This window comes from Ipomoea nil, unplaced genomic scaffold (genome assembly GCF_001879475.1).
Source record: "Ipomoea nil cultivar Tokyo-kokei standard unplaced genomic scaffold, Asagao_1.1 scaffold2761, whole genome shotgun sequence".
Lineage (NCBI taxonomy): Eukaryota > Viridiplantae > Streptophyta > Magnoliopsida > Solanales > Convolvulaceae > Ipomoea > Ipomoea nil.
The window spans coordinates 699419-843597 of NW_017619189.1; the positions used below are offsets into that span (position 1 = coordinate 699419).

At 35.2% G+C, this 144179-nt stretch overlaps 8 protein-coding genes, 2 long non-coding RNA genes and 2 other non-coding genes across 13 annotated transcripts; 4 read left to right on the forward strand and 8 right to left on the reverse strand.

Moving 5' to 3' along the window:
* Positions 1–17306: 17306 nt before the first annotated feature.
* On the reverse strand, positions 17307–20665 carry LOC109157165 (1-aminocyclopropane-1-carboxylate synthase-like). Its single transcript, XM_019305083.1, has 4 exons — positions 20297–20665; positions 20080–20211; positions 19829–19989; positions 17307–18662 (listed from the first exon to the last, which is right to left on the reverse strand). The coding sequence occupies exons 1-4, from the start codon at positions 20465–20467 to the stop codon at positions 17663–17665; spliced, it is 1464 nt and encodes a 487-aa protein (XP_019160628.1). The 5' UTR covers positions 20468–20665; the 3' UTR covers positions 17307–17662.
* Positions 20666–25700: 5035 nt separating this feature from the next.
* LOC109156979 lies at positions 25701–45118 on the forward strand. Its single transcript, XR_002050143.1, has 3 exons — positions 25701–25713; positions 35555–35559; positions 44594–45118. It is a non-coding gene; the product is annotated as an uncharacterized LOC109156979 (long non-coding RNA).
* On the reverse strand, positions 42971–46436 carry LOC109156977. Its single transcript, XM_019304860.1, has 4 exons — positions 46208–46436; positions 45128–45188; positions 43337–43398; positions 42971–43226 (listed from the first exon to the last, which is right to left on the reverse strand). Exons 1-4 carry the CDS (start codon positions 46289–46291, stop codon positions 43137–43139), a joined length of 297 nt encoding a protein of 98 aa, XP_019160405.1. The 5' UTR covers positions 46292–46436; the 3' UTR covers positions 42971–43136.
* A 20167-nt stretch (positions 46437–66603) lies between these two features.
* Positions 66604–68961, reverse strand: LOC109156978 (meiotic recombination protein SPO11-2). The gene is made up of 11 exons (XM_019304861.1): positions 68870–68961; positions 68696–68779; positions 68349–68478; positions 68123–68263; positions 67914–68002; positions 67580–67708; positions 67411–67505; positions 67194–67256; positions 67040–67116; positions 66815–66945; positions 66604–66738 (listed from the first exon to the last, which is right to left on the reverse strand). The coding sequence occupies exons 1-11, from the start codon at positions 68945–68947 to the stop codon at positions 66604–66606; spliced, it is 1152 nt and encodes a 383-aa protein (XP_019160406.1). The 5' UTR covers positions 68948–68961.
* A 1530-nt stretch (positions 68962–70491) lies between these two features.
* On the reverse strand, positions 70492–70573 carry TRNAS-UGA. The gene has a single exon. It is a non-coding gene; the product is annotated as a tRNA-Ser (tRNA).
* A 1597-nt stretch (positions 70574–72170) lies between these two features.
* On the reverse strand, positions 72171–72252 carry TRNAS-UGA. Its single transcript has one exon. It is a non-coding gene; the product is annotated as a tRNA-Ser (tRNA).
* Positions 72253–75062: 2810 nt separating this feature from the next.
* On the reverse strand, positions 75063–79455 carry LOC109156999 (endoglucanase 18-like). The gene is made up of 8 exons (XM_019304885.1): positions 79053–79455; positions 78331–78543; positions 78019–78219; positions 77795–77872; positions 77474–77626; positions 77274–77382; positions 75731–75897; positions 75063–75549 (listed from the first exon to the last, which is right to left on the reverse strand). Exons 1-8 carry the CDS (start codon positions 79308–79310, stop codon positions 75184–75186), a joined length of 1545 nt encoding a protein of 514 aa, XP_019160430.1. The 5' UTR covers positions 79311–79455; the 3' UTR covers positions 75063–75183.
* A 9740-nt stretch (positions 79456–89195) lies between these two features.
* Positions 89196–89549, forward strand: LOC109157018. Its single transcript, XM_019304904.1, has one exon. It carries the CDS (start codon positions 89196–89198, stop codon positions 89547–89549), a length of 354 nt encoding a protein of 117 aa, XP_019160449.1.
* Positions 89550–108930: 19381 nt separating this feature from the next.
* LOC109157077 (probable WRKY transcription factor 43) lies at positions 108931–113628 on the forward strand. The gene is made up of 2 exons (XM_019304956.1): positions 108931–109534; positions 113075–113628. The coding sequence occupies exons 1-2, from the start codon at positions 109143–109145 to the stop codon at positions 113250–113252; spliced, it is 570 nt and encodes a 189-aa protein (XP_019160501.1). The 5' UTR covers positions 108931–109142; the 3' UTR covers positions 113253–113628.
* Positions 113629–122539: 8911 nt separating this feature from the next.
* LOC109157143 (E4 SUMO-protein ligase PIAL2-like) lies at positions 122540–129644 on the reverse strand. The gene is made up of 16 exons (XM_019305040.1): positions 129353–129644; positions 128731–128803; positions 128182–128247; positions 127051–127116; positions 126852–126934; positions 126523–126574; positions 126335–126406; positions 125979–126046; positions 125812–125860; positions 125597–125681; positions 125404–125505; positions 125053–125104; positions 124779–124830; positions 124423–124539; positions 123601–124347; positions 122540–123320 (listed from the first exon to the last, which is right to left on the reverse strand). Exons 1-16 carry the CDS (start codon positions 129550–129552, stop codon positions 122703–122705), a joined length of 2502 nt encoding a protein of 833 aa, XP_019160585.1. The 5' UTR covers positions 129553–129644; the 3' UTR covers positions 122540–122702.
* A 7261-nt stretch (positions 129645–136905) lies between these two features.
* On the reverse strand, positions 136906–138517 carry LOC109157145. Its single transcript, XR_002050181.1, has 2 exons — positions 138257–138517; positions 136906–137650 (listed from the first exon to the last, which is right to left on the reverse strand). It is a non-coding gene; the product is annotated as an uncharacterized LOC109157145 (long non-coding RNA).
* A 223-nt stretch (positions 138518–138740) lies between these two features.
* On the forward strand, positions 138741–142321 carry LOC109157144 (putative late blight resistance protein homolog R1B-17). 2 transcript variants are annotated; one of them, XM_019305042.1, is made up of 4 exons: positions 138741–139428; positions 139459–141673; positions 141891–141949; positions 142055–142321. In XM_019305042.1, the coding sequence occupies exons 1-2, from the start codon at positions 138759–138761 to the stop codon at positions 141159–141161; spliced, it is 2373 nt and encodes a 790-aa protein (XP_019160587.1). In that variant the 5' UTR covers positions 138741–138758; the 3' UTR covers positions 141162–141673; positions 141891–141949; positions 142055–142321. The 2 variants fall into 2 exon arrangements, with proteins under 2 accessions (XP_019160587.1, XP_019160586.1); XM_019305041.1 differs by having other exon boundaries at positions 138741–141673.
* The last annotated feature ends 1858 nt before the right edge of the window (positions 142322–144179 follow it).

A 144179-nucleotide genomic window follows, 5' to 3' on the forward strand; every position in this document is an offset into this window, starting at 1 on the left:
CTACTCAAATGCAATCCCGTGCAATACTATACTCAAATGCAATCTCGTGCAATACTATAAATATACTCATACACTCGTTTGTAAAATAGAATACTTTCTGTGGAGGTCTCTTTGAGTCATGAAGACTTGCTTTCTTTCCCTCTTTTCTTTAAGTCGCAATGACTCGCTTCTTTATAAATGGACGAGGTAGGAACTTCACCATAGTGTGAATGAACCTATCCGGGCACGGCGTCTAGCCGACCTAATACTCTGCTCATCCACGGAACCACTCTCTTGGTTCTATGCTCAAACTCTGTGGAATCAGGTATCCAACTATTAGCGTGCACACCCCCTGACCAGGATTCCAAGCCTGGCGGGCAGTTTCCAACCTCGTAACGTGGGAATACACCGCGTTACATATACTGGGACCGCAATATCCATAATAATCATCCGAGAGGACATAGTCTAAACGGGGTCCTCCAAAACCTCACCGATATAGATAATATATAAATATATCACTCATGCACCAATCTCATGCATGTCATATCTCAACAACTTCTCAATGCATCAAAATAATGATATACCACATGCTCATGAATTTTGAAAGTAATACTTAGGCTCACGTTGGCCATTTATGCACTTTTAAAACATGCTATACTTGAAATGCAAAAATTCTATACAACATGCTTCAATTTAAATATCACAGTGAACTTTCAAGAATACACCAACATGCTTGTATTGAAACATATCAAACTCTTCATATTTCTACCATAAAAATAGACTCTAAATCCCATTGATCAAATAACATGTTTTAGTCATGCTTTTCTAATAAATCTTATTCTCAAAGTGAACATGCTTTTCTATTCATCAAGTGAATAACATCAGGGCAACAAAGCAAAGCAAATCTCATTACAGTGAACTTCAACATACACACTGTGAAGCAAAATCATCAATAAATCTATCATAACATGCTCATTTCTAATCCAAATTCAACGAAATCAAAGCCAAAACGTGCGTCGAGATGGCCCCGAGGTACCGAGCCACAAGGGCCGGTGACACCTGACCCAAAACGACACATAGCTGAGCCACAAGGGCCCGGCCACTACACAGACAACTCTCAGGGACCAAGGGGTGGGGCTCCTCATGGCCCGCCCCTCTCAAGTCGTCACAACGCCGGCCCTAGGCAATGGCCCTCTCCTAGGGCCGTGCCCTAGGCCCTGCTGGTCACGGCTCTAGCCAGCGGCCCCCTTGATGGGCCGTGGCTAAGGGCTGTTACATTCATCTGGTGCACACTGTGTGTGCACCAGATGATTCATTTCATCTGCAAATCACTTTCAAGCAAGTCTAACACATCCAAAACATTATCAACACATCAAAGACAAGTAATAGATCACTTCCTAGCTCAAACACAACAAAAATCTACCATTTCTATTCAAGAATCTAGGCTTCACAGAGCCAAACAATGAAGTGGGAGTCCATGGGGTTATACCTTTGTAGACTTCTTCTTCTTGCTTGGATTCCCCCTCTTTCCAAGCTAGCTACACCCTCCTTCACCTCCTAAACATCTCAAACAAACCACACATCAACTTACTATCAAGTTCTCATAGAAGGAAGAAAGCTTAAGAGAAATGGAAGGCTAGGATTGAATGGAGAAGGATGAAGAAGCTTACTGTGTTGTCTCTTGAATTTGCAAAGCTGAGATATGGGAAGCAAGGAGTGGAATCAAAGAGGCAATTGTCTGATAAGGGTTCTATTTATAGGAGCACAAAACCCTAGGTTGATGGCAAAAGTGTAATTTCCATTGGCTTAGGGATGAATCAGGGAGAGTTTGGATGTCTAGTGGTCCACCATGCTCCATGGACCAAGGGCTAGAATTGCTATTTAAAAGACTTTGGGGTTGAAAAGGAATTTTCCCAAAAAGTTTTCTAGATGAACACTTGTTTAAGGCTTCTCAGAATTCTCCCGGTCTCATTCAGATTGGTTTCTCAATTTAAAACTTGGTACGCGAAATACCCGAAAATTTAAGATTTTGGATTTAAAATAAGTTTTGGTGTTGAATTAATTTAAAATTTAACTCAAAATAATTTATTCAAACACCAATTTATTTAAAAAATAAAAAATAAAGGAGTGAAAATGTCTATTTTGGAATTTCTTAAAATCGGATTTATAAAATTAAATTTTGGGTTGTCACATGCATATTTGAATAACTATTGGTGCGGCCGCACGGGAAGGCGCAGCCGCATTTGAACGTTATATAGTGTTAAGAAAATGTACAACAATGAAATGCATAAATACACCACAAAATGCACAACACATCCAAAAAATGCATCATATTTCCCCACACTTAATTGTGCATTTCCGAACACCGTGTGATGCGTATGTGCATACCTAATGGTGCATTTTTGGTGATCCGTGTGTTTTTTTGGTGTATTTGTATTATTGTGCGTTTCCTAACACTATTGGTGCATATTTGCATAACTACTGGTGTAGCCGCACTGACCGCACGTTAAGGCGCGATTGCACCTGAACTAAGGTGTGTGTGTGTGTGTGTGTGTGTGTGTGTGTGTGTGTGTGTGTATATATATATATATATATATATATATATATATATATATATATATATGTGTGTGTGTGTGTGTGTGTGTGTGTGTGTGTGTGTGTGTGTGTGTTGGAGAAAATTATTTTTTTTGAAACTCATATCTCAGGTCAGAATCAATCGGTTAAGGTGACCAACTCCCCTCCTTTAGTGTTCCCAAATGATATGATTTTTCTCTTTTTTAATTATCTTGCGTAACCTTTATACCTTAGATAACCTAAAGCCTCCTACTCGGCATGATTAGGTTGATCGAGTAGGCTTCATCTCCAGTCCTAACAAGCCCCCCAAGGTCATGCCAAGGATGTGAGCTTGGCATTTGGGTACTTACATTCCTTTGCAATCTCAATCGACAACGTCAACTAGTTATGAGCTCGACCTTGTAATTTCTTGGCTAAAGCTTGAGAACACTTCCTTTCTTGGGTTTTATCAAAATCACATGGATGACACCATCCTTGATGAGGGTCGAACACAGTGTTATACCAAAGTGCACATTAGAGATGAGCTCTACTAGACACAAATCCTATCGGATACCATTTTAGCCATGTAATGCCCCCCCCCCCCCCCCCCCCCCCCCAAAAAAAAAGCCACTTAATCTTGGCAAGGAATGAGTCCTGTTTGCCTTTAACATTTGCCTTCATCAAAACCCACAACCCCTAAGCCCCGCCTCAGTATCGACTTGGAAACATGCTTGGCCTTTAGAATGGACTCGGTGAAATGGGTCCTTGAGCGACTTTAAGCCCGGTTGTACATAAATGTAAGGCCTATGCGCTTTAACCTTGACCTATTCGTCAAAGGGATATCATCGGGACTAAAATAATTAGCCCTCTCCATTTGAGCTTGCCACCCATACGAACTTCGTCTATGAAACGATACTCAAGCTCAACAAGGCACCTTGGTAAAAGCACATGACTCCGAACTCAACCTAGCTAGGTGAGAACGCATGAAATCGATCGGGTTGAGGTACAATCGACATGGGAGTTAAATTCAGAAAAGCACAAATCTATGTTTGGTTTCTGAGCACAATAAGGTGCTTTGGAAAAGCACACGGCTCCAAGCTTAGCCTAAACAAGAATGCACAACTTCTTGGCCCCCTAGTGAGGGTCAGCTGAATACGGAGCTCAATAATGCATACAAGTTGAGCTGAGCTACAACACACTACATTTGATGTCATTTGCCTTCATCACTTTTGGCTAAGGTGTTTGTAAATTCGCTACTATATTTAATGTTAATTACTCAACACAATTGTTGTTTAATATTGACATATGTTGGACCAAAAAGAGTTTTATTTATACAAGGAATCAAGTTGATATTGAGTCTAATATGATCTCTATCATTATTGGACCTCCCATCATTGTTATGCCAAAATTAGTATACATAGTTTACCATGTGAAAGATGTAGTCTTAAGGATCCACAACTCTCTCAACATTTGTTTGGACACAAATTTAGTCTTCCACAATGATACGACCCACCTTGGGGGCTACCGTATGATATTCGTAAACAATATCAAAATCAAAGAACAACAAGAAACCAAATTCAAAATGTAAACAAAAGACTCTCTCAATGACCTACCCAGGTGACCTGTTGGATTGCATCCACTAACCCGATGGCAGAGCTAGCTTCAACTGGATTTTAAACTTGAAGGGGTTAAATCCCTTTAGTTTCATCTCCTATGGAGTTTTGGCCATAGAAGAGAGGGACGAGAAGAAAATTCTACCAAGATTGGCCACTTAAATAAGAGATGAATTTGCTACTTAGTCCCTCATGTCTTGACTTATTTGAGCTAGGAACGAAGTGCTAAATTGAAAATAAATAAAAGTGTAATTGAGCCCTTGAAAAAAACACTTAGGAAGCTCTCAAAATAAAAGGAGAATTAGACAAAATGTGTTCCCACAAGACAAGAATCGACAAATTTATACAAGAAAAATTTCAACTACTCTTTTGCTAATACCATTCACTATCTAGACGCTCCCCTAATTGAAGTAGGGGCACATAATGATCGTAATGTCTATTGGTTAAAGCTATGCTTTAAGAACTGCCAACCGCACATGACAAGTTGACAACTATACCCGTTCATCTTGGGTCGGTCAACTTCGTGCTCAGACACTTTGGTTTAGGTTCCAAGCTAAGCTTCTTGGGTCTAGAATCTTGGACTGAGTCTAATATGTGTGTGTGTACGCACACAAAAAGACATATGGGAAGAATCAAATGAGAATAATGTCTTTTTGTAAAAGTGAGTACTAATCTCAGCGATTTATCATGGTTCATCAATTGTTGAGGGCTATAGTAAAAAAAAAAATATGTGGTCAATTTTATAATTATTGAAAACTTTTAAATTTTTAATATTTATAGAAATAACCCTACTTTTCTCCTTGTTTTCCAGCTATTCTCAACGGTTGATCTACCCAGGTGGATGGTTTAGATCAGTCACCACTTCTTACATGGGAGCATGTTTTCACACACATGTTTTATATACATATAGTCGAGTTCAGGTGCGGCCACGCACGCCTCCCGTGCAGTCAGTGCGGCCGCACCAATAGTTATACAAATATACACCATCCATGTTAGGAAATGCACAACAAACAACATGCACAAATTAGATACGCATCACGAAAAACGCACCATTAGGTATGAATAAAAGTACCACACAGTGTTCGAAAATACATCATTACGGGTGGAGAGTTATATGCTGCATTTTTTGGGGGTGTGTTGTGAGTTTTTTGGTGTATTTGTGCATTTCATTGTTGTGCTTTTTCCTAATATTATTGGTGCCTTTTGTTAACACTGTTGGTGTATTTTCTCAAGCGATCGCACAATACACACACACACACACAATCCTCATAATTCATGAATAGCTAATACCAAGGGGCTATGCGAATTGTCATGCTCTTCGCAAAGGGAGTAACTCAATAGATATTTAGGTCGTGGATTGTGGGCGATGAAACAAGGTCGAACCCTCTCCACCATCCACTGGGGTCCCTTGGGGTGATGGATTCTCCCTCTCCAGAAGGTCGAACCCTCTCCACTAAAATTGCAAAATAAAATTGCTGAATTATTAATACCACAAGTATCATTCTACTAGTATCCGGGTTGGACTTCCATTTGAAAGGTTGTAGGTTCGAGCCTTAGTAGAGGTGTTATTGAAAGTATATGAATAGATACTACAATCTAATAGAGTTAGTAGCACTCAAAAAAAAAAAGTACCACAAGTAACATTCTACTTCCATTCTGGTTTTCTTTCTTTTCTTATTATCAGCTTCTACCATATGTTCACATAGTACCACAAGTCACATTCTAGTTCCAAGCCTTCTCCTCTCCAACACCAACTTTAAAATCTCCAAAAATCCACCCAATACTCCTTTTTCCATTACTTTTGCCTCAACATTCGCTGATTCACCAAGTTAATCCAAATAATATTAATTAGTGCAAAATTTTCCCACAATTTAGCTAAAATTACTAATAAGAATTGCACTAATTATAAATCTTTCATATTACCTTTTACATCTTTTTTACTCCAGCATTTTAATTTACCACCAGAGTACTAGACAACCAACTTATACTAAAACTTATTTATATTACTAAATATTTTATTCTAGTTTCAATTCTAATGTTAAACCCAAATACCTCGACTTTTCATAAATTGTACATCATAATCATTTTCGTTCCTCATTTTTTTTTAGTATATATGTACATTTCCTATTTTCCGTTATCACTTTTTTCATTTTTTTAAAAGAAAGATATGAAGTATTTCGCCAATTAATAAACACATACAAACATTTAGTACAAGGGAATGTGATGTGCCTGTAAAAATGCCAACCTCTCAGCATAGCTAGGTGGTAAATTGAAAGAATTGAAGTATCATTTGGCTGCAATCGTTATATCGTGGACCAAGGTCCATAATGCACTGTGGATCCTGGTCCAATATACAGAATTCATATTCATAATACACATACACATAAATACGATATTATGAACATAAATTCTGTGCATTATGAACATGAATTCTGTGTATTATATAGCTGAAGACACATAAACAATTAACATAATACCCAGAATTCATGTTTATAATGCGCAGAATTCATGTTCATTATATCGTGTTTATGTGTATGTGTATTATTAACATGAATTATGTACCTTATGAAGTCAAATTTTATATATTGGACTAGGGTCCACAGTACACCGTGGATCCTGGTCCACGATATAATTTGCTATTTGGGTGGGCAATGGTCATATATGTGGCTAAACTTACTATGAATCAGTCTATTAATACACTCAAAATTTCATCCAATTTCTATAAACTGCACCCATCCCATCAATAATTTAAAGCAATAATTTAGATCAAACACAAAAAGCCAATGAACATAATATAAGGGAATACAAAGTCTATCTAATATTCCTTTGTATGCATTCAGAAAGTTCCTACACATTATTCATGTGATCCAACACCCTCATTTAATATAAGTTGACAAGTCAGATTTTCTCCAACTAACCAAACAATTAAATGCGGTGCTTCAGTCCAAATTTATAGTTCACGTGGATCTGACTATAATGTTAACTGAATAATGTATTTCGTCCCAACTAAAAATTTAAATTAATAGTTTGCATAAATTTACATCTAATATAAAATTAATATGTATTCTGTCTCAACTAAAAATTTAAGTTAATAGTTCACATGAATCACACTCTAATACTAAATTTAATAATATGTTTTGTTTAAACTAAAAATTTAAACTGATAGTTAGAATTCACATTCTTTATATATATTATATATACTCAAATAATGTGATGCTGAAGATCAAGCAAGATATAGTAGAACATTATTATTAAGTTCAATGCATCTTGTTTTGCATAACTATTGAGAAATAGTAAAATCTACCTTTACAAATTTATCAACTACCTTAAACGTTTGCATTAGATCTGCTTGTTTTTTCTGAAAAGAATATTCTTTTGGGACATGGGCTCTTTCCGTTATCTACGAAAAAAAAAAGGTAAAAGCAAATTATAAAGAATAATTCCTAAGTACCACATAGGTGGTAGATGCCATTTTTTATGAATGTGGATTTTCACTATTTTTACCCCTTTAAATTTATAGTTTCGATATAGCTGTTAAATGGAGTTAATGGATTCCATTAATTGTGGTTCCAAAATAGCAACATCATACACCTCATATAGTAACTGTAGATCGTTACTAAAAATAAAAAATTAAAAAAAAAAATAGCAACACCATGTGAAATTCAAGGGTGAATAGCGCACATACAAAATGCTGAGAACTTTAAAAGATATCGATAAAGAGTTATCGATATTGAATTAATACATAAATAGCAATCATTATGTTGTGGACTTGTGCCCAGTGTGCATCATGGACACGGTAACGGTGCCGTCAGTGGCACCATTATCTTCCTTTTTTTTTTTTTTTTTAAATTTCAGACCGCTTCGTTATAGGAGCATATATTCACAGCTCTGTGTTCATAATTTCATAACTGTACATTCATAATTCCATAACTGTACATTCATAATTCCGTAACTATACATTCGTAATTCAATAACTGTAAATTCATAATTTTCGAAGCTCTATGTTCAGAATTGTAAGTTCATAATGTCAGAGTTCTGTGTTCATAATTTCAAAACTGTACATTCATAATTCCATAACTATACATTCATAATTCCATAACTGTACATTCATAATTCCATACTGTATATTCATAATTCCATACTGTACATTCATAATTTTCGAAGCTCTATGTTCATAATTGTAAGTTCATAATTCCATAACTGTACATTCATAATTCTATAACTGTACATTCATAATTTCATAACGAATACGCTGTTAACGCCGTTAACGACCTTTCGAACAAATCTTTTTTTTTTTTTAGTTAGGACAGCGTCGTTTTCCCTTAAACGACGCCGTTTTAGAGACGCAAGCACCTTGCAAGGTGCGCACGTGCGCATAGCATAATTTGCCCATAAATAGCTGATTAATGAATTAATTCAATATTGGGTAGTTTTGAATTTTTTAAAGGCTAGTACCTTTGGGCCCAAACCAGACTATATAAATAGCCTTAACCTTTTCTTAAAGAGATGTAGTGAAAGAGAGATTTGGCAGAAAAGAAAAAAGAGTTTTTTTTTTTTTCACGTGAAAATCTCTGAAAGTTCTCGCGTGCCTAGCCGATGGACGGACTAGAGGCCGTACAATTGGACGATTTAAGATTTGCATCTGTCAAAACTCACTTCAAGGGTAAAACATTCTAACTCCCTGTTTAAACGTAGAATCTAGAAAAAGCGATTGATGCTTTCGCTGCGTTTGTATGAACTTTCCTAACAATAAGCATCTCAAATGTAGTGGAATGATTCAATCAGAAGAATACACAATAAGAATGAAGTAATCAGAAATAAGCATGGTTGGAAAGAAGTGATGATAAGGAAGCATGGTCGAAAGAAAGCAATCGAAAGGATTACCTATCAACCAGTAGAAACTAGTTTTAGGGTCCATACTCCTCTAAGGTGTTTCCACCTCATAAATTTCAAAGGCTTAACCACTACTCTCTCTAAACAAAATGGTCTAATCAACCATGGAAGGAGTTTTGTACTAAGAAAGTGTCCGAGGACTCAAAGGTATAAAAAAAATTGTTGGACTCATTTTCAAAAGTCGAACACATAGTGCTCTACCTAGGAGACAATTGGGCAATAAGCTGTCAAGCATATTTTTGAAGACAAACGCAAATACAAATTAATTAAAAACAACCTTTGCCATATGATTTATGGTTACAGTTTTGGAGATTGTAGCAGCTTTTGGACAGCTATCACTTGCATGAGTGACAATAATCAATTTGAGTTTGAATCTATACTCAACACTCCTTTGTCTATTAAGGTGGATCCCAAACTTAAAACAAGGAGTTGATTCACATGTTCCTAAGATCATAAATACATATTTAAATAAAAAATAAAAAAAAAATCTTTCAAGCAACATTCGGTGTTCTAGACTGATCATGCAACATCTCATCATAATTCATCAATGGTTGAGAATTTTAGTTTAAAAAAACATGTGTTCAATTTTATAATTACTATAAACTTCAAGTTTACTTTCAACATCCCATCAGAATTCATCAATGTTTAGAATTTTAGTAAAAAAAAAAAAAAAACATGTGATCAATTTTATAATTATTATAAACTTTTAAGTTTGCAATATTTATAAAAGTAAACTAACATGTCTTTTTTCTCCTTACTTTTTACCTGAAAACTTATTCTCAACTTAATCATCCTCTATGTGTTCGCATGTCTGAGAATGATCATAGAACAATGTTTCAAAATTTGTAGTATCTATGAAATTGACCTAACATTTTTTTTCTAGCCTTCGATTAATTTAGATAGATGAATGAGATTAATCCATATGTTTTTTTTTTTACAAAAGCATTGGTCTTACGTAAATATGCTCTTTTTTTTTTTTTTTTTAATAATGAAAGGGAGACATCCAAATTACTAAATGCCTTCATTAAGACTCGAACCTATCACCTCCCACTTAGGGGGTCACAAGATTCTTGGTCGTAAATATGCTCTTTTATATAACATTTAGATGCTATATTTATTAAAACTAGACTTTAATTGAAATAATGCGCCTATATGTATAACATTTAGATATTATTTTTAAATTAAAACTAGACTTTAATTGATAGATAGGGATTAATAGCCTTTACTGAATCCTTCTAATTACCAAGTGGCTTTTAGTCCATTGGTATTGGGTTACTCTTTTAGGTGAGAGGTGATGGGTTCAAACTTCGATTGAGGCATATAGTTTGTATGTGTAGGTAATAATTTAAAAAAAAAAAAAAAAAAAAAAAAAAAAAAAAAAAAAAACAGCCTTGACTGAATTGCATACTGTAGTAGGTCAGTAATGTACTAATGTGTCTGTAGATCGGACTTTCATGCGGTTTAACGATACCATGAACTAACGTCTACTTGCATTATAAATTTTAGTACAAAATAATTTTCAAATTATGTGTTTGTAATTAATATATTATATGTCTATAGACTATAATTACTAGACTATATTCTTAAAAATATATTAAGGCACATGATATTACTTAAACACATAATTTTTAAATTAAAGTCCACAATACAAGGTGGATCTTATTTCATGGTATAACAATTCTTCCTTAAGAATTATTTTTCAATTGTTATATCCTACACCACGGCGCACATAGCACTGTGCGCCGCGCGCCTCCCAAAACGACGTCGTTTTGGGGTAGTGTTTGGAGGCACGGTAGGAAGTTGCTAAGATTATGTGTATTTGTTCACAACGTTATGTGTATTTGTTCACAACGTTATGTGTATTGGTTCATACAGTTATGTGTATTTTTTATACAATTATGTACATTCTTTTTATACAATTATGTACATCCGAATCAGAAAATTTGTGTGTATTATGTTAAGAGTTGATGTGTATTATGTTAAAAGTTTATGTTTATTATGTATTATGTTAGATTATGTGTATTATCTTTTAAAAAGAGTATGTATATTTTGTTATATAATTATGTACATTCATGTATAACATTATGTGTATTCTAGTATAACATTATGTACATTCTTGAACAGCGGGTTTTTTTTTTAAAGAAAAAACTACTGTCATTCACTGGGGCGGGAAATTTCAAAAAAAATAATAATTAAAACGACGTCGTTTTGCATCTGGGCGCATAGTGCAACGCGCGCCGTGGTGTAGGATATAAATTGCCATTATTTTTAGGCTTATAGAAAATGGGCAAATAACCTGGGCATCAGCCCAATCATTATTATATGGACCATAGTTCACATAACTGTGTGTATCATACTTTCAAATAATGTACATTCAGTACACAAATAATGTACTTTTAATATATTAAAAATGTACATTGTATTTTTTTTAAAAGAAAGTACATTATTTGAGTATTAAAAATATATTATTTTATACAATATACATTCAATATACGAATAATATAATTTTAATATATTAAAAATATATTTTTTGTTATGGTCTGGTCCACGTAGTAATACAATAATTTGCATGCATCACCCGGGTTAAAAATATATTTTTTGTTATGGTCTGGTCCACGTAGTAATACAATAATTTGCATGCATCACCCGCATCAGGCCCGGGTTTACCAAATGGGCAATTGAGATTCAAGACTTGGATTAAGTTACTAAGAAGATTCAAATTTATTTACTCATACATAACTCATAATTGATCGGTCTATCAAAATATATAACTAATAATTTTTTTAATAGAGTAACACACACACACACACACACACACACACACACACACACACACATATATATATATATATATATATATATATATATATATATATATATCAATATATTTGGGTTAGTTAATTGATCGGCCAAGGACCTTGTGGTCTATCATGCACACAATCTCATATTTCAGTGAACACACAATAATCTACCACGAAATATATAGTCTTTGTGCACTTATGTAGATGATTTTGTGCATTCATGTTGGCCCATAGGTTCTCACGAGTGGAGAAGTTCTCATTTGATCATGTGTGTGTGTGTGCCCAGTATTGAGCAATAGGACTACTATATTTTTAGGTTTTATACTATTCGGCTCTCAGCCGCCTTATTAGATCAGAAATTCTTTTTTTTTGATACATTTTAACTTATTTATAGTAGTAATAGTAATATTATCAAAGCACAAAGTACGATTTGGATGTTTATTTTAGTTTGGGTTGAAACCCAGTATTAGATTACTTAAAAATTTAGTCTAGTTGAACTTTATCTTGTATTTTATTATTATAAAAAGAATTGTACCCCTATCTCGAAGGCCTTCACCATTCCTATTCTAGCAATCGACATTATGAAAGAGATTAATCACGAAATGTTCCACAAAAGGTTATTTCATGCATTATTCTAAAAACTACGTTTAGAATAATTTCGCACTTCTTTTATTTTGTTTACTATGTTGGTATATGTATACAACAAGAAATGACTAATCCAATTGAGTATTATTTTGATCCTATTTGGGAGTAACTTTTCTAGAAATGTTACTGCATACACATAATCGAATATACACAAATTGTACATTAATAAAATTATATATGTATTATCACCATAATAAGAATTTTTAAAAGATGAAAAATTGCACAAAATTTGGGAAATGAATACAAAATATTTGTAAATGGAGTTTTTTTTTTTTTTTTTTTTTTTGGGGGGGGAGGGGGGGTGGGGGTATGTGGGAAGAAAACAACAAGAACAAGTAACGTCATATAAAAATTTAGGCTAAATAATAAATGCATGGGCAGTTATTATACCATGAATCAGGGTCTATCTTGTAAGGTGGACCATGATCCTTCTTGCAAGGTGGACCTTAATTCTAAATTGTGTGTTTTTAATATTGAAATTGTGAATTTTTAGAATATAAATTGTGTTTTTAAGTTTCAGAAATTTGTAAATACAATATAGGGACATAGGGTCATCACAAATTATGAATTTTCAATAAATAAATTGTGAACATTTAGTGTGTAAATGGTGTATCTTTAGAATCGTGTTTACATTGCAAGGTTGTTAGCAATAAGCACACACAAAGTTCCTGAAGAGGATATAATTTTTAAAAAGGGCAAATGAAGACCAAATAAGCCCTAATATGATGTTATCTAAATCTAATGAGCGCATTTTTCATTCAGATTGTAAATAGTTTTTATCATTGGTTAAATATTTAGTAAGAGTTTCTTTTTTTTTTTTTTTTCTTTTTTGAGAAAAGACAAACTAGTTAGGGACAAGTGCCCCCTTGCTGTGGAACCGTGTCCACCTTACAAGATGGACACGGTTCTATGTTCATAATTACTGAATTATATATATGTTTAATTATAAAGCTACATATTCATAAATTTTAAACTTCATATTCATAATTATTGAACTCTATATTTACAATTATAAAACTCTGTATTCATAATTACTGAACTATATGTTCATAATTATAAAACTATATATTCATAATTTTTGAACTTCATATTCACAATTATTGAATCTCTACATATTCATAATTATAGAACTATATGTTCATAATTATACAACTATATATTCATAATTATACAACTATTTTATATGTTCATAATTTTTGAACTATATATTAATAATTATTAATAGTATTAAAATTGTCTCCACCTTGCAAGGTGGACAAGATTCCACAGCATAATTTACCCCATTTACCCCTTCCTGTCATTCTCAAGAGGGAACACCACTACATTATTGTTGTGCTATTTTTACCAATATGAATGACTACTTGACTAGTTTAAGATGAGAGGAGATGACAACATTGACTTTTGTTTCTGAGGGAGATGTTCAGAAATTTCTTATTCGTCATCAATAACTGCTCTGATCGCGATGGACTCCAATAAAAATTCATAAATTTGCATATAGGTAGACATGCCAAAATTTAATGTTAATTGATTTAGTAGTATGCATAACCTGATTTTTAGTAACTATATTTTTCAATCGAATTTTTAGTAAACTCCTAAACTAATTAAATCGGTTGAACTCGAAAAAAATAATAAAAGAAAAATATGAAAAAACAAAAATATCCTTACTAAAAATAAGAAAATTCATGAGAAGGACTAAAAGTGTCCTAAAAAATAATAGTCTGAGACATTAAATAGCAAAAATGATAGTCTGGGCCTAAATTTGGAATTGCCACCAAAGACAAAGGACCTCTGGTGGAATTAACTTATCTTATAGGTTACACTTGTGTGAGAAATCCGTTAGGTGGGTCGGATAAATATGCAAATGTAATACTTTTACATTAAAATGTAAAAGTATTACATTTTTCCATATAAGTAATAAATTAAACATTTTATTTCTGATTTAGTATTACATTTGTTAGTATAAATATTAAATTTAATCTTGACCCGGCCCGTCTTATGGACAAGGATCATGAAACGGTCTCACACAAGTTTTTGCTATATCTTTTACTAATACTTCAATGGTTAAAAAAAGAGTTAATTCGAACAATGGTCCTCCGACTATATTGATTTTCCACAGTTGATCCTCGACTTTTAATTTGGACAATTTAGACACTTGACTTTCGAAATATTTCCAATGTTGGTCCTTCCGTCAGTTGAAGGTTAAGTGGATGTTAGTTTGAGGGGTGAAGTAGTCATTACACTTGCTTAGAATATAATTCATTGTCTTTCTCCCTTTCGAATGTCATGCTTCGAGTTGTCAAATATCGCCTTGGTAAACAACCTCAATGCAGATCTTAAAGCCCCCGATGCAGCCAAACCTGCAAGGAACGACTGAAAAGATTGCACCAAAGTAACATTTCAGAAACAAAAATCAAAAAAAAAAAAAAAAAAAAAAAAAAAAAAAAAAAAAAAAAAAACGTAATAGTAATATGTGGAATCAAACAAATCATCGTACTTGAACAAACTCAGGCAACATGAGTGAAAGGTCACCGATCATACCACCTTGAACATAAGCATCAGCAACTCCAAATAAACCACTGCACACACATATTCCAGAAAAGTTGGAAATCATGGAGTGAAAAATGCAGACTCAATATTTTACTTCAGGAAGCATGCACCAAAATGAATCTACAATTTTCATAAAGCACCCCACACACCTAGAATAACAAAAATAGCAAAATGTCCCGTAGTGGAAATCAAAGGATATATAGTAACAACAAATTAACCCACAATACATAGTCCGTCTATAACAGTTCATTGAAACATCTCATTTCTTTCACGAAGCACAAAATCGATGTCGGAAAACGCCATCTCGAAGCACCAAATCAGAAGTTGCTAAATCCAGCTGTCATATTCCTCCCCGCCTCTACCACGTCGTGGCTGGAAAACGTCGTATTGTCCATGACCGCCGTGATCGAGGAGTACAACGCGGACGGGATCGACATCAACTACGTGCACTTCAAATTAACGCCCGAGGAGTTCGCGGAATGCATCGGAAAACTCGTCACGCAGTTGAATGAGAGCGGCGCGATTTCCTTTGCGTCGATCGCGCCCTTCGAGGACGGCGGCGAAGTGGCCGGAAATTACCGGGCGCTGTGGAGGAAATACGGCGGCGTGATTGACTACGTGAACTTCCAATTCTACGGGTACGAGAAGCTGATGAGCGTAGCGGAATTTGTGGACAGATTTGGTGCCGCCATTTTTGCCTGGTTTTCCAGTGCCCATTTTCCGGTAGAGAATTAATACAAAGAAAGGGAGGCAGACGGTGAAGGGGTGAAATGACTACTTTATCCCTCAAACTAACACTCACTTAACCTTCAACTGACGGAAGGACTAACATTGGAAAGATTTCGAAAGTCAAGTGTCTAAATTGTCCAAATTAAAAGTCGAGGATCAATTATGGAAAATCAACATAGTCGGAGGACCATTGCTGGAATTAACTCGTTAAAAAAATTATGGTAAAATGAGTTAAAAACATGGTTAAAAAAATCGCTAGACACTCCTCGGGGGCAATCATTATGCTATGGACCCGTGTCCAGCATGCATGCTGGACACGGGTAACAGTGCCGTTAGTGGCACTGTTATGTTCCACTTTTTTTTTTTAAAATTAATTTCAGACCGCTTCGTTATAGGAGTATATGTTCATAATTTTATTATTATATGTTCATAATTGTAAGTTCATAATGTCAGAGCTCTATGTTCATAATTCCATAACAGTACATTCATACTTCCATAACTGTACATTCATAATTCCGTAACTGTACATTCATAATTCAATAACTGTAACTTCATAATTTTCGAAGCTCTATGTTCACAATTTTAGAGCTCTATGTTCATAATTTTATCACTATATGTTCATATTGTAAGTTCATAATGTCAGAGTTCTGTGTTCATAATTTCATAACTGTACATTCATAATTGCATAACTGTACATTCATAATTCCGTAACTGTACATTCATAATTCAATAACTGTAAAATCATAATTTTGGAACTCCATGTTCACAATTTTAGAGCTCTATGTTCATAATTTTATCACTAAATGTTCATAATTGTAACTTGTAAGTTCATAATGTCAGAGCTCTGTGTTCATAATTTTATAATTTACATTCATAATTCCATAACTGTACATTCATAATTGCATAACTGTACATTCATAATCTCATAACTGTACATTCATGATAATGGCACAAACGAATAACGCCATTAACGGCGAGACAAAATCAATTTTTTTTTAAAACTGAAATGACGCGTTTTCCCTGAAAATGACATTGTTTTGGACTCGTGTCCTCAATGCATTGTGGACACGGGTCCAGGGCGGCACTCGTGTATTTATTATTATTATTATTATTATTATTATTATTATTATTATTATTATTATTATTATTATTATTATGTACAAATTTGTTTAAAAATTTTTAAATTTTTAAAAAACTTGACAATTTTAAACTATTTAATACTTTAATAGTTAATACTAAAATATTAAATATTAACCTTTAAAAAAAAAGGTTTTGAACGCTTTAGAGTTATTTCGCTCAAAACAACGTCGTTTTGAGTGAAATTATCTATTAAAAAAAAACATTAGTTATTTAGCTAACTAGGCGGCCTAGGCAGCCTAGTCGACTGTCTAGACCACCGACTATTTTGATGATACATTAGGTGGCCGGCTGACACCTAACACCTAGACACCAATTAATCGACGCTTAGACACGATTTTTCCAACACGATTAAAAGAGTTAATTCACAAGAATGACAAATGAATATAAAATGTTAGGTATACAAATATACAATACATACTAATAACTTTTTTTATTGAAAAATAAAAATAAATTAATTAACCAATGACAGGTTAAACAACTTGGTTCTCCCTCACCTACCAGAAAAGGGGGAAACAAAAAACCCATCTCACAAACAAATTAAACCAAACAACATTAACCTACAAACTTACTTGACTCCATCTTCTACGAATCCCATTTGGTGCACTTTACAATTCATGCACCAAATTGGAAAAAACATTTCCTTAAATCCTAGAAAACAGGAACTTCTTCTAAAGAAAAAAGAATATAATTTTTTATTCTGAGTATGTCCTAGCTAAAGGAAATACTTTTAAGCCCGTAATATAAATTCTAATGTCTTGTTGTTCAATTGGTGGCTTGGACCATAGGCGATTTAGCACTAGCAGGGGAGTGAGGGGACATCAACAAATCATCCAACATAATCCTGCTGAACGACGTGCTGATCTGCAGCGCCCGCCCCCGGCACTGCCTCTTAGCGGCGGCGCCACCGTTCCGCTGCCGAACAAACGCTCGGATCCTCAACAGCGCCACCCGCATAGTATCATCGTCCATGTTCGCAAAGCACACCCGAAACCACCCCGGCTCGGCGCAATGGAACGAGCACCCCGGCGAGACATTAAGCTTAACATCGTGGATTATAATCCTCCATAGCTCCAGCTCCGCCTCGACGGTGGGTTCCCTTAATAGCCTCCTCAAATCCATCCAGAAAAACAGCCCCGCGGTGCTCTTCAGCGTCCCTATCCCCATCCCCGCCAGCCCCCGCGTGAACGCCCCGTGCCGCCTCCCCAGCCGCTCCGCGCTCTCCTGGATGAACTTCTCCACGAACCGCTCGTCCGACAGCATCGCCGCCATGAGGTGCTGTGTCTGGGTGGACACCAGCCCGAAACTCGACATCTTCCGGGCGCACCGCACCACGGCGTCGTTGTAGGAGTACACTATCCCCACCCGGAACCCCGGGAACCCCATATCCTTGGAGAGACTGTAGACGATGTGGACAAGGTCGCGGTTTCCCCAATCAGAGTAATCCGCTTCCTGGATTATCTCGGCGATGCTGACGAATTCCGGCTGGGAAAACACCGTGGACGCGTAGATTTCGTCGCATACTATGTGGATGTTTTTGTCGTTGATGAAACGTAGGATGTCCCGAAGGGTGTCGCGGTCCAAAACCGTGCCTAATGGGTTGGAAGGATTGTTCAATAGCACCCCTTTCACTCTCACATTTTCGGTTTGAGCTTTTTTGTAGGCTGCTTCTAATGCAACTTTGGTGATCTTGAAGTCGTTTGAACTGTCGCAAATGACTGGGTACAGCTTCGCCCCTGTTCTCCATCCCCAATCTCTGTTAAATCTGCAATTACATTCACCATATCTTAACTTCAATCCAACAAAATAAACAAATCAACTTTACATAACTTTTAGTTTATCCCTTAATTGGGTCCGCTCAGTACAAACGAGGATTAGTCTTGAGTATAGTACATGCTAAAAGTATCACTTATAAATTCATGGTTGCAATAGGCGTTAGGCGCTAGTCAGGCGATAGAGTAGCACTTAGACGGCCTAGGCGGCTAACTAAAAAAAGAAAAATAGTGCACGTGTGTAGATGCATATATGATATATGTCATATTATACATAGGCGAGCGTCTAGGTAGCCGGTCGCCTATACCGGAGCCTAGGAGAGAAATTCCCACAGCCTAGGGATGCCTAGCGTCTAGGCTGGATTTTTGCAACACTATTTATAATTAAAATTTACTCAAGACACTTTGTGGTCTAAAAAAAAATAATAATGAGTGGTAGATGGGGATATGCTAGATGACTTTCTTGTCTTGCATGTATTGCTGAGAAGTTATTTTCAAGTGCATGGTCCTTGTACTGTACATCCAATAATTTGTACACGGAGTCTAATTTTTTTTTTTTTTTTTTTTTTTCAAAATTTTGGAGAAACTTACTCCAATTGGAAAGTGACCCATTTGGCATCTGCCGACAGAACAATACAAATCTACAATGATTCTTAATTAAATAAATAACTGTACTTTATTAGAAACTACCTTTATACTTGAATGTACAAAAGTAAGTGTCTAACATAAACATTTAATATTAAAATTATAATTATATTAAAATAATTTTAAAAATAATAGATAAAACAAGTTGCATAAATTTTTATACCGGTCTCATTTTACATGTCATGTTTTCAATCCAACGTAACTATTTTTTTCTGACTTATTTTATTTAGTAATTTGTATCTATTTTAAAAATGTATTTTTTTGTATTTATATAATACAATTTCTAAATATATAAATTTTAACTTCTTTGACTCTCGACACCCACACAACATGCACGCACACCGCACGCAGTATGCACGCACATACACGCACAAATACACACACATAAAATATATAAATTTTATATTATGAAAAAAATTGAGTTTAAAAAAAGTTTAATTAAGTCACGTCATTAAATCAGACACATAAAATAAGAGCGAGAATGTATAAGCTAAATAATGAATTGAAGTCTTACGCTGGATAATATGGAGTTGGGACCAAGAAAGCATCTCCAGGATCAGCCAAACAGAAGGCTAGAATTTCGACGGCGCCGGTTGCGCCGCCGCTCATGACGATCCGGTCCGGGTCGAATGTTACTCTCTCTCCCCTCACTTTTCCCATGAATTTTGCCACTGCCTGCAAACACATCACCATTCATCGTATTTATAAAAACCATAAAAACAATGATTATAAATTGAAGTAAAACAAAATTAAAGTTTGTCGTACATTTCTGAACTCCGGCAAGCCATGATAGTCCTGAAAAATAGCGATTTCCTTGAAGTCTTCTGCTCCCTGGGGCGTGCAGATGGAGGCTTTTGGGTTGTTCACTACCCATTCTTGAATCAAATCAAAGCAAAGCTGAAATTTAAAAAAAAAAAAAAAGTTTTAATTTTCTGCCATTTTTTTTTTTTTTTGAAAAATTAAGGATGTTTTGCTGACGTACTCTGTTTTCTGCTAAGCCCATTTGAATAACCCCGCGGCGATTCGTGGATAAATCGAAAGGGTTATCCTCGTACGCCTTCCACCCCTCGAAATAGGCGGAGTTTTCGCCGTGTCCGTCGCTAGTTGCCATCTTCGATAACATTCTTGTTTGGTTGCTGGAATTGAAATCCATCGTATCTGAGCTTTGGTGTTCAAGAATTCTTTTCTTTTCTTTTTAAAAAAAAAAAAAATAATAATAATAATAGTAATCACAAAGGTATCAAGAATTCTCACCAAAAAAACAAAGGAATCAAGAAATGAAAGAATTTGCGAGAAATAAATGGAGTTGTTTTGAATGTTGAGAGACTTAATTGTAATGGAATGAGAGGAACAAATAAGATGGTATTTATATAGAAAAAATGGTATGATATGAAGAAGGTTCCCTGAAGTTTGGTAGATAGAATTTTAGTGCTTTTACACAAATTAAACCACTAATTCGTATTTAAAATGAAATGTCACATGGCTATTGCCCATTGGTGACAGTTGTACTAAAGTTCAAGTACATTAATGGCATTGAACTAAAGTCTTTGAAGGAGCTGACCTTAAATACATAGGACTCAATTGGGACTCGACACTTCACAATATTTTTGCCTACCCTCAAACTCAAACTAACTAAATGCTTCACTTACTTAACTATACAATTTGAACATCTATTGCTTCTTTGAAAAAAAATGCATTACTTAATAATAATTCAACATAACGGTTAACACAATTGTGTGTGTGCGTGTGTGCGTGTGTGCGCGTGGGTCGTGCGTGTGTCGCGTGTGTGTGCGTCGAGAGTCAATTAGATATCGGGCTCTAAGCGAGATTTTATGATATTAAAATGTAAATTTAAATAAAAATTGAATAAATGTATAATTACAATAAACAACTATTAAAGGTAAATTAAACTTTTAAAACGAAAATGCAATAAGTTTATATCAATAAACTACTTGAGGTAGCTTTTTCATTTTCAACTGATTAACATCACCAACGCAAGCCAAAATGAATATTTACCAAACACTCATTTTAATTGTTTGACCAAGTCAAACAGTTAAAGTTTGTCAAAGAAGCCAAACTTTGACTAATAGATCATTATCCAAACACCCCTAGCCCTTCATAGTTATTTCTTCAACAATTATCTACTTAGAATTTATTAGAATATAGAATTGCAACTCTCCTACCTAATTGTTAACATTATATTTTTCTTGGAGACTTGGGTAGGTGTAATTTTCAACCAACTTTTTAAAAATTTGACAATTTTATGCCAAATGTGAAGTTTTAGTTCAATTTTTACTAATTTGCTTACATGTGTAGTAGTTAATATTAAATTGTTAAAACAATTTTTTAAAAAAAAACAATTACATTTGAAAGTTCTACGTGCGTACCTTACCTAGCACATAATAAGTCCAAGATGTATTAGTAAAAAATTCAAGTAATTACACACTAGTATACCCAAGTCATTTCAATTCAGATATGCCAAAATTATTATTCATTTATTTTTGCATAGAGAATGCGATATTTCTACAATTGTGAAACTGATTTGACTTCGACTTTGGTAGCACCAGTAAGTTTGATTCTTATTTGAGAGAATGTCTAGTCCAAAACTTTTTAACATAACACATACATACATGAAACGATTGTTTAACCTTATAATTAGATATATACTACTATTTCCGTTTAGCATACACCATGAAAATATTAAAAAAAAAAAAAAAAAAAAAAAAAAGATGATTATACTATATGCATACTTAGTATTTTTTAATTTAAAAACAAATAAATAATAAATAATGAAATACAAATATAATGTCACAGGTTCGAGTCTCATCCCAATTTAAGGGTTCTCATATTATGTTAGATACGTAAGATTATAGTCATAAAAGAATTAAAATAAAAATATATTCTCCTTATAAATGAAACTTTTAGACTAAATTAAACTTTCATAATGAACATCTAGATGCTTAAGCTAAGGTTGATCAAATAGAATCATTTTGTTTTGTACTGAATAACCAATAAGTTGGTCAAAATTACAAAAAGAATTAAAAAAATTCAAATTTTAATATAAAATTCTCAAGTTCAAAAAGTTTCGTCAAAATTGTCACATATGTAGCATATATAAAAGTTAAGATTTTTTTTTTCTCCTACCAATATGGCTAAAAGGTTTTATTTTAGTGTGTGCCTTGTTGGATATGGTACTAGGGTTTATAAGAGTAAGGTCCAAATTAAAATATATGGCTGCCCTGTTTATATACGCAACCCAGTTAGAATTACAGCTCAATCAAGATTATTACTGGATTGAATATTATAATAGTTTATTGTTGAATTATTAATGTAATACTAGTATTTTCACCCGTGTGTTGCACGGAATGAATTTGTTATAATACTTTAAAAATATTTGAATCGATATACAAATATAAATTATAATAACGAATATTACTCAATTACCCGTGCGATGCACAGATAATTTTATATATATATATATATATATTTACATAATCAAATTAAAGATGAAATTATAAACAATTCTATATATTATTGAACCAACCTCGGGGGCCGGGGCCCATGAAAACTTTGTCGGGGTTTCCACAATGGGGAAAGAGTGCCATCATAATCAAGAAACATGGCGATCTTCTTCCCTTTGGGGAATTCACTATATCATCAATATTGTTGAATAGAAATATGAATTTTAATATTGTTGTCTTGTATTACGAATATGAATTTTAATGTAGAACTGTAATACGAATAGGAAAGTAGGAAACGCTATATTCTATTAGGAATTGTATTACAATATTTTATAATAATATTAGAATAGAAATTGTAATGTACAATTGTAGTACGAATATATAGGAAATCTTAATAGTATAGGACTATTTTGAGCGGGAAATTAAAATGGAGGATTTTGTTTTTATATATAGTATAGATTATATTCATTGAATTATTGATGTAATATTATATTTTCAAAGGTCCGATGTCCATTGGAGAATATTATATTTTTGAAGAATCAGATCCTACACCTATATAAAGCGTCCTAACTCCTAACCCAATCTTGAGGCAGGCAATCATAAGTTAATCCAAGCCAATTAAGACATAACTTTTCTCATCAGATTCTATTTTTTCATTTTTCCATTTTTCCTTTTTTCTTCAATATAATATTATAATCATTTCATACATACGATAGTGTTAGTCTGTCGTTGACTACCCTATCATCAAAAAGCCAACATGCATGCCTTATTTAATTTTCTTTTCGTTTTACTCAATATAAAATGCTGACAACTCGTCAAAAAAAAAAACAAAAAAAAAAAAACAAAATCATTAGTATATGTCATTTATGACATGTAAAAATTATTTTATTTTCAAACTTCAAGTAAAAAAATTATTAATAAAAAAAATTATATGATAGTGTTGGGAGAAAAATTCATTCAAAATACTATGATTTATTCTAAGGCAGCTGCGGAATTTGAGTATAAACCCGAAACTTTTGATTAAGTTAAAAAGGACTCGGACAATTTTAAGTTAGGTTGTTCGGATAATTGACTTGGTAATTACAAAATTTAAAATTTAATTTCACATTGAACTATCTTCTATCTATTGACTTTTTTAATTTAAATCGGTCAATTATGTATAACTTAGGCTAATTTACTTTATTATGATTCTTTGCAAGTTAAGATAACGAGATAAAATTTACCCAAAACATAACTATAAGTAAAAATTATAAACTTTTTTGTATCAAAGAGAACGCACCAAATTACGGCAAATTATGCCCTGGACCCGTGTCCACAGTGAATTGTGGACACGGGCCCAAAACGACGTCGTTTTTCAAAAAAACAACGCGTCATTTAGTTAAAAAAAAAAAAAAAAAAATTCGCGCGCTTTTTGCCGTTAACTGCGTTAACGACATTATTTTTTTTGGATTATGAATGTACAGTTATGCCGTTATGAATGTACAGTTATGCAATTATGAAATTATGAACACAGAGCTCTAACATTACGAACTTACAATTATGAACATATATAGTGATAAAATTATGACCATGGAGCTTTAAAATTGTGAATATAGAGCTTCGAAGATTATGAGTACAGTTATGGAGTTATGAATCTACAGTTATGGAATTATGAATCTACAGTTATGAGATTATGAATCTACAGTTATGGAATTATGAATGTACAGTTATTGATCGAATTATGAACAAAGAGCTCTAACATTATGAACTTACAATTATGAACATATAGTGATAAAATTATGAACATAGAGCTCTAAAATTGTGAACATAGAGCTTCGAAAATTATGAATGTATAATTATAGAGTTATGAATGTACAGTTATGGAATTATGAATGTACAATTATGGAGTTATGAATGTACAGTTATAGAGTTATGAACGTACAGTTATGGAGTTATGAATGTACAGTTATTAATAATATAGTAATAAAATTATGAACATATACTCCTATAACGAAGCTGTTTGAAATTAATAAAAAAAAAAAAAAAAAGGAGATAAAGAGTGCCTAACGACACTGTTATCCGTGTCCAGCAAGCATGCTGGACACGGGTCCAACGCATAACGATTGCCAAATTACCATATTATCCACATTCTAAAAAGATTATTGAACAGAAACTAAGTCGGCAAAATAGGATAGATCCAAAAGGCAAATGGGATATGCCGGTCCAATTTGGGAAACACTGAACCGGATTGATGGGTTAATTATTGATGAATCAGGAAATTTGAGAATTGGTTGTAAACCACTCGTGTATCACACGCGTGTCAGTCCTAATTTTTGCGTGTTGGACCCGAATTTTATTCCCATCAAATAAAAGTAGATTACACATGTTTCGTTGTTCCCAACTATGTGACTTTGTGGATATATAACGAGAAATAGCATTTGTACTCTTTTTATTTATTTATTTATTTATTTTTATTCTCACATACAAAATTTTATTGTAGATATTTATATTGGGATAATGAAAAAAAGTAGTTTATTGGTACTAACCGTCACATTAGAGAGTAAAATTTAGAAGTAAAATTTTAGAATTTATGTAGTAGAAATCTATGTGAAGATCTCTTAGCATATATAATAGGATGACGGTTAGCTTAAGTTTGTGCTTCCTATTTGATTCAAATATTAAAATGTTTTTTTTTTCTTTTAGAAAGTGAAATATATTCTCTATGATTAATTTTAATTGTTTTATTTACTAATAATTGGTCAATGCAACTCTTTATTCTTAGCTTATTTTCTTTAGTATTTTTAAATTTGATTTTATATGTTTAATACTCTCTCCATTCCATTTTATGTGTCTGATTCGATTAACGAGACTTGACTGGAGTTATTTTTAGTTCAATCTTTCATAAGATTAAGTTTAGTACTATTATACAAAATTTATATATTTAGAAACTACACTAAAAGTACTATTAAACACAAAAAATCAAATTTAAAAGTAAGTAAAAAATACTAAAGATAATAAACAAATAAGAAAAAGTTGGTTTGACCAATGAATAGTAAGTAGATAAGACAGATAAAATGGGGCAGAGGGAGTAGTATTTTTAATGTAACTTTTAAATATATAAATTTTATATAGTACTACTAAACTTAACATTATGAAAAATTGAATTAAAAATAACTGCAAGTAAATATTGTTAACCGAACTAGACACATAAAATGGATCGGAGAAAGTATATATTACGGCAAAGGATATTTGGTAGTAATGTATTTAAAATTTTATTTTTCAACTCTCTTTACATAAAAAAAAAAAAAAGACTTCACTTTATGTATAAAAAAATAACAATATAACTAACCTAGATAGGCTTACTTCATTATATTATGGTCATTTGTCGGCTAGGATAATAAAACAAGGTTTATTAGTATTATTCTTTCTATAGTATTTGATGTGTCTGATTTAATTAACAATATTTGATTTAAATCATTTATAATTCTTAATTATGAGAATGATTAGACTAAGGGTGAATAATGGGATGAAACCCTTATAAAATAAGGGAATGAGTTTTTCCATTAATGGGGTATTCCAAATCCATAGTAGTGTTTTAAAAACCAGTCAACCAAACAATAACAATCACTTTCATACTCATACCTGAGTGCTAAACCTGCCAACCAAACACACCCTTCGTGAAAAATACTATTCGACTCTTGAAATCTATTCTCACTTTTTATTTTTTTACACAAATTTTGGATGTAGACATCTTTCTTGGAGCCCACAGAATGATGATAACTTATCATTGTTTGTCATGTCATAAAATAAAAGTGAGAAAGTAGGAATTGAGAGTACAATCGTGCAAGTAAAAGAACTCATATTTAGTCTACCTCATGTTTCATGATTTGACTTGATCATCGTACTTGTGAGATGTGATCTGTTTAGGGCGTTTGGTTGGATGTAATTGAGTTGTAATTGAATTGTAATTCAATGAAGGCCTCAATTACATTGTTTGGTTGGAAGAAATTATAATTCCACCAAATTGCAATTCTCTCCTTTTGTTGAATTGCAATTCAATGCTTGTGGGAAAAGGAAAAATATAAGAAATGACAAAAGTATCCTTGGTGAGAATATATTTTATTGTGTGAACCTGAGAACCTGTGCACATGGACGAATTCAGAAAATCATCTGAGTGGGGGCGAAGATTAAATGGCGTTAGAAATGGTAATGACAAAATATCAAACAACCATAATAAGTCAAGCACCTTGTGCTCAGATGACACCTCTGTGGGGTCACAGGATCGAACCCCGGTGGTAGGGTATTCACTCTTTGGGATGCAGTAGTTAGAGAAAGTATAGAACATATACTACCTTGTAATAGAGTCAGTAGTATTAAACAAAAAAAACAACCATAATAAAATTAAAATACAAAATACATTATAAATTACAATAAGATGTTTTTTATAGATTACATGATAGTTATGACCAGAGCCAAAAATATATTTGAGTAAGGTGAAAATGTGAAAATATTTATTATAAAATATGAAACATAATCAATTAGATAAAATAATTTGAATAACACTATATTCATAAATATTTTTTAATTTTAATATCTTTTACTTAGATAATATTTAATTTATCTTGCGAAAAAATGAAAGAGATAGAACGAATGAGAGCAAATAAGAAAAAGTATTGCTAATGAGATTTGAACCTATAACATGACATAAGGCCTTTTAGCATCAAATTTGAAATTTAACTAACTAAGCTACTTAAACTATTGATAATTTTAACATAAATATAGATTTTATATAACATTTAATGCTATATATGTGTTTATATATACATACATATACATAAAGGGGTGAGATGGGGGGGGGGGGGGGGGGGGGGGGAGGGCAACTGCCCCCATATAGTGGCTCCGCCCCTGCCTGTACACACCCTTGATGTTGTGTCATCCAACGCCCCAGGACATGGTAAACGAAAAAGTCAACCCAGGACGCGGTGCACAACGTGTGTGCATTGTGTTTATAGTGCACTACGTACATACATGTGTGTATTGTATTATAGATGTTATGCACCGTCCACTAATATAGATAAATGGCTCAGATTGGTTCTTAGATTCGCACAATAAGGTAGGTTCTTACTTGTACATAAACTATATATATATATATATATATATATATATAGGAAAAAGTTCAAATGCGGCAGGACCTTCCCGTGCGGCGGGGTTTCAGAATACACCAACAGTGTTAACGAAAGGCACCAACAGTGTAAGGGAAACACATCATAATGAAATACAAAAATACACAACACACAAAAAAAAATACACCATATAACACACCACCCCTAATGGTGTATTTCCAAACACTGTAGGGTGCTTTTAACTCACACCTAATGGTGTGTTTTTGGTGATACGTACCTAATTTGTGTGTGTTTTTGTGGTGCATTTCCTAATGTTGATGGTGTATATTTGCTCAACTATTGGTGACACCGCACGAGAAGGATCTGCCGCACTTAAACTTAACTCTATTTCTCTCTCTCTCTCTCTCTCTCTATATATATATATATATATATATATATATATATATATATATATAGATAGATAGATAGATAGAGAGAGAGAGTGAGTCACTGAGAGTGAGAAAGAGATCGAGAGAGAGAGATAGAGGCAGATGACCAAAGTAGGGACACTTGTAAGTCCTATTATCTCTTCTCCCAAAATATCTCTTCTCATACAAGTAGCTAACCTAACAATGCATACGTTAAAATTCTGAGAAGAGAAAATTACACGTACTTTAATTTTTATTACTTATTTATTTTGTGCGTTGAAATGCTGTCATTTAATTATTATTTTTTTTGGGTGAAAGCTGTTATCTAATTATAAGATGAATGTATTTGCTCAGATCCCTTAACTATCTTTTCAGTTATTCGTAGATATGATTCTTTTATTTGCTTGGAGTTAACAAATTTGTGTTTAAGCTAAAATTAAGGTGGGATATTTTGATAATTTTAATTAGCACAACAGTACACTTTCTTCTTTCTTCTGTGTTATCGTTCGATTGACTAATAGTAAAGCAACAAAATTTCTTGCTCTCATATTTTTTTTATAATACTATTAACTCTATTATAAGGTAATATCTGTTCTATATTTTCTTTAACAACTACAACCTAAAGAGTCAATACTGCACTATCAGGATTCGATCTTGTAAGCTTCCCTCAAAGTGGGCCACAGAAGTATCATCTGAACACAAAGTGTTTGGCTTCTTACTCTCATATTGAAATTGAGATTTGTTTGCATGGTAAATGGAATAGCGAGCGAATTTACAATTGATGATATGATTAAGAAATTAATGGGGTGTTTGGTTGGGTGTAATTGAATTCAATTACAACACAATTTTTTGAACCCTTAAATTACAGTATTTAGTTGGAGATACGGAATTGCAATTCCCTCCATTTGTTGTTGAATTGGAATTCATGCCTCCCGCTTATAAATTCCAATTCAACATATCCTGGAAAGGAAAAAGATATGAAAATGACATTTTTGCCCTTAGTTATTATTATTATTATTACAATGGCATTTTAATTTTTATGTCACTTTCTTCCCTTGACATTCTCAATAATTCAATTTTTTTTTTTTTTTTTTTGTAAACTATGAGGTAGTCCGGGTCTTTCTCTATCCGTTTAATGGTCCAGGTCTACCCGACTAATCGATGTTCGCCGGGAGGCACGGGAGCAATCGAACCCGGTTTATTCCGAAATTCTCTTCTACAAAAAGAGATCATTTACCACTTGAGCTACCATGTTGGGTTATTCAATTCCTTCTTACCAAATAATGTAATTCGAATTCATACTCTATTCCCACCTTATTTTTTTCCACCAAATTATAATTTTTTTTTTAATTCCCGCCTATCAACCAAACGCCCTGTAAATATGTCCACTTAGGATGATCAGATCAGCCTAAAGCAAACGTCAGTTAGGTGCTGACGGAGAAAGTGAGAAGATCGTGGAAGAAGATTGAATCCAATTTGGGTTAGAAAACATGATATCAAAGAAATTTAATTAAGGCGTGTCAACCATGTGGGTGGCTTGGATTCCAGGGACCAGAAGAGTCAATAGTTAGGTCACGCGTGGACTCCGGTCGGATTAACTCTCTTTAACTATATCCAAAACAAAAACAAATAGAAATGAATGCCTTCCTTCCTGTCTAATCTTAACTTATTTTTTAGGTTACCTTATGGGTGAAAGTAGAAAAATGACTTTTGAAAAATGTTTTCTGGAAAATGAGTCATTTTTTAGAAAATATTTTTTTTTTTAGTGTTTAATTACATTCTGGAAAATTGTTTCTGTGTGTTTGGTTCATTTTCTGGAAATTGAGTAGAATTATATAATTAAACATTTTAATTATTTTATTTAGAATATTACAGTATGTATAATAATACTAGTATTTTATATGCGCGATGCGCAAAAAATATATGTCCAATATTAAAATCTTAATTATATTATTTTTTTTAAAAATAATAGGGTGTGTGTGTGTGTGTATACATACATACATATATATATATATATATATATATATATATATATATATATATATATATATATATAATTGTATAATTCATATTAATATTATTGAGGTAAGAATTATAGAAATGATAAATTACTAAATATAACTATGGTAACATTTTAATTAAAACCTAAATGAATTCAAACTTACCATTGAAGGATGTAAGAAAAAATATTGTGTATGCATGTACATGGTAATAATAATGTGGAAAGATAACAGAAATTATAACGGCAGGGATATTTTTGTCCAAAAAATTATGTAGTACAACTTTTATAGCACAAGGTACAAAAAAAATTAACGGAGAAAACGGACATAAACCAGGGGTATAACCTGGATTGAAGCTTATTATGTTTTTAGATACTAATAATATGATAATAATATAATAATAATTTTAAATATAATAAAAAAATAACTAATAATATATCAAAAATATTATGGTGGTGGTGGTGGTGTAGTGGTAGTGGTGTTATTTGTTATATAATAATAATAATAATAATAATAATAATAATAATAATAATAATAATAATAATAATAATGGTGGTAGTGGCGGCGACGGTGGTGGTGGCGGTGGTGGCGGCGGCAGTGGTATGGTGGTGGTGGTGGTGGCGACAATGGTTGAGGTGTTATGGTGGTGGTGGCGGTGGCTGCGGCGATGGTGGTAGTGGTAGTGGTGGCGGCGACGGTGGTGGTAGTGATGGTGGTGTGATGGCGGTGGTATGGTGGTGGTGGTGGTGGCAGCAGTGGTGGTGGTATAGTGTTGATGGTGGTAGTGGTTGCGGTGGTATGGTGTTGGTGGTGGTAGTGGTGGTGGTGTGGTGGCGGTGGTATAGTGGTGGTGGCAGTAGTGGTGGTGATGGTGGTAGTGAGGTGGTGGTGGTATGGTGTTGATGATGTTGGTGTAAAAGTTGGAAAATGACTTCCCCAAAAAAAGGGGAAGTCATTTTCCGTCAAAACAAGACTATTTTCCAAAGTCAACGGAAAATGATTTCCGTTGACTTGATTTTTCAAGCACATCCAAACAATAGAAATTTGAAAAATGATTTGCAGAACTCATTTTCCAGGTTTCCAAACACACCCTAATTAGATTTTGACTCTTTTTTTTTCGCTTTTCTTTTTACTGAAAAGTTCAATATATATTTAGGGAATAAGGTTCAAATTGGTCGCTGAACGTAACCTGAAAATGCAATTAGGCCACTGAACGAAAAAAATGTGCAATTAGGCCACTGAACACTCCAAATGTATGCAATTTCAGCTGATAACAGGTTACCATCAATTTTAACAGGTTATCCGCTTACGTGGTAGTTGAGTTGGCATTTTTAATAATTTTTGAATTTTTTTTTTTTTTTTAAAAACCCGGCCACCCCATCGTTTTATTTTATTTATTTTATTTTTTATTCAATTTTTTAAAAAAAATTATTATTAAAATTATTTAAAAATTATTAAAAATGCCAACTCAGCTACCACGTAAGTAGGTAACCTGCTAAAATCAATGGTAACCTGCTATCCAGTGAAATTGCATACACTTAGAGTGTTCAGTAGCCTAATTGCACGTTTTTGGAGTGTTCAGTGGCCTAATTGCACTTTTTTTTTTTTTTTTTTTTTCGTTTAGTGGCCTAATTGTATTTTCAGGTTACGTTCAGTGGCCAATTTGAACCTTATTCCTATATTTAGCTTGTCCCCAACGTATGCTGACTCATTTTAAAGAATAATCTCTATATCTCTATCTCTATATATATCAAAGCAACTCTCCGAGTACCTTTCGAGGGTACCATCCGGAGTAGTTACCTTTCGAAGGTATCATTCAGAGTAGTTACCTTTCAAAGGTACCATTCGGAGTATATATTGTTTGACCCTATGCTGATTAGGGAAATTTTTTCCCTCCAAAGTGTGAAAGCATTTATTGTATTCATATTAATTTATAAATTCATGTAATTTTAATTACAAATCAAATCAACATCAACATAATTATTAAATTAGTCAACATAACATGTCTATATCATTAATTTATAAAATATTACATATATTATTAAAATATTGCATGTCTAAATTATTAGCTTTAAAAGTTATAGAGCGAAATTAACACGTCCCTTATAGTCATAGGACCAGAAGTGTAATTTACTCATTTGTTAAATTAATAATAGTCTGTGCATCACACAGGACACTTACTAGTGAGTATAAAAATCAATATCTCTACATAATTTATCTATATCTATATATTGTTGAAAAAATAGCACAAAAATAGCATTATAAGTGGCTATTTTGTGGTACTTTTTGATTTGGGTCCGGTCAAAGTAGATTCGAATTCTTTGTAGTAAGACAAAGAGATTGATATATTGTACTCTCAAAAAGGATAATAGGTGAATGAGAAATTGATTTTTAAAGTAGACCAATTTGAGTTGGAAAATAAAGGTGGAAAGACTAGTAACGAGCACTTGTCCCACATTCGGAAATTTTCCAACAGATCAAGCCATTGTCCGAGCAGTGACCACTTGCGAGTGCCTACCTCTCGGACTTGGGGATTGAATGGTAACCATTCGGCCATGTGACTGAAAGGTCAGAATAAGTAACCTTCCGAGTACCTTTCGAGGGTACCATCCGGAGTAGTTACCTTTCGAAGGTATCATTCGGAGTAGTTACCTTTCAAAGGTACCATCCGGAGTAGTTACCTTTCGAAGGTATCATTCAGAGTAGTTACCTTTAAAAGGTACCATATATTCGGAGTAGTTACCTTTCGAACTATTTACGTCTCGAACCACTATTTGGAGTACCGTTCTGGGTACTAATTCAGATGTTACGGAATTAATTCCAATTTTGAATTTGAGAATTAATTCCCAGGTTAATGGTTGTCAATTATAAGGTTACAATGGCTGATTTTATTATCAATTTTAATGTCATGATTAAATGTTATTTAATCCTTCAACTCCTATATAAGCTTCGGTTGAGCACGTGATTTTAAATAACACACTGAAAAATCAGCCTTCTTCCTCTCAAAAAAAAAAAAAAAAAAAAAAAAAAAAAAAAAACTATGCTCTTCGTTCTCTTTTTCCTGTGTTCTAACCTTGTTCTCGTTCGTTGGGTTCTTTAATTTGAGTGCTCAAACTTAGAACCGTAGCTTGTTTTATCTTGGGAAACCTAGCTACAATCCTCCTAGCACCAAAGGGAAGTAGCAAATAAGGATTTAAGGATAGTATGAGTATCACACGACTCACGCTAACCTTACCCTTTCTCCTTTCGTTTTATTGCTTGTTATTTTTTGTGGAAATAATCTTTTTTTTGTAGGATTATAATCCTAACACACACACACACGCACGCACGCACACACAAATATATATATATATATATATATATATATATATATATATATATATATATATATATATATATATATATATATATATATATATATATATATATAACAGAAGTGATTGTGAAATTTTCACGCCCAAACTCAGGGACAATTTAGTAATATCAAAAGCAGTTGGCGTATGGAAGGGTTTTGACTTCCTTTGCCGAAACTACATTCTCAACGGATTATGTGATGTGCTATACGATCTACATATATCGCAAAATTGGCACAACGAAAGTGTTGTGGAAGCCTTGGATCACAAGTATAAAAGCGAGGATGCCAGCGCAAAGAAATTTGTTGTCGGTTGATTTTTTTACTTTAAAATGGTTTATTCCAAGACCATGCTTATTGGTCAAGGTGAAGATTTACAACTAATATTTGACGAGATCCATGATGAAGACATGGTGGTCAGTTATGCCTTCGAAGTGGCATCTGTAATCCACATGTTGCCTCCAGGTTAAAAGGACTTCAAGGATTACCTGAAGCACAAGCAAAAGGAAATGAACCTGGAGGACATGATCCAACGACTCCATATTGACGAGGGGAACATGAAAAATGATGGGAAAGGTCCCGTAGTTGTTGGAACTAAGGGCAACGTTGTGGAACAGGGTAAAAGCTCCAAGAATGCCAAGAAGGACAAGAAGAAGCTAAGTCCGAAAGGAGTCGTTACCAAGACTAATTAAGTTTCATGATAAATGCTTCAATTGTGGCAAGAATGGCCACATGTCATATGAATGCAAGGCTCCAAGGAAGAAGAACAAGAGTTCTGAAGCCAACATTGTTAGAGAAAGCAGTTAGAAGGAGGCTGAAATCAGCCTTTCGGCCACGGTAACAGAGGTGAACCTCGTGGGCTCCAACCATCCCCGAATGGTTTATCGAAACTGGTGCAAAAAGGCATATATGTTGCAATTGTGAGTTGTTTAGCACCTTTGACACTGTTGAGGGCGAGAAGGTGTGGATGAGAAACTCTACTTAGTCTACTATTGAAGGCGTGGGCAATGTGGTTCTGAAGATGACTTTCAAGAAGGAACTAATGTTGAACAACGTCTTGTATGTTCCAAAGTTAAGGAAGAATCTGGTGTCTGGCTTGCTGTTGAACAAGCATGGATTCCATATTCAAGTCAGATAAAGTAGTTTTGTCTAAACTAGGAATATTTGTTGATAAAGGCTATGTAACTGATGGGTTTTTTAAGCTCAATGTAACGCTCGTTATCATTAATAAAAACAAAGTTAATTCCGTTTACTTACTGGAGTCTTCTAATTTGTGGCATGATAGACTAGGTCATGTTAATTTTAATTCTATATATAGATTAATTAGCAGGAACCATATTCCTACGTTCCAAATTAACACAAATAATAAATGTGAAATTTGTGTTGAGGCAAAACTAACTAAGGCACCTTTCAAATCAGTTGAAAGGCAAACTAAACCACTTAAATTAATTCATAGTGATTTGTGCGATTCTAAATCGATACAAAAAGAGGTGCTAATAAGTATTTTATCACGTTTATTTATTATAGCACACGTTATTGCTATGTGTATTTGCTAAAAAGCAATGATGAAGCCTTAGAGAAATTAATTCTTTATAAGAATGAAGTTGAAAACAAACTTATCTTAAGATTAAGAAGGTTAGAAGCGATTGAGGTGGTAAGTACGAGGCACCTATTGGTGACTTCTGCACAAATGTAGATATCATACACGAGCGTACGGCACCTTACGCACCTCAATGGAATGGTGTTGCCGAACACAAGAATCGCACATTGAAATAGATGATGAATGTAATGCTTATAAGTTTGGGCCTACCTTTTAATTAAGGTACCCCGCAAGAAGTTCGTTAAAACTCCTTATGAGTTGTGGAAAGGTAAGAAGTCTTCCTACCAATACCTCAAAGTGTGGGGTGTCTTGCCAAAGTATTGGTGCCAACACCTAAGAAAATAAAGATATGTCTTAAAACAGTGGACTTTATTTGTAACACCCCCAAATTCTAATACTAAAACTTAAGGAAATTATAAACTTAAATAGTAAAATTACTCATAAAGTTCCATTCATACTAAGTAATAATTAAATCCTTTAAGATAGTCAAGGGGATGTTATTGCCGCAACTATCCACTCCCAGATAGCTGCAACCCAGAAAACGGGTTCTACAAGACCCAAATGTCTAGGCATCATACAAAACCAAACTTAACATCCTGAAGGACTAATAAAAGTCTACAATTATAAGTCTAAACCAGAATCCATAAATGAACATATCAGTCTCGAGGTACATCTAACGAAGGGATCACATCTAAATAGGGGAAGGTACAACTACTAGTCGCTCTCTCAATGCATGGATCAATCCTGACCTAAAAAGGGGTAAGTTCAAAACACATGAAACAAACAGTTAGCATAAAAATGCTAAGTAAGAACCACTCTGCCCCGTAAATAAGTACATTTTTAGTTTAGAAAATAGATCTACTTTTGTAAATAGGTTATACTCATAAAATCATAAATTTTGCAGAGGTTAGCTGAGGATTTTAGAAGTACGTTTTCAAATTATTTTTCAAGACATTTCTAGACAACACTGCACCAAAAATGACAATTCTCCAGAAAATAATTAAAGGATGAAAATTTAACAAGTATAGCTCACACCATAACAAAAAGGTTCACAAGACAAGAGTTAAAGTTCAAATCTAAAACATTGCATTCATATCACAAGGCATTCAAGGTAAGATATTATTTATTACAATAGGCATTTCAAAACATCGTTTAGATATGGAGAGATTTACAAAACGAAGTAGTATTGTCGATACATAAACATTTTTAAAAAACATAGATTTTCTCAAAAAATCATTCGCATACATATACATAGATAAATATAGTTGTGGATGAATTTAAAACACATTTCTCAAAACATTTTTCCAAGTATCACACACACACACACACACACACACACACACACATATGGAGGAATTCATATCTCAGTAGTGGGGCAAGAACATCACCGCACCGAAATCCTTGTGAACAGTAACTCCGTACTGAACACATCACAACCCACACTTTACTAGGGTGGAAACATGACAGCTACCTTAAGTTTCACACCCTCAATTGGGATTCCAAGCCCAATGAGTAGTAAACCAGCCCTAGTAACCTAGGATATTTTCTACCATGTTACTCATCAAACAAATATCTAGGATGTTTTTTACCAGATATATCTCAAAATAGGACCGTAGCCCTAGGTGGAGAGCTAGAGATCACCAAGGTCATTTCTCACATAAAGTATCCAAGATGTTTTCTACCAGATACAATTCACATATCCTCCAAAATACGTACATTTTTATAGTCATTTTCTCCAAAACAAAACATTTCACATATACCCTCCCAAAATAATATATTTTTGTAACATATTCATCCAAATACATTTTTATATCAAATACCCTCCAAAATAATGTAATTGTTTTCAATGCTCATTGCCCTTGGGCTATAAAAATATCCTTCCCAAATGTAACTCCAAAACAATACAATACTCATATATTCTTTGTCAAAGTAGATTTTCCAAACATGTATATATAACCCATTTTCAAAATAATGATTTCCCAAACATGACAATCTCAACACATGGTATTTTTAAAACCACAAGTATATTAACAAACATTTCCAAAACAAATAAGAATTTTACAAAATAGAATTTGTGCACAAAATGCACCACATTCATTCAAACACTGCCTAGGACCTAAATGGCTTTGCGGGTCCCTGGGATCTGCGAGTGAGTCCCGCGGCCAGGGACCTTATGGTGGAACTGTGAAGTTCCGCCATCAAGGCCACGCGATCTCACAGGACTAGATGGCGAGACCAAGAGTCCCGCTGCAGAGTCCCGCGGTGGTCGTGGGCTAGTGTGGCAGAATCGACAGGTCCGCCACACTAGCTCGTGGCCTTTTCGCGGGGATGGTCGACGGTAATTTTAACATTTAGTCACGCATAACAAGATAATTTTTTTATTTTCTGAGAAATACTAGAAAATTAAAATAATTTTTAAAAAATAAATAATTTTCTAAAAAATATTTTACAGGTTTTCAAACATACCCTAAGTTAAAGTTTAATAGTTGTAACGAGTTATTATTTCATTTCCTTTGCCAGGGAAAAGATTCAATATGATTAATAGTAGTATTTTTTTTATAGTACATTTTAGGCCGGTGGTAATTTTTTAAAATAAAAACTAGGAAGCCATATATCTGTTTTTAATTAAAAATAATATTATTTTAAGAAATTATGAGTCTGAAATTAAAGATTAATATAAATAAAAGATCATCTAATAATGATATTTAATCGTAATTAATGCTTTTTTTAGTATTTATCGGCCCAATAATAAATGGAATCATACAAATAAATATAAGAATAATCATCCAATGATATTTAATGGTTCCGGTAAAATCATATTCCAATGTAAAAAATGAGAACTTATCTCTCTCTTTCTCTCTCTAAAGAACTAATTAGGTGAAGAGAACTTATCTCAACTCTTCATGGTTATGATCTTATCATAACTAACTAGGGGCAAAATTATAATTCATTAAATTTATAATTAATCTACTAGCAGTTCAAAAAAGATTAAATTAATACAAAAAATTGATTCACAACATCAACATAAATGAAATGTCTGAATAAGTTCACACTTTTTAAGGTGGATGTTCTCATTTGAACTCTTCTATATATATATAGGGCCGTATTCACGTTAGAAAGAAGTCTATGGTATGAAATGCGAATTCATTTTTCAATTCCACAAAATGAAAGAATTTAAATTCCACTGAATTATAATTTTCTCTAAAACAAAATGTGGAAAATTTTGCATTATTTGATGAATGGATGAAAGTTATTCTCAAGCAACTACTTTCATAAGATTCTTTTTCTATATATCAAAAAATTCTAATTTTACAAAAGGCACCGGTTCTTACCATAGGTTTAGGCTCTGTTTGGCAACGCTAAGCTAGGAGCTTATAACTTATTTTAAGCTACTAATAAGCTATAAGCTTTGTTTGGTAATGTTCCCAAAATAAGCTCCTAGCTTAAAATAAGAGCTTATTTTGAAACGCTATTTTAGGTAGCGTTTCAAAATAAGCTACTAACTTCCTAACTTTTTTTCCATCTTTACCCTTATTATTTTAAAGTAATGACATATTTTAACCTTATGAATTAAAACCCTTTCTTTTCGCATATCAAAACTTTCACATCAATCCCTTCCTTAGTCTTGTTTCCTGCTAAACAATTATGTTGAAACAATTATTATTATTATTATTATTATTATTATTATTATTATTATTATTATTATTATTATTATTATTATTATTATTATTATTATTATTATTAAGGAGATGGAGATGAAGGAGATTCGCAACAATATTGCTACTTCATTATGGGATGCTAGATCATGATCATGCTAATAGTTTTATTTTAAAAAGTGTTTACTTTTTTTTGGAAGACGAAATGCTAAATTTTAATATGTAAATAAACTAATTTAAATTTTATGAAGATGTCCATTTTAGTCATTTTACATTTATCAGCTTATCAAAAAGCTAATTTTACCAAACACTTTCGATCATAACAGCTAACTTAACCGCTCTTCAATTTTCAGCTCCGAGCTTATAGTTTTTCAGCTTTCAGCTCCTTTTCAGCTATCAGCTCCCAGCTTATAGCTTTTCAGCTAGGTTTGCCAAACAGAGCCTTATTGTATATTGATTGGTATAGATGGTGTGATTTAATTATTTAATTTATTCTTGTTTAATGTTAGTATAGGTTTCTTGTCAAACATCCATTAATGGTACGCTGAAAGGTCTATTCACCAACTTTTGAAGAATCCTAGTCAAATGTTAAAATAAAGTAGTTTAGAATCCACTCCAAGAATTTTAAGGTATGCCCTTTTGTTTGGTCAACTCAATTCTAACCAGCACAATAGTACATAAGTCAACCTTAAAAAACAACAATTTATAAGAAGTCAACCTTTCATTGTTAATTTTCTATAATATTAAGGCTTTTTTTTTTTTTTAATATCCAGGTATGGATACATTAATTAAACGACTTCTAATCTTAAAAAAAATGTTGATTTGACTTTTTTTTTTTTCTTATCCAAGCACAATATGAATTGTAATTTATTTTATCCAAGCACATATTTTATGATTTTTTTTTTTAAAATTTTAGTAAGTGTGAATCGTGTGATCAAAATAGTTTGCACGAATGATTTTGAAATGTCAAACGTTTTTTTTCTTTTATTTATTTATTTAATTCTTGTAAATAATAATCTAGCCGTCGAGTTTTTCATGTTTTGGAGGGCAATGGGTAGTTGGTGAAAAGTCTTACATGTAATGGGGAAAAAAGAAAATCCAATTTGTCACAAAAACATAATAAATCTATCATTCCTCTCAATCACCATTTGAATGTCCACCAACTTAATATTCAATAAAATTATAAAATTATTGTTTATTGGTCAGTTTATGCTATGGACTTCTATTTTTTTTTTTTTAGTACTATTGACTCTGTTACAATAGTATATGTCCATAGATATTTTCTCAATCTAGGGTCGAACTTATGACCTCTCATTTGGGAGAGCCAAAATTATGCAGCTTGACCACAAGGTATTTGGCTGAGCTTGCAAGCTATTTAATAAAAACTTGATTTGAGTTTGATCAAATTTGAATTCAAATTAAGCTCAAACCACCATATAAGTAATTTCCTAAAATTTGAATTAATTTTTTTTTTACTCATAACTCATCGATAAGCTCATGAAACCCGCACACATAATTTGAATTGAACTCGAACTCAATTCGAGCCAATTGAAGCGAGCTCAACCCTGCGAGCCAAATTCAAGCTAAAAGAATTATTTTGCACTTAAATTTGAACCTACCTATTTTAAGCTCTGCTCAACTCGTTTGCACCTAATTTATGCTAACATAATAATCATAGAAGAGGTCATAAAATTTCTCATAATAAATGAAGAACAAAAATAATAATTTAACTAATGGATAATATACATGTCAGATAATTGAGTATATATATCTCTTATATTATTGTCAAAGGTACTATAAGAGATTATAAACTCTAAAAAAACACATAAATTTACTATTGAATTACTAAACCACAAGACAAATTTAACTTCCCATAGTAAACATGGAGTTATCTAGACTCATTCTATTGTCAAACTAAAGAACTTTTAATGGTATGAGCTCTGCTCAAACAATTAATTTTCTGACTGGAAAAAATATGTTCAAAATATTAAGAGATAAGACACAAGAAAAATGTAGAGCACAGTTGTATGACCAAAAGAATATAATGCATACCAACGTGAAAGTAAAGAAAATTGTGGAAAAATTGGACATAAGAATTAACAAAAATGACCAAAAGCTTCATTGACGACTGCAAATGGAAGCATGGTAGGAAACAGCAGTTTAGACACCTACAAATCAAACATGTACAATTCACCATGTGGTCCGCATTACTTATCAGGTAGCAAAAACACATTTTGTAGATGTAAATTGAGTCAACAAAGATTTTTAGAGTCGTCGCGTTTTGTTTTGTATTGTCTAACTTGATGACAACAACATAATGGGATAGAATAGTCATATCATAACTCTCCATCCGACACAACTAACTTTATATGTGAATACGGGATGCAAACTGAGTGAACAAAGATTTTTAGAGTCGTCGCGTTTTTATTTTGTATGGTATAACTTGACAAGGACATGATGGGATAGAATAGTCATACCATAACTCTCCATCCGACACAACTAACTTTATATGTGAATACAGGATGCAAACTGAGTGAACAAAGATTTTTAGAGTCGTCGCGTTTTTATTTTGTATGGTATAACTTGACAAGGACATGATGGGATAGAATAGTCATACCATAACTCTCCATCCGACACAACTAACTTTATATATGTGAATACGTGATGCAAACTGAGTGAACAAAGATTTTTAGAGTCGTCGCATTTTTATTTTGTATGGTCTAACTTGACAAGGACATGATGGGATAGAATAGTCATACCATAACTCTCCATCCGACACAACTAACTTTATATGTGAATACGTGATGCAAACTGAGTGAACAAAGATTTTTAGAGTCGTCGCATTTTTATTTTGTATGGTCTAACTTGACAAGGACATGATGGGATAGAATAGTCATACCATAACTCTCCATATGACACAACTAACTTTATATGTGAATACGTATGTTGTATTGTCTAACTTGGTGAAACAAGATGTGATGAGATAGAATGGTCGTATCATAACTCTCCATCTAACAGAACTCTATACATGAATACCGATATGCAAAACTCTATACGTGAACACGTATATGCATGTATATATATGTGTGCAAAGGAAGGACACCTTCTCAACAAATTATACTATGGATCATATTGTAATGTGGATCACGGATAAATGTTCATTTTTAATATATTGAATGTTTATTTTTAATATATTGAATGTTCATTTTTTAATGTACTTGGTAAGGAATAACCCTAGGGTATACGATCCCTCTCATACCATACACTTTATCAGTACCCGATTGTGTCACCTAGGGAGATCGTTCCCGATCTGGACCGACCGTGAACCCGACCCCAGATACAGTATCTAAACTAATTAACAGTTGTGAATCACTGATAACGTTTCGCTGCCCAGAGGAGATCCCAATTATATTAGGTCGGGAAGATCTTCCCGAGCTAGATTGATCGGCACAAAACTTCGCATAGATTTGCCCTGTCTTAGTGGGTAGTCAGAGATCTAAGCCCACGCGGCCGACTGTTCACTATTCCCGAGTGCGCCAATTGCATGCGCAACATGTGACGGACATGCCGAGAGCCCGACGTGTCCCCTTTCACTCCCTACAAATACCGCATTAATGGCGTATATGAAGGATTTTGGCATCTTCTATTCACTTATATTTTGCTCAGGACCATCTGACCCCTTTTACAATACCTGAGCATAAAGACTTAAACCAACAAGCAAACTACTAGCGGACTCTCTCCTATAGTCCGACCTTGTACGCTATACGTATTTGTGGAACTCGCTATATTTACCACATCAGGACTGAAAGTTCATTTTTTGGTCACAAAAAATGAAACAAAAACTGAACCTTCAATGTACTAAAAATGAACTTTCTATATACTAATAATGAATCTCAATGGTTTATTTTGTAAGATGGAACATGGTCCATGGTATAATGACTACACCATTCCTCACCCATCTCGCAAATGTCCAAAAAACAACCATAAGATGACCAAACAAAACTAGGGCAGCTGGGCAGCATAAGCAGAAGAAGCCATGGGGTGCAAAGATAGCAAATATAATGATGAACAATAGATCTATGGCAGATGTTTATAAATAAACTGATTAGAGAACTATTACTCCTCATTCTACACTTAGATATATGCTCATGTTTACTGTTTTACAACACACACACACCTATATTGGCGAGAATATTTACAAAGACGAGCAAAAAAACAAAGAAAAAGCTCTGAAACCATCATGCTTAGAAAGAAGGGTCTGAATTGGAAGACCTGGGAAGCTTAGATCCATGCTCTGGTGCGAGATTTTCAGAAGCAGCCCGTTTCGGTCTCAGCTAAAAGAAGAGAAAATAACAATGAATCATAATGGTGAAGAATAATTCACAAAAGAACGAGCCATCGATTTGACTGTAACTATCCTAATTCAGGTGTAATTCGTGCTAACCTTCTCGTCAGCATGCTGGTACAAGTGTCTTACAAGTATATTTTTTGCTTCGGAACAAATAACTGGAAATGTGAAGCAAATAAATCAGACTTTTAAAGCTACAAATATCAAATAGTCTCAAGTAATGAATGAAATTTTTCCAAATGAAAACTCCAAACAGTGCATCATGGTAAATGACAAAGCTACAAGTATCAGACACTATCAAGTAATGAATGAATGAATGAATGATAGAAAAAGGAGAGTTGAAGTTGAAGAAATTGGGACAATGCATCATGGTAATCCACATAATGCATCATTTAATCAACAGAAAATAATAAAACATCAAAAGCCAAAACATTCAATGCATGAATTAACAATGATGATGAAGTTGAAGTTGAAGAAATTGGGACAATGGAATTTAAATATTTAGTTCTATTTTTTTTTTTTTTTGTTAATTCAAGTAACTTTAGATTTTGATGTGTAACTTTATCACTTCTTTGAATATTTGTAAGCTACGTCATGCTATAGTTCTCTTTTTAATTGTCATTTTTCGCTGATAATTGTCTTTTTCAGTTCCATATACATATTTGAAGCAAAGAATCCAATAAAGTCATGATGTAATGCAAAAACATGGTCATCCAATCAGGATGGTCCAAAATTGTTCTTAAAAATGATTCATCTAATTGCATTAGACCCAGTTTTAAAGCTATTTACTGAAAATTTTGCGGTATGCTTAAATGACATCCGCATCTATATCAATAGCACCTACAAGAAGTGTTAGTTTCACTCCAAAACAACAAGTCATACATTGATCCAATAAAGTTCATCTTTATGATGGACCATATCTTGGTTTTGAGATTAGCATGGAAGGAATACATGTCAACCAATTGGGCTATAATCTAAGATTGGGTCAAGGTTACTCAATTGGGCTATAATGCACATGGGCCAAACCACACTAAAAGACTAATATGGCCCTGTTTGGTAAAATAGTTAGCCTATCAGCCAATTTTGGCTTATTTGGCCACTATTAATTGTTTGATTTGGTTAACAAATCAAAATAAGTGTTTGATTAATTAGTTTTTTTTAAACTCCAAAATGCTAAAATTCAAAAAGCTGCTCAAAGCAACTTTTTCAATTAGCTTTTTGAGAAAAGAAATTATACCAAACAGCTATCCGCTAACAGCTAATTTACCAAACACCTTTCTACAATCAGCTAATGTTATCAACTAGTTATACCCTCTAATTAACCCAATCAGCTAACAGCCATTTACCAAACAGGGTCCAATCAATTAGTTAGTCTAACCCATGACCTTATAAACCCATATGTTCTCTCTTATTTTTTCAATGTAGGACTCTTAACAGAATAAAGTTCATCGTTATGATGGACCATATCTTGGTTTTGAGATTAGCATGTAAGGAATACATGTCAACCTGGAGAAGACTGAAGCAATTCTGCCTAAGACAATAACAAAGATTAGGATCTTTTACAAACTAGCATTGTGTTATAAGTGCCTTATCTGGAATTTCAAAACCATTGCAGCACCGCTCCGTTGTTGCCTAATGAAAGGTATGCTCCAGTGGAGTAAATACTAAATACCACGAAAGCAGCTTAGGTAGATATAATTATGAAAAGTGAGATACTTATTAAAAGAGAAAAGGAACAGCAAAGTGAGTAACACTTTCTAAGAGACTTTGGTCAGTATGATTATGAACAGTGATATACCATAATAGAGTTCACTAAAATTAAATAACAAGAAACATAGCAATGTAGAGATATGGCTATAGATTAAATAAGTCATATGTCTGCAATACCTTGATTGGGCGGTGGGAGAGTTCGATCATGGGTAGGACGGTAAGTTACTGGTGTCATTCTCTAAACACAACAACAACAAAAAATTAGAATGATACAAGTCCAATGTCAAGATTTGCTTTCTATTCTAATCAGCGTCTAAATGGAGCTGACTTTTCATGTCCAAACTAAAACGTCCCTCTTCTCACTAGGTTCTGTGAGAACAACAGAATTAATATAGTTGGCTAAGAAAATAAAGATTCAACGCATATATTGAAATAAGACAAGTGATATAAGCTGCCAATAGCATGATTGTAGTAAATCAAACATCAACGGTGCTACATGTCATATTGAAATAAATTGTGGCTTAAGCAAACTCGGTTGGCTACAGAATTCTTTTACTTATTAGATTGATCACATAATAACTAAACAATGCCAAGCAATCAAATGAGTAAAACAAAGTGCACGTCACACAATTCTTTTATTGATTAGATATTTTTTGGTCAGACCACGAGATGTCCTGAACAAGTCCTAATTGTAGGAGGCACCTTTAAGCTCATACCATACTCAGACTAATCACCATTCGCACCGGGCCGGCCCAATTAAGGGGCAAAGTGCTGTCCAGATTGGTTTTTCCATACGAGAGGGGGTTCGAACTCCCGACATCTCTTAAGGGACCGCCAAACAAGCTGGTTTTTATTGATTAGATTGATCACATAATAAAGAAACATGCTTACAAAACCCTTAGCATCTTTAGGATATACCACTTTTTAGCAAGATCCAACAATGGGCATTATTTCCTTTATCCCTTCAGATTTTTGCCTTACAACCATAGATGCATCAAGCTAATTATATGAGTATAGCCAGAAACCAAAAGGAGACAATACTCCAAATGCACAATAAAGATTCCAACTTTTTTCTGCTCAACATTTTCTTCACCCATACAGAATTAAATTAACACCAGAGAAATGAATTACAATCTACAAACTATTCAGAAACTAAATTGCACAATTTTATTAAAGAAACACAAAAGGGATCAATAGATTCAAGATTGAACGAAGAAAACCCAGAAAAAAGGGGAGTAAAAATGGGGAAGCGCTTACGGAAGGGGCAGAGGGATCAGAGGGTCGGAGCTGGCTGAAGTTGTGAGGGTCAAAAGACGGCCAGTCACCGAACACTGAACCCATGGATCGAGCAATGCCGGACCACGCCGATATGGATGGAAGAATCGAGAGAAGAATGGCGTTTCAGAATATGGCGCTCGCAAAGATAGGCCTCAGACGGCCTTATTGCTTTTTCCTGTGGGCTATTGGTGTTGGCAAAAATTAGCCTTTACGTATTTATATTTATGAATTTTTAATACCTAATCTTGAAAATTATTATATTCACTCAATTTTGTTCATTCACCATCAAACTTTCTTTTAACTAATCAACACGCTAAACATTTTATGTACAGAATTTAATTTTCTTATTCTCCCAAAAGGTTGAATCCCCAACCTCATTGGTTTTTCACGCGTTCAACCGATGAGAATGAAGATTAGTTTGAATATAGTACAGACTTAAAGAGACCTCCTACAATTAGGGTCTGTTCAAGATATTTCTTGACTTAATTAAAAAAGAAAAAAGTTTCTCACGCCCCGACTTGATAGAACATTAGGAGAATGTAAATCATGATAACTCAGTTGAACACAAAAGTTAGATATATGATGTTTTGTTTTCTATGATACAACTAAAGTGAACCTCAAAATTCTTATATGAAGTTTCATTGTCATATTTATGATATAATTACTAGTTATAAGCGAGTAATTTATACAAAATATCATTGATAACTTCGATTATTATCATACATCCTATATTCATAGCTAAGATATCTATAAATAGATTTGATTATATTGATACCAAAGGCATAAATAATTAGTCAATATACTGATTAATGAGTAATAATTTCTCAAGTTAATACTATTATTAGGGTTATAGGAAATGACTCTTGTGTAACCAATCATTATTGTATGGACCATGGTCCATACAAGTTGTGTGGACCATATTTTGTATACTATAAAATAATGTACATTCAGTAAAAAAAATAGTGTATATTCAGTACAAAAATAATGTACATTTAGTATATTAAAAACGCACTTTTTGTTATGATTCACGTAACACTGTGTGGATCATAGCCCTTGCGTAACAGCTTAACAACAAAGCCCATTGGGGATAAGTTTTAGTGACTCATCGTAAGTCTAACCCAAAGATATAAAGAAACAAAATAAGTTTTTTTTTTTTTTTTTCTAAAATCATGCATAGTAATTTAACACAGTAGCACACTACAACAAGATAGACAATATCAACACCTAGGACATTGATCTAGTGAAAAAAAAAAAAAAAAAAAAAGTACAATTTAAAACTTATTTTCAGTGACATGGTAGAGGTTCAATAATTCTTGCTACGAGGTTAGTGTAGGTTTTTTGTGCACAAAAGTATATGCTTCATGTTACTCCTCGACTCCGACTATAGCAATATAATACTAGGAGGAGTCTTAGCTGGTTGATTAAATTATATTGTCCCAAGTAGGGGTTTGATTCTTACTACGGGTTAGATTCTTTGTGCACAAAAGTTGATAGCTTGGTATTAAGGCTCGACTCCAACTATAGCAAGCAAAAGTGTATATCTTGATATTAAGTATCAACTCCAACTATAGCAATATAATACTTAGAGGGTCTTAACTAGTTGATTAAATTATATTTTCTCAAGTTGTGTTGCATAAATTACCCTGGTCATATGGACTCCATTGGATGATGGTAATTAACTTTAATTTTCTTTTTCTTTTGTTAGAGTATAATTTTTACGTTGAGAAAATCCTTCTAGTTATAATAACTTGTTGGAAGGTACTTTAGAGATGGAGTCTTGACAATATCTTGATGAAAGAAACATTTACAATGCTTCGTGTAATAACCGTTGCCCATGAAAACCTTAAATCATGTTTTTGCTAGAGGGAGTTCTACTAAAAAAGTTTGGAAAATTTTTTGCAAACCCTACCTATAGGTACTATGTTGTATAACATATGTATTTGTTAAATTTTCTCCAACTTGTTAGTACGTCCGCTCTTTTTCTTTTCTTTTCTTTTTTTTTTTTAATAAAAAATAAATTGCTAGATCTTTGTTGACTTTTGTAGTTTGGAGTTTATAGAGACATAGGTAAGGTAATGCATAGGAATGATCATATCGCTCTTGTATAGATCATTAAGCAATTATGTTATGTTTTCCTTGAAGAGTCTCATTAAGTAAACATGGTGATGCGAGTTGTCATAAGAGGCATATTTTTACTAAGTAATTACATGTATATTACCAAGTTCCTAAATTGATTATTGTCTTTTAGAATTATTTTAGTGATTTATGATCAACTTAACCTAGTTAGTAGTTTGAGGGACAAATTAGAAAAAGTGGTTGTAAGTAACCTTATTTGAGGTATGGTTAGTCAATTCATTCAAGTATATGCCCGTACTTTTTTGTTACAAAACTTATAATGAAGCAATCGTATATGGTGTTTACATTTTTCTTCATATACTTTTACTTCATTAGAAGTATTTTGACCAAAAAGTACAACATATCTTTGGATGAAATTGTGTTAGAATTGAAGATTATTATAAATCATAATATAAATTAATCTAACCTCATTCTAATGTGGAGAGGTTAAATGATAAATGAAACCTCAAAAATGTCAAATGATTGTAACGTTTATCCATTACTATTATTATAACATTAGGATAAGTTATGATAATATTCAGTATTTGATATGTGGTGCAACACTAATAACCTAATAGCTAGACTACCATTATGATTAGGAGTCTGGTTAGGGTTTAGGAGACCTAAAGACAATCAACCACAATGATGGCCAGTGGTTATATAAGGTCACTAGTCCTCTCACTGCTCACATTACATACCTCATACACCATCTAGAGAGAGCTGAGTAAAGTGAGAGACAAAATACTCGTTATCTCTGCAGCAGTCCGGATCGCTCAACCGTAACAGAAACTATGGCTGGAGGTTAGTCGATCCTATGATCGCATATTCTTTGATGCATGTGATATTTTAGTCTAACAATGATATGATAAAACTTTCTAAATATTGTCTTATAACCATTATTTAACACGCCTCAGGGTCATGGTTACGGCATGGTGTGTATGATTATCCTCTACACATCAATTATGATTTTTAAGCTATTTTATTTTGATCTTGTAAACATTAAAATTAAGCTTTGCCATCTTCATAAAAGTTGTAACTCTTTGAATGAACTAGCTTTCAAATTGTTGTTGGAATGACTCAATTTAAACATTCTTACATTGATATAAATCATATAATCAAAACATTGTGTAGTGGCTTGATAAAACAACTTGTAGAATCTCTTGCAAAACCAACAACATTGATGATGAAGAGCCAACCTGCTTCTCCCAGGCCGTCAAACTGTCACATTGGCGCACCACAATGGATGACGAGTTCAATGCGTTATTACACAATAAGACATGGCAGCTCGTTTCGGCTCGAAGTGATATGAACATAATTGGCTGCAAATGGGTCTTTCGTGTCAAGAGGAAAGCCGACGACATTGTCAAATTCTACAAAGCACGACTAGTAGCCAAGGGCTTTAACTAGGTCCCGGGAAAGGACTATTTTGAAACATTTAGTCCAGTGGTCAAGCCGACCACTATGAGGTTTCTGTTGGCCTTTGTGGTTTCCAACTGTTGGACGATGCGCCAACTCGATGTCCATAATGCTTTTTAAAATGGACACATTATGGAGGAGATTTACATGCACCAACCACCGGGCAACATTAATCCAAATACGTCTGATCACGTGTGTAAATTGCGCCTCTAGGGCCTGGTTTACACGACTACATAACTTTTTGGTGCATGTTGGTCTCCGACCCTCCAAAACAGATGTATCCCTCTTTATCTATGATTATGGCCGATCCCGAGCATATATCCTTGTTTACGTTGATGCTATCTTATTGCTGGGTAATGATACAGTTTTGATTAATGATTTACTGTCTAAGCTCTCTTCAGCATTCAAGATTCGTGACCTAAGCAGGCCACGATTTTTCATGGGTATTGAAGCTGTCTACAGTTCTGAATCTATGGTACTATCTCATCGCTGATACATGTTGGAGCTATTACGCAAATCTGGCATGGAGTCCTACAACCCTCTTGCAACATCAATGACCTTGGTGTCCTCCAATGCAACCGCGACGACGCTACCCCCTTGAATGATCCTACTCCATATCGACAGCTTATTGGGTCCCTTACGTATCTATTGATAACTCGCCCCGACTTGTCCTTTGCGGTGAACCGGTTGTGCCCATTTATGCATAGCTCGACCGTAGGCCACTAGGCCTCTCTCAAGCGAGTACTCCGTTATATCAAGGATACTTTGGACCTCGGGCTACGGTTATCATTGACACGAGCTAGCATAGCTCGACCATAGGCCACTAGGCCTCTCTCAAGTGAGTACTCCGTTATATCAAGGATACTTTGGACCTCGGGCTACGGTTATCATTGACACTGTCCCAGCTCGTGCATGCATTCTCTGACTCCGACTGGGCAGGTTGCTCTCGTGACAGAAAATCAACGGCGGGCTTTGCTGTTTTTCTAGGCCCAAACTTGATCTCATGGGTCTCACGAAAACAACGAACTGTTGCCCGCTCATTAACCGAGGCGAAATATAAAGCATTGGCAAATGTAGCTGCGGAAGTCGCTTGGATTCAATCCCTTCTATGTGAACTTGGCTTGCAACAAACCACTACCCTAGTTCTGTGGTGTGACAATTTAGGGGCGACATATCTGTGTGCTAATCCGGTTTTTCACGCCCGAACGAAACATGTAGAAGTAGACTATCACTTTGTTCGTGATAAAGTCTCCACAGGTGCACTAAAGGGGAACTTCGTCTCGACAAACGACCAGTTAGCAGACATTTTCACCAAAGCTCTACCAGCTCCACGTTTTATTTGATCTACGCGTCAAGCTTGGCATTGTCCCTTGTCCATCGTTAGCTTGAGGGGGTGTATTAAGTGAGTTAGAGTCTTTAGGAAGGTTTTGAATATTTCTTGGTTTGTTATGGTTTTTTAGCTTAGTCCATGCTACTCTTGTGTATAAATAAGTTTGTAATGTCTTTTGTTTATGCATTGAATAATAACCTGATCACTCATCGAAGGCGACATAGATTCGTTGTGCAAGCATGAAAACTAGGTTATGACCGGTGGGATGATTGCATGACTCACGATTTACCTCTGCAATCCCTCTAGGGACGGGGTCGCAAATTATGCTGTGCAACTGAATGCACCATGCGCATGATGCATTCGATGCAAAACGACGTCGTTTTGGTTAAAAAAATGCACGTCCCACTTAAAAAAGAAATCAGGTTCGATTCCCGGCAATAGCATTTTTATATATTCATAACTATATATCCATAAATTCATAACTATATATCCACAAATTCATAACTATATATCCACAGTGAATGAATGAAGTAAAAATCCACAATGAATGAACTAAATATCAACAATGAATGAACTAAATATCCACAATGATTGAACTAAATATCCACAATGAATGAACTAAATATTCATAAATTCATAACTATATATTCATAAGTTCATAACTATATATCCAGAAATTCATAACTATATATCCACAGTAAATGAATGAAGTAAATATCTACAATGAATGAACTAAATATCCACAATGAATGAACTAAATATCCATAAATTCATAACTATATATCCACAAATTCATAACTATATATCCAGAAATTCATAACTATATATCCACAATAATGCTATTGCCGAGAATCGAACCTGATTTTTTTTTTTTAAGTGAGACGCGCGTTTTTAGTCAAAACGACGTCATTTTGTATCGTATGCACCATGCGCATGGTGCATTCGGTTGCACAACATAACTATTGGGGCGGGGTGCTATGAGCTTAGGATTAGTGCATTACCTCGACAAAACTGGGACCACCTAAGTATTTAAAAAAATAGGCAAATAGTTGTAAGTGATGAAAAGAATTTTTAATCAAGGTGGGAACAATCAAAATTGAAATTGACAATATTGACCATTTCTGGTAAGTGGACAAAAACGTGATTACATATATGTAGAAGCAGAGTAATCCGAAGATCAAGTTCATTTGTTTTTTTTTTGCCATTTTTTCATTATCTCCTCGTCTTCTCTCTTTTGTAGTGTGGTTCTTAAACAAGACCGGCCATTCTATTGCCTACAAAAATGTTTCAAATCAATGTAAACCAAATCAAGGAATGCCATTTATAAATCTCAGGACTCATGTATGTATATACTAATGTGTTTACATAAACTTCACTCAAAGGCATTGGCATTTTGTATCTTTTTTTTTTTCTTCTTCTTCTCCTTTTGTACCAAAAAAAAAAAAAAAAAAAAAAACTGAAATCGAATAAAGTCTAAATTTGCAAAGGGCCGGTGCTTAGATCAATTATTATTGTGGACCATACTATAAAATAATGTACATTCAGTACACAAATAATGTACTTTTAGTATATTAAAAATGTATATTGTATTTAGAGAAAAAACATTATTTGAGTTCTGAAAGTACATTATTTTGTATAATGTACATTCAGTACACGAATAATGTACTTTTAATATATTTAAAATGTACTCTTTATTATTATTCACACAGCATTGTGTGTACCATGGTCCACACAATAATTTGCCTACTTAGATCAGGGGTGTAGCAATAACAACTCACATTTAGGTGGCTCTTTTCCTTACAATGATGAGAATATAATTGTGTTGTATTCAATAATAATGTCTGAGAGTACAGGGAGCAAATATATAGAGATACGAGATAGAATCCTAGTCTAACACGAATAATATAGTCCTAGTCTAATATGGATAATAGAGTCCTAATAGTCCTAATACTCCCCCTCAAGCACAAGGTTGGTCAGCCAAAACATTGAGCTTGCAACGGAGTAAATTAAAACGTACAGACGAAAGAGACTTAGTAAAAATATCCGCTATCTTATCTTTGGTAGAAATAAAATTGACTTGTAATTCCTTCTTCGCGAATTTATCACGAACAAAGTGGTAGTCAATCTCAATGTGCTTGGTGCGAGTATGAAACACCGGATTAGTCGATCTCAATGTAGCTCCCAGATTGTCACACCAGAGTTTAGGCACAGAAGGTGGCGCAAACCTGATTTCCTTCATTAGAGATACGAGCCAAGTAACCTCTGCAGAGACATCAGCCAGACCTTTGTATTCAGCCTTAGTTGATGAACGAGCCACAGTACGTTGTTTTCGACAAACCCATGAGACAAGATTGGTCCCCAAAAATACAGCAAAACCACTAGTAGATTTGCGATCATCAGGATTTCCAGCCCAATCCGAATCAGAATATGCATGAATATCTAGAGAAGGAGAAGACGTAATCTTAAGACCAAGATGTAGTGTCCCATTTACATACTGTAACACCCTCTTGAGAGCCGCCCAATCCGCAGTAGAGGGAGAGTGCATGTGTTGACACAAACGATTGACTGCATAGGAAAGATTAGGCCGAGTTACCGTAAGATATTGCAGAGCACCTGCAAAGCTGCGATACTGAGTGGGATCAGCGTATGGTACCACGACATCAGTCTCGGCCTTCGTGGTTGAAACCGGAGTAGCCACGGGCTTGCAATCAACCATACCTGCTCGTTTTAGAATATCCTTCATGTACCGTTATTGAGACAGAAGCATGCCATCAGACAATGGAATGGTCTCAATACCCAGAAAGAACGAGGGCACACCCATATCACGAACTTTAAACTCAAGAGCCAACTTGTCAATAAGAGCAGTCACATGAGCCGGATCAGATCCCATAACCAAAATATCATCCACATAAACCAGAAAATATAAACGAGTATTGCCATGTGAATATATAAATAGAGAGATATCCGTCTTGGAAGGTGGGAAACCAGCAGAAACCAGAAAATCATGCAAACGAGTGAACCAAGCACGGGGAGCTTGCTTAAGCCCATATAAAGAACGTTGAAGGAGACAAACGTGCCCGGGCATCGTTTTGTCTTCATAACCAGGGGGTTGGCGCATATAAACCGTCTCAGCGAGATTTCCATTTAGAAAAGCATTGTGTATGTCCAACTGTCGAATAGTCCATCCACGAGAAATAGCTAAGGATAAAAGAAGACGTACCGTAGTCAGTTTAACAACGGGACTAAAGGTCTCAAAGAAATCCTCGCCGACAATTTGATTGAATCCCTTGGCAACTAACCGAGCCTTGTAACGCTCAATCGAACCATCAGCCTTTCTCTTGGTTCTAAACACCCACTTACATCCAACTATATTCATACCTGATTTAAAGGGAACAAGCCTCCATGTATTGTTGTGCACCAAGGCATTAAATTCCAAATCCATTGCATCCCGCCATTCAGGAAATTTAACCGTTTTAGTAAAACATGTAGGTTCAGGAGTAACAGCAGCAGCAGATAAAGCAACATGATCATGTGGTCCCGAACTTCTCGTATTCATTCCATGAGAGCGAACGGGTGAGGGCGCGTGACGAGACCGACCACGAGGCCGGCCTCTTGGCCGAGGAGCCGGCTGGTCCGTGACTGTCCGCTCGGACTCGGTCATGGGCTCGGCAGTAGCAGGCTGCTGGCGGTGGTGGTCAGAAGCGGCTATGGGCGCGGCAGGAGGGTCACGAGCCGTGACAATAGTCGGATCGCCACCAGAAACAATTGGTGCAACACCCCACGGCTCCGGGCGTGGTTTTGGAACCTGCGAATCCACAGAAGCAACAAAAGGAAAGACAGCCTCATCGAATCGCACATGGCGACAGATAAAAACCTTGTTAGTGTTAGTGTCTAAACAACGATAGCCACGAAAAGATGGAGGATATCCTAGAAAGACACAAGGGGATGACTGAAACTGTAGTTTGTTGCGATTATAGGGACGTAGGTTTGGAAAGCATAAACACCCAAAAACACGCAGATATGAATAAGATGGAGGAGACCGATGCAAAAGATAATGAGGAGATTTATCAGATAAGACAGGAGTGGGCATTTTATTGATTAGAAAAACTGCAGTTTCAAAAGCATAATCCCAAAAACGAGACGGGACTGAGGATTGAGCCATTAATGCTAGTCCCGTTTCAACAACATGCCTATGCTTACGTTCTACCCTGTCATTTTGTTCATGAGTATACGCACATGATTGCCTGTGACGAATACCTAAGGATGCAAGAGTGGAACCAAGCTTTTTATATTCTCCCCCTAAATCAGATTGAAAAGAAATAATCTTGCGAGAAAAGGAACGTTCAACTAGTGACCGAAACTTATCAAATATAGCATACAAATCAGATTTAGCACGCATGGGATAATACCACATATAACGAGTGTAATCATCCACAAACAACACAAAATATTTAAAGCCAGACGCAGAAAGTAATGGCGTAGGGCCCCAAATTTCTGAATAAATTAATTCCAAAGGATGCGTACTAGTAGTTTCAACACGAGACAAAGGAAAACGAGAAGATTTTCCTAATTGACAAGAGGAACAGACATTGGGAAGATCACTAGAATTAAATGTATCAACAGACGAAGACGCTAAAATTTTACGTAAGACTCGAGAATGAGGATGCCCCAACCGCATGTGCCAAACGTAAGAGGACCGTGCAGCAACAAATGCAGCAGGGGAAGTAGAAGACGCAGGCCATGTGTAGAGACCCCCAGACGCATGTCCCTTAAAAAGAACCTTCTTGGTCAAAATGTCTTTCACATAGAAACAAAGAGGGTGGAACTCAAAGAAAACATTATTGTCCTTTGCAAAACGCTGGACATATAATAGAGAAGAAGAGAGACCAGGGACATGCAAAACATCATGTAACTTAAAAGACATAGAATCAGTGGCTAACGAAGCAGAACCAACATTAACAATAGGCAAACCTGTACCATTGCCGACTCGCAGAGTCTCCGGGCCATCATAACTTGTCGCAGAAGTCATCAAAGAAGAATCAGGCGTTGCATGATTTGTAGCACCAGTGTCAGGGAACCACTGATGAGGACCGTTGGAATCACCATTATCACTAGAGACGGTCACATTAGCCTGAAAACCCGGAGCCCCTGAATAACGCCGAAAACAGTTGGCTCCCGTGTGACCAAAACGGTCACAAATTTGACACGGATCATCATAACGCCAAACACAATTGGCTCCCGTCTGGCCGAAACTGAAAAAGCACGTGAATCTTGAATGCAAGATATAACCTTTAAAACCTTTAATTTATTTCAATTATAAAGCTGGACTAGAAGACAACATATTCCAGAAATAATAAATAACATGAAATAAATAGCAGTAAAAGAAAGCATGCACCAGGATATGTTCACGCAGTTCGGAGCCTCACTCCTACGTCTGCGGGGCCACTCACATCAACCCAAATCCACTATGATGAAAAACGGAGTACAAGAGGATAGTTAATTACACTCTACAGTATAACCTATAACTACTCCAGAGCCTACTCCAGTGGATCCGATGTGCAGGCGTTCTTCATTTCTTCATGATCTGATTGCAAGATCATCTTCACACACAATAGTACAGATTATCTTCGGTATAGATGCACCAAGATTTCAGTGTAAGACTTTGTGAAAGAGTGCGTCAATCAAATGCTAATTAAGGTAGCATTATATATAGGTTGTAAATGATGTTTTGATCCTCAAAGTATGCACTCTTCCATTCCTTGAATTCGGCTGCTCCATTAGATCTAGATCTCCCCATTGATAGGGTCTTGAATAAATACTTTGAACAAGCTTTTTACCTCCTGGATAACTTCCTTGCGCTGATCCAGTCAACTACTCCAGACGTGTGACTAATCCAGCAACTAATCCAGAACTACTTTGACAACTAATCTAAGCCAATAAAACAGAGGTTTAAATGTGCAATATATTTACACTTACAATCTCCCCCTTTGGCTATTAGTTGACAAAACTACTAAAAGATATCATCGGCTTTAAAATGAATTGCCAAATGAATAATCTATACAAAAGAGATCGGATTAGTCACTAGTCAAGAGTAGCTAGACACACACCCTCCTTTAAACTTAACCAATATTGTGCCAGAGAATTCAAAACACAATTAAGGCATACAAACACAGAAATTTAAGAGCACAAAGAGACACAGAACACATATATGTCACATAATATAGCTGCATAGCATTTATCACATAGTCAAGGCAAAAACACACAGCACCTTAACACATTTAAAAGCACAAAATAAAGGTAGAGCACACCACATTATTCACTGGCACTTATGGCTAAGTTCTAAAAAAAAAACACGTACTCCCCCTTACTAACGTACTCCCCCTTACTAAGTGCACTCCCCCTTTTTGTCAATCTAATGGACAAAGAGCAACATCAGGACTGGGTGGAAGAGGAGGAGGTCTCCAAGTCTTCGTCATCACCAGCAGGAGCATCAGTAGGAGCAGCTTCAATAGTGGCAATCTGGCGAGTCACACGAAGCATCTGAGCCTCAGCAGTAGAGATTGAAGATTGAATGGCAAGAGAGGCATCTTTCATCGTGGCAATGTGTGAAGCGAGAAATGTAACTTGCTGTCTGAGAACAGCCAGAGTCGAAGCAGAGTCAGCAGCAGAAGTAGTCGATGCAGAGGCCGTGCCAGTTGCTGGAGTATTCTCTGGAGCAGGGGCAGGTGGAACTGAGGAGAGAGTGGCCCGATCATCAAAGTGGGATTTTTGGAAGATGCGAGAGTCCATAGAGGTTTTGTGAGTAACATGACAGAGTTCTTCATTGGAATAGAGTTGAAGCCCTTGTTGTTGCAAGATACCCGTGATAAGGCAAGGAAATGGTAGATGAATCTTGGCTTCTTTCTTCTTGGAAAAACCCATGATGTGATGATAGATGAGATGACCAAGATCAATAGGTAGCTGATGTCGAACCTTGTATAACAGAGAGGCCATCTTCTTATTCACAGTGTGCACAGAAACATTAGGGATCCAATTGCTAGAAGCTAGGTGAAAGAGAACCGAATAGACTGCAGTAAGAACATTCGAAGGCAGGCCATCCTTTGGCCAAACGTTGATCTCATTGTGTGTAAGATGGGATGCAAGAAAGTCCCCAGCAGGATCAAACAGATCATCACACGCATCACGCTGAAAATAAGAGTTAATAAAAGAGGGGCTAAAATCATACCAAGTATCCCGGAGAAAAACTTGATGATAATGTGGAGAGGCCGGTCGAAGAGAATTAGACGTGAGATTGGCGTAGAATTCTGGGATAAGCCAGGCAGAGTAAGCTCCCACATTCTGGATGGTTTGGAGAAGATTCTGAGCTCTAAGCAAAGGAATGATATTGCACACGCGAATGAGGTATTCAATACTAAAATTTTTCTCAACCAAGATATCGCGATTTGAGTGCTGCTGCCATATTGTTTCCAGTGCAGGGGAGAGCAAGATAGGTCTGAACAAGGTCTCCTTGGACACCTTAGCAGTCTTGGACTTGGATGATGCAGCTGTCTTTGAAATAGGAGCAGAGGCTGGGGCAGAAGCTGGAGGAGGAGCCGGAGTAGACACGCCAGTTTTCGAACGTGTACGCTGAGCAAGACCCGTAGGCCGAAGTTCAGACCGTTTGCTAGGACGAGATTCAGAGACAAATTCAACATCCTCGGACATGTGAAGCTTTCTCTTAGCCACTGGAGCTGCTGCAGGTGTTTCATCTGGATCAGTGATTTTAGCTTTCCCTTTGGCCTTTGTAAACGGCACCCTGATAACTGGAACGGCTGTTTCAGCACGGGCAGTGTTTGGCATATTTGCAATGGTGTCAGAGATGATGGCTGCTTGAATGGATAGATCCTCAGGCTCAGAGACTATGTCCCGAATCGAAACCTCAACATCATCTGGAACAGATCCTGGAACAGAGACGGGATTATCTATAACTGGATCTGAGGCTGGAGTTGTGACTGGATCATGCGAATGCTCAGCCTTTTTGGAAGTGGCCTTGTCCGTGTTTTGAAGTTGGGAACCTGTGAAGGGAATTGCAGACAGAGGCACAATAGACAGACCAGCAGAGGGGTCCTAATTTCACAAGGCAATAGCACAATCTCAACACTAACATACCATAAATAATCAAAGCAAGAAGCAGATTAAAGCATAAAAATGCGATGCATGCCTAATTAACAAGCAATTAGATATTGCTCCCTAAGAGATTAGAGAAATCAAACCGTAGATTGAGCCCGTAGTTGCCGAGCCCGAAGTTCTCCTTGAAGAAGCTCCTCGTCTAAGATTTCATCAAGAGGCCATGGGTCATCCGTGATCCCTGATGCTCTTGAAAAGATCTCCTTAGAGTCCTTCACAGACAACTCCTCCATCAGAGATGGGTGTCGAAGAAGTGTTGCGAGAACCCGACGAGCAGAGATGTCCGAGATCGGAGCTGTTCCCCGAAGAATTTGACGATAGAGATCTAGGCGCTCATCTTCCGTGAGGTAGAAAAGGAATGGATTAAGATCAGAATGACTAGCCATGAGAAAGACAGGAGCAAATCAGATCGATTGAGTAGAGGATTTTTGCAAGGATTCGAAGATTTGGGTAGAAAAGATTTTAAAGGTAAATGAGAGTAATTTTAGGGATTGGATTCTATAAATTTGGGGAAGAACCGGTGGAGTATAACTGCTAAGAGAGAGAAACAATTAATAAAAAAATCTGATTTTTTAGTGTGGTCAAAGAAGCTTATTTTCCGGTCTGGAGAGCGTACTGGAGCAGTAATCATATCTGGAGGATTTTCTGGAGTAAATCTGAAAAAGAAGGAAATAACACAAAAACAAAAGAACAACAAAAAAAAATATTATTTGAGTCACAATACAAACTTAGATTGAAAACCTGCACACCCCAAGATCAGCTCGTAGTAACTCAAAACTTGTGTTATCAAGAGGCTTTGTAAAAAGATCTGCTAGATTTTTCTCTGTTGAAATGTACTCCAGGTTGATTTCCTTATCTTCTACCAATTCTCTTATGAAATGATGCCTTATTTCAATATGTTTAGTTCGGGAATGTTGAACTGGATTTTTGGAGATGTTGATCGCACTAGTGTTGTCACAATATAGTGTCATGTACTCTTGATGTAGACCATAATCTTGGAGCATCTGCTTCATCCATAGGAGTTGAGTACAACAACTACCTGCTGCAATGTATTCAGCTTCAGCTGTGCTGAGAGATATTGAGTTTTGCTTCTTACTTAGCCAGGCAACTAAGTTCTTTCCCAAAAAGAAACAACCACCAGATGTACTTTTGCGATCATCTGCGTTTCCAGCCCAGTCGGCATCACTGTATCCTACAAGATTCAGATTAGTATCATTTGAAACCCAAATGCCATAATTGAGAGTACCTTTGACATATTTTATTATCCTTTTTACAGCTTTAAGATGTGATTCTTTAGGAGCTGCTTGAAACCTGGCACATATTTCAACACTGAGCATAATTTCTGGACGACTGGCTGTCAGATACAGAAGACTCCCGATCATGCTTCTATATAGAGTAGGATCAATTGGTTTCCTTGATTCATCTTTGCTTAATTTTGTAGTCGTAGATATTGGCGTTCTTGCTTCTTTGGCTGACTCAAGTCCAAATTTTGTTAGCAGGCCTTTTGCATATTTTTCTTGAGATATAAAAATACCTTCATTGGTTTGTTGGACTTGTAGTCCTAGAAAATAGGTTAGTTCGCCAATCATACTCATTTCGAATTCCTGTTGCATGACTTGAACCAATTGATCTGTAGCACCTGTTTCAGTGGAACCAAAGATAATATCGTCAACATAAACCTGAGCAATTGTAATATGCTTACCTGACCTTTTGATAAATAAGGTTTTGTCGACTCCCCCTCGGTTGTAGCCGTGCTGGAGAAGATACTGGGATAATCTTTCATATCAGGCCCTCGGAGCTTGTTTTAGACCATATAGAGCCTTGTCCAGTTTGTAGACATAGTCAGGATGATGAGGATCTTCAAACCCTTTAGGTTGAGCAACATATATATCTTCGGACAGATATCCGTTTAGAAAAGCCGTTTTGACATCCATTTGGAACAATTTTATTCCTAAAGCACATGCTATACATAGAAGAAGGCGAATGGACTCTAGTCGTGCTACTGGTGCAAATGTCTCTTCATAATCGATACCTTCAATTTGAGAGTAGCCTTGTGCAACTAGTCTTGCTTTGTTGCGAGCAATGTTTCCAGCTGAATCGGTCTTGTTGCGAAAAATCCACTTTGTTCCTACAACGTTTACACCGTCAGGTTTTGGGACTAGATTCCATACCTTGTTACGTTCAAATTGTCCTAGTTCTTCCTGCATGGCTTTAATCCAGTGTTCATCAGATAGGGCTTCTTTTACCGTCTTGGGTTCGATCTTTGATGTGTAACACGTATACCCTGCAAGCTCAAGGTAATTCCGTTTAATCCCTCTAGTCCTTACCCCAGAGAATGGGTCTCCTATGATATTCTGAGTAGGGTGATCTCTGCGAAGACGAATAGCCCCTTCGAGTGCTCCAGCATCTGGGTCGGGACTAGGTTCTGGAGCAGTTTCCGGACAAGATTGAGTAGAATCTGATGTTGTAGTTTCAGGGGTTTCTGGATTATCTGTGGCAGATTCTGGAGTGACTTCTGGGTTAGAGACACTTATAACCTCAGTTATTTCCTCAGGTTGATCATCAACCACCACGTTTGCCGATTCCATGATAGATTTTGTAACTTTGTTATACACACGGTAGGCACGACTATTCGTTGAATACCCAAGAAAGTACCCTTCATCACTTTTAGGCTCGAATTTTCCGGTTGGGTTTCGATCCTTCAAGATAAAACACCGTGAGCCGAAAATATGAAAGTAGTTGATATTAGGCTTCTTACCTTTCCATATTTCATATGGAGTATGATGCGTTCCGGGTCGTAGATATACTCGGTTTATCGTGTGACAAGCAGTACTTACTGCTTCAGCCCAAAATCTCTGAGGCAAGTCTTTTGCATTGAGTAGAACCCGAGCCATCTCTTGAATCGTCCGATTCTTTCTTTCAACCACACCATTTTGTTGTGGTGTTTTAGGTGCTGAATACTCATGGAAAATACCGATTGATGCGCACCAATCATCAAATACTTGATTGTCGAATTCACGTCCATGATCACTTCTAATGCGTATGATTGGCTCATTTTTCTCTTTCTGGAGTTTTAGGGCCAGGGCTTTGAAGGCTTCGAAGGTTTCTGACTTTTCCCTGAGAAAACTGACCCCCGAAAACCTAGAAAAATCGTCAACACAAACTAAAATGTACCTTTTACCTCCAATGCTTTCTGTTCTGGTAGGTCCAATGAGGTCCATGTGAATGAGTTCCAGGCAGTGTGTGGTATTGATCATGTTTTGAGAGGTATGCGCTGCTCTAGTTTGTTTTCCAGCTTGACAGGCGCTGCATACTCCAGCTTTTTCTACCTTGATACTCGGTAGACCCCGAACACCCTCGATTTTTATCAATTTTTCAAGAGAGCGATAATTCAAGTGGCCTAACTTTTGATGCCACAGTTTTGATTCTTTTATGCTGGACCTATAACAATAAGAATCGTTAGTAAGTATATAACAATTATCAGAAGAGCGTTTACCTTCCATGACACAGTTCTTTTTGTAGTCTGTAACGTTGCAGCTGTCTTTTGTAAAGCAGACTTTCCACTCTTGATCACATAATTGGCTGATACTAATCAGATTTGCATGCAGACCTTCCACCAATAGAACTTGTTGGAGTTTGGGTAGACCTGTGACATTTAGAGTTCCAATTCCAGTAATTTTTCCCTTAACACCGTCGCCAAAAGTTACTTCTCCTGTACTTCCCTTTACGTTGTTTAGGTATTTAGCATCACCCATCATATGCCGTGAGCATCCACTATCAAAGTACCATCTCTCTTTTCTGTTAGTACTCGTAGAGTGGAAAGAGACATGACATACAAAGTCACTTTTCTTCACCCAAATTTGCTTGACAAACGGGGTGATAGATTTGTTTGTGAATTTCTCACGACGTTGGTCTTTGTAGAAGTAGAAGCACTCTGGTTTTGTATGTCCGCGTACCCTGCAGTAATGACATATAGGATTATACACTCTAACCTTGAGTGATGTTTTTCTTGGAGCAAAGTTAATTTGACGCCGAGCTGTACTGGTTTCTGGACGATCTTGAACTGCTCCAGAGACTGAGTCAGAACCTGAGGCTCTGACGAAAATTGTAGTGGCTTTGTCCTTTCCTCCAGAGTATCCTAACCCATATTTTGTAGACGTCTTTCGACCAGAGTCTAAAATTTGGTCTAAGGTGGATGTGTTGTCCATCATTTTTATCTTGCGTTTGAGTTGCTCCAGTTCCTTTTTGAGATCTTCTAGCTCATGTTTGAGACTTTCTTCTTTCTTGTGACTGTCTTCAATGATGCTGTCCCTGTCAGAAATTTTAGATAGATACACTTTTTTGGCATTTTCTAGAATGTTAACCTGACTAGACAGAGACCTATTGACTTTTACAAGAATTTCCCATTTTGCATACAGTTTTTTATACTCTACTTCAAATGTAGGTGCTGGTAAGTCTTGGTCTTCTGATGACACATACTCTTCAATTTCTGATTCTTCGCCAGTTGTAGAAGCAGATACGGTAGTTGTAAGAGCTGTAAAGGCAACAAAGTTTCCGGAGATCTCATCTGGATCAGAACCTGGATCTGTTTCTGGTTCATCGTCATCACTCCAGGTAAGGGCAACTTTCATTGACTTCTTCCTTCTCAAATAGGTTGGACATTCAGCCTGCACATGGCCATACCCTTCACATTCATAACACTTGATCCCTTTGCCTCCGGTTTTGTCTTTAGATTGAGAGTTCCGATAAGCACCTGGTCGTTGGCTGGATGAGTTTGATCTTTGATTGTTTCGATTTGCACTTGATCCTAATCCTTTTTGGCCTTGAAACTTGCCTAGCTTTCCAGTTTGTCTTTGTTTTACCTGTTGCAACAATTTAGAAAAACCTTTAGTTAAAAAGACTACGGGATCATCACTTACCTCATCTGGATCAGAAACAGCTCCAGCGTCTTCTACAGTGAATGCTACGGTTTTTCCTTTTGTTTTAGGTCCGCCTAAGATTTCCATCTCATAAGTTTGTAGGCTTCCCATCAATTGTTGTACCGTTTTCTTTTCCCATCCATCGTGCTCCTGAATGGCTGTAACTTTCATTCGAAACCTTGGAGGAAGTGAGCGAAGAATCTTTTTGACGAGTCGTTCTTGAGTGATTGGTTCACCTAGAATGCTTGCCCTATTGGCTAGTTCTTGTATCCGAGCATGAAAATCCACTATGGTTTCATCATCTTTCATCTTTAGATCTTCAAAGTCGGTTTGAACCATTTGGAGTTTGGATTGTTTAACTGATGCAGTTCCTTCATAGGTAGTTTCTAGGGCATCCCAAGCGTCTTTGGCCGAATCACATCCTGCAACAATAGTAAATTGGCTCTCATGCATTAAAGAAAAAATAATATCTAACGCTTTATGATTGAAGCCTGCAGTAGTCATCTCAGTTTCTGTCCATTCCGCTTCTGGTTTGAGGACTGGAGGATCTCCTGTATTGGCTCCAGCTTTGGTAGGATGAGTCCAACCAGTGAGAACAGCCCTCCAGACCCTCTCCCCTTGAGCTCGTAGATGCATTTTGGTGCGGGCCTTCCAGTACGCATAGTTGTCACCTGTTAGCTCAGGAGGTGCTCTATGTCGTTCCATTCTGTAAGACTCAATGCACAATGAGCAACAAGTAAACCAGAAAAACAAAAAAAGGCACAGATGCTGAGATCTTGAATTCAAAAAACACGTGATAGCCAGATCGGTTTAGACTAGTAATTTAAGTCCCCGTGCTCTGATACCAATTGAAAAAGCACGTGAATCTTGAATGCAAGATATAACCTTTAAAACCTTTAATTTATTTCAATTATAAAGCTGGACTAGAAGACAACATATTCCAGAAATAATAAATAACATGAAATAAATAGCAGTAAAAGAAAGCATGCACCAGGATATGTTCACGCAGTTCGGAGCCTCACTCCTACGTCTGCGGGGCCACTCACATCAACCCAAATCCACTATGATGAAAAACGGAGTACAAGAGGATAGTTAATTACACTCTACAGTATAACCTATAACTACTCCAGAGCCTACTCCAGTGGATCCGATGTGCAGGCGTTCTTCATTTCTTCATGATCTGATTGCAAGATCTTCTTCACACACAACAGTACAGATTATCTTCGGTATAGATGCACCAAGATTTCAGTGTAAGACTTTGTGAAAGAGTGCGTCAATCAAATGCTAATTAAGGTAGCATTATATATAGGTTGTAAATGATGTTTTGATCCTCAAAGTATGCACTCTTCCATTCCTTGAATTCGGCTGCTCCATTAGATCTAGATCTCCCCATTGATAGGGTCTTGAATAAATACTTTGAACAAGCTTTTTACCTCCTGGATAACTTCCTTGCGCTGATCCAGTCAACTACTCCAGACGTGTGACTAATCCAGCAACTAATCCAGAACTACTTTGACAACTAATCTAAGCCAATAAAACAGAGGTTTAAATGTGCAATATATTTACACTTACAGAAACCGTTACAAATTTGACACGGATCATCAACGTCATGTCGTTGACCGGACCGCTTCTGATACGATGTATCTTGGTTTGATGCCATCGGCTACTGCTACGAAGTGAGGAACATTGATGTTGGAAAAGAAAAACTCTGGCTAACTGATACCAGATGGGAATATAATTGTGTTGTATTCAATAATAATGTCTGGGAGCGAATATATAGAGATGCAAGATAGAATCCTAGTCTAACACGAATAATATAGTCCTAGTCTAATATGGATAATAGAGTCCTAATAGTCCTAATAATAATGGCTTGGTTTATGTTTTGAAGAATGTAACAGTAAGTTCATACACATAATCCTTCAATCAAAGTCTTACAAAACCTTGAATAAAGATGAAGTCTAGGATAATTTTTTTTTATTTTTATTTTTTTTTTAAGTTTCTATATCCATCCATTTGTGAGTGTTAAGCTGAATTTTTCTTGGTTATTTTAATCTGCAAGCCGAAAGACGATATTATCATATTTATAATTCACTCATTCTTTTCTCTACATCCATAAAACAACAAAATAATTAAAAAAAAAATAACAAGGGAAAAAGTACAAAGATCACCTTTGTCAACTTTTGCAAGCATTGCAACACTCTGAAATTATTATATTTATAAAAAATTAACATGACTATTTCATATCATAATGACCATAAAGAGTCAATTTCATGACCTGACCTACAAGGCTATAAACAAGCATATCAAACCTCGAGTTGAAAAGGTTTGTAACTTTAGACAGGACTAAAATTTTGAAAAGAGAAAACCTTTACGATACCAAATTAAGAGTGTGCTGGGTGATCTAGCACAAGTGAATGCATATAATCAAATCAAATGTAATCCATCTGCACAATTTTGTTGGCAATGAACTTTCCTAAGAAATCATAACCATGGAAGTAGAGAGCTTCAATTTCTGCCCTCCTATCACTCTCAACCATCACTGCCAATTCTTCTTTGTAATTATCCTGAATCAAATTGAATGAAATCAACAATATTTACTAGTCATGTAACAATCCATTCATTGAGTCTTTGAAGCTTTACCTGCAAAATCTCTGATGATATCAAGCTTTTTGCAATCTGAAGATCTCGCTGCTTCAGAGGGACTAAAGATTCTTCTGGTACTAGTTTCTCTATATCATCCTTTCGCAATCCAAGCCACTTTACATTGCAAGCTGCACGATTGGAAACGAACCGAAATCAAATCCTATTGAGGAGATTTCTGAATTCTGACAATATTCCATCTAATGGAAGAGCAGAGAAAGGCACCATATCTAAAAGCTTCCAGGCCCATCCCTATGCTGCCATACTTGAATGTGCACAGTATTGCCAAGCCAGCAGGGTTCCTAAAGAAATCATTTTGGAAGATGCAAATTAGTACTTGTTGATTAAGGTGAAGCAATGCCAGTAAGGCAGTGAATACCAGTCCACCAAACCCAGAATTGGAATGCTAGGAAATTTCCTGCTCATCCGATGAAGAAGAAACCTGTGCCGTTTCAAAAACTCAGAAAATATCATCTTATGCCAAGAACTAAAAAAGATCAATTAAGAGGGTGCCTTGTGGGAGTGTGGCTATAACTTCAGTCAAGACTACAGAAGAAGATTCAATGTTCTGCTTAGTTTCTAAATTCTAACCTCACCTAGTGGCAATATCTGGATACCCTTTTGCAGTGATTAGAATACATGGGATTTGATTGAAAATACGATCCTCAGCGAGCCGCTGGAATATAGCATGCTACATATACAAATGGTTTCAGTAAGTTGCAGCATCTCTAGCAAATGGTTCTTGGAATGTTTATAAGAAGATACCTTTTCCACTAGAATGATATACCGGGCATCTGACTTCATGACTAATTTTTCCAACAGGCTCAGGTCCCCAGAAATAGCATAACCCGAAGACCCACAAGTAGAGCAGTCCACAAACTCTTGGTTTGGCTCCTTTTGAAATGGTTCAAAGTGAGAAGATAAATGAATCTACTTATCATCTTCTAAACTCTGTAGATGAATACTTTAGAAATAAACTGGAAATAACAAATGGACTACCAATCTACCATCAACAACTTAACTAGCATCTCCAAATTTCTAGTTCTTAATCCTTTCAACATTTAAAAGTGCAGGCAATTCAAAGGGTAAAGATCAATGCCTGCAGCAAAAGACGGCCAGCAACCGCTCCTCTGCTGGATGCCATTATTCCAAGACTGTAACGACTACACTGAAGCAATGCTACCAAATCTATTTTTCACAAAACAAAAAAAAATTATCTGAAATTCTTGAAATATGAAACAGATGGGAGAAGAAGTATCTAAAACTAGCATGATCAAAGAAACGAAGAAGAACATAAATGATTTAGACCTTGGACCGTCCTGTTGACCTGCAGTTGAGAATTAAAATAGTCTTGTGAATCACAGAGCAGCTTGTAAAATAATTCTCTTTGGGTCACCCTTTTCTCATCATGACTCAGAATTTGGTAACACATCTCCATAACCTTCCACACTTGAATGACATAAACGAAAATCAATAGTACAAAATTGTAAGCATAGCAAATAAATCGAACACTGAACCGCTTATCTCTCCTCACCTCTTACAAAAGACTTGGCAGTATTCTCCCTCATTAATGAACGCGTACAAAATGAATAGGAGAGAAAAATCCACGATTCATCAGTCAAAAGTCCTCGACTCACTCTGCTATTATTCGACTTTCTACTAATCTGTTTCATATATAAATTTTCTCCAAATCATTGAAGAACAAAGAAACACACACACACAAAAATCTAGGTAGGATCTTTTGAACTTGGATAAATTCAGGATTATGTGTTAGATATCAAATTTTTTTAAAGACAAACAGTGAGTTCCTCTAGAATGCTATACATAGGATCAAGACAAATTATAAATGTAAATTTAAAGAGTTTGAGGAGAAAACCGCACCAGAGGAAGATTTGAGATGGATGGAGTTGGAGAACTTAAGGCTTTGAGGAAATTTAGGACTGCAACTTCGATTCTAGCTCGAACCTGAACATATTACTCTCTTAGTTGATCTGTATAATGAAGAGAGAGAGAGAGAGAGAGAGAGAGAGAGAGAGAGAGAATAAGAGAGAGAACCTGCAATGGAGGGAGAATATCGGCGTAGCAGAGGTGTTGATCGGAGAAGAAAATGGATGATTTTGAGAGATCTCCCATCGCTGAATGCCGCAAATAATGAATGGCAAATCGTCTATCTCCCGCGCAAATTAGTACTACTCCCTTACCTTTTAAAATGAACCAATTAAATCCTAACTTTGGATTAATGAGTTTGAGTAGTTGATAAAAAAATGTTTGGTAAAATAAATGTGAGTTATAGCTGATTACATTCAAAATTACTTCATGTTTAGTAAATGGCTGTTAGCTAAATGTGTTAATTAGATGATATAACTAGTTGATAACATTAGATGTTGTAAAAAAGTGTTTGGTAAATTAGCTGTTAGCTGATAGCTGTTTGATATAATTTCTTTTCTTAAAAAACTAATTGAAAAAGTTGTTTGGAGTAGTTTTTTAAATTTTAACATTTTGGAGTTGCAAAAAGCTAATTAACCAAACACTTATGTTGATATTTTAACTGAATCAAACAATTAATATTGGACAAATAAGTTAAAATTGGTCTATAAGCCAATTTTTTACCAAATAGGACCAAATTTATCAAAAAAAATGGTTTTTTATTATTTAACCAAGTTAAATTGTTAATAATGATCAAATAAGTTAAAATTGGCTGATAAGCTAACTATGTTACCAGACAAGGCGAAAGGCTTTTTAGTTAGAGAGGTGCCAATTAGTTACCTTGTGGTATTATGATATTGTTAGTTTTAATAAGGAATGTTGCACGTTCAAATTTCATTCCAGAGATTATGAATTTCAAATATTATGATTTATAAATAGATTAGAGTGTAACTAAAACAAAATAGTTTGAATTCATCATAAATGTACTAATGTACTATGCAAATTAAATTGGAACCAAAACTCATAAGGTTTTATTCGATTTGCTATTTATAATTTATTGGAACTGAAATTAGGATCGTCAGTGTAATTCTTGTTTCAAATTGGAAAATCAAAAAATCAAAAATAAATTAATACTAACTACTAAGCGCCCGGCCCATCATGAAATATTTGAAGGAAAATAATAATCCCACAAATAAACTGATTTTCGCCCAATTTTATACAAAAATGAATAGAGGTAGAAGAGTAATTATTAGTTAGTCAAACTCATACATCAAATCAATAGTAGTGGGATAGTTATACTATGCACCCGAATCTAAAATATACAATTTACATACTGAATGTTTACAATTTAAATTGTGAATATTTAGTATGTAAATTGTGTACTTTTAACACGGATCCACCTTACAAGGTGGACCCGAGTTCACAGAATAATTTACGGGTATTTTAATGATATTTTAATATAACATTTAAGGTGTGTCATTTTAATATTTAAAGTATACCATTTTAACACTTAAGGTGCGTCTTTGTAACAAATTAATTCATATCGGAAACATCATTCAAATATTCAACCAAAAAATTAAAGTTATGAAATTTGTTATGCAAAATGGGGGAAGAACATACACCACGTAAACAAGCTAAGATGCACAGTAGCATTAAGAAAAAAAAAACAATTTATTCTGTTGAAATTAGTATTCCCAATTATTAAAACTATTTTCTTTACTGAGATCTTTAATTTGCTGATGACCAGAATACGTCGACAGCAGGGTTCGAACCTGCGCGGGCGTAGCCCAACAGATTTCAAGTCTGTCTCCTTAACCACTCGGACATATCGACTCCTGATGCAATCTTCAAGGCTTATTTAGTTATATATTTCTTAATCGTCACAGAAGTACGTTTTTCTTTGAGATTGGAGATAAACGTTTCAAGAGTAGTTTAATATATAATATAATATATTATATTATTTCGACATTTGAAGTGTTCTTAATTACATACGGAGTATAATAAATAGTAACTTCTAGTAATTATGTATCAAAATTTTCATTATATTGTTACTGAAGTGATAATTGGATAATCCTACAGTCTCGAATTTAACCTTGTACACTCTTGGTCCAATCGAACAATGTAATTAATTTTTCACGGAATTTCAATTTCATTCTTGCTCGATCAAATATTTTTTACGAACCAAACGGGTCGTTATTGAGGGGAGCTCTGTACTTGTTATAGAGTCGTTGTACTTATATTGAGCCGTTGCACTTATTAGACTAAAGTCAATATAAATACTGAACTCCTATGACAGGTAGGAGACACTGCACGCTCAATCTTGTACTCAAACCCTTAGCAATGCTACGTACTTATCAGTTATCCCTATTTACTTACACACAAATACTTTCTGGTAACATTATTAGCATTACTCCATTAGTAATAAAAGATTAGTGTATATATATGTTTCAATATTGAGGCATTATATTGCAGCCAAACCCAACAGGGTAGCTCAAGTGGCAAATGAGCTCTCTTTGTGGGGGTGGGGGTGGGGTGGGGGGGGGGGGGGGGATTTCGGGATAACCCGAGTCTGATTCTTACAAGTGACGATTTTTTTGGGCCAGTTTCGGTACCTCTCGAAGCGAACCGAGTGGACCTGGACAGTTAAACGGACAGAAAAAGACCCGGATCACATTGTGGTTTACATAAAAAAAAAAAAAAAAATTATATTGCAGCCAACAGTTCCACATACAACATATAGAGTGTAATTTTCTAGGACACAATATAATGGTAACTACATACTTGCATATATGAATTGCAAATGGTCATCTTTGGAAGAGTGGGCTTGAAGAGCAGCCACCGATCCCACAAAGGCTGCGTTAGTGTATGTTGTGGGTTCCAAGTGTGAGAAGTTGGAGCGGGAGTCGGCACCCACAATTACTCCAGTGTGGGTATTTGGATTCGGGTTGCCGGAGTAAAATCACGAGTTCAATCCCTCGTTGCAGTCCACCTTGGATAGATGTGTATAGATGGAGGGGATTGATGCCCCTCTATGGTGAACCTGGTTTGGATATTTTGTCCCATAACCTACCATGTATGACATCTTCATTGGATTATTTCCTAGTATGTAGTCTAGTCTACATGTAGCATTTTGCATTATATTCTGGGATGTTAAATGACAAAAACGATAATCTGAAACTAAAATTGAAATTGCCACAAAAAACAAGAGACCTCTGGTGGAATTAACTCTAATAATATTTACTTAATATGATTGTTTCTTTCAATTATTAAATAAATTAAAGCTAATACACATAATTCATATCGGAAACATAAAGTTATGAAATGGGGGAAGAACATACACCACATAAAATACAAAATTCCTACGTATAACACATACATGTATAATGCGGAGTAACATTTATTAGCTTTTAAATTTTTGATAGTGAAAGGACGTCGACAGCAGGGTTCGAACCTGCGCGGGCATAGCCCAACAGATTTCAAGTCTGTCTCCTTAACCACTCGGACATATCGACTTTTGATGACTTCAACAGGGCTTAGTTTTACTTGAACTATTTTAATTAAGAGCTAATTGCCTTGTATAGTTATTATTATATTAATCTGATCCCGTTAATTTTTATTTTTTATTTTTAATTTCAAATATGTAAGGCATCATGGCTGTACGCTGTGCGCAGATGCTTGTTGAGGTAGAATGTATGAAGTAACAGTGACTTATGAATTACTCATTGTCTCATTATGTCTTATTTTATTTTTCATTCATTAAATCAAGCTAACTTGATCTGTCTCATTTTAATATGAGTATCATCCTTTGTATATTCTAGGTATGATCCAAAGCCTTGTTTTTTCAACAAATGCAATGTACGACAATTTATATCGTGGACCAGGGTCCACATATATAGCATTGTGGACCTTGGATCAAAACGACGTCGTTTTGAAATTTAAGTTTTAACAGATTCTGTAGTTTTTCGTTTCTTATGTTTCAACACAAATTTTAATTTATTCTAGGTACAAAACCAGTACTCTTAAAGTACAGAATTTTATAACACGAGACACAAAAACTCACAACACAAAATGCATACACATGTTATATATTTACTTATTCTCAAATCTGATTTAGGTAGATAGCATATGTCTTATAGACACATAATTTCATAATATAACACATAAATTCGTAAAATAAGAGACACAATATGTTGTGTGTTACCCAACTACTAATCTATTTGAGGTACAGAATCTATATGCGTAAGGTACAGAATTGCATAACATGAGATACAGAAACGCATAACACAAGACACATACACATGTTTTATATTTACTTTAGTTCAGGTACAGAATCAATATTATTAAGGTACAGAATTGCATAACATAAGACACAAAAATGCATAACACATACAAGACACAAAAACGCATAGCACAAGGCACAAAAGCGCATGTTATATTTACTTTATTTCAGATACAGAATCCTTACGCTTAAGATACAGAATTGCATAACATGAGACATTGAAATGCATAACATATGACACATACACATGCTTTACAGTACAAAAAAAAAAAAAAAAAAAAAAAAAAAAAAAAAAACTGTTATGTCAATTGAACAACAAACGATCGCCATCAAAATTAAAATTTAAAACTACGTCATTTAAAAATAAGGTTCACATTGCATTGTGGACCCTGATCCACGGTATAACGATTGCAATGGACTTCCCTTTCTTGGAAGGAATTTCATCATACAAGCTAAGATCTCCCTTTCATAAGTCTACAAATTTCAATTCCCATAAGTTGAGCGAGAATGCAATTAGTTTGGGGCAAATTATACTCTGGACTATTAATAAATGTACGTTTTTAATATACTGAATATATATTATTTATATACTGAATGTGTATTATTCGCAATGTTGCAAAAAACATTAGGTGCCCTCTAGGCGATGATTTTTTATTTTTTATTTTTATTTATTTTTATTTTTTTAATTAAAAATTAAAAATTTTCAAAATTTAGTAATAAAACATAAGGTTTTCATAGTTATTTCTTGCAAACTATTTATGTAAGTGGTTGTAAAAGTGTTCAAAAGATTGTTTAAACCATCTAAATACATAAAAAAAAAAAAACTAAAATTAAGAGCAAAAGAAGCATTTTTTTTGAGAAATTAGTGGACCAAACCGCGATTTGCGGTGGATAGATCTCGAAAAAATACGCGATTTGAAAAAAAAAATTGTCCAAAACGGACGATCGAGTCAAAAGTTATGCCTTCCCAAACTTTTCTAACTTTACAACGCAAAAAAAATAAAAAAATAAAAAATTATCGCCGAACCTGCCGCTAGGCGGCCGGCAGCTGCCTAGCGCTTAGGCGCGATTTTTGCAACCATGATTATTAGGTAGTATATCAAATAATATATTTTTTAAAAATAAATATTCAGTGTATTAAAAATGTACATTTAGTATAATAAAAAGGCAGAAGTGTCAAATAAGCTCATCTACTACTGCGAAGTGCTCAATTCTCACCACGAACTAAATTAAAGTTTAATCAGCCACATTTACCAGCTAAATTTGTTCCATTGACTTTTTTTTGCAAGTTGCTAACAGGTTGCCTATTCAATAATTAAAAAATAAAATAAAATATATATAAAAAAAAAAAAAAGAAAAGAAAAGAATTTCAGCGTATTTCACAGATAGCCGTGGTTGTCCCGCCTATCCAGTTGTCCGTCTGGCGAGCTTATAGCTTATTATTTTAAAGTCTACATGTTTTATCAAATAGAGCTTATAGCTTATTTAGAAATTAAAATAAATTATAAGTTTTACCAAACAAAGTCTTGAAGATCTTCTTTTAAGGGAATGCTTCACCCATTATAATGGTTTCAATTCGTTTAAAAGATTTTGAACTCAAGTGTTAGAACTGGACTATGGTTTCATCTTCCTTCACCCTGAGTTGCTCAAACTTTGAATGATTCTACTGCAATTTTGACTATTGCATGGAGTATGTTCCATCATAGGTAGTTCATAAAATTTCCCAAGCCACCAATGCTTCAATGCAACCAACAACCAATGAGAGGTACTAAGGGCCTTATTATTGTAACTAGCGATATGTATTTGTGTATCATTATTCCATTTTTGTTTAGGAATCAATTCAGAAGTTTCATCAAGCTTAGTTTTAGTGGGGTGCTCTCATCCAGTTATGATTGATTGTCACAGAAGTACGTTTTTTTTTTTTTTTTTTTTTTTTTTTTTTTTTTTAATTGGAGATAAAATTTTTGTTTAGTCAAACTCATTAATTAAATAAAACTCCAATGGGGTTGGGATATAGTTGTATAGGGATGGTAATGGGGCAGATTTCGAGTAATAAAAGATTAGTGTATATATCTATATGTTCGGATCAATATTGAGGCATTATATTGCTGCCAACAGGTCCACCACATATAGTGTAATTTTCTAGGACACAATATAATGGTAACTACATACTTGCATATATGAATTGCAAATGGTCATCTTTGGAAGAGTGGGCTTGAAGAGCAGCCACCGATCCCACAAAGGCTGCGTTAATGTATGTTGCGGGTTCCAAGTGTGAGTAGTCAGAGCGGGAGTCGATGAACTGGTCGCCGGAGTTGGGTCCACCCACGATTGCTCCGGTGTGGGTATTCGGGTTCGGGTTGCCGGAGTAGAACCACGAGTTCAATCCCTCATCGCAGCTCACCTTGGATGGATGTGTATGGATGGAGGGAATTGATGCCCCTCTATGGTGAACCTGGTCTGGGTATTTTGTCCCGTAACCTACCATGTATGACATCTTCATCGGATTATTTCCTAGTATGTAGTCTACCTGCAGCATTTTGCATTATATTATACCCCGGCTCGATTCAATGATTTTTCGAATCAAATTGATTGAGTTTTGAGGTTTGATCATTCAACTTTGTCTCAACTCGATTAAACCCTTAAATTATAAACTGGGACACTCAACTTGAGACGTTTAATTTGCTAATAATAATGATATAATAACTAACCTGAGACTTTGCGAATGCTTTGATTTGAGAGGGTGAGAAAGTGAGAGAACCACAATTAACACCCCCAACATTAGCTGCATCAAGGAACCTGGAATACACAAGGAGTATCATAGAGGCACTAGTAACATATTGCATATTGCTGCTATCTCTCGTATAAAGAAGACCACCTGCATGCAATTAACCAAATTTTATTGCAACATACATCAACAAACAATTATACTTAAAAATTTATATTGGGGGTGTTTGGTAAATAGCTATATATTAGCTGATTGGATTAGTGGTTTGACTAGTTGATAATATTAACTGAATGTAGAAATTAAAAAGTGTTTGGTAAATTAGCTATCAACTGATAGTTGATTACATGTAAAATGACTTCCCCAAAAAGTTGATAAAAAGATTATTTTGAGCAGTTTTTTGAATTTTAGTATTTTAGAGCAATAAATTGTTACAAAGAACTGATTAATCAAACACTCATATTGATTGTTTAACCAACTCAAACAGCTAATAATGGTTAAATAAATCAAAATTGATTGATAAGGTAACTATGTTACCAAACAGGGCCATTATGTGTAGGTATCAAATTTTAACCCACCAAGGAGGGCCACGATTGACTAAATTTTGAAAGTTGAAGGACTATGGGTGGTTAATTTTAACCACAGATGGTAACGATTTGAAAGTCGAAGGACCAAACGTGGTCAATTGGAAAATTTAAAACTAAACGTGACAATTCCAAAATCACTATACTAGGAGGACCCATAAGACATTAACTCAATTATTAAGAGTAACTATCACTTTTGGTCCCTTGACTATCATAGCTGAAGTATTTTTTGTCCTTGACTATTGTTTTTTTTTTTGTTTTTTTTTTTTTAATTTAGGTGCATGACTTTCTAACTAGTATCACTTTTGGTCTTTTGGGCTAATTTTCCGGCCATATATTACCGAAATTGCAACCGAAAAAATAATATGTTATAATTAGAAGGGTATTTTAATCCTTTCAAATTTATTCCATTTTCCTCTTTTATATTTTCCTTCTTCCCGCTTTCTTCCTCAGCTCTCCGTTTCTATTTCTCACAAACTAACACACTCCATATATCCACAGCCTCCGTTTGTGAGAAATAGAAATGGAGAGCTGAGGAAGAAAGGGGAAGAAGAAAAAAAAAAAAGGAAAATAAAATAAATTTTAAAGGATCAAAATATCCTTCTAATTATAACATATTATTTTTTCGGTTGCAATTTCGGTAATATGTGGCCAGAAAATTAGATTGGAAGATCAAAAATGATACTAGTTAGAAAGTCATGCACCTAATTCGAAAAAAGTAATAGTAAGGACAAAAAATACTTCAACTATGATAGTTAAGGGACCAAAAGTGATATATACTCCAATTATTATTATTAATTATAAAGGGACTCTTTTTTACTAATTAATAGGTCAGCTAATTCATAATTATTTTATAAATTGGTATAGTAATAGGTCAGCCAATTCGTAATTCTTAAGACTATAAAATCCGTATGGCAAATATAAAATGAAAATTATGATTATTACCTGGGGTTGTTTTGACTTGTACAGAACTACTCCCCGGCATCAAAGCACAAACAAACGACTCCGCCTCCTTCTTAAACTTCTCCAAATTTCCATTCCCTTTGAAATACTCCTAATATATCAAAGAAATTTACTATTATTATTATTATTATTATTATTATTAAAATTAATTAAGGAGTAATTTATAAATTATGGTAATTAACATTAGCTAGCAAGGCCTGAGCTCCAGCAAACTTGTTGTCCCAACTGAACTCTGACACAGTGTGACTCCATCCCTCATTGCTGGAAACGTAGTTGAGGTACTCCGTTTCTCCACTCGCCTTGTAAACCCATGCAGCTGCCCATAGTAGTTCATCCTTTCAAGTTTCAATAATAAATAATTATAATTAATTCATTGTGTATAACATAAATAGTCAGCATTGAGTAAAAATCTACAGTGTGAACAAATTTTGGTACTAAAATTTTATAAATAACTCATAAAAATAGACAAACTGAGTAAGTTCTTAATATTAATTAGTTATTACCTGATAACCTGAGTAAGAACAATAGAAAGGGCAAGAACCCTGGAAAGATCCTCTATACTTGTCGGCAAACTCAAATAGCTGATGAAATTAAAACCATAACGAATTTAATTAAACTCTTTTCTAATTAAGATTTAAAAAAAAAAAAAAAAGATAGAATAAAAGGATGAATACAATTTGAGTTGTAAAAATAAAGTGAAATTGTTTTAATTTAATTTAGCACTTACTAATTTTGATCGTCGCAATAGCCTAGCCGAGTACTTGGAATCATATTCCTTGAACACAATGGATGCGGCGGCTAGCGCGGCGGCGGCCTCCGCCGCCACCTCACTCCCCGGAGACTCGGGACTAATCTTGTACAACGTCCGCGGAGTGTCCATATCCTCCGGCCGCTCCCAGCACCGATGATCACCATTCGCATCACCCACCTGCACTATCATAAGATTAGACTAGGGTCACTCAACTGAGATATAATATACAATACTTTATAAACTCATATGTTCTCTCTTATATTTTCAATGTGAAGTCTGATTTATTACCTGGGCGTAGAGGGTGGTGGGTGAAGCTTGGGCGTGGATTATGAAATTGGTTCCCCACCGGATTGCTCGCCGGAGGTGGAGCATCTGGTTCACGGAACTAATCTCTTTCTGGTACTCCACGGCAGCCCAACTCAACAAGGTCACGGAAAACGACATTGGCCATACAAACTTCACATTGTCCCCAGCATCATAGTACCCTCCACTCAAACTTACCTGTTACAATTTGTTTGTAACCAAAAAAAAAAAACATTTATACTATACTTGATGGTTAGGATAAAAACCAATTTTTTTTTTATAAAATTTTATATTATTACATTTTCAAAAGACACGGTGTTGAACTTGACTTTCAAAGCCGCAACCAACAATCCATTAGCCATTAATTGCTGGACTTGGTTCTTTAATTACTTTCTAAACTATCGTCTAATGTTTATAAAAAAAATCACTAGTACAGAATAGCTAATCCGTGACCATTGTAAAGTGTTTTTCGTAACTATTGTACAACAGTCGCGGATACTAGGACCACAGGAAACCTGGGACTTTAATTTCTACCACCATTGTGAAACAGCGAATGTTGAGCATCCGCGACCGTTCTGTGTAGAATGGTCGCCAATAATTTTCCCCTTCCAAAAGGATGCATGCATGGGAAAAGATAGAAAACTAATTAAACCAAGAAAGGTAATAAATGAAATATATATATATATATATATATATAGTGTACGTACATTTTCAGGGATGCCGTCGGCGAGGGCGGAGTCGCCTCTCCACGTCACACGCTGAGTAGGGGGCAATTTTCCGGCACGTTGTCCTTCGAAAAATAGTATAGCTTTGCTAAGTGCTTCTTTGTAGTCGAAGTTATAATCTTTGTTGAAGGAAAATAAGTCATGGCCATCGTCGTCATTGATGGCCAGTGAAATTCGAGTGATTGAGATCCAGAATATCGCAAGAACCCAAATAACTAAACGACCCATATTGTACCTCATGACTTGTTATTAATTAGGTTACTACAACAAGTACTTATATAGAACAAAAAGACCGTTAATCTTGGATGGAAACTGTAGCTCGATTAGGATTAGTCTGACTTAAATTGGGAAACTTATGTATATAGAATAAAAAATAATTTCTAGTTACTTTAAGGGCCGGCATCCACAATAGTGGATTTTAAGAGGTTTTGAGAAGGCTTAAAATTATTTGAAAGAGAGAGAAGGAAAAAAAAAAAAAAGAGTTGCAGGATAGTTTGATTTTTGTCTCCTATTGTGGGCCCACGCAAAAAAAAAAGTTGGTGTGCTTTAAGCGCATCAACATCACCCAGTGGGCGCGTTGAGGGTGGTCGCTAGCGACCAGTCTCATTTAATTATTTTTTTTGCTTTTTCGTTTTTTTTTTTTCCTTCTAGTCTTCTCACCTAGTTGACACTTAAAAATCTTTGCAAAAATCATACTAATAGAGATGCCCGCATATCATGCACAACGTCTCCTATTTATTACACATGAGTGGGGTTTTATAGGTGCACATCAGCTAGTTTACCTCGTCACCCCAAAATAAGAATATTGAAAAAATAAAAATTGGGTGGACAATTCCACCTCTACTGTCACAAGAATATTAAAAAGAATTAAAAATGAAGAAATTAAATAAAAGGATAGAAGTGTAGTGTGATGAATTTTGAAAATTTTGGCATCAACCTACACCGTTGATTTTTCGCATATATAAGTGAAAATGTTAGTTTAAACCCTAAACTGCCCTAGGGAATATAAGTGGAAATGTAATCAAACCAATTCTTCAACATTTAAAAAATAATAATTTTATTGGACAATATTATGACTATAATATTAATAATCAAAAGAATAGATACATAGATGAGCAAGGATCGGAGACATAAATCTTGGCTCCTTACAACATACTCTTGGCTGGATGCTTAGGCTCACCGATTACACAATAAAACAAAGAAAATTTAGGAAAACAATAAATTTGGAGGGCTTCTACCTTAATGCATTCATAACTATAAAATGCTAAACAAGGAAGGTTCGTTCTTTACATAAACCAAAACTACGTACTTATCTACACCCTTTCTAAATAAAAACAAGATCATTGAGCTGAGCTAGAAGTAACTTCATCCTCAACTTTTCTTCATCTCATAGACTCAAACTAACCTCTTGGAAGCAATTAGATGATTATACAATCATAATCCGTGGCAGTAAGAATTAAAATTCAGTGATGTCAATATATTAAATTTAATATTAAATTCAATGATACAGAAATATAAGTATAAGTTATACTTGTAAGTAAATGTCATCATTTTGTAATTGTCCATGACAACTTTTCATACTTTGACAACGTTGTATATATAATTTGTTCTTTATAAATACTTTCAAACACATCCCTTTCAATTAAAGTAACCAAACAATCATTCATCAGATTATATTCTATTCAGATCAATTGCGCAATTTATTCTTCATTATCTTCTAAATAAGCTCTTTCAACCCTTGCAGTCGCCACAAGTAATATTTAAAGCTAATTTCACAAGTAAAAAAAAACTACTAAATAAAAGAGTTGTTAAATTTTTAATTATTATGTTGTGAGAATTAAAATTTTTCTGTTTATATGTTGACTCTTATTATATTCATTTTAGTGGGTCAATCTTAAGATTTCTCAAAGTATATATATAAATTTTTTTTAAACACTCATGATTATTTACAAGATATGTTCAATCCTGTAACAACTCTTTGGAATGGTATGTAACATGTAACTTATATGCCATCACAGTACATATTGATCCCACTCAAACATATGCCCCTGATGATGATGATCTTGTTCAGTTAAACATCTACTATACTAATAAGAGCCCAAGAGAGTTAGGCTTATAATAGGTAGAAAAAATGACGGTTAAAATTTTTTGATCAAATGAATGGCTTGGATTGATCAGATTTTAATTTTTCCTTAAGGTTTCCTAATTTATCCTCAATGAATATGATTATCCGTTAAATTTTCCGTTAAATAGTATCTTTTGTCTTAATTTATATTAGTTCACTGTTAACTTACTCATTGATTTCAATAAGAAAGGTCTTAGGTTCGAACCCCATCCCAATCAAAATTGGCATAATTAGTACTCTATTTTACTCTTATTAAATTAAAATAATAATTTAGTAGCTACAATAAAAAATAATACATATGCATTTCTTTAATTTAGATTTATGTGTCTACAATGTCTTTATTAAAAAAAAGTATTCATTATCAATAAATTAAATAAGAGAAATAATTTCATTAGTTATATTGTCTTTATTTTTCTCCAATATACAAATTCTTTACATTCAAATTATTCATCAATTGATTATATTCGCTACATTGTCCTTAAAATGTCTTTATTAAAAAAATATTCATTATCAATAAATTAATTAAGAGAAATAATTTTATTAGTTATATTGTCTTTGTTTTTCTCCAATGTAACTAGTATTCAAGATAAGATGCAAACTATTCTTTATTTTGGATGACAAATTATCATGATATTTTCTTTAATTTCTTAATTAGTGTTGGTATTTTTTGTAGTTATAGGCCATTTGGTAATTTTCACCAATTAAATTTCTAAAAACGTATTTCTAGGTCTTATATATTGTAGACTTTGTGCAATTTAATTAGGCCTTTGCCTTTATACCTATATTAACAATAATTCACTTACCAACTGCTCCAAGTTGTCAGACTTAATTATTGTAAATCTTCTTTTATACTAATAATAATATACTCTAACCCGTCCTAGACCGGAATAACATCTCCCAACTTAAACTTTATAAAAATATATAAATAAAATTGTAACAACATCTACGTAGGTACCATAACGTGACCATGAATGCATACGCAAATATAGCGTGAAGACTTCAAAAAGAGGAGGGATTAGAGTCAGAAAAGGTATATATATTACATATATAGAAGCATGCATGCATTATGGATCGGAGTTGAGTTATTAGATATAAATATGCCCTCTCTCAAACGTCACCATATTACAAAACCATCACAACACGTACAAGCTATGGATTATGAGTATGTGATGTCTTTTTTGCTTCAATTCGCTAACTTATTTCTATCTTCTTCATTCTGTTATTTCTGCATTAAGTCATCACTTACTAATTATGGCAACCTTCTTTTGTTATTTGCCTTTGTCTACTCGAAAAGTTGCTTTCAATTTTCATCCATTGCAAAGTTGCTGTGTAGCTAGCATGTAGTGTTAGGAATTTAATATAATTATTATATTAGTGATGGGAACAAGGAGTTTTCTACGGGTCGGAGTAATTTTTAACACTCAAAATTTAAATAAATTAATAAACTTTTGGTTTGCCCGTGTAGCGGGCCTGAATATAATCCTTAGCTTCTTCTAAGCGGTTGGTCACTAAGTTTGTAAAATGGAAGTCTTGTGAGTTGTGATAGATGGCAAATTATGCTATGCAACTGTTTTGGTGGACACGCTGTACATATTAATACATGTTATATTATATAGTTTTATATTTCTCTTTTTATGTGGTTTAGTTTGTGTTGACCTGAGCTCTTTATTAGTTAGGAGAGTCTCACGTTAACTTACATTTTATCTGATTGTATTCGCGTTCAGTTACAACTAATCAAAGAATTGAATTCTCATTTGGTATCAGATAGGGTAGATCCTCTTTCTCTCTCCACCTCACACCACCACCGTCCGTTAATCATGTCTTCGCACTCATCGGAGAGAACCGTCACAGCCGGTGGCTCCCCGTCGCCGGCGACCGGCGTCTCTCTCGCCGGAGCTCATCATCACGTCTCCATGAAGCTCAACAGCCGGAACTTCCTGTTTTGGCGCACTCAGCTTGTCCCATTCCTCCGGGGGCAAGATTTGCTGGGCTATGTCGACGGATCGACGCCGTGTCCATCGCCAACAGTCGCGGCTGCCGCTTCCGGCGAGTCGGGCTCCGGTGCGACGACGAATGCGGTCGTCCCCAACCCCGCGTATAAGGCCTGGGTCTTGCAAGACTAGTCCATTCTTTCCATGCTGATCTCCTCCATGTCCGACGAAGTTCTCCACTTGGCGGTCGGACGGGAGACAGCGGCGGCGGTGTGGCAGTCGATCACTTCATCGCTTGGGTCATCCACCGAAGCGAGATGTCTCAGCCTCTTAGGCCAATTCCAGACGCTGAGACAAGGCAACCAGTCGACGGCCGAGTATCTGGGGCGCGCGGAGGTTCTCGTCGAAGCGTTGGCGCAAGCCGGACGACCGCTGTCATCCACCGAGCAGAACCTTTATGTTCTGCGCGGTTTGCATCAGGACCTGAGAGTATTAGCCGCTTCATTAACCGCCACCAACAATGCTGTGTCTCTACCGCAACTGGCCGACTTCTTGACTGCTCAGGAGTTCATCATCTCTGATGATTATTCGACCGGGGCAGACGGCAGTGGCGGCCACCCTCCGGCGGCCTTATATGCTGGGTGTGGTCGCGGATCCGGCGGAGATGGCGGGCGGAACTCCTCGGGTCAACAGTGGCGTGGTGGACGGAGCAGTAACGGCGGCAGGAACAATCGGGGTCGAGGTGGCCGGAATAATCGTGGTGTTCCACGATGCCAGATCTGCCGTGCTCAAGGCCACACGGCGGTGTACTGCTACAAGCGCTACACGACACAACCGCCGGCAGAAGCCCATGTTGCCACCGCCGGCGAGATTCCGGTGACTCCCGCGGCTACGTCGGCGGACGGATGGTACCCGGACACCGGTGCTACCGCGCACGCTACGCCGGACGCAAGCATGATGTCCCGCTCGGATGAGTACAATGGTCCCGATGTGCTACGGGTCGGGAACGGCGCAGGTTTGGCTATCACCCGTGTCGGTCATGCATCGATCCCGTCCGTGTCAAAATGTTTAAATCTGTCTAATGTGTTACATGTTCTGCGTATGTCGGTCCCCTTACTTTCTGTACAAAAATTTACAAAAGATAATGGTGTTTATTTTGAATTTCATAATGATTGTTTTATTGTGAAGGATTCCAACACCAGGGACATTCTGCTTAAGGGATCGACTTTCGGGGGATTATACAAGCTTCCGTTGTCAAACACTCAGTTTGCGTTCGTCAGTTCCCGGGCCACACCAGATGTTTGGCACCGCAGGCTAGGTCACCCGCATGGGGCTGTTCAGAAACACGTTCTAAAAGATTGTCCAGTTTCGTCGAATAAGTCAAAATCCGCGGAGTCCTGTACGGCTTGTCACCTCGGCAAGTCGTCTCGGTTCAAGTTAGATAGGAATCCTAAATCTAGCATGAATGTTCTAGACTTAATTTTTACTGATGTATGGGGCCCCGCTCCAGTAGTTTCTTCTAGTGGTAATCGCTACTTTTTACCGTTTGTAGACGATTACTCCCGGTACTGTTGGTTTTATCCGTTACGGGTAAAATCTGATGTTTATAAAACATTTGAATTGTTTCGAGTGTTGGTAGAGCGACAATTCTCGCGCTCTATCAAATGTGTCCAGTCGGATTTAGGGGGAGAATTCAAAAAATTACAAACAATATTCCAAACTTTGGGTATCCAACATCGGCAGTCATGTGCGTACACACATGAACAAAACGGGCGAGTGGAGCGCCGTAATAGGCACATCGTCGAAACGGGTCTTGCTCTACTCGCTGAAGGCTCAGTACCACTTGATTACTGGGACTTTGCCTTCGAGACTGCCACATGCCTAACAAACTACCTCCCTACTCCTGTGTTAAACTTTGATAGTCCTCACTCTCGCCTACACAAAGTGTCTCCTCCATACACGTTTCTTCGAATTTTCGGGTGCCTGTGTTATCCCTACCTTAGGCCATATAATCGGCACAAGGTGGAATACCGCTCAGCACCCTGTGTTTTCCTTGGCTACCCCCCGTCTTTTAGGGGATATAGATGCATGGACCGTACAACTGGGAAGGTGTATATCTGTCGCCACGTTCGGTTCGACGAGACGGTGTTCCCTTTTAAAGTTAGATCACCCGTCTCGTCTACACCGCCTGCCTCATTGCCGTGGGCATCCGGGCCCCTAGTCCCACGACTTGCCCCGATAGCCCCGACAACCAGCATCATACCGGTGCAAGAGGCTGAACCCGTGCCCTTAGCATGTGAACCCCCGCCTCAAGCTGTCACGGCACCACCTCGTGCCCGAACAAAAAAGGCGACGTACCGAGCCCCAAGACCGTGGTCATGTGATGCGTCATCGTCATCAGACTCGGGGCACGGATGAGCAGTTTCAGGCTTTACACATAACAATTGATCCTACTTGCTATTCACAGGCTGTAGGGCATCCACAGTGGCGAGAAGCCATGGACCAAGAGTTCAATGCGCTGCTTCACAACAGCACTTGGCGTTTGGTTGCTCCAGAACCCCACATGAATATTATCGACTGCAAATGGGTGTTCCGCACCAAACGCACAGCTGATGGTTCAGTTGAGCGCTATAAAGCACGTCTGGTGGCCAAGGGGTTCAACCAGGTAGCCGGCGAGGATTTTTTTGACACTTACAGCCCGGTAGTCAAGCGGACTACTGTTCGGATGCTCTTTTCTCTTGCAGTCTCGTCTGACTGGACAATGCGCCAGTTAGACGTCCATAATGCCTTCCTGAATGGACATTTAGCCGAGACTGTATACATGAAGCAGCCACCTGGTTACGAAGATCCAGCACACCCGGATCACGTGTGCCATCTGCAGCGTTCACTGTACGGTTTGAAGCAGGCCCCACGGGCTTGGTTCAAAAGGCTACATGACTTCTTACTTCTTGCAGGGTTTGCCGCGTCAAAGACAGACGTCTCTTTATTCCATTACACATCAGGCGCGTCTCGGGTGTTCTTGCTGGTCTACGTTGATGACATCATCATGATGGGGAATGATGCACAGTTAATCAACACCTTGTTACAGCGGCTGGCATCTACCTTCAAGATCCGAGACTTGGGCAAACCGGGCTTCTTTTTAAGGATCGAGACCATATCGACAGCTACAGGGTTCATTCTCTCTCAACGGCGATACATGACGGACCTCCTGAGTTGTGCCGGGATGCTTGACTGCAAGTCTCTTACCACACCGGCGTACATCAGCCGTCCCTACAGCAAGTCCCTATGAGAACCCGACACACTATTGGCGGATCGTCGGGGCGCTGCAGTACTTGACAATCACACGCCCGGATCTGTCCTATGCGGTGAACCGTCTGTGCCAGTTCATGCATTCACCGACCAATGATCATTGGGCCATGGCAAAACGGGTGTTACGCTACATAAAGGGAACCGTCAGTTACGGCTTGCGTGTCACTCCGTCCACGTCGACAGCCATACATGCCTTCTCCGACTCCGACTGGGCAGGTTGCCCGATTGACAGGAAGAGCACCAGTGGCTATGCAGTGTTTCTTGGGTCTAATTTGATATCCTAGTTATCCAGAAAGCAACGGACAGTTGCGCGGTCGTCCACAGAAGCTGAGTACAAAGCCCTAGCAGATGTTTCGGCGGAGGTTACTTGGGTTGTGTCTCTGCTCCGTGAACTCGGTCTTCACTCCTCCGAGCCAGCCACTCTATGGTGCGACAACCTAGGTACCACCTACCTGTGTGCCAATCCCGTGTTCCATGCACGGACGAAGCACGTCGAGATCGACTATCACTTCATTCGGGATAAGGTGGCCTCCGGCGACTTTGTCGTCAACTTTGTGTCTACGAAGGACCAGCTTGCGGACATCTTGACTAAACCACTGACGGGACCCAGATTCACGCTTCTTCGCGACAAGCTCAATGTTGTCTCGCACCACCCTTGAGCTTGAGGGGGTGTGTTAATACATGTTATATTATATAGTTTTATATTTCTCTTTTTATGTGGTTTAGTTTTTGTTGACCTGAGCTCTCTATTAGTTAGGAGAGTCTCACGTTAACTTACCTTTTATCTGATTGTATTCGCGTTCAGTTACAACTAATCAAAGAATTGAATTCTCATTGTACATTCATAATTTCTATACTGTAGATTCATAATTTCTAAATTATAGATTCATAAAATTTATAATGTAGATTCATAATTTTTATACAACACATTCATAATTTCTGTACTGTAGATTTGTAATTTCTGTAATGTAGATTCATAATTTCTAAACTGTATGGTTATCAAATTATGAACACATAGTTATCAAATTATGAATCTACAGTACATAAATTATGAATCTACAGTACATAAATTATGAATCTACATTATAAATTTTATGAATCTACAATATAAAAATATATGAATCTACATTATAAAAATTATGAATCTACAGTACATAAATTATGAATCTACAGTATAGAAATTATGAATCTATAGTATAGAAATTATAAATCTACATTATAAATTTTATGAATCTATAGTATAAAAATTATAAATCTACAGTATATAAATTATGAATCTACAATATAGAAATTATGAATGTACAGCGTGTCCACCATGCACATGGTGGACACTGGTCCAGGGCATAACGCTCCGTGATAGATTATGGGTGAAGCGGAAGTTTTTTTGTTTTTTTTTTTTTTTTGTTTTTTTTTTTTTTTTAGTATTTGACATATGATCTTGCGGTTAATCTTATGTTTACCTATAATAAATTAATAATAAGTAAAAAAAGACATAATTACATTTTTTTTTCAAGTTTAGGTTCTAAGGTGAAGCTACTTGTCAACTACTATGTTTTTTTTTTTTTTTTTTTTCTTGTTTTTTTTTTTTGGTTTTGTTTTTTGTTTTTTGTTTTTTTAAGTATACTGTAGTGTGATTGTACATCTATTATTACCATTCCAAATGGGTGGTCATATGATTGAAATAGATTGAAACCCTATTTGCTAACATAGCGCGCTTATCAGCCAATTTTGATTTATTTGAACACTATTAACTGTTTGACTTGGTCAAGCAACCAATATGAGTGTTTTGTTAATCAACTTTTTGTAATAGGCTTTTTAAAAAACTTTTTGAGAAAATAAATTATTTTTTAAAAACACACACCCCCCCCCCCCCCGGCAAATTATGTTGTGCATCTGCATGGTGCACACGGATGCAAAAACGACGTCGTTTTGACAAAAACGCGCGTCCACTTAAAAAAAATCAATTTCGATTCCCGGCTCAATGAACTAAAATTCAGAATCAATGAACTAAAAATCCAGAATCAATGAACTAAAAATCCATAATGAATGAATTAAAAATCCATAATGAATGAACTAAAAATCCATAATGAATGAACTAAATATCCATAATGAATGAACTAAATATCCAGCATGAATGAACTAAATATCCAGCATGAATGAAAAAAAAAATCAGTTTTGATTTCCGTCTAAATATTCAGAATCAATGAACTAAAAATCCAGAATCAATGAACAACATAATGCTATTGAGGGGAGTCGAAACTGATTTTTTTAAAGTGGGACGCGCGTTTTTAGTCAAAACGACGTCGTTTTTGCATCCGTATGGTGCACACGGATGCACAGCATAACGATCCCCCCCCCCCCCCCGCCCCCCCCCCCCCCCGCCCCCACACACACACACCAATAATTTTTTTTTTAAGAGATAGACCTTGTTAATGGGTTCAACAGTCCCATCTGCCAGTTCTGTTATTCTCATTGTCTCTTCACAGTACTAGGCAACATGGTGTTTGAACCCGTCAATGGGGCTCATAAGCCCGTTGCCTAGTACCATAAAAGGTAATTGGCAACGGAACATGTGATTACTGATTACTGTTCATGGACTTCCTAAGCCCGTGAACATATGTTTATTTTTTATATAAATTTTATAATAATACCGACGGCAGTCGGAAGGAAGACGACACGGCGTGCTGCGGGGGTCTAATCAGGGATGAAGAAGGCAATTGGTGTGGGGGTTTTACATCGTACATTGGAAGGTGCAAAGCGATGGAGGCAGAGGCTTGGGAAGTCCTGCTTGGTTTAACAGTTGCAAGACAATGTGGTGTGACAAAGCTTTTGGTTGAAAGTGACTCCAAAATGCTTATAAATGCTCTGAGAGGAGAAGCAAGTGGGCAAGATTCAGGATGTAACATTATCTGGAGATGCTTGCGTGAAGCTGAAAGATTTCAGGAGTTGAAATTCATTCACGTTCTCCGTGAGGGCAACAAGGTCCCGGACTTTTTGGCTAGGGAGGCTTTCACACACCGGGTGGGTTTCCGAGCACATACAGTAGCACCAGTTGAGGTTCATGAGCTCATTCGGCATGATCAAATGGGTGCAGCCTTTGTCAGAAGCATGTGATTTGTTGGGTCCCCCTCTTTCTGATCTAAAAAAAAATTATTATTACGAAATAATCTTGATTTAATTTATATTTTAATCTAATGTTACCATAATTATATATTTAATAATTTATCATATCTAAAATTCGTACTTTTATAATATTAATCATACCATATTTCTTACTCACATTATCAACTATACTTTTAATAAAATATGAATTCTACATCTATGAATTTTTTTTAAAAAAATTATATATATATACTATTATTTTTAGAAATATTATAATATAATTAACATTGAGTATTAATATTACACATATATCATTTCAAAAAAAAATATTACACATATTTTTGCACATTACGCACGTGCGCGCACACGCGCGCGCACACGTACATACACACACACACACACACACACACACACACACACAGTTTGTAATATTTATGAAACTGGTATCACATTTTTTCCCTTAATTTTATACCATTGATCAATAAGATTAACCCACATTTTATTCCATGCTTCCTCTTGTTGTCGCTTCCGCCATAAATGAATTTTTGATTTAATCTAGTCCCTTAGTATGCTTCACAACAATTTTAGTGCCTTGACGTAGTGCATCTTCAAAAAACAAAAACAAATCCTCCTTCTCCAAAAATATACAATGATTATAGGCATAGTTTCTCATCTATCTTGAATATATACTGTAAATTAGGTGTACCATTTCATCAATGTCCAATGCTTGATTTTAATTAATTGACCAAAGTTCATGTTAAATTTTATATTGTATTGACAAGAGAATTGAACAATGCTTTCTATATATAGAAAATGCGAAATAATTTTGATTGTTGATCTTATAAAAAAATATGATAACTGAACAACTCAAAATTAAGAAAAAATATGGCAACATTTCCATAATAATTATATTATTGCAAATTATGGATATACACTGAACAAAATTTTAAAATGCCTCGAGTCATCGACTAATATGTAATAGCTAGTGCACTTGTAATCTATATAAGTACACTCAAGTAGAATGTGCCATATCAAATATACTTTACTCAGTTTATGCCCCAATTTTAGAATAATTTAAAAAAAAAAAAATTTGTTTTGTTTTGTTTTGTTTTTTTTTTTTCCGTTGATTTTGAGCCACTGATGAGCAACTACACACACACACACACACACACACACACACACACACACACACATATATATATATATATATATATATATATATATATATATATATATATATATATATATATATATATATTACGGTGTAAGTGCATTTTCGACGTTGCTTCCTACATTGTCCAATTCCGTTTCAAGACCCATCCTCTTGCCGACATGTGATATGTAAGTAAGATATCTTGGCCAACGTACTCAAATAAAATTTACATAAATGCCAAGCATAATTGCTTGACTCCATCGCCCATCATGCAGATCAGATAGTGTACATATATGCCCATATTTTAATACTTTACTCATCTTTTTTCTCAATATAGTTGAAACTATTATTATTATTATTATTATTATTATTATTATTATTATTATTATTATTATTATTATTATTATTATTGTTGTTGTTGTTGTTGTTGTTGTTGTTGTTGTTGTTATTGTTGTTGTTATTGTTGTTGTTGTTGTTGTTATTATTATTATTATTATTATTATTATTACTAGTAGTTGCACCCGTGCGTTGCACGACCATGATATTATGATGCAATATATAAAATATTGTTATATTGAAGATATAGGGCCAATAACGTTTTAGATGTAATAAAAAAACAAAATATAATTTATTGGCGTTGCATAAACAAAACAATTACACATTATTACACAAACCAAAAAAATAAAAGTTTGATATATATATATGGCAAATTATGCCATTGACTCGTGTTATATTCACAATTTTAAAATTCTATATTCACAATTTTAGATCTCAATATACAAAATTGCAAAACTCAATATTCACAATTGTAGAACTCTATAATCACAATTTTTGAACTCTATATTCACAATTACATAACTCAATATTCACTCGTTGAGTTGTTTTTAATAATTTTTTGAAATAATTGCAGAAACAATGTCATTTTAGACCTGGGCCATGGCATAATAACTATCCTATATAGATGTATACATTACATTTATTACATTTATGGTAGGCCCAACAGTTAAAATAATAAAAGAAATTATGGCCCAAAATAAAAACCCAAAACCCGATCCAATAACGCGAAATTAAAACCATTCTAACCCTATGGCTTCTCTGCAGCTCGACTTCTCTCTTCCGTTGTCGCTTTCTCTCTAGACATGTCCGAATTGCATGCTTCTACCCTAATTTCTAAGTGTGCAATTTCCATTTTGGTTAAATGGTAGCTGAAATCTGGGTTTATGTAGACGCAATCGAGACGGTAACCACGAGAGCTGTTATCTAGATCCTAAATTCGTTTTCAGCATCGCACGATGATGAAGATGTTAATAGAATACAATTAGTCGAGTTGAAGGATATACACTGAGGTAAGTTAACCTATTCCTTTCACGTATATATGATGCTTTATTTGAATTAGGGTTTTGATATAACTATGAAATTAGTGTTTTGCACTAAATATTTAACATGCAACAGATAAAACTTATGCCTTTAGTTATTTCACACCTTGTAACCTATATTTGTTTATGTATTTGCATTCCTCTTTACGATTTTGTTAAACTGGAAGATTATTTCATCGTATGATGCTTTATTTGAATTAGGTTTTTGATATAATTATGAAATTAGTGTTTTTGCACTAAATATTTAACATGCAACAGATAAAACTTATGCCTTTAGTTATTTCACACCTTGTAACCTATATTTGTTTATGTATTTGCATTCCTCTTTACGATTTTGTTAAACTGGAAGATTATTTCATCGTATGATGCTTTATTTGAATTAGGTTTTTGATATAATTATGAAATTAGTGTTTTTGCACTAAATATTTAACATACAAGAGAGAAATTAAAACTGATGTATATATAAGCATATCACAGCTAATTTCTTATTTAAATTTCACAGTACAGAGAAGTATGTGCTGCTATAATACCATTGTTGCCAATGATCGGCTTTCTCTAGCTGCCTACAATAACTTTGACTGTTGTTTTCATTCAAATTGCGGACCATACAGATTTTGTAAATATATATCTGATTGAATTGGCTTTTTACTTATTCTGGCAGAAATACTATTTTATTAGCATTTTAAAGCATATGATGAAATTATAATTCGGCTGCTAGACGTGAATCAAACTATATTTAGTTATTTCATGACTTATATCTACAAATAATTATTTCCAAACTAACACTCTTTTTCAAAATTGTTGGCAAATGATGAAAACTGCATTATGATGCCCCAGGTCAATCTGATTTATTTAAATTTTAAAAGCATATGATAAAATTATTATTCAGATGCTACACGTGAATCAAATTTTTCTTTATTTGTTGTTGTTGTTGTTACACATCCAACAAAGGCAAATTATTCTCTGGACCTAGGTCGATCCAAAGATATACAATTTACATACTATATGTTCATAATTTATCGTTTTAAAATTCACAATTTGTGATGACTTTGTATTGTATTCATAAATTCTCAAAATTTTAAAAATATAATTTATTTTTAAATGTTCATAATTCTGATACTAAAAATACACAATTTAGAACCATGGTTCACATTACAAGATAGACTCTGGTCCATGGTATAACAAATGTCTCACAAATATAGCAATATTCTTGTGAGGATAAAACCAGCATTAAGAAATATCGTAATGATAGTTTTTCTCATGAACTACATATATAGCGCATTTCACCAAACCTTCACAGAACATTATATATATATATATATATATATATATATATATATATATATATATGGAAGGGTTCAAGTGCGGGTGATGCTTTCTGTGCGATTGTGCGGTCAGTGGCGGAGCCAAGATTTAGGTTGAGTGGGGGTAAAAAAGCAAAGGTAAAATGAATTAAAAAATGTTCAAATACAATGTACAAATATAAAATACAAAATATCAAATACGAATAAAATTGTAAAACAACTATATGCTAACTAACATTAACTAATTATTCCAAATAAACAACTATGCCAACTAACATTAACGAATTTTCAGCAAATGTATTCGTCCTTAGTAATTAACATAACCATTAAACAACTAAATAAGTACAAATGAAATGCATAAGTAGTGAAAAACAAATGGCAACTAAATGGAATGCATAAGTAGTGAAAAACAAATGGCCACTAAACATAGTTACAAAGGGCAAATATTACAATAATACATATTAGTAAATAGGAAAAAAGAAGTCAGCAACAAGTTTCGAACTGCTGACCTTGCATTCATATTAGAAGGTAAAAGAACAACCTTACCATCCAAGCCAACACAAACTTTGTTTAAATCTTGGTATAAAAAGTATATATAGAATTTATATGGGGTAGGGCAGTGTTGCCCCCACTGCCCCCATTGTGGCTCTGCCACTGTGTGCGGTTGGACGCACCTTAAGTACACAAATCACCACGCACCTTAAGCACACAAACAAAGTGAACACCAATCACTCATATTAAGTACATAAACCACGCATCTTAAGCAAAGAACAAAACACATTAAACACAAAATCCATGCACTTAAGATTTTAAAATGGCTCACATTAAGCACACATTCACGGACATTAAGCACAAAATCCACGCACATTAAGACAAATCTCACGCACCTTAAGCACAAAACCCACGCACTTTAAATTTTACCAACTACTCACATTAAGCACAAAACTCATGCACCTTAAGCACAAACTCAAGCACATTAAGCACAAAACCCACGCACCTTAAGCACAAATCTCACACGCCTTAAGCACAAAATCCACGCAGTTTTAACAACTACTCAAATTAAGCAAAAAAGTCACGCACCTTAAGCATAAATCTCATGCACCTTAAGCACAAAACTTATGCACCTTAAATTTGACTTAGATGCAAAAAATTATCAAATTGCCACTGTTTTTTTTTATTTTTTATTTTTTTTATTATATTTAAATGTTGATAATCTTAGACCTTGATTTAAGCAAGATCACTGGCTCAGATTAAACCCCACACCCGCACCTGAGGCGCCCACCTACACTAGAACCGACTTATATATATATATATATATATATATATATATATATATATATATATATATATATATATATATATATGGTGCGGATCCCATGAGACGCCATGTTAAATGCGATCATGAGATCTCATCCCATCCATTAATACATTCCTAATAGATGGTAAGGATTGAAAGAGAAATATGAAGTAATTAAGGACATATTATAATTAGAAGGGTTAAAAAGTAATTCTAGTAGTGTGTTAATTTTGGTTAGAATTAAATAAAAATCTTTTGCATAAAAATAGAGAGAATATTAATGGTAATAAGTAGTAATTATTTTTGGTGAGAGCTGTAAAAAAAATCGTGCACAGAGGAGTGTTACGCACACACCACAATGTTGTTTGCACAGACGACCAGACAAACGCACACGACACCACTAATTCTTGCACACACCTACGCAGCAAATTCAAAAAAAAAAAAAAACAACAACAACAACAACAACAACAAAACGCACAATACGATTTCTACTTTGCACTTTCTATCCACTTGAAAATGCAAACGTCTATACAAAAATGCTGATTCATGTACTTGGGCTTGTTCATTGTGTATTTCCAATAAACTTGCACCAGCCAATACAAAAACAAACTCACGCACACGCCTGAAAGACGCAACGCACAAGTCAATGCACAAGCCATACCAGACCAATGCACACGTCATACCACACCAAAGCACAAAAAAGCACGCCATGCACACGCCATGTAACACAAACGCACACACCCATGGACGTATTAATCAATCTCAGAATTCAAAATATAATTAATTATTTAGAATAATAGGATCCCTTATATTATGGTAAATATTCTATTTTAATTATAACCAAAATTAAACACTATAATACAATTATTCTTTCACCATTTTCTTTTAAAACTATCTTTAATTAAATGTTAATTGACTTTTAATCCTATCCATCAATTTTAACCTTTTTAATTGTTGAAATAAGATCTCGTGATCTCATCTTATTAGGGTTCCATTGGATCCAATATCTAGTGGCTAAGATTTCTTTCTACAATTTAAGAGATTTAGTTTTGCAAAACATATCAACAATACTAAAAAATTCAAAAATGTTTTTACTTCAATAAAATCCACCATTATTATTGATAACACATAAAATGCACACATAATACATTATTGTTGTTCGAAAGTTTCCCCCTTTTATCCGAAAGTTTTCTTCAAAATGTTGCCTCCATGGCTCCATTCTCCAATGACAATTTTTTTTGTTTTTCAAAAAGTTTAGTAGTACATTTAGCTTTGATGCATGTGTAGTAAGATGGAAGATACTAAGATTCAAGTTTCATACATTCATTATGTCATTTTTAAATTTATAATTCAATTAATGGTGTTTATGACTATTAACATATTCTACATTATGTATTTAATTCAAAATTATGTTTTAGAAAAGAAAAAAAAATTATTATTTAATTATTGTATGTATTTTTATTTTAATAATTCTTCAGGTTCTGTAGATATGATTCTGCCAAACAAAATATTTGAAAAACGATAAACAACCTACGAGGTGGATGGTGAGTTAGGTTATTAAAAATTTATGCTAAAGTGTTCAATAATATTTTAGAGACAATATATGATGTATGAAGCAAAAGATAAGAATATGGCTAAAATAGCATGTCAAGAGATAAAGTATGATAAGATAAATATCACAATTGTGTCTATTTAACAAGTAATGAGAGAGAGTGACCAATATTTATAGTGATTTGGCAACTTTTTTTTTTTTTTTTTTTTTTTTTTTTTTTTTTTTTTTTTTTTTTACATTTGGCAACCTCTTAATCCACTACAAAAGGACTCATTCTTTAAGATTTAGCCGTCTATTATATATATTATGATCTTCTTTATCCTTAGTGGGCACCGCAACCAATCCCGACTATTAAGCAGTTAGATTGTTAGCTCCTGTAAACTTGGTCTTTAGCTAATTCTCTATCTTTGTGTTAGTCTAGTACTATTTATATGTACGTTGTTTTCCCCTTGTTCAATAAGACATTTGGTTTATTCACTTCAATCTGGTATCAGCTTAGCCCTGTTGATCCTATGGCCTCCAACACCCCATCACCCAACTCCGACACTGTCGCCGATCATGCGCTTGCCACCACCACCCCACCCTCATCGGAAAGTCCCTCATGGCCTTCTCCCTCATCCAACATGTTGAACCAGGCTCACCATTATGTCTCCCTAAAGCTAACTACCTCGAATTTCTTATTCTGGAGAGCGCAGCTTGTCCCATTCCTCCGAGGCCATAATCTATACGGCTTCGTCGATGGCACTACCGCCTGCCCGCCGGAGTTCATGGCAGCGTCAACCTCCAACGCCCCTCCGGTTGTCAACCCCGCACACGCTCTATAGATCCAACAGGATCAATCCATATTGAGCATGCTCTTTTCTTCCCTTGCGGATGAAGTTCTTTATTTAGCTATTGGACATCCAACCTCGCGATCGCTATGGCTCGCGGTTGAAACAACGCTAGGTTCTTCATCCCGAGCGCGGTCATTAAGCCTTCTCACGCAGCTTCAGAACCTTCGCCAAGGTGATTCCTCTCCGTCAGATTATCTAGGACGTGCACGGGTTCTCATCTGACAGCTCACCCAAGCTGGACGACCTCTCTCGCTCGATGAACAGAACCTCCATGTCTTCAGAGGGATCCGACCGGAGTACCGTGGACTGGTGGCATCCTTGACGGCGAACAGCCAACCATTGACGCTCCCAGAGGTTGCCAATCTCCTCGCAACCCACCAGTACCTGTTCCCGGACGATTCACAAACTGCAGCAGTTCCATCCCCGGCAGCTTTCCACACTCAGCAACCGCCGGCAGCTCGTGGTCGTGGACGGTCTCATCGTGGACAACGCGGGAGGGGGCAGCGTGGACGCAGTGGTATACGTTGCCAAATCTGTGATATCCCAGGGCACACGACATTGACATGTTATCGCCGCTATACAGACAACTTCGGCGGCAATCAACCACCCCCGACTACTCGCACTGCTGCCCCGCATGCGCACATGGCTCATCAACAAGATGAACTCAGCTCGGTGCCCTTCACTAACGTCCCTGACACTGGCGCAAATTCGCATGCTACACCGAATCAAGAGGTTATGAACATCACCGAACCATACACAGACACCGATCATTTAACAGTTGGTGATGGCTTAGGTTTGTCCATCCTCAATACAGGATCGGTATCCATTCCCACCCCGTTACGGTCACTATCTCTAAAACACGTCTTACATGTCTCGAAATTACGGGCATCATTGTTGTCAGTCCAAAAATTCACAAAAGATAATCGTGTGTATTTCGAATTTCACCCACATTGTTTTTTTGTGAAGGATCAGGTCACTCGTCAAACACTCCTTAAAGGTCCTAGTATTGGAGGTATGTATTCGCTACAAATGTCATCTCCGGTGGCTCTAATATCAGCGAAAATGTCACCTCAAGTTTGGCACAACCGCCTAGCCATCCACATAGTCGGGTTCTACGTCAGGTGTTATCAAAATGTCCAATAAGTGGACCACTAAATTCTTTAAATAACGTTTGTACCGCGTGTCAAATGGCAAAGTCCACACGCTTCCCTCTTTCACAAACTAAACATACCACCAAATCTATCTTGGAATTAATTTATACCGACATTTGGGGACCGTCTTCGGTCACATCAATTGAAGGGTTTAAATACTTTGTCTTATTTGTCGATGATTTTTCAAGATATGTTTGGTTTTATCCGATGAGAAATAAAACAGACATTTACTCAATTTTTCCTCGGTTCCGTTCCCTAGTAGAAAAATTTTTCTCGTGTCCAATTAAAAGTATTCAGTCAGACCTTGGGGGTGAATACCGCAAGTTACACTCGGTATTCACGAACGCTGGGATTTTACATAGACAGTCATGTCCTCACACGCATGAACAAAATGGCCTCGTTGAGCGCCGACATCGTCATGTAGTGGAAACGGGCTTGGCTTTGTTGGCCCACAGTCAAGTTCCCCAAAAATATTGGTCGTTTGCGTTTGAGTCAGCTGTGCACTTAATAAATCGTATGCTCACGTCAGTGTTACAAAATCAAAGTCCCTACTATCGAGTTTTTCATAAGTTGCCAAACTACAATTTCCTACGTGTCTTTGGTTGTCAATGTTTCCCCTGTCTGCGTCCCTATAATCAACATAAAATGGAGTATCGGTCTGTGCCCTGTGTGTTTTTGGGATATCCCAAATCTTTTAGTGGATACAGGTGTCTAGACAGGGATTCCAGGCGAATCTATATTACTCGGCATGTCAGGTTTAATGAAAATATTTTTCCTTATAAGTTGGCAGCTGAACACTCCATGGAGACTACAAACAATGTCGCTGCTTACCCATGGGGGTGTGCTCGTGTCATGCAACCAGCACCTGGCGATAATCGAGACCAGCTAACTGCATGCTCCAATGGCGGGCCGGTACCACCTCCTCCGCCGATTATGCCGCAACCGGAGATCACTGGCATCCCACTCCAACAGTCATCCTCAAGTACCACTCCATCCTCTTCTTATCAGCCGTCCACCTCCTCAACGGCGACAACTCGGACTAGACGGAAACGCTCGCCAACCCGGAAACATAATATGCCATTGCGCATAACGACACATCAACAACGTAGACCCCCACGAGCCATGATTGCCTCGGTAGATGACGACGAACCCACATGTCACTCTCAAGCGGTCAAAAGTCCACATTGGCGAACCGCTATGGATGCAGAGTTCAATGCCCTACTACAAAACCAAACATGGACTTTAGTCCTGTTTCATAATTCTTTAAATGTAATAGGTAGCAAATGGGTGTACCGCATAAAACAAAAATTAGATGGCTCCATCGAAAGATATAAAGCCCGCTTGGTTGCTAAAGGGTTCAACCAAGTACCGGGCATCGACTACACAGAAACTTATAGCCCGGTTGTCAAATCGGCTACCGTTCGGCTGCTGTTAGCCTATGCGGTTTCAAACGACTGGGTGATGAAGCAACTGGATGTCCACAATGCGTTCCTAAATGGACACGTCACGGAGGACATCTACATGCGCCAACCACCTGGATATGCCAATCCGAGCTACCCCAACCATGTCTGTAAGCTGCAACGGTCACTATATGGGCTGAAACAGGCACCTTGTGCCTCGTTTAGACGGCTGCATGATTTTTTTAGTTGAAATCGAGTTTCGCCCGTCTAAAACAAATGTTTCTCTGTTCATATATGATCTTGGCCAGGTACGACTCTACATCTTGATATATGTGGACGACATTCTATTACTTGGGAATGATGCCACACGATTCCAATCGGTCATGGCTCAGCTCTCTTCTACTTTTAAAATTCGTGATCTTGGTATACCACGGTTCTTTCTTGGTATTGAAGCACTGTACTCCCCTGGTGCTGTGATGTTATCCCAACACCGTTATATGGCAGAGCTACTACGTAAAGCCGGGATGGAATCATTTAAAGAGCTAGCCACACCGATAACAGTGTCTCCATCTACACCTTCGGTGGATTCTTCTCCAATGGATGACCCGTCACTTTACCGACAATTAGTTGGCTCTCTCATGTACTTGCTTGTCACTCGGCCTGACCTGTCATATGCGGTCAATCGTCTGTGCCAATTCATGCATGATCCTAAACAGGAGAACTGGGTTGCACTTAAGCGTGTCCTAAGGTATGTCAAGGGCACACAACACCTAGCTCTTCGCTTAACTCGTTCAGTTGTCCCAGTAGTACATGCTTTCTAGGACTCTGATTGGGCTGGCTGCTCTATCGACCGAAAATCTACAGCCGGTTATGCAGTGTTTATTGGCCCCAATCTAGTCTCTTGGAGTTCCAGGAAACAAAGAACTGTTGCGCGCTCTTCAACAGAAATTGAATACAAAGCCCTAGCTGATGTGGCCGCAGAAGTCGTCTTGATTCAATCGCTGCTACGAGACCTATCCTTGGACTGTCTCACAATCCCTGTACTCTGGTGTGATAATCTCGGCGCCACATATCTTTGCTCCAATCCCGTCTTTCACGCCAGGACCAAGCATGTTGAAGTAGACTATCATATTTTTCGTGACAAGCTTTCGTCCGGGGATCTCAAGGTTAACTTTGTTTCTACTAATGATCAGCTTGCGGACATCTTCACCAAGCCATTGTCTGCTTCCAGGTTTCAGGATCTATGGTTCAAGCTTGGCATTGTACCCTGTCCGCCTCTCGCTTGAGGGGGGCGTATTAAGCAGTTAGATTGTTAGCTCCTGTAAACCTGGTCTTTAGCTAATTCCCTATCTTTGTGTTAGTCTAGTACTATTTATATGTACGTTGTTTTCCCCTTGTTCAATAAGACATTTGGTTTATTGACTTCAATCCCGACAAATGACCATCATCGATAAGCTTTATATTGATACTATATCACAATAGTAAAAAAAAAAAAAAAAAAAAAAAACTATAAGTTATACAAGTCCAAATACAATCATTTTATAAAGGATTTTGAGTTTACAATTTCTGTCTCGAAATAGACAAGATGTGTGTAATGAAAATTAATTATTTGTGGAATGAGTGTATAAATCGTAAAGTAAAGACTCAACACTCAAAGAAAGCAAATCTTGAAGGCTAGATGATTAGAAGATGATGAAACCAAGCTCTTCAAGACGCAATGTAGTAGAATTTTAAAGGTTTCGCACGTACAGGGGATGACTGCAAATATTTATTGGATGATCATTATTTCAAAAGTTGATTTTCATAGGGTGGAAATTCTTTATTTATATGTAAATAATGTGTTGAATAGGTTTAGCCGTTTATGTAAAATAAAATAAAATAAAAACACATGTTGGAGTACATTTAGGATCCATTTGGAAAGCTGGAAAATGACTCCTGAAAAATGTTTTCACATTTTCCTTTAACGTGTTTGGTTGCATTGTGGAAAGCTGTCTTGGTGTGCTTGATTCATTTCCTAGAAAATGAGTAGAACTGTGTAAATAAATATTTTAATTATTTTATTTAGAATATAAAAATATTTATAATAACATTAATTACAATTTTATTTATTAAAAAAAAATCACTGGTTTACGGCGGAAACCAGTAAACATTGGTTTCCGCCGGACACCAGAGATGCTTTGGTTTTCGCCGGAAACCTTGTTGTGTGGCGGAAGTCATTTTCCACCAATAGTGTTGTGTGCATTGCAGTGTTATGGCGTGTGCGCTTTACGTTGTGGGAGATTTTGCATCACTTTTTAAATAAAATATTAGTTCTTTTGTGTGTTTGTCTCTCTCTTTTTTTTTTTTGGAACTAACTGTTTCATTGGGATTCTTTTTTAAACAAATTATTCTAAGTGCACTTTGCCTGTTATATACTTCATGTTTGTTTTACTTGTTTATTTTAAAATGTAATCTCACGGTGGGGTGTGCATTGTTGTGATATGGTTGTGCGTTAATTCATCTTGCTTTTTTTAAAAAAGAGGTACATACATCTATATAAATCGTGTTGTTTTTTGTTTTTTAATATTCTTGTTGGTAGAATACAACACATGGTATTTGAGTAAGTTTAAACAGTTTTGTTTTTGTTATTTGGTATGTGCAGTGCAGTGTTCTGGCGTGTGCGAATTACAATGCTGGGGTTTTGCATTTTTTTTTAAAACAATAAGTGGTTTTGTTTGGGTGACTTCTTTTATGGAAGTACATCTTTCTTCTTTTTTGTGTGTATGTTTCTGTCTAGCACCATTTTTGTCTGTCTGTGCGTAAAGCTTGACATTTTTTTAGGGAACACTTCTGAGGTCGTTGAAGCCCCCCTTTGCTCCCACCGTCGTGGTGTCTCCTCATGCTCAAGGAGATCCGACTTTGGATGCCCGATGAGGATGATGTAGATATCTTCCCAACTATGAAGACTCGTGCATTCCCAAAGCATTTAGTTGCCCAAATGAAGCGCTTTAATGCATGCCAAAGGAAAGCTGTGAATGTAATTGGGTTAGGAAAAAAAAAAAACCCAAGGCCAAGTTCTTGTATAATCTTTTTTTAATTAAATAAAAACAACCCCATGAATGCGCACATATATCTAATTATAGTTTCAGTCAAAATCACAAGGCCAATATTGTATTACGCACACGCCGTACCATAGTTAAGCACAGACCATAATCAAAATCACACGCCAAAGAGCTTCTACATTCTTTTACTAAAATTTTACCAAAAGAAAAACGTTAATGATTCATGCGTACTCTGATTACCAATTATTTTACACCACACCACATGCCAAAATAAAAGAAAAAAAATATAGTACCACAGTTATGCCAAGTCCGACTTACAATAACATGCTCACGCTGTTGTACATATACGCACACACCACCGTAAATTTCAACACCGGTGCACCACAAATCAAAGGATTACTACTCTAACAATCATTTTCTTTATAAACAAACAAAAAAAAAACATGAATTCACGCACATACCTAATAATAATTTTGGCTAACAAGTACAATTAAAAAAAAAAAATGGACGCTCCATCCTTAAGATTTGCACGCGCCATAGCACATATACGCACACACCTCCGTAAATTACGAACTATGGTGCACCAAAAACCAAACGAATAGTACTCTTACAATCTTGTTCATTCAAAACAAACTACCAACATTAATCCACGCACACCCCAATAATTTTTTTAATAAAAAAAAGTCAAAAAAAATAATCAAAGCCCGCAACCCAAAAATTTGCACACGCCATTGCATAGACATGCACATAACAACGAATACCCACGTTCCTTCGGTTTGTTGCATTCTTTTTTCTTTAAAAAACAAAAAAAAACTGACATTATTTTCCAAAAAACACCAACAAAAACATATTAACGACGTCATGCAAAGTTCGCGGTTCATGTAGTTGCACAAGCCATTGCTTACTAATGCACACACCTGCGTCCAACCCGCCTTCGGCTTTTTAAATTATTGTTTGTTTAAAACTAAAAAAAATAAATAACCGTCATGCGTTCACGCTTACAAAACATAACAATTTTTCAGAAAACACCAACAAAAAATATTAACAACATCATGAAAAGTTAGTGGTTCATGTAGTTGCACACACCATTACTTACTAATGAAAATAATAATTTAAAAAAAAATCAAAGCCCGCAACCATACAATTTGCACACGTCATTGCACATACACGCACTCACCAACGAATACACACGTTCCTTCGACTTGTTGCATTCTTTTTTCTTTAAAAAAAAAACTACACGTACCACTCTTACAATCTTCTTCTTTAAAACCAACCCATGCATATACATAAATTCACACGCACACACATATAAACTATTTTTGTAAAATTACAAAAAAAAAAAATTAAAAAAAAAAAAAAAAATCATCCATACGATTTGCACACGCCATAATACATACTTGCACACACTGTCGTACATAATCAACTAAAAATATCAGCTCTCAATACAAATTATTACTAGTTATTACCTTTAATATTCTACCTAATATTATGCTCAAGATTACAATTTAATACTAACAAAAAATAAACTCAATACTAGAATTACTTTTTAATCCTTATGTTTTAAAAATGTCCTTAATTAGTTTAAAAGAATCTTTCAATCTCAACCATCCATGGAAAATGAATCAATGGATATCATGAGATCTCATGTATCATAGGGGTTGTACCGGATTCGAAGCATATATATATATATATATATATATATATATATATATATATATATATATATATATATGTGTGTGTGTGTGTGTGTGTGTGTGTGTGTGTGTGTGTGTGTGTGTGTGTGTGTGTGTGTGTGTGTGTGTGTGTGTGTGTGTGTGTGTGTGCGTGCGTGCGTGCGTGCGTGCGTGCGTGCGTGCGTGCGTGCGTGCGTGCGTGCGTGCGTGCGTGTGTGTGTGTGAAAGAGTTAATTACCAAAATGGTCCCTTGACTATTTTGTTGACCAATTATGTAATACCTCCTAATTTTTTCAAGCTAATTAAAGCCTTAAATATGCAGATATCTAAACAAAACATTAGACATAGCGGAAGACTGAAAGATGAACATATATAAACTGAAAGTAAAAGGGGTGCTATGCCACGCTCATCCAGAGATGAACGCACAGGCTAACATCTGCATAATTCAACATCTAAACCATACATGTTCAAGTACTAAGTTTAAACTGGGCTCACAGGCCACAAAACACAAGAAAGGAGCTACACTAGTTGGCATAAACCGCGCTCTCGTCTAAACATCACCTGAAAGAAACACATAAAAGATGGCCCGGTCAGCGAATAATGCTGGTAACCCACCAATACATGTGAAATATCATACATAGATAGGATATACGTTTTTAAAGTCATTTGCGAAACGGAATACGTATATATAAGTTCAAAACCAAGAGCAAAGGTCAACACAAGACTCAAAGCACTCACAACAAGATATGGGAACACATCCCAATACCACAAAGGACAACAACAACAACTCACAAGGACGGCCCAAGGTATAATCTATCATCACACAATAGATTAACACCCGACATGCATAACACAAAAGAATAAGAACACGACCAATGGCAACACATACCTAGGCAACACATGCCTTTGTGACAACACACGTCATAAGAAGAGAACTCACTACAACGGCTACACAAGCCTTCGTGACATCACCCATCATGAATTGATATGTCTTCCTTATGCCCGGTTCCAACCTTATGGCTACCCCCAACCTTATGTCTAGTTCCAACCTTTACCTCCAGGACCCCTGTACACCAAGTCCAACCTTTTTCCTCCGAGGACCGTCGTCCCCTCTCCGACAGATCTCCAACAGAACCACCGATTTCATAGTACACGAGGGTACCGATCACACACACGGCAACACATGCCACCCAAGAAATACGTGAACCTTACACAAAGGTCACAACTCCATAATCACGTCATGGCCACCACGAGGACCACTGCAATACCTTGGTGAATAGTGTCTCATACCACTAATCGTGCAATCCAGGTAAAGCCAGACACACATCACACCTCAACAGGAATCAATCAACGGATCACAACGAAGATATGAAACCATACTCAATCAAGGAATGGATCACAGTCCAACAACAACGATGAATAACACAAGTCATCATCAACAATAGGAAGGTACAAACAACACACACGCTAGCATTTAAACACCGAACTAGCATGCTTATCAAACGGGTAAACCAAACGTAGTTCTGAAGAACACACAAGACTCATCACGGTTCAACGAAACACAATGTTGAACACTTAGCACGATTCAAGACACCAAAGCGTACATGGATCCCTACCATATAGTTCTAGATATATGAAACATCAAGAAGACGCTCAAATAATTCCACGAAAGAACATCGGGAAGTCAAAAGACCAAATACCGAGTCAAAAGAATCACGGGGAACAAATCCCCAACTAACCACATCATGTTCCCCGCGGGTGGACCCACGGGTAGGCCCCTACCCGTGGTTCCGCCCGCGGGTACAACACCCACCGGCCATATGTTCCCCGCGGGTGGAGCTCTACCCGGCCATATGCCAAATCTCACCAAATACAACAAAATGACTTGAATCAAAGGAATAACCAAGCAATGACATACAAGAACCCTAATAACAAGCTCTAGATATGCATTTTCACAAGACAATGCATAAACACTCACATTTCATAGCAAAACACATGTAGAATCCAAGAATCATCAAATAGGTAAGCAAAATAGATTTTGTAGAGCATGGGTTACCTCTTGTAGACAAAAACCTTCACTTAACACTTCACCAAGCTCCTAATAAGGCTCACCTTCCAAACCCACTTCAAGAACACACCAAAAGATCATAAAGATTCTATCTTTAAGAAAAGACACCTAAGAAAACACTAAAAACACAAGATGAACATAGATCTTACCCTCCTAGATGCCCAAATGTATGAAAGGTAGAATCTTGGAGACAACTTTTGAAGGTTTGACAAAGCTTTAACTTGGCTTGGAAGAAAAGCTATCTACCTTTTTAGAGAGAAGGTAGAGCTAAAGTTTGGAAAGTGTAAGGAGAGAAATGGGGATTGTCTACTAGGTTAGCTTGCATTACTAACACAAGGTGAAAAGTTATGAATACCCTTACTAAAATGAAGAGGTGTAAGGAGACAAGGGAACTCCTCTCAAAGCTCAAGGTACAACTTTGACTTTGGGATTGACTAGTCAATTACTAGTCCCCGACTATTGAATTTTCAGGATTTTTAGGAATTAAAATACCAATTGGTTTAGGATTAATTACTTAATTAATCCCATAATTGAATTTGGATTACGGGGTGTCACAAATTAAGTCCCTCAACTTTAAAAATCTTAACCAATTTGGTCCTCCGTTTGTTTGACCGTTAGTCAACCGTTAACTTGGGACCAAATTGGTAATTTGCTATTGTCAAGAGACCATTTTGGTAATTAACTTTAATGGTGGGCAATTCGGTTCAGTTTTCTCGAACCGAACCGTACCAAACTAGTTAGATTTGGTAATATACCGAACAACCGAACGGTAATAGATTCTTGTATACCGAACGGTTCGGTAAAAACTCAAACCGAACTGAATTGTTCGGTAAAAACCGAACCGAACTGAATACCGTTTGAACTTTGGATTGCTATTTTGTTATATATTAGACTTTGGATATGGACTATGTAAACACCATAACACATAATATAGAACTTTTGATAACAAACCATAAAAGAAATCAAATAAAACATTTACGAGAGATACACGTGAGAATATGAGCTGAACGGCAGAGCAAGCAGTAAGGGACTTGGATTTACTTTTTATTTATTTATTTATTTATTTATTTATTTATTATTATTATTATTATTTTTACAAAAATTAAACGGTATTCGGTTCAGTTCAATTTTTTACCGAACAATTCGAATCGGTTCGGATCGGTTTTTTATCAAACCGTTCAGTATACAAGAATCCAATACCGTTCGGTTGTTCGGTATATATTATCAAACCAAACTAGTTCGGTTCAGTTTGGTAGGATTCGGTTCGAGAAAACTAAACCGAATTGCCCACCCCTAAAGTTAATTACCAAAATGGTCCATTGACTATAGCGAAATTACCAATTTGGTCCCAAGTTAACGATTGACTAACGGTCAAAAAAACGAAGGACCAAATTGGTTAAGATTTTTAAAGTTGAAGAACTTAATTGGTTAAAAAAATAGTTAAGGACCAAATTGGTAATTTCGCTATAGTCAAGAGACCATTTCGATAATTAACTCTATACGAAATTAGTTAATTAAAGAGCAGAAGTGTAGGAAGTTTGTACGGGTCACTGGCACCTCAAGTAAATTATACTACGTACTCTACAAAGATATGTATAATTTATTACCATGCACCTCGTTTGTATCGTATGTAACTTATATGCATTGTGACATGTGTATATGCTACACATACAAATAATTAAACACTAATAATATACTCCCTCTTTCTTGTCCTATTTTACATATCATATTTATTATTTATTGTTTAAATCAATTCTTTCATTATTTTTTGCTTATTTCCTTTATTAGTTTTTATTTATTTTTAAATTTTAATTTTTTTATGTTATAATACTCTTAATTTAGTTTCTAAATATATAAATTTTATATACTAGTAGTAAATTAAACTTAATGTTATGAAAATTGAATTCAAAATAATTTTAATCAACCATCATCAACCAAACCAAACACATAAAATGAGACTGAGGGAGTAGTTAAAAATAAAAATGAGTGATGATATGGGCAACCCTATCCAAGCTGGTTGGACGGTAAACTTAGTAAATATAATAACAAGTTTGACTTTCAACGTGAGCGGACTATTAATCTTCTTGGTTTGAGCCGGTATGAGCAATTTAGGTTGGTTTTATTTTTCTATCATATGCTGACTAGGATTACAAAGCAATGATGGTACTCAGTACACAGTACACATATTCGTATAGTAATGATAGGTTTCTCTCGTCATCTTATTATGTACCAAAAAGATATATAGTTATGTTACGTTGCAGTGAAATTTTTGAACCAGCAGAAACTTTCCTTTTGGAAGATATATAACAGTGATGTTATCAGACCGTAAGGTAATTGAAAAAACAATTGTTAAGAATAAGAAGGTGATGAGAGTTGAAGTGTAGTAGATGATTTATGTATATGAAATGGCGGGGCAATCTAATGAACCATGTGGGCTTTGTCTTACAAGGCAGTTGAACAAGATTTAGTAGGTAAAATGTAGTTAGCCTTTATCAAGGGATGCAAGCTAAGGTAAGCTAGCCAAACATGCCTTACATACATCCTTCCTTATCTCTACGTTGTCTCACAACAACAACAACATTAATAAATCTTTCATTAATTTCTTCCTCGCATGAACATCATCAAACTGTTGGCCCAACGCCTAACACCTACCTCTTTCCACCATAACTATTAATCACACGTAAATTCTCAACTTACCAACATATATTCCATTCATCAATTCCCCCTCCAATTCACCTTTAATTTTGCTATACGTTGATGGAAGGAGAAGATCCGCCGCCGCCGTCTCTGCCGCCGGCGTTGTTGCCAAACGACATTAATATCCAAGACCTCTTCTCGTTTCCCTCGACTTCACTAGTGGAGCATAACCCTTCAATAATGTTGAGCCATTTGCCAATTCAGAGCTCTGTTGTTGGGTCTGATAGTATTGACTGGGTTGGGCTTCTCTCCGGTTGCATGGACCAAATGCCGGCGCCGGCGCCGGCTAGGCGGGAAGGTGAAAACTACGTTCAGAAGAATAAAGGGAAGAGGAAGAAATATGTTCCGCCGAGGGTTGCGTTTCATACACGGAGCACTGAGGATATTCTTGATGATGGGTATAAATGGAGAAAATATGGCCAGAAATCTGTCAAAAATAGCACTCATCCCAGGTAATTATTAATAACCTACCATTCTCAAAATTTTTTATTAATAACAAAATAGAATAATATAATTTAATTACTAGATCACTTTTTAGGAGTAGGTCTTTAATTAATTCATATGGGATGTTTGGTAAATAGTTGTTAGCTGATTGAGTTAGTGTGTTTAAGTCTTTAATTAATTCATAGAGTAAATACCACCTATGGTCCCTCGAGTTTGGTGGCATCGCCATCAATGGTCCTTAACTTCCGTAATTACCATCCGTCATCCTCCGAGTTGTGAAAAGTTACCTTCTAGCGTCCTTCCATTACTTCCTCCCGTCTTAGCCGTCAAAATTGAGGGTAATATTGTCATTTGACTTATACGAAAAGAGTTAATACCAGCCAAGGTCCCTCGAGTTTGGTGGTTTGGCCATCTTTAGTCCCAAACTTGGCCAAAAAATTAAAGAAAGTTGGTGCTTTCTCAACTTCCAACTCGAACTCCCTCTTCTCCTATACAATATTAAAGAAAATTTACAAATGTATAGGGGTCGTTTACTTCATTTATCTGTTTTTCCATTTTCAGTTTTCCATTTCTCCAGTTTTCTTTCTCCATTTTTCTAGTTTTCCTTCTCCATTTTTTCAATTTTCCATGTTTCCATTCCTCCATATTTTTATTTCTCTAATTTTCTGATTTTATTAAATACACGCATCCTATATAGCATTTGCACATTTCTACAACAACAACAACAACAATAATAATAATTTAATAATTTAATAATAATAATAATAATAACAATAAATAATAGTAATAATAATAAGAATTTAATAATAATAATAATAATAATAATAATAATAATAATAATAATAATAACAATAACAATAACAATAACAATAAAAATATGAATATAATAATAATAATAATAATAATAATAATAATAATAATAATAATAATAATAATAATAGCATTTGTACATTTCTACAACAACAAAAACAACACCAACAACAACACCAATAACAATAATAATAACAATAATTTAAAAAAATAATAATAACAATAAACAATAATAATAATAATAATAATAATAATAATAATAATAATAATAATAATAATAATAATAATAATCCTTTATATAATAAAGTTATATGATTTGGGAAATAATTAATGCTACAATTAATGCCACAACATCGTTTATTATTATTAAAAAAAAAAAGGCACAACATTTAAAAAATAAAATAGCTATATATTATATAATCATATAAAAAATATACTTTTGAAAAATAAAATACTTATATATTATATAATCATATAAAAAAATGTGTTCAATTAGAGTTTAAATTTACACATACAAAATTTGAAATTTGCTTTCCAAATGTAATTATCTTAGTTATTATTCGTATTGTGAAAAAAAAAAAAAAAAACACAACATTTAAAAAATAAAATAGCTATATATTATATAATAATCATATAAAAAATGTGTTCAATTAGAGTTTAAATTTACACATACAAAATTTGAAATTTTCTTTCCAAATGTAATTATCTTAATTATTATTCTATTGTGAAAATTATAATATAGATGAAATACAATTAAAGAATAAATCAATGTAATTATGTAAATTCTCTCTATAAGTTTATTTGAATATGCACATAATTAGAGATTATATTAACCATACAAAATTTTAATTTTAATTGTAATTTTGTATTCTATAAAAATAATAAATACTTGACCAATGGAAGCTCAAAAATATTATTATATTAAATAATTTAAAATAATTTAGTTTTTCTATTTTTTATTTATATTTATAATAACATAATTTTTCCCGTGCATCGCGCGGGTGAATTACTAGTAATAATTTAATAATAACAATAACAATAATAATAATATGAATATAATAATAATAATAACAATAATAATAATAATAATAATAATAATTTAGTGCTAATAATATAATAATAACAATAACAATAATAATAAGAATTTAATAATAACAATAATAACTTTAAATAATAGTAATAATAATAAGAATTTAATAATAACTATAAATAATAGTAATAATAATACATTTGAAGAAGAGAATATGGAAGAAGGAAAATAATGGAATATGATGCAGCGAAACTTGGGACTAAAGATGGCCAAACCACCAAACTCGAGGGACCTTGACTGGTATTAGCTCTTTTTGTATAAGTCAAATGACAATATTACCCTTCATTTTGACGGCTAAGACGGGAAGAAGTAACGGAAGGACGCTAGAAGGTAACTTTTGACAACTCGGAGGATGACGGATGGTAATTACAGAAGTTAGGGACCATTGATAGCGATGCCACCAAACTCGAGGGACTATAGGTGGTATTTACTCTTAATTCATATTAGCTGATTGCAGAAAGGTGTTTGGCATATTAGCTGATAGCATTACATGCAAAATGACTTTCTCAAAAAGTTGATCAAAAAAAACTATTTTGAGAGCTTTTTGAATTTTAACATTTTGGAGCAATAAGCTGTTACAAACAATTAATTAATTAAACACTCATATTAGTTATTTAACCAAGTTAAAAAATTAATAGTGGTCAAAAAAGTCAAAACTGACGGATAAACTATGGCCTATGTCTAATCTATATTTTGGTTTCTATATGTGCAGTAGCACTCATCCAAGGTAAGTATTAATAACCTTTATAAAAATTCCTAATTTTTTTCTAGATAAATGAAAAAAAAAAAAACAATAATACGGAGTAATAAATTTGGAACTTCAAAGAAAAACACATATATAGTATATGGTATGGATTAATTAATTTAATTATTTACTAGATCATCTTTAGGGGTTTTTCGTTCATGTTATGTGTTTAGAAATCTTGTATCACTTAAGAAAATGTTGTCTTTTTTTGGTTTCTATATTTTGAATATCACTCATACCAGGTATATTAAACAAACTTGAAAATGGTGTAATATCAAACAAACTTTGTAAACTTTATTATTATTATTATTATTATTATTATTATTATTATTATTATTATTATTATTATTATTATTATTATTGAAAGATAATAAGTTTATATATATATATATATATATATATATATATATATATATATATATATATATATATATATATATATATATATATATATATATATATATATATAAAATAGGGTAACACTTGTGTGAGACCCTCTCACGTGTCGAATCTTTGATTGATGGGTCAAATCTTTGATTAATGGGTCAGATCGTTGACCTCATTAATCAAATATCCGACCCGTGAGACGGTCACACACAAGTTTTTGTTTATTTTCAAAAGGCAAGCAAGGTGCTAGACTGAACAGCCCCAACACTTACCAGCCTAAAACGCACAGTTCTTATTTGGTGGCCTGGCTCTGATGCCACTTGTTAGATCATGCAAGCGTTTATCACTATACCAAAAGCTATAACCAGTAGCAAATGCACAACTTTATTTCTTTATCCCAGCTACATTTCCGAGAGGCATGGTGTTAGACTTTGCCCTTCCTAACCATCATTATTATGAAGAGAAATATATATAATGTTATGTATGTTAATGACTGGCATATATGCATGCATGCAGGAGCTACTATCGTTGCACGCACCACACGTGCAATGTGAAGAAACAGATACAGCGACTCTCAAAGGACAAAAGCATTGTGGTGACAACCTACGAAGGCATCCACAACCATCCTTGTGAGAAACTCATGGAGACCTTAACTCCTCTCCTCAAACAACTTCAGTTTCTCTCCAGATTCTAATCCCATCCATGATCCATCCCAACATATATATTAAATATATAAGCACGTACGTACTGCTTAAATTAAATGTACAAAATATAATCCTCGATGGATGATGCTTAATTATATGCTCTGATTGTGTACACAAATTATATTGTCAGTTAATTAAAGAGAAGCATTAGATGTTGACACATGTTTACCTTTATATATTTAAAGTCTGATCCATAATCTAAAGATGACGACACCAGCATGCATTGCATGCATGCATGCAAATGAAAATTAAACATTTGTGGACTTTGATATATAATCGAGTAGACATGTGCACGCATCTGCTTTCTTCATTGTTGTATTGTGTGTGTTGTGTTTATAAATTTGTATAATATAATGTTGTGTGATATGTTACACATTGTTTGTATATATACAAAACTTAAAAAAAGATTATCCCGATAGTGGTAGTGGAGGAAGTGGTAATGACAATTGCGGTTCCTATTCATATATAACCGGTCTCATCGCCATCTTCTTGATTAAAAAAAATTGTTACTTTTAATTGATTGATTTTTAAAAATTGCCCTTAGCTTGGTGTGTTCATGTACATCATTAAACCCCAACTAGAACTAATAAAAGGGTAGTAGCATATTCCCTATAATGCTTTGTTTGGGAAGACTTCTTTTTTGTTTTCTTTTTCTTTATTGGGTGGGGGGGGGGGGGGGGGGGGTCGTGGAAGAAGGGTAATAGCATATTCATACGGTTGAAACCCCTATAATGCTTTGATTGGGAAGTTTTTGTTTTTGTTTTTTTTTTTTGTTGTTTTTTTCAAATGAAAAATTGCACTTTTCGTTCTTAAGTTATACTGTAATGGTAAAATTTGTCTCTAATTATTGATTTCTCACTTTTCGCCCCTAAGTTATCAGTGGCGTTGCATTTTTCAACATTTTATTAGCTTCTTGTGCTCACTTTTTGTCCTTAATGTTTTGTTAGTAAATGGATGAAAAGTGAACAGGACCTCCAACAATTAGACAAAAAGTGCAATAACAATGATAGCTTAGAGACGAAAAGTGAACAAGACCAACAATTAGAGACGAATTTTATAATTATCCTATAACTTAAGAACGAAAAGTGTAATTTTTTTAAATTATAATTTATTTTAAATAATAATTAAACTTTTAAATAAGAATTTAAAAAAAAAAAAAAAAAAAAAAACTCTTAAAGGTCATTTGGCAATCATTATATGTTGAACCATAGTCAATGACTCAATATTACAATGTAGAACACTGTCATACATGCACGTTCATTTGTAATGTATTATAGATTTTTTTTAAAGTTTATTTTTAGTGTATCGTAGGTTATTTTAAGTATACATACTAAAAATGAACTTAGGCTATGTTTGGAAACCCGGAAAATGACTTCTGGAAGTCATTTTCCGAGTTTTTGGTGTTTGGCTACACCTGGAAAATCCAGTCAACGGAAAACATTTTCCGTTGACTAGGGAAAATGAGCCCAATTTGGCGGAAAATGACTTCCGCCAAATTTGGGCGGAAGTCGTTTTCCGCCTTTCTCTTTCGTTATTTTTTTTTTTTTTTTTTTTTTTTTTAAATCTGGCGGAACCCAGTTCCGCCAGAAACCATAGCTATGGTTTCCGGTGAACCCAGTTGGGTTCCGCCGGAAGCCAATTTTTTTTTTTTTTTTTTTTTTTAAATCTGGGTTCCGCCGGAAGCCAATTTTTTTTTTTTTTTTTTTTTTTTGTTTTAAAAATATAAAATGAATTTTTAATTCAAAATAAAATATTTAATTATACTATTCTACTCATTTTTCAGAAAATGAACCAAACACACCAAAACAGTTTTCCAAATGCAACCAAACACTGGAAAAGGAAAATGTTTTCTGAAAAATGACTCATTTTCCAGAAACCATTTTCCAGAAGTCATTTTCCTGCTTTCCAAACGCACCTTATAGTAGGTTAAAAATAAATCTTTAATATATTAAAAAATGAATATTTATGAATGGCCAATTGGTATAATTTGAAGTTGTTTTCTGTTTTTCCATGAATTAAATTTCTAAGCAAGTAATTTTAGGCAATTAAATGTTATTTTTGTCAAGAACAATTTAGTTCAAAAATTAATAAACAAATCAATCTCTCAAGGATTATTATACCTCTTTTTCACCTAGTACGTGATTTCAAAAATAACATTTTCCTATTTGCGTTATTTTTTTTGCGCAGTCTATTTTTATATCACCACCACAACGTATCTCTAAAAGAACTATCAAAGAAACCTCCGTCTATTGATTAAATACCGAAAGCCCATGATAGGGGATCAATACATATAATCATTGTTTCTCGACATTGGGGGAGATAATATACTAGCTTTTAATGGAAGGAATGCCAAGAAATTTCATAAAATTAAAAGATCTTCATTATTTAAATCCACATACTAGTTAGTCTGAACTAGAAGTTCAAAAGTTAATCTATTTGCAATATTAGGAAATAATCTGTCAAATACATCTATTGATCATACCGATCATAAAAGAGTGACTAGGTCACATGTACCTTCCCCAACATGGACCAAATATATCTACCGATACTCCTTGACGCCAGAAGTGTAGGAGACCTATCGGTGAAAAAGATATGAATCATAATACTAGATCTAGTAAAGAAACATTGTCACTCTTGAAATAAGGCTTGAACAATTATGTCCTGCAGACGTTCGTCAAGATGACAAAAAACCCTAATAAAATTTATAAGTGCACCTGTAACACCCCGAAATTTTGAAACTTTTAAAACTTATATAATAAAGGTAAATCCTCATTAAATCCCGAAATCAAACATAAGAGTATGGGGTGTTATGCCACACCTGAGCTAGAGAACTCAGGTGCACAAGCTAACTAACTAAAATCCTCAAATAATGTCAATACGTAAGCATGGCACGCAGGCCGAAAGGGAAACTAGCTACTCTACGCCTCGGATCTCTAGTGCGCTCTGGGATCTACTCATCTGTGCCTGAAAGCCAAATATATCTGTTCAGCGAGCGATGCTGGTAACCCACTCCAACGCGTTGAAATACGATATATATATATATATATATATATATATATATATATATATATATATATATATATATATACGAAAATCATTTTGAAGCAGGAAGATATATACTTAGGAGACTCTAGCTTTAAAACCAAGAATAGACTCAGCAAATAGGGACAAGCACATTAGTCAATGATAAACAGTTAAGTAGAGATAACATCATAAGGAATACGCATCTAAGGTCACGGATTACTTTTCAATTCAAACACATCATCATTCAAGTATCATTCATATCACATAATCATTGATGGCGCCATGGGACCAATCGCATGCCCCGAACATGAGGGTTAATGCTTATAGCATTAACACGGCCCCGCAGCACCCTACCTCAGTACCGTGGTACGAGGGGAGTTGATCGCAACCAACCCTTTGAGAACCGCTGACGAACTCAACGTCGGACCACGATCCGACACACCGCTGACGCGCCCAGTCGGTGGACCGCGATCCCCTTTACAAGGGGGAACTTACGACCCTACACACCGTTGATGCGCACAATGGACCGTAGTGGATCAAGCCCGACACACCGCTGAGCTAAACTCAGTCGGCGGGCGAAGATCCTCGGAGACTACGGCCTTACATACCGATGTCCCATCACTCGGTGGATCGCAGTCAGCCGTAGCCCTACACACCGCCTGATTACTCAGGTCGGTGGACTACAGCCTTCCTCGGCTTGTTGGCCCTACACACCGCCTGGCGCGTCCAGGTCGGTGGGTCATATCACCGAGGTCCATGTGGACCTCCAGTCCTATACATAATCTTTATATACCTGACCGGTCTCTACCAGTCTGGTTAACAGTTGGGATGGTTCTCAGCCCATTCAACTACCCGTATAGTGGACCTCAATCCTATATAATATTCATATACCTGACCGGTCTTAACCGACCTGGTTAACAGTTGAGATGGTTCTCAGCCCATTCAACTGCCCGTATAGCCCACTTTGATCTTAACCAAGTTGGGGTCATGCATCACATAACACACAATAGCACATAATAACAAGTAATAGCACATAGGGAAGGGGGAGACATATAATTAAGCCTACGTGTGATCATTCACATACTAAGAATCGCCCTAAGGGGTTCATACGACTTTCACCTAGGTCGACGGATTACCGATTCAACTAGCATGCAATTCCTAAGACTCTTTTATCCTACGAACGGTACCCGAAACATTAAACTAGACTCAAGCACGACAAACGGGGTCCGTTGGGACACCACGGGGAATGGGGGACATCAAACGGGGAAGCCGGGGTCCGAGGTGGGGCATGGACCAGTGGGTAGCCGGTGGGTGGGGGTCACCCGCCGATGGGCACTGTTCCGGGCAGCGAGTAGCCGGCTGCCCGGTGGCTGCCCGCTGCCGGGCAGTTCCCTTTTGGGCAGCGGGTAGGTGGTGGGTTCCCCCACCCCCACCTACCCCCCACTGACTCATTCATCATAATTTCGTCCCGGGATCCTTTGTGGAACCCGAAACCAGCTTAGACACTTTTAAACGCAATTGATGACACCACATAGACAATTAACGGATCAAAAGCAAGAATCATATAGCACATATCCTATCATGACTTCTAAACATAATCAACATCCGAACATGCGAAATCCCACCCAATTATACCAAGAATAACACAATACGAAATTCCCAATTTTAACCTAGGGCTCTAATCATATTCAAATCAATAAAATCATAGTTCATCTTTTAATTACCAAGACATCAAGATTCATCAATAATATCACATAATCATCAAGAATCTCTTATCATCATCAAGATCACACATAAAATTATCTCACAATTATCAAGAACATATCATCAATATGATAAACGATTTATCAAGACACAAGTATAGAGAGGAGGCCAAAGAAGATAATTATAGCAAGGAAAATAGGTTTTGTTGAGACATGGGTTACCTCTTAGCCTTAATTAATCATCCCTTGGCTATTAAGGTTCTTCCCTAAGATTTCCATCCGTTTTGATCTCCCTAGGCTTGGTAGTGGGGAGTCCCTTGGGAATTCTTGTGTGGTGATATCTATTGTGGTGTGACTTCTAGGTGCCTCCTATGTCCTTATATATATATTTAGGAGTCCTAATTAGGGTCTGAATGGTATGGGTTTACTAATTCTATTCCTTATAGGACTAAGGACTTGTTTTAGGGATAAGGGTCCATGGTCCATGGTGGACCATATTAATTAATTAAAGAGAATCATAACCATAATCTGAATAGTAAAGGTATACTTTCTTTATTCCTAATAGATGTGTAGGCCTAGGATTCCTAATTAGGATCTGATTAGTAAAATGTTGACTTTCTTTATTTCTAATGGGCTTATAACTCTAGTGTAGGCAATGGTCCACGATCCGTGGTGGACCATATTAATTAATTAAAGGGATTTCTAATCAAATTAAATTCTTTTTAATTATTATTAATGGAATTAATTAAATAATTAATTCGGGTTTAAAGGCCGTAACACGGGGTGTTACAGCACCAAACAAACGTAATACTAGGGATGTAGAACGACCAGATCAAAATATCTTTGGGAAATGTCTAGAATCTGGTTATTTTAGAAAATTGCCATTATCTTTTACAAATATGGGAGACATTTATAAAAAGGTTATAGTTGTCGATAACACAATTGCCATTACAAATTGCTCGTTGATAATCTGGATCCAGAGTTAGGCACCGGAAGTGTCATGACTATTTAACATATAAAGGAGCAATTAAGGCATAGCTCGACTCGCTAAAATGAATAAATTCTCTTTATAACATTACACTGTTGAGCGTTAACCCTGAAGGTTACAAATGGGTGTGTGCATGAAAGAGAAATAAGAATAACGAAGTGATAAGATATGAAGCGAGTTTGTAGCCTATGGGTTCACGCGGAGACCCTTAATTGATTTTAATCAAATATACTCTCTCACGGTAAATGGCATCAAGTTCCACTACATAATACAATTGGTAGAATAATAAATTTAGATATGCAGTTAAATTTATTTTGAGAAATCCCGGATGGATTTATAATTCTCGAAATGAGGATTTATTTAGTATTATTATGTGCCATTATTTACTCTTTAAAGAGTTGTGAATGGGGTTAACTCATGTAGAAGGAATAATATGTACCATTATGTGCTCAATAAAGAGTTGATAAATGGACTTATTTATTATCTCAGTCAATATTGATAGTATAAGCATCAATGAAATATCTAAAGAGCTTGATGATATCAGTTCATGTCTAAAGACAGAGTTTTTGAAACAAAAGCTTGGGAAAGCTAAGTTTTATCTCGACTTGAAGATCGAGTTTTTCCTTTGAATTTCATTCATTTATCTATATGGTTAAGTATCATGGTTTTGTCGAGCTATAGGTTGCCTAATAATCTCTTGAAGTAGATAAGGAACCGTTTAGACTCGGTAAGAATACCTTAACAGTCTTTTACTTCATTTGCCGTTAGAACATCGTTTAGAACCAGAAGTTCCATAAGACATGATATTTGCGATAAAATAATTGCTAGCAACATCTAGGACTCCTCCTACAATGAAATATTGGAATAATGTTTAATATATATTCCGAGTTACAAAAGAGTTTGGCATTTATATGAGAAACAAATGTAAGACTTTGATAGGCAGTTTGGGTATTGGCCATTATATATGTTTGATCCCCGTGATGCCAAAATTTCAAACTGGTTAAATAATAAATTACCACCAATGTCCCAAATGAGGACAATAACACTTGAGTTGCACAAATAATAATGACTATGTTAAAAGAATATTTGACAAAGCATATATAGTGTCAAAATTCAACCAATACGAGCTCCAGAAGAGTCTCAAAATTATTGTGCAAGATATTCACTCTAGTGACAATCTAGAAGATTTGACTAATCCATTTCTAAAATTTTGGATATATATTTTATCATGTAGAACTTGAAGATTGTTATCTTCAGGAAAAACGAGAAGTACATTTACTCGAATCAATCCGGAAGATTGGACGTAAAATCCTGAAGATTAAGTCATAAAAAACTAACAGTTGCTCACTATTTGCAACACAACAGGAAGTACGTTTACTCGAATCAATCGGAAGATTGGACGTAAAATCCTGAAGATTAAGTCATAAAAGACTAACAGTTGCACACTATTTGCAACACATAAATACATAAATATCATGTACTCTTTTCCTCACCAGTTTTCTCCCATTGGGTTTTCTAGTGTGGTTTTTAACGATGCATGAGTATGATATAATAATGTAAATGGAAAAATGTTGCAAAATAATTGCTTCAGTAGACAAGCTCTAAAATCCTGAAGATTATGTCGATTATGCCTTGAAGGCTCATGGTTGTACTCTTTTTCCTTAACTAAGTTTTTCCCACATGGTTATCTTAAGTTAAGGTTTTTAACGATGTGACCAATACAATATATGTTTTTACATATATCATGTACTCTTTTCTTCAACTAGGTTTATCCCACGTGATTTTCCTATTGAAGTTTTTAACGAGCCATGCATGAATGTATTCTATTCTATCCATATACCTGTACTTGTTTAGATTTTTCCCACGGGGTTTTCCTAACAAGTTTTTAACGAGGCAAGGTCATAGACAAATAATGTCCAAGGGGGAGTGTTATAAATATATCATTATGTGGACATTATTATAGATTGTATAACAGTTGTAACGGTTTCTGTATTTATGTTTCCATTATATCTTCCGTTACGTTCGTATTCTATATATAGAGGTGTTGTGGTTGTATGATGACAGACAGATGAATGAATAAGAGATTCCCCTTTTATTCATTTTCTCTCTATTCTGTTTTCCTTTTAACAGTTTGGCATTACTTGAAAACATAACAATTAAATTTTTGGACAACTATTCAAGCATTTAGTTGGTAGTTGGTTTAAACTTCCCAAAGAATTTTTTAAAATTTCAAATATACCCATAACAGAGTTAATGCCATATGGAGTCCCAAGTATATTGATTTTGCCACGTTTAGTTCTAAACTTTTAAATTGACCAGTTGTGGTCCTTTCGACTTTCAAATTGTTACCATCCATGGTCCAAGTAAACCATTTATGGTCCTTCAACTTTCAGAATGTGACTAGCTGTGGTCCTCCTAGAAGGACCACATCTAGGTTAAAATTTGATAGTTGAAACATTGCTGGTTAACTTGGACCACAGATGGTAACAATTTGAAAGTCAAAGAACCACATGTGGTCAATTTGAAAATTTAGGACTAAACATGACAAAATCACTGTACTCGTCAGACTCCAGATGGTATTAACTCCCCTTAACATATGCAAACAATAAAGTTATCCTACACAATTGGCTATGAATTTCCGAAAAATAGGTTTAGATAGATCGTAACCAAGACGAACACAAATGGTGACTCCAAAAAATATGCTTAAATAAACGGAGCATAGAGATTAGAGAGGAAGGCAATTTATATCATGTATCAGGATCCAAATAGCATTATAGATTTATAGATCATGAATTGAAGTAACGAGATACAAAATTAACACTCGAAAGCTACAAAATTTCATAACACAAAACACAAAAAATCACAAGACAAGACATATAACACAGCATTATGGACCCAACAACTAGATTGAAAAGACGGTACAGAATTCATACTCGTAAGTTACATAATTTCATAACACAATACACAAAAAATCATAATACAAGACACATACATGGATACACATTATTTTTCAAATTTGATTTAAGTACGAAGTACATAATTGTGTTTATAGGCACAAAATTTCACAACACGAGTGCAAGACACAAAAATTAATAACATAAGACACAATTACTAATTTGTTTCAGGTACAAAATTCATACTCATAAGGTACAAAACTTCATAACGTAAGACACAAAAAGTGATAACACAAAACACAAACACATGAACCAGGGTCCATAGTGCAGTATGAACCATGATCCATGGTATAACGATTGAGAGAGGAAAACATGGAAGAACCAAAAAAAAACTCTCCGAAACTCCTTTTTACGTATAAAGAATGCTTTATAAACTCTCCGGAACTTCTTTTTACTTCTTTTGACGCCAAAGGTTCTAACTTCTAACTATCAAACAGTTTCTTAATTTCAAAAGTCTTCCTTGGTTAAAACCTGCTTATCATTAATATAAAGATGAACTTCAATTCCCATTGAATGCGCCAAATAGAGCCTTAAATCACACATTTTTTTATCTCTTATTATTTTAATTTCTAGTTCATTATTGTGTTGGATTGATTTATAAACCAAACTACCAGAATTGCAATTTCTCTTACCTGCCGCTTTCATTCATATTGATCACTTGGGATTACATAATTTATGAACAAACGATTACTAACCACACTAGAAATAAACCATACATTTTCATACACTACTTCATACATACATGGCTAGATTAGCCAACCTGTATATGGTCTACTGCATTGTAGATGGCTGATTTGTTACAGGAGGTGTGGGAGTGGCTCGCTTAGCTATTATGGTTTGCAGTTGTGGCGAGATTGCGGTGGGTGATCTTGCAGCTTGAGCTTGCTGCACTGGCCGGATTATGTATTGGTTCAGAGCATCAGAATAGGCTTGTCCCGATAGGCTTCCACGCATGCGCCCGGTTGGGCGCCAGTTTTGATCCCCTGACAGTAAATCCACTGGTGCGGCATGGCCTCCTCCTATATTTCCAACCCTCATTTGGTCATTTGCCAATGATTCCCGGGATGCTGCATTAGGGTTCATGGAAAGAGGAGGTAGAGTTGGAGACAGTTGAATGGGTTTTGCCACTTGGGCAGTGCGCAGGGCAGCTTCCCTCGACTTATTATTATGTTGGCTGTTAACGACGCCTCTTGCCTGACCACTGGCTTGGAAAGGACTTCGAGAGAAACTAGCCGGAGATGGTTGAGCAATACCTTGGGGTTGACTCGTGGCGTGAAGTGTCTGCCAATTAGTGTTTGATCGTTCAGTTGTAAATCCCGAGGGTGCTCTGAAAGGTTGACCAGAACCGGGTGGGTGAGCCGGGCGAACAGAACCAGAAGAATACCCCGGCTGCCAGCATTCCAACATAGAAATCAAATGAGAAAGAGCCATATATAACCATACTATACTGAAATATTATCATGCAATGAAAAAGGAACGCGAGCCCAAACAGCCTCCTCCTTCGTCAAGATAGCTAAGGATACGAACTTGTAACCACAAGTTTACAAGTTCGAATCCCAACCCTCTTGGTTTGAGCCAGTCAGCTATGGGAAACCTAGGCTGAGTAGTGGCTGTGGGTTTCTCTCGTCACCCAAAAGAACTGAATAGAACTAGTAACCGAGAAACTTACTGGCATGCTTGTTGACGTTGATGACGGTATTTGTGATGCTTGGTGCATATTTGAATTCGATCTCAAGAACTGTTGCTGCCTTACATGGCTACTATGAACTGTGTCAATATTCATCATCGATGCGACAGGAGAATGCTGAGAAGCTGGCGTGGGACTACTATTTACTGGTCTCTGTTGAGGCACGGAATAGGGCACCTGGGCAGGAAGGGCCTGAACTGCAACTGGTATTCTACCTACTGCATGCCTAACTGCTGATTGGTTGGCAGCCGAATTTGCGAATTGGTACTGTTGTGCCGGCATAGTATTGGGAGAAGAAACTCCACCTTGCCCCATGACACACGCTGGAATATGATCATCAATTATAATTGGCGGTGGCATCGAACTTGTTGGAGTGGGCTCAGAAGCACCGCCAATATGTATATTTAACATAGAGCTAGATGTCCCCGATCCATACGTGGAGCGAAGAACTCTTGACCAGAAATCCTCACTTGGATTATTAGTATCAGGTGGTTGATTTTGGCAGGTGGCCAAGGAAGAAGCTATATGGTCTCCAGTCATTCCCGCACCCACCACATATGTTGCATCATCTATATCTGTAAGATTCGGCTGCAAAGTTTTATCCTTTGAAAAATCGGTGGGTTTATCTGGTGGCCTCTGATCGTCATCATCGGGTTCTATGATTGCCTTCCATGAACCATCCGAAGAGATGATCACATCATTGATGTTCTCCCCAACTTCTTGCAAAACCTATGAGAGAAAATTTGTTACCACAGAGAAGAAAACGCGCCAAGCAAAAACATAGATGGATATAATTTTACTTGCCTTGGCCATATCTTGATCAATGCGGATTTCAGGGAAGCAGGCATGTTGATTACAATGAGGACAACGCCATGATGGTCTTCTTGTATTCATGTCGAGATAATTCTCATAATCAAAACACTGTTGGTGAAATAAGCAAAGCATTCTGGGTTAGCTCATAATGCTTTCTTGCTTCATCAAACTAATTCCTTTTGTCATAAATAAAATATAAAAAATGAAAACAACAAAATAGCCAAAATAACCTAAAGACGGACTGCACATATAAGCATTTTCCAACCCAACAGGATAAAATATAAGCATCGTATACATGATATCTTTCGGGTTTATGTTAATATTAATACACATTTTACAGCAATTACCTGGAGATGTTTACATGAAATGCCTTTAACAGGAGTCTTGATGCGTTTGAAGCTATAAAATCAAAGACAAAGCTATCAGCAGAATGTTTATATATTGTTCAAAACTAAGACTCTTCTCTTTACAGTAGAAACTAGAAAGTGAAGATATATATACTGAAAATACCCAAAACTTCAGTTAATCGTTACAAAAATATACACATAACAACAATGATAAGCTGTTTAATCTTAAGTGCTATGTAAGAGCGTGAAGAAGCAACGGAGGAGAATAGCAAACCTTATGGGGCAATTCAAGGATATTCTTGATGGCCCTTCTATTAACTCACAGTCTACATTAGTGGAAATAACCAAAATCATTAGTACTACTTTTTCAATTCTGTTGGAGCATAATAAGAAATGTGTGTGTTGTATAGGACTGATGAAATACACGCATTTCCAACTAGTATAATGGATCATAGATACATAGAAATGCTCATAGCTAAAAGTTTCGGTGCATCATAGGTGTGTATCAATCAAAATATATGTTATGTGCTATTGCTCTTCTTTCAAATAAACAAACCCATCACCCATTGGCCATGATATCCAAGTATAGTCGTATAGATAACCATAAAAAATATTTTATGCATACCTGGATCAACTGAAGCAGATGCGGGTTGCACATAATCTGGAAGTGCAGCGGAGTCTGGGGTTGACATCATACTCATAGAGGCGATGACAACAATGTAACTTCCTTCACAATAATTAGTAAATAGTAAGCCTTTTAACAATTCAACAACATTAACAACAAGTCAGATATTGCAGGAAAGTTTTTCTGAGCCCACCATTAAACTCGCCCACAACTTGAAGAAGATTGACTCCGTTGTTAAGCATACTTGACAAAGGTGTTGGAATTTGAGGTCCGGTATCCTAGAAAAGACAAACAATAAATAAAATAAAATAAAAAAGGAAATACAACTTTTCAGAAATTGCACTGCCAATAGAGATTACTTATATGCTTATAACAATGCTTCGTGGAATCGTGGTCAATGCAACATACCATTGACAGATTGTTTCGGTTTGGAACTCCATTCCCATTGAGGAGAAAGCTGCAAAAACGAAACAAGAAAGACTGTCAGAGCAGAGTCACATAATACGATATTCTATAAGAGAATCACTAACAGAGTATGCAATTAGTCAGAAAGAATATGGAGAAGGGTTTCGTACTTCACATTAGGGGGTGTTATGAGACATGATGATGTCTCTATAGTATCTAAATGAGCAACAAGTAATCTCTGCAAGCAAAAAGGGAAAAAGAATATGAGCTGCAACCCAAATGTCAGTATGTTTCACATTTAATCACTTTTTCAAACAAATAATGAGAAGTGGAGAAAAGAAACTCATATGATATCTAAACAAATGCAACTACTGAAATGATAGAATTAGCTATTCCTCTCCTCGCGGGGAACATGGATACTTATTATAAGGGAAAGCACCTAGACTAAATCAAGAATTATTTCACAAACTCATTTGAGATATTACAAATTTAATCATGATTTCAAATCTATGGAGGAGGTGCATACTATTTCAGCTTCTGGAGAAGATTTCGTGTTCTCCGATATGTGAAAGTCATACACCAATGTACCAAATCCAGGCTACAATTTGGAAAAGTAAAAATTGCATTAGTTCAAACTGATTGAACCAACACCACGGGGTGGGGTTGGATTAAACAAAGCGAAAAAAGAAACACATGAAAACACAATATAAATACCTTCATTTCCAAAAAGGCAAGTATGTGGCCCATCCTCATTTTTGGAAAGAATCTGTCCGTACAAAATTTCTTCAGTAACATTGTACAGAAAAAACCACTCATCACAGATAAGCACATTTTTAGTATAGCATCACAACTCAGAAGAAAAGGAAAAAGACAACATTCTTTGCTAAAGCAAATCCTGTTAATCTAACTATCAGAATTCAGTAGCAATTACAAAATTTATCTATGAGCTCAATGAGTTATCAAAAATTATTGCAATTCAAATATTTAGAAACAATGTAACACATTCAAGCTATAACACAAGAAAAGAGTGGCAAAATTCCTGCCTTGACATGATTCTTGAGATCATGGATGAAGAACCAGTACATGCACTTTCGAAATCTGTTGTGCTGCAGAAGTAGCTAGATATCTGCAGATGTAAATAAAAATAAAACAAAGTAAAACAAAAGGGGAACACTTTATAATATGAGATAGAGAAACATACGAATTAGAAAAATTAGTTTTAAAAAAATAAAATTCATTAACCTCATTTGCAAGACAGTGAAGCTCTTTGGAATCTCTGTCCAAGAACCACCCACTACTGCAAGCATTCTACAAATAGGAACCAGTTCAAAGGAGTTGAAGAGATAGTTGGCTAGTGTTGACAAGAAGTCCAACTAATGTTACAATTAAGAATCAACATCTCAAAGTCAGACAACATTAGCAGGATTTCAAACCAAGAGTGTAATTGAGAATGAACATCCCAAGTGACATTTAAGATACCAAAAGTTAAGAAGATCTGAATGCACATGGATAAAGTTTTCAACTTTCCTAGCTAGCTTTGTTTACATATTCTCCAATTTTTCAGTATGTAATAACCAGTCCAAACATGAAATTATCATCAATTAGATAAACAAAATACTTTATTTAACATATAAATAGGATGTTGTTTACTTTCAAGATCCCGGACGGTACTGGTCATTTTATCAAGTGGGAATGCTATTTCTGGTTAGTGCAAGAAGAGTCACGCTTCTCCATTAAGAATTCATTTATGTTATCCAGTATCCAGCAGAGACTTTAGCCAGCATAGGCATTTTTGTATCAAGGCTGGATCACTGCTCAGTTGCTCTAATAATAGTAGCAAGCAAATAACATGAAACCTTATTTCTTAGATATTGGCACTTTACCCAACAATTTCACCTTTGAAGCCATCGGTATTGGTAACTAGCTTTCTATTGCTAGTTTATGAAGACAAAAACAGTCAACAAGACAAAGTCACTCAACGCAATGCTAGCAGCTAGATCAAAATTATCTTGTGCATGTGATATCTACAAATATCCTATTTTTCTTGTCTGCAATTCTCCATGTAGTCCCTGTTCTACAACCTTTCATATCCTGGAGAAGACAACCTCATGAATACCATATAGTTAGGTAAAAACCTGGAAGACCTCCACTTGGGTAGAACTTCAAGCAATAGAACAGGCAGCCAAAGCTATTTTATTTACTAGTGTGATAAGAGTCAAAGGATTAGGCAGTCTGTCAAGTTGATAAAATGAAGTACAAAAGACAGACCATATCTTGCACGTACAGGTCATGGCAGGCAAAAAAAATGAAAAGAGCATTGATTACTGAATCTTGTCATCTGGAAGTAAGATTTAACTGGTATTTAGGAATTACTTTAGCAGAAAGCATTAGAACCATAACAGCTGCTAGCGCATATGGCTCATTTCTGTGACAACACACCTGTAATCATGGGTCATTTGGAGATAAAAAGATATTACATTTCATAATGGGTTCAATTTTGTGCAAACATGACAATATAAAAATGAAACATTACGATTAAAATAAAGTTCCTCATAGACAAAAATTTAAGAGAAATAATGTACATGGATATTAGTATTAAGCTTCTACTACGGAAGTTCAGCCAATGGGTGCAGTGAAGTTTTCAATTGGAAGGCAGAGGCATTATGTATTCATCAACTTTTTATAGAATTTTGAGAATGAAGGGAGCATTTATGAGAATTGAGAAGAAAGGATTTCCACAGAGTTTTATTTTCAAGGTATTATTGATAGAATTTATGAGTCCTTTCTCATTTATTTTTTTCTTCCATTTTCAACTTGACGAGTTTAAATGGGAAACTCCAAAATCAGAAAATAACAAGTCCTTGCAAGACAATTCCATAAAGTAAGATAAAGACCACAACTTTAACTTCCATTCAAAGGTACCTGTTTCAACAGTAAAGGCAAATCTGGAGCTTTAGTTGGAACCTCATGGCTTGCAATAGCATCATCGATACCCCTGTAATTACCAAATTTCCAGTCAGTAACACCAAATGGGAGCGAATTAAAAATTCAGCAGAATGACCGTTTCTTGCTTCTGGGAATTGCATAGTAGGTGTGATCCTCTATCTTATTTAAGAATTCACTATCATATCATACTATATATATTATCAAGAATTAAGCTTCATGTTCTTCAATTCAGAAGGTGTGAAGGACCTAATCAACATAATGTGTTTTACATACAAGCTCATATAAACCTCATATTCATCAAAATACTCATTAAACTGCCTAGTACCCACTAACCCACGTCTTGGTCATATATAGATATGTGCTTCACATGAACAAATTAAAATTTTTAGCAGGTTTGAAAATTCTCTTTCTAAAATTTTATATAAGTAAATATGTATTGACAGAACTCAGAAGTGACAAAGAGGGAAAACCCCCAAAAACAAATCAAAAATCAAAATCCGTGGTACACAGTTAACATCAAAGTATAGAAGATCCCAATCGAGTATTAGAAACAGAAGAAGCGTGCTCTTGTACAGAAAATTAGAAAAAAAGTGGATACTTGGAGAGAGATATGCAGAGCTTGTAGAACTCTACGACGTCGTTTAGCGGCTGGTTGCATGCGAGTTTAGCTAGCCGATCAGCGATGGCTGATATGCTGCACGGGTTCACACACGGTAGCTTTGCAGCATTGCCTCCACCGCCGCTGGCGTAGGCTCCCGGCGTCAGTGACAACGGATGATTTACCGCCGTTCCGGCCATTTTCCGAGCAACACAGTGGTGTTTGTTTGGAGTTTGTGGAGTGTTTACTTTACTGTTTAGAGGAAAAAGTAGAGCAGGATGCACGTAAAGAAGCTGTCCTAAACGCTTAATACCTTTTAAGACTATAATCTAAGTAACAAAGAAAGGGGTGGGGATGAAAGGAGAAATCTTTTGCCTAAAATGGATCATTTATAACGTAATACAGTGAATGATAAGTTGGGACAAGAATATTTACCGAAATAAAAATAAAAAAAAAAAAAAAAAATCAATGTGTGCTTGGCGTGTGGGGATGTCTGTAACTATTCATTGGAATATGCATAAGGCATAACCTGTTAGCTAACGCAACTTTCAATAAACCATTCGTATTCGTGTTTGATAAATATTTATTTGTATTCGTTTATTAAGGTAAATAAATATAAATAAACAAATTTTAAAGCTCGTTTAATAAATGAACAGAGTCTGAATATTTATATATATGTTCGTTTGTTAAGAGCTCGTGAATGCGTTTGTTACTGTTTGTTTAATTATGTTTATAAACATGCTCGTTTAGTATTTGTTTAATAATTTTCATGAATATCCTCATTTAGTGTTCGTTTAAGATTATTTACAAACATGCTTATTGAAGTGTAATTTTTTTTTTTGAGCATCTCTAACCGGGCGTCAAAGCACCAAATTTGGAGGAAAAAAATGGTGGAGTAGTGCTCCAACCAAGGCAGTCATTGCACCAAACTTTTGGTGCAGCATGAATAGTGTTGCGCCATATTTAGCACTGCACTATTCATCTACGCCATTGTTGGTGTGGATTTGTTTTCTCCATTTTGCCGTTGCTATGTACTTAATCTTTTTTTATAATTCCTTTTGTATCTTTATATACACATATATATAGAGTTGCACTCAGATGCAAATGAAGTGCCCAGGAAGGAAATGTGAATCAATCAGCGTGCGACACGTGTCCAGATCTAATAGATTAAAAAAAATGTGGTGGCATTTTCGTAAATAATTGAACATCAAAGTGCAAGTAAAATATATTATAGGTGCAAGTAAAATTTACACTGATCATCAATACGAAGTGCACCTATAGTTATAAGTAGTTGCACCTATAGGTATAAGTAGTTGCACCTATAGTTATAAGTAGGTGTACCCAGGTGAATGAATGGTTGCGGGAAGTGAATGTTAACAAGACAAAATTACATGCACTTATAGGTGAAAGTAGGTGCACCTATAGTTATAAGTAGTTGCACATATAGTTATAATTAGTTGCACCTATAGTTATAAGTAGGTGCACCCAGGTGAATGAATGGGTGCGGGAAGTGAATGTTAACAAGACAAAATTACATGCACTAATAAGTGAAAATAGTTGCACCTATAGTTATAAGTAGTTGCACCTATAGTTATAAATAGGTGCACTTGGGTGAATGAATGGTTGCGGGAAGTGAATGTTAACAAGGCAAAATTACATGCACTTATAGGTGAAAGTAGGTGCACTTGTAAGTGATTTTACTTGCACTTCGATGTTCAATTATTTACGAAAATGCCACCGTATTTTTTTTTAATCTGTTAGATTTGGACACGTGTCGCGCGCGGATTTGTTCGCATTTCCCTCCTGGGCACTTATTCGCACCTGAGTGCATCCCTCTCTCTCTCTCTCTCTCTCTATATATATATATATATATATACATATATATATATATATATATATATATATATATATATTGTTAAATATTTAAACATAAATTGTATATTATCAAAAAAAATATATCATTTAAAATATCTCACGCGTGTGCACTGGACGCGCTCGCTGGGCGCGTCCTGACTATGATTATTATAGAGTTAATACCCAAAATGGTCCATCGACTATGCCATAATTACCAATTTGGTCCTCAACTATCATTCTTACCTAATTAAGTCCTCAACTATGTAACTTTTACTCAATTAAGTCCTCAACTATACAATTCTTACCCAATTTAGTCATCAACTATACAATTCTTACCCAATTTAGTCCTCTGTATTAATTTGACTATTTGTTGACTGTCAAAAGTCGGGATAAAATTATAATTTTACAAGATTTCTCCTTCCTCTCCATTTAGCAGCGCCAAACCATGCAGCAATACACTCCGATCAAATTTCGATCGTCAAAAAATCATTGGAAATCAAATTCATGGGCTATCCGATGCATAACCACTACTTCGATACTGACAGGTTTAGAACCCAACCGGAGCTTATTGCTACATGGTTTGGCGCTGCTAAATGATGAGGAAGGAGAAACTTATAAAATTACAATTTTATTTCCACTTTTGACAGTCAACAAACAGTCAAAATGACAAAGGACTAAATTGGGTAAAAATTGTATAGTTGAGGACTTAATTGGTTAAGAATGATAGTCAAGGACCAAATTGGTAATTACAACATAGTCGAGGGACTATTTTGGGTATTAACTCATTATTATATTCTTCTTTTTCTATTTTAAAATCAGTTTTTGCTTCTTCTTTTTCTCTCTCTCCCCTCCCACATTCTCTTTCCTAATCACTCTTATATTCTCCCCTAATATCCTTAACTGATAATGTTACTCTAAGACATTCCCTAAAGGTCATAAGATCAAAACCCTTTGACTAAAGGTCATGGGATCAAAACCCTTTGACTAAATGCTCAAGAAATTCTTACACCTTATGAAATAATTTTTTGATTTGAAGATTTATTTATAATTTTAAAATCTATTTATAGCTAAATAATTTAATGCGTACTTATATTTATAACTAATTTTTTACGCGCATTGAGCGATTGGAATAATGCCTAATGTTTTTTTAATAAGTACTTTAAAGTATATCAAGGTAAGATTATATTGGAATTGTTCATGCATAGATAATTGAATATTGAATTTGCGTATTTAAATATGTAATTCTAAGTTTACAAATGCAAGACAATATAGACAAGATTGATTATAATTGTCAATAAAATCATTTTATAGGTATGGTTGAAAGAAAATACGGGACATAAGGGAGAGCAAATAAAAATTAGTGCATAAAATATTAAATATATACTAATATTGAAGAGCTAACGGCTGATTGCCAAACAAGGACATTGCGAGGTAATTCCCCACTTCAATTTGTTGTGTGATTTGAATTCTCTTTTATCAATAAATTCCCCAAGTACTTAATATGATTGGCTTAGTTATATTTTTTAAATTTTTTTTTAAAACAATTATTATTATTATTATTATTATTATTATTATTATTATTATTATTATTATTATTATTATTATTCATTTTACATGTTAATCTAAATAGCTAATTTTTTCAAATATCTTTTTACCAATCGTTGATATAATTCGCTGGTCAAATCCGCTAATATAATCTGCTAACCGCTAACTGCTGATTGTCAAACAAGGACATTGCGAGATAGTTCTCACTTCAATTTGTTGTGTGATTTGAATACTTCCTTTGTCAACAAATCCCTCAAGTAGTTAATATGATTGACTTTATTAATTATATTTTTTTAATTTTTTCATGGTATTAATAAAATACTTGGTAAATAAATATATAGCATTATTTTGTATTATAACTTTGATATTTAATTTTAAAAAAATAGTGCACAAAAAAGATAATATACAGTGTAGTGAATATAATCAATTGATGAGTTTGAATGTAAAGAATTTTTACGTACATTGGAGAAAAATAAAGACAATATAACTAATAAAATTATTTTTCTTAATTAATTTATTGATAATGAATTTTTATTTTTTTAATAAAGACATTGTATGGACAATGTAGCAAATATAATCAATTGATGAATTTGAATGTAAAGAATTTTCATTGGAGAAAAATAAAGACAATATAACTAATGAAATTATTTCGCATATTTAATTTATTGATAATGAATAAATTTTTTTGAATAAAGACATTGTAGACACATAATTCTAAAATAAAGAAATGCATATGTATTATTTTTGATTGTAGCTACTAAATTATTTTTTAATTTAATAAGAATAAAATAGAGTACTAATTATGCCAACTTTGATTGGGATGAGGTTCGAACCTAAGGCATTTCTTATTGAAATTAATGAGTAAGTTAACGGTGAACTAACAGAAATTAACGGAAAAGGTAATATTTAACGGAAAAGTTAACGGGGATAATCATATTCATTAATGATAAATTAGGAAAATCTTAAGAAAAAATTAAAATCTGATCAATCTGAGCCATTCATTTGATTAAAAAATTTGACCGTCATTTTTCTACCCATTATAGACCTAACTCTCTTGGGCTCTTATTAGTATAGTAGATAGATATTATATGTATACCCTTATGTCATTTTAAATGTTAATTTAAACAACTAATTTTTTCAAATATCTTTTTACCAACCGTTGATATATATAATTCGCTGGTCAAATCCGCTAACGCTAACTGCTAACCGCTGATTGTCAAACAAGGACATTGCGAGATATTACTCACTTCAATTTGTTGTGTGATTTGAATACTCTCTTTGTCAACAAATCCCTCAAGTAGTTAATATGATTGACTTTATTAATTATATTTTTTAATTTTGTCATGGTATTAATAAAATACTTGGTAAATAAATATATATCATTATTTTGTATTATAACTTTTATAGTTAATTAAAAAAAATAGTGCACAAAAAAAGATAATATACATTGTAGTGAATATAAGCAATTGATGAATTTGAATGCAAAGAATTTGTACGTACATTGGAGAAAAATAAAGACAATATAACTAATAAAATTATTTCTCTTAATTAATTTAGTGATAATGAATATTTTTTTTAATAAAGACACTGTAGGGACAATGTAGCGAATATAATCAATTGATGAATTTGAATGTAAAGAATTTTCATATTGGGAAAAAATAAAGACAACATAACTAATGAAATTATTTCTCTTATTTAATTTATTGATAATGAATATTTTTTTTTTGAATAAAGACATTGTAGACACATAATTCTAAATTAAAGAAATGCATATGTATTATTTTTTGGTGTAGCTACTAAATTATTATTTTAATTTAATAAGAGTAAAATAGAGTACTAATTATGCCAACTTTGATTGGGATGAGGTTCGAACCTAAGACATTTCTTTTTGAAATCAATGAGTAATTTAACGGTGAACTAACAGAAATTAACGGAAAAGATAATATTTTAACGGAAAAGTTAACGGATAATCATATTCATTAAGGATAAATTCGGAAAATATTAAAGAAATGATCAATTTGAGCCATTCATTTGATTAAAAAATTTGACCGCCATTCTTTCTACCCATTATAGGCCTAACTCTCTTGGCCTCTTATTAGTATAGTAGTTATATGTTATTTTGTAAGCTTTTATAATAATGTTATTAATTGTAAAAATTATTTAATTTGATTAATTAATTTATATGAAATATATTTTGTGATTCAGTTATTAAAAAAAATATATAATATTTTAATTTTTATGCATCATCTAGTCAATGTAATTTAAAAATTTCTATTATGTGTTATCGTATTTAAATTATTTTAAAAAAACTTGAAAATTAATCTAGCTAAAAGAAAAATATTTATAAATATAATATCAATATAATATGTGTGATTTATAATTTGTTTTCTATTTAAATCATTTTATCCAATTAATTTTTTTCATATATTTTGTTATGAATATTTTATTGGATTTTAAAATGTTTTGATTTCTCGTCCCATATCAAGAAGGTTTTTAGCTCTACCTTATTTGTAAGTTTTGTTTAATAAATTTTTATTAATAATTAATTTATTATTTTTATGATAATCATTTCATTTTTATAAATTATGGTTATTTATTTATGAAGAGAATGATGCGGTTATGGATTATTTTGCATTTAAGAAAGCACCTAAAAAAATTTCACTATTATTATTATTATTATTATTATTATTATTATTATTATTATTATTATTATTATTATTTGTAATATTTTCAAAAAATATTGTGAATCTTATTTTAAATTATTTGACATTAGTAATTTTTTCATTATATAATTTAAATGTTAGGTATGAAAATATATGTAAATTTAGGTAGGACATGTTTTGTTGACATGCCCTGGGCTTATAAAACCATACAATCATTATTGTGTGGATCATGGTCCATACAAGTTGTGTGGACCATATTTTGTATGCGGTAAAATAATGTACATTAAGTACAAAAATAATGTACATTCAATACAAAAATAATGTACATCGTATTTAAGGGATGTACATTATTTTTGTACTGAGTGTACATTATATTGTATAATGTACATTCAGTACAAAAATAATATACATTTAGTATATTAAAAATGCACTTTTTATTATTGTCCACGTAACACTATGTGGACCATGGTCCACACAATAATTTATGACCGGGCTTGGTCTGCAGTTATGACCGTATCTATTTTTTACCCTTCAATTATGAACGATACCCTTCAATTATGAACGAAGTGCTGCGTTTGGTCTCCGATGCTAGGTTTTCATCTCAACCTGACGGAATTTTTTTTTTTTAAAAAAAAAACATATATATTATTAGAAGGGTAAAGTACAAAATTCACATCTTATTCTTCTTCTTATATTGAAATCACTTTCACAATATTATTATTTTTTACTTCCAAACCTCATATTTCAAGGTTTTTCAACTCCAAATGCATTTCAATAACTCTCGTATGACTTGTTAGAAACTTGAGTCTTGTATAAAGAACATGAGACTTGGTACAAACAAGAGAACACTTGATCATCGTCTCTAGGCGTGTGAAACACACTATCCTAAAAGTTTCTGATTTCCCTTACTAAACAATACGAGTAATCAAACAAAAACTGTTGAGATACAAGAAAATGTCAAATTTCTCAGATTAATTTTATGAGAAATTTGTGATACGCTAGACCACCGATTATAGTGATATGTTAGGCAGCCGGCCAACGGCTAGCGCCTAGGCACCGATAAATCACTGCACTTTCATGGAGAAATAGAGAGAAAATCAAAGTCCACCCAAAGTTGCACCCTAACTCACAAGAAAGAGTCGTTATGCTAAAAATGCAAAACCAAATTGTAAACCTCACAAGAAAGAGTATTTATATGACTACTTAAAAAACATTTCCATTTTAAGCATATAATATATCAAATTAAGCCTCTCACTTAAGGAGAATCTAATCTAAATTCACTTTAATCCAACCCAAATCAAAAGTAAACCCACTCAAAAGCCTCATAACGACCACTTTAAATGTCATTAATTTTTCCAACAAACATTAAACTACAGGATTGAAGAAGACGGGTGAGTTGCTTGTGCATGTTGCAAAACAAATTGAAGAAGCAAGCACTGTAGAGACTGCAAATTATGAAATAGAATATAAGAAAGAAAACAATTCATGTGCAAATCACAAAAAAAATATAGTGCATTTCTTTAAAGAGGTTGCAAGTATAATGCAGTTTAAATACAATACAAGGAATAAGAAGCCTATAACAGAAGGAAATTCAAGCTTCCTTCTGCAAACTCTGTTTATGTGCTGTGACATTAGGCTTACAAAACATGCAAGAAATGCAGCTTAACAGCTGACCTGACATTTTCAAGATTAAGTTGTGACTCTACTTTCAATGTGGAGATCTACTTCAGAAAAAAGTCAGGGAAAGACGAAAAATAATGCAATTCGAAAGGGTATAGAAACTGATAAACCATCTAATCAGTGGGTTTATCATGTGGTGGCCGTGATCTGCTAGTGGCAGCACCAGATGAGCTTCCAGGCTCTTGAGAGTCCACGAGCTTGCGGAGCTGCTCTTGAAGAACTCGGACTCTATCTTCAGTTTTGTGGAGTTTTCTCCATCTGTAGGCAAACCAGAGGCCAAATCCTCCGTACACAACAATATACGAACCCCAGACATAAGGGTAAGTTTCTGCATTCTCTTTGATCTTGATATACTGTTCTTGGATCCTTCCCACCCAGCTACCATTAGATGAGCCTGTCCCTTGCATCTCTACATGTATTGCTTGTTGATCATCTTCTCCTTTTTGCTGAGTAGCCATAATTTATAACAGATTCTGCTACTAATGAATGGGTCAAGTTCAATTCTAAGTTGCTTGGCTATACCAGGAAATATAAGCAAATTCAATTCTGGGACCAACTGCCAGCAAAAAGATATATTTCATTAGTACTAGCTACAAACACATCCCATTCCAGACCTAGTTTTGAAACCCAGCAATGAAGTCGGGTCGAATATCTGGCGATGACAACATTTCATATATACAGTGAAGAGATTCATGGAATCTGCCATTATGAATATAAGCTGATATCATTGAGTTCCAAGATTAGGTATTTTTCTTCTTTATATGATCAAAACTACTACGAGAAAAAGAAACATCACACAAGCAGGCATAAAGCATTTAGCAATATGGAGGTTAGTACAAGAATGGAGTTTAGATTCAATCTCTTCTCTTCAATATTGTTTTCAATGATACCCAAATGCAATTTCTAGTTTGGTAATGCAAACTGTTTAGCCATTAATATATCTTGGTGAATTATGAGGGCACGAAATGAAAGTTAAAAGACTACGTGCCCAAAAATCAAAGAAAAACTCATCTTCGTTGAAGCAATTAATCAAACAGTTTTTGTGCACACATTTCAACCAGGCCAAGTGCAATTAGTCAAACAATTGTTGCGCACAAAGAATCAGAACACATAAACGAGTAGAGATTGATAAGCAAATGTGGGACCTAAAGCAGAAGCGAACCTCATAAGGTATTAATCTTGAGCATCCCAGCAAGGGTGGGAGAGACCATTGATATTGCTCAGTGTCGCGCAAAAAGGATGCTGTTGGAATTCAAAGTTTTAGAGGATAATATTGTGCGGATGTTACATTATTAGAAATTCAAATATTAGAAGTCTTTATTTTAATTTAGCTATTGAATATTAGAAATTCAAATATTAGAAGTCTTTATTTTAATTTAGCTATTGAATAACTCTCACCGTGATTCAATTCCCATTTTCCTATTATTGTTTCTTATTGGGGCGTTTGATTAGAGAGAAAATTAAAAGAGTAAAGAATTGTAATTTTCCTATTATTGTTGCATTATTGCTCATCTTGAATCCACTTTGCACAGTATGTGTAGTTACATCAACAGTGACAATATATATATATATATATATAATAATAATAATAATTATATAATAATGCACAAAAGTTCTCCACTAATGCAGCTTTACTAAAACAATTATTCCAGAGAGAGAAGCAAATGTCTTACGCTGCTGTAACTTCGCTTATGGAAACACTGTATCTACATTTCTTGCAATCACAGACACGCTTCCCTCTTGAAGATTTAGAGGCACAGATCAAAGATGCCAATAAAAATCTTGGCTTGCTGCAACTAATTCTTGAGGCGATTGCCAATGATGATGCGGGGGCCATGAAAGATGGAGAGATTGAGTTGGATTCAAAGGGTTGGACGAAGCAGCGTCTTCTTCGTATAAAGGCTTGCCTCCCCAGGGTTCATGGAATCTTCAATCAAGCAGTCAAGCGACTATGTAAAAAGCAGCTATTGACTTCTAGGCTCAGAGAGGTGATTGAAGTCAAACAAAAGATAGTTTCTCTCCATGAAAATCTGGGCTTGCTGCAAAAAAGTCTTGAGAAATTGGAGATCGGCTGTAATGATGCGAGGGTGCTGAAAGATTTAGAGGCGCAGATCAGAGATGCATCGTTCAAAGCGGAAGAAAGGATTGAGATGGAGTTGACTGCCATTTATCTACCAAACGGCAAGGGGGATAATCTTCATATAGCAGCTAGCCTGCTCAGGCTTCATGAAATCTTCAAAGAAGCAGAAAAACAGACTGATTACCACAGGAAGAAATTGATTAGGATTCAAACTAAATACCAGCTAATTCCAAAGGTTTCACTCCTTGGTCGGATCCGACCAAGAGGACTACTGCTTGTGAAAGGAGGAGGAGGATTATCACAGCCTGATCAAGCACACAAGAACATTATTGTGAGTAAATTTTCCAGAAACACTTCAAAGTTGGACAGTAGAATGGTGGGATGCCATGAGGCGTTCAAGACAATATTGGATAAGCTCACGCAACAATCAACTAAGGGGAGACAAGTTGTTTCAATTGTTGGCATGGGAGGAATAGGCAAGACCACTTTAGCACACAACGTTTATGAACATCTCTCAATTACTTCTTATTTTGACATGCAAGCATGGGTTACTGTATCCCAAGAGTTTAACGAGGAACAAATAATCCGATGCCTTATTGGTTGTGTTACAGCAGCATCAAGAGATGAACTCCATAAACAGAGCACTGACCAAGACCAATTACCCAAATTCAGCACTAACCAAGACCAGTTAGCTGAACGCCTGCGTAAACACTTGAAGGAACAAAGATATTTGATAGTGATAGATGATATATGGAGCACTACTGCTTGGGATAGTGTGCAAAGATGCTTTCCAGATGATAATAATGGAAGCCGTATACTATTGACTTCTCGACTCAGAGAGGTGGCAGAATATGCTAGCTCAGGTACCTCTCCTCTTAACATGCCTTTCTTAGATGCCGATGAAAGTTGGAATCTCTACGGCAAAGTCTTTGGTAAAACTGAATTCCTTCTTGTGTTTGAGCAAATTGGTAGAGACATAGTGAGGAAATGTAAAGGATTACCATTAGCTATTACTGTAGTAGCTAGTCTTCTCTCCAAGATAGAAGAGGAGGAGGAAAAGTGGAAGAATGTTGCAAAAAGTGTAATGGGTGATTCTAGTGATGCATGTTCTAGAATACTATATTTGAGTTACAATCAATTACCACACCGCTTAAAAGCTTGTTTTCTATATTTTGGAATTTTTGAAGAAGACTATGAGATCTCTGTGAAGAAGTTGGTTAGGTTGTGGGCGGCAGAGGGATTTTTGAGCACTGTGAAGCATGTGAATTTGGAGAAAGTGGCTATTGAATGCTTGCAAGATCTTGTTGATAGAAGTCTTGTTATAGTTAGCAAGCATAGATACAATGGGGAAATGAAGAGAATAAGAATCCATGATCTATTGCGAGATTTGTGCTTGAGAGAAGCTAGACTTGAAAATCTCTTGAATGTCAATGGAGTTAAAAAACCTTGTCGTTGGATAAGTCATACATTAAGATCTTTCTATAATGAAGTCAGGTTTGAAGATGAGTGCTTCCACAAATCTCATTCCTTTCACTTAACTCATTTTTACTATTCTTGGAAGGCAGATGTGAAACGTCTATTTTCACACTTGAAACTACTAAGAGTACTAGACATTAGAAATAGATTTTGGGATGGAGTTATAGACCTAAATGTGCTTGCAAATCTTGTTCATTTGAGATACTTAGCTTTGTCCACAAATAAGCGTTCTGAGATAAAGCTCTTTGAGCATTGGAATATGCAAAGTTTGATTGTTAGTGGGGGTGGTGTTATATTGTATTCCTCTGAGCCATCTGGAATATGGAAAATGCCACTATTAAGGAATTTTTGCATTGAAAGAATTTGTTCATTAGAAACTCCGTCAGTTGTTTATAGAAACTTAGAGAATATATCTTGGTTGGATTCTAAGTTATGTACAAAGGATCTATTTACAATGACTCCGAATTTAAAACATTGGGAGTTGATGGTGGATACTGTGTTATTAGTCTAGATTGTTTTTATAATTTTGTGCACTTGGAGCAGCTTGAGAAACTAAACATCAGAATGTGGAACCTTGTTATGTGTAGCATCCCATGGGCAACTAGTTTACCAAATCTTAAGAAGCTCAGCTTGTTGAAGTGTAATCTGCAGTGGAGTGAGCTGAGCGCTATTAGTATGTTGCCTAATCTGGAGGTTCTAAAACTGATAGATGCTTGTAAAGGCCCAGAGTGGGAGACATCTGATGGAGGGTTCCATCGATTGAAGAGGTTGGTAATTAAAAAAATAAATTTCCAATGTTGGAATGTTGTGGGTGACCATTTCCCTATGCTTGAATGTTTAGAGATAAGTGAGTGCTATTGGTTGAAAGAAATCCCTCGTGGTTTTGCCGATATCACCACACTAGCATTGATTCAGTTAAGCAAATGTAGGGATTCCCTTGTGGCTTCTGCAAAGTGGATTCAAGAAGAGCAAAACAACAACTATGGAAATGATGCCCTCCTTGTTCGTTACTAAAATGTTAAGGTCTCTTTCTATCCCTCTGGTATATCTCTCACTATTTAACATGCATTTCATGCTACTTGAATTTTTTATGGCTGATGGTTGCAATGGAAAATCATCTATCTGATATGTTTTCTCTCACTTCTATATATCTCTTTTTTAATTTCTCTATCTCATATTTCCTTACCTATCTAACTGTTGTGTGTTTGCCTTTTCTTTTTACTGAATTTATTGTTCCCAGACTTCATGGTGTAAGTGGTTTGAGGAGGAAGAGAGTGATGAATGAATAGCAGTATATAGGTATGTTGTATGAGCACATTTAACTATTTTTTTTTTTTTTGTCTCAAATTAAAGAAAAATGGATCAATTAAGCTTATTGCTTTCCCTTTTTGGAAATATATATAGGAAGGCATGGTGAAATTGTTGGAGGAAATGACAAATCTGATGGATGGTGCTTCCATTGCAGGGGAATAGAATTTTTATTTATTCATTTAAAGTCTCAGAAATCTGTTTTGTTTCTGAAGTGAAGTGAAGTTTGTACAGATTTTGGTGCTGGGGAATTAGTTTGTAGATATGATGGTTGCAATATAGCTGCTCTGCACTGCAATGAATAATCATTATCTGTTTAATTTTCTCTCATTTTTCTCTATATATCTAACTATCTGCTTTATATATGAATGTCTCTTTACTTATAACTGGTTTGTTCACCAAGTTCACAATGCATTGTGCGCCCTAAGAGTTTATGTGTATTATGTTAAGAGTTCATGTATATTATGTATATTATGTTAGGAGTTTATGTGTATTTTACTATACAATTATGTACATACGAAACAAAGGATTTCTAGGGCGCACAATGCATTGCACCCCGCCTGAGTTTAATTATTTTGTGGTAGCAAGTGTAGCCTGTAGGTAATATTTGGTGTTTTAATTTTAATGGACCATTAAGAATTTAGTATACATGGGAAGCTCAATCCATCACTAGTAAGTTAAGCAAGCATACAAATCACGCATTTTAAGAAGGAAAACAACTTACCTTAAAAACAAAAATCACGCACATAAAGCTTTAGGTCGACGGACCTTAAGTTTCAATAACTGACGCACCTTAAGTACAAAACCCACGCACCTTAAATTTAACATATGTATACAAAAAGACCAAATTGCAACTGCGCGTGTTTTTAATCACTGTTATGTTAATCCTGAACGTTAATTTATGCAATATCAATGGCTCAGAATTAACCGCACAACCGCACCTCAGCGCACTAACAGCATTTGAACATATATATATATATATATATATATATATATATATATATATATATATATATATATATATATATATATATATATATATATATAGAGAGAGAGAGAGAGAGAGAGAGAAAGAGAGAGAGAGAGAGAGAGAGATAATTCCAACAATAGTTCTCCGACTATGGTGATTTTCCAAATTTGGTCCTCGTCTTTTAATTTGGACGAATTAAACCCTGGACTATCAGAATTGTTGCACCATTAGTCATTTCATTTCATTAACCAAGAGTTAAATAGACGTTAGTGAAGGGCTAAAATGGTCATTTCCAATGCTGAAATGTTCCCCTACCGACAACTAGGAAGCTGAGCAAGATCCATGTTTGGTCCATGGTTTTGCAAGGATCAGTGTTCAGAATTCCCAGAATAGTCTCCCGGTACTACGAAGACGACGATGGAATGTTCTTTTAACCCTCAACTTATCCCGCTTGCTTTATTGCACAACATGCAAATCAGGCTTGTGGCCTTGTGGGTTCTCATCTCCATTAAACGTAGAACCCATCAGTCCTAGTTAGTGACAAAATCCATCCCTACATGAAACCCAAACCATTAAGAAACCTGAGCAAAAACCATTAGGCACATAAAGATGGGAACTTTAAGGAAAAACCAAAAAACAACAAATTGGTCAGTAGTAACAAGAAACCTTAGTCCTTAAACATCTTAAATGACAGAATTTTCAAGGAAAAAAAAATGAAAAAGAAAAACTTTTTTTTTTTAATGTTATGTAAAGAGTCTTTGATGTATAAGCTGGAAATGTGGGGAGCAAATAGAAACTGGAAAGAGACAAGAATTTGGGTAAGAAAATTCCATTGTTGTTGAGTTTCTCTCTTTCCAATGGGGTTTTGTTAGCTTCGTGCAACCTTAGCTTGGCTTAGATCGACTTCTAGGCCAAGCAAACTTCATCTCTTTCACAGACTTTACTACAAACAACACACAAATCCAGTAAAAGCATCCACTGCTTGTCAACTTAGCACAAAAACTTTAGCCAATAATACAAGCAAAAGGCCTTCACAACAAAACCTAAACCGCAAATGAAGAAAAAAAAAACGAATTAAGAAAAGAGAGAATCATCATCACCCCCACTTCAACTGATCACACTGCAAAACCGTACCCTAATTTCCCTTCTCAGTTCCTGTCATTTCCAGTCCCAACAAACCCCAATTGAGCCCTTCAACGTCTTCTTGAGCTAGGAAAGGTAAGCAAGAGGAAAAAAAAAAAAAACAGAATT

Excerpts from the sequence above, each read along its gene's own strand:
- LOC109157144 (XM_019305041.1), top strand. The coding sequence starts at position 138,759 with ATGTCTTACGCTGCTGTAACTTCGCTTATGGAAACACTGTATCTACAT.
- LOC109157018 (XM_019304904.1), top strand. The coding sequence starts at position 89,196 with ATGGAGGCAGAGGCTTGGGAAGTCCTGCTTGGTTTAACAGTTGCAAGA.
- LOC109156977 (XM_019304860.1), bottom strand. The coding sequence starts at position 46,291 with ATGGGTTCAGTGTTCGGTGACTGGCCGTCTTTTGACCCTCACAACTTC. Across the intron at positions 45,189-46,207 it reads CTGATCCCTCTGCCCCTTCC|AGAATGACACCAGTAACTTA; the intron begins GTAAGCGCTTCC and ends TGTTGTGTTTAG. Across the intron at positions 43,227-43,336 it reads ACCAGCATGCTGACGAGAAG|CTGAGACCGAAACGGGCTGC; the intron begins GTTAGCACGAAT and ends CTCTTCTTTTAG.
- LOC109156978 (XM_019304861.1), bottom strand. The coding sequence starts at position 68,947 with ATGGGAGATCTCTCAAAATCATCCATTTTCTTCTCCGATCAACACCTC. Across the intron at positions 67,709-67,913 it reads CTGGCCGTCTTTTGCTGCAG|GAGCCAAACCAAGAGTTTGT; the intron begins GCATTGATCTTT and ends CCATTTCAAAAG. Across the intron at positions 67,257-67,410 it reads TATCCAGATATTGCCACTAG|GTTTCTTCTTCATCGGATGA; the intron begins GTGAGGTTAGAA and ends GAAACGGCACAG.
- LOC109157077 (XM_019304956.1), top strand. The coding sequence starts at position 109,143 with ATGGAAGGAGAAGATCCGCCGCCGCCGTCTCTGCCGCCGGCGTTGTTG. Across the intron at positions 109,535-113,074 it reads AAAAATAGCACTCATCCCAG|GAGCTACTATCGTTGCACGC; the intron begins GTAATTATTAAT and ends GCATGCATGCAG.
- LOC109156999 (XM_019304885.1), bottom strand. The coding sequence starts at position 79,310 with ATGAGGTACAATATGGGTCGTTTAGTTATTTGGGTTCTTGCGATATTC. Across the intron at positions 78,220-78,330 it reads CCACCACCCTCTACGCCCAG|GTGGGTGATGCGAATGGTGA; the intron begins GTAATAAATCAG and ends ATGATAGTGCAG. Across the intron at positions 75,898-77,273 it reads ACAAGTCAAAACAACCCCAG|GTGGTCTTCTTTATACGAGA; the intron begins GTAATAATCATA and ends AATTGCATGCAG.
- LOC109157165 (XM_019305083.1), bottom strand. The coding sequence starts at position 20,467 with ATGGATTTCAATTCCAGCAACCAAACAAGAATGTTATCGAAGATGGCA. Across the intron at positions 19,990-20,079 it reads GCTTGCCGGAGTTCAGAAAT|GCAGTGGCAAAATTCATGGG; the intron begins GTACGACAAACT and ends ATGTGTTTGCAG. Across the intron at positions 18,663-19,828 it reads CCAACTCCATATTATCCAGC|ATTTAACAGAGATTGGGGAT; the intron begins GTAAGACTTCAA and ends ATGTAATTGCAG.
- LOC109157143 (XM_019305040.1), bottom strand. The coding sequence starts at position 129,552 with ATGGCCGGAACGGCGGTAAATCATCCGTTGTCACTGACGCCGGGAGCC. Across the intron at positions 124,831-125,052 it reads TCCTTGAATTGCCCCATAAG|CTTCAAACGCATCAAGACTC; the intron begins GTTTGCTATTCT and ends TTGATTTTATAG. Across the intron at positions 124,348-124,422 it reads TTGATCAAGATATGGCCAAG|GTTTTGCAAGAAGTTGGGGA; the intron begins GCAAGTAAAATT and ends TTTCTCTCATAG.